The sequence below is a fragment of the Lagenorhynchus albirostris genome, chromosome 11, assembly GCF_949774975.1.
Source record: "Lagenorhynchus albirostris chromosome 11, mLagAlb1.1, whole genome shotgun sequence".
Taxonomy (NCBI): Eukaryota; Metazoa; Chordata; class Mammalia; order Artiodactyla; family Delphinidae; genus Lagenorhynchus; species Lagenorhynchus albirostris.
In genome coordinates, this window is record NC_083105.1 from 157,884 (window position 1) to 302,062 (window position 144,179).

Genomic DNA, 144,179 nt, shown 5'->3' on the forward strand with positions numbered 1-144,179 from the left:
CCGTCCCCGTCCCCTAAACCTAGCCCGAAACCTAACCCTAACCCTTCCCCGAAGCCTGACCCTCACCCGTCCCCTAATCCTAACCCATACGCTAACACTAACCTGCGCCCTCACACGCACGCTCCCCCTAAAGCGTTGTCGGACCCTCACCTGGACCCTAAACCGTCCCCGTCCCCTAACCCTAACCCTAGCCCGAACCCTAACCCTAACCCTTCCCCGAAGCCTGACCCTCACCCGTCCCCTAAACCTAACCCGTACGCTCACACTAACCCGCGCCCTCACACGCACGCTCCCCCTAAAGCGTTGTCGGACCCTCACCTGGACCCTAAACCGTCCCCGTCCCCGTCCCCTACCCCTAGCCCGAACCCTAAGGCTAACACTTCCCCGAAGCCTGACCCTCACCCGTCCCGTAATCCTAACCCGTACGCTAACATCAACCCGCTCCCTCACACGCACGCTCCCCCTAAAGCGTTGTCGGACCCTCACCTGGACCCTAAACAGTCCCCGTCCCCTAACACTAACCCTAGCCCGAACCCTAACCCTAACCCTTCCCCGAAGCCTGACCCTCACCCGTCCCCTAATCCTAACCCGTACGCTCACACTAACCCGCGCCCTCACACGCACGCTCCCCATAAAGCGTTGTCGGACCCTCACCTGGACCCTAAACCGTCCCCGTCCCCTAACCCTAACCCTAACCCTAACCCTAGCTCGAACCCTAACCCTAACCCTTCCCCGAAGCCTGACCCTCACCCGTCCCCTAATCCTAACCCGTACGCTCACACTAACCCGCGCCCTCACACGCACGCTCCCCCTAAAGCGTTGTCGGACCCTCACCTGGACCCTAAACCTTCCCCGTCCCCTAACCCTAACCCTAGCCCGAACCCTAACCCTAACCCTTCCCCGAAGCCTGAGCCTCACCCGTCCCCTAATCCTAACCCATACGCTAACACTAACCCGCGCCCTCACACGCACGCTCCCCCTAAAGCGTTGTCGGACCCTCACCTGGACCCTAAACCGTCCCCGTCCCCTAACCCTAACCCTAGCCCGAACCCTAACCCTAACCCTTCCCCGAAGCCTGACCCTCACCCGTCCCCTAATCCTAACCCGTACGCTAACACTAACCCGCGCCCTCACACGCATGCACCCCCTAAAGCGTTGTCGGACCCTCACCTGGACCCTAAACCGTCCACGTCCCCTAACCCTAACCCTAGCCCTAACCCTAACCCTAACCCTTCCCCGAAGCCTGACCCTCACCCGTCCCCTAATCCTAACCCGTACGCTAACACTAACCCGCGCCCTCACACGCACGCTCTTCCTAAAGCGTTCTCGGACCTTCACCTGTACCCTGAACCGTCCCCATCCCCTAACCCTAACCCTAGCCCGAACCCTAATCCTAACCCTTCCCCTAAGCCTGACCCTCACCCGTCCCCTAATCCTAACCCGTACGCTAACACTAACGCGCGCCCTCACACGCACGCTCCCCCTAAAGCGTTGTCGGACCCTCACCTGGACCCTAAACCGTCCCCGTCCCCTAACCCTAACCCTACCCCGAACCCTAACCCTAACCCTTCCCAGAAGCCTGACCCTCACCCGTCCCCTAATCCTAACCCGTACGCTAACACGAACCCGCGCCCTCACACGCACGCTCCCCCTAAAGCGTTGTCGGACCCTCACCTGGACCCTAAACCGTCCCCGTCCCCTAACCCTAACCCTAGCCCTAACCCTAACCCTAACCCTTCCCCGAAGCCTGACCCTCACCCGTCCCCTAATCCTAACCCGTACGCTAACACTAACCCGCGCCCTCACATGCACGCTCTCCCTAAAGCGTTCTCGGACCTTCACCGGGACCCTAAACCGTCCCCGTCCCCTAACCCTAACCCTAGCCCGAACCCTAACCCTAACACTTTCCCTAAGCCTGACCCTCACCCGTCCCCTAATCCTAAGACGTACGCTCACACTAACATGCACCCTCACACGCACGCTCCCCCTAAAGCGTTCTCGGACCCTCACCTGGACCCTTAACCGTCCCCGTCCCCTAACCCTAACCCTAGCCCAAAACCTAACCCTAACCCTTCCCCGAAGCCTGACCCTCACCCGTCCCCTAATCCTAACCGGTACGCTAACACTAACCTGCGCCCTCACACTCACGCTCCCCCTAAAGCGTTGTCGGACCATCACCTGGACCCACCCGTCCCCGTCCCCGTCCCCTAAACCTAGCCAGAACCCTAACCCTAACCCTTCCCCGAAGCCTGACCCTCACCCGTCCCCTAATCGTAACCCGTATGCTCACACTAACCTGCACCCTCACACGCACGCTCCCCCTAAAGCGTTGTCGGACCCTCTCCTGGACCCTAAACCGTCCCCGTCCCCTAACCCTAGCCCGAACCCTAAACCTAACCCTTCCCCGAAGCCTGACCCTCACCAGTCCCCTAATCCTAACCCGTACGCTAACACTAACCCGCGCCCTCACACGCACGCTCCCCCTAAAGCGTTGTCGGACCCTCACCTGGACCCTAAACCGTCCCCGTCCCCTAACCCTAACCCTAGCCCGAACCCTAACCCTAATCCTTCCCCGAAGCCTGACCCTCACCCGTCCCCTAATCCTAACCCGTACGCTAACACTAACCTGCCCCCTCACACGCACGCTCCCCCTAAAGCGTTGTCGGACCCTCACCTGGACCCAAACCCGTCCCCGTCCCCGTCCCCTTAACCTAGCCAGAACCCTAACCCTAACCCTTCCCCGAAGCCTGACCCTCACCCGTCCCCTAATCCTAACCCGTACGCTCACACTAACCTGCACCCTCACACGCACGCTCCCCCTAAAGCGTTGTCGGACCCTCTCCTGGACCCTAAACCGTCCCCGTCCCCTAACCCTAGCCCGAACCCTAAACCTAAAACTTCCCCGAAGCCTGACACTCACCCGTCCCCTAATCCTAACCCGTACGCTAACACTAACCCGCGCCCTCACACGCACGCTCCCCCTAAAGCGTTGTCGGACCCTCACCTGGACCCTAAACCGTCCCCGTCCCCTAACCCTAACCCTAGCCCGAACCCTAACACTAAACCTTCCCCGAAGCCTGACCCTCACCCATCCCCTAATCCTAACCCGTAGGCTCACACTAACCCGCGCCCTCACACGCACGCTCCCCCTAAAGCGTTGTCAGACCCTCACCTGGACCCTAAACCGTCCCCGTCCCCTAACCCTAACCCTAGCCCGAACCCTAACTCTAACACTTCCCCGAAGCCTGATCCTCACCCGTCCCCTAATCCTAACCCGTACGCTAACACTAACCCGCGCCCTCACACGTACGCTCCCCCTAAAGCGTTGTCGTACCCTCACCTGGACCCTAAACCGTCCCCGTCCCCAAACCCTAACCCTAGCCCAAACCCTAACCCTAACGCTTCCCCGAAGCCTGACCCTCAACCGTCCGCTATTCCTAACCCGTACGCTAACACTAACCCGCGCCCTCTCACGTACGCTCCCCCTAAAGCGTTTTCCTACCCTCACCCGGACCCTAAACCGTCCCCGTCCCCTAATCCTAAGCCGAGCCCGAACCCTAACCCTAACCCTTCCCCGAAGCCTGACCCTCACCCGTCCCCTAATCCTAACACGTACGCCAACACTAACCCGCGCCCTCACACGTACGCTCCCCCTAAAGCGTTGTCGTACCCTCACCTGGACCCTAAACCGTCCCCGTCCCCTAACCCTAACCCTAGCCCGAACCCTAACCCTAAACCTTCCCCGAAGCCTGACCCTCACCCGTCCCCTAATCCTAACCCGTAGGCTCACACTAACCCGCGCCCTCACACGCACGCTCCCCCTAAAGCGTTCTCGGACCCTCACCTAGACCCTAAACCGTCCCCGATCCCTAACCTTAACCCTAGCCCGAACCCTAACCCTAACACTTCCCCGAAGCCTGACACTCACCCGTCCCCTAATCCTAACCCGTATGCTAACACTAACCCGCGCCCTCACACGCACGCTCCCACTAAAGCGTTGTCGGACCCTCACCTGGACCCTAAACCGTCCCCGTCCCCTAACCCTAGCCCGAACCCTAACCATAACCCTAACCCTTCCCCGAAGCCTGACCCTCACCCGTCCACTAATCCTAACCCGTACGCTAACACTAACCTGCGCCCTCACACGCACGCTCCCCCAAAGCGTTGTCAGACCCTCAACTGGACCCTAAACCGTCCCCGTCCCCTAACCCTAACCCTAGCCCGAACCCTAACCCTAACCCTTCCCCGAAGCCTGATCCTCACCCGTCCCCTAATCCTAACCCGTACGCTAACACTAACCCGCGCCCTCACACGCACGCTCCCCCTAAAGCGTTGTCGGACCCTCACCTGGACCCTAAACCGTTCCCGTCCCCGTCCCCTAACCCTAGCCCGAACCCTAACCCTAACACTTCCCCGAAGCCTGACCCTCACCCGTCCCCTAATCCTAACCCGTACGCTAACATCAACCCGCTCCCTCACACGCATGCTCCCCCAAAAGCGTTGTCGGACCCTCACCTGGACCCTAATCCGTCCCCGTCCCCTAACCCTAACCCTAGCCCGAACCCTAACCCTAACCCTTCCCCGAAGCCTGACCCTCACCCGTCCCCTAATCCTAACTCGTATGCTCACACTAACCCGCGCCCTCACACGCACGCTCCCCATAAAGCGTTGTCGGACCCTCACCTGGACCCTAAACCGTCCCCGTCCCCTAACCCTAACCCTAGCCCGAACCCTAACCCTAATCCATCCCCGAAGCCTGACCCTCACCCGTCCCCTAATCCTAACCCGTAGGCTCACACTAACCCGCGCCCTCACACGCACGCTCTCCCTAAAGCGTTGTCGGACCCTCACCTGGACCCTAAACCGTCCGCGTCCCCTAACCCTAACCCTAGCCCGAACCCTAACCCTAACCCTTCCCCGAAGCCTGACCCTCACCCGTCCCCTAATCCTAACCCGTAGGCTCACACTAACCCGCGCCCTCACACGCAAGCTCCCCCTAAAGCGTTGTCGGACCCTCACCTGGATCCTAAACCGTCCCCGTCCCCATACCCTAACCCTAGCCCAAACCCTAACCCTAACACTTCCCCGAAGCCTGACCCTCACCCTTCCCCTAATCCTAACCCGTAGGCTCACACTAACCCGCGCCCTCACAAGCACGCTCTCCCTAAAGCGTTGTCAGACCCTCACCTGGACACTAAACCGTCCCCGTCCCCTAACCCTAACCCTAGCCCGAACCCTAACCCTAACGCTTCCCCGAAGCCTGACCCTCACCCGTCCCCTAATCCTAACACGTACGCTAACACTAACCCGCGCCCTCACACGTACGCTCCCCCTAAAGCGTTGTCGTACCCTCACCTGGACCCTAAACCGTCACCGTCGCCTAACCCTAACCCTAGCCCGAACCCTAACCCTAACCCTTCCCCGAAGCCTGACCCTCACCTGTTCCCTAATCCTAAACCGTACGCTAAAACTAACCCGCGCCCTCACACGTACGCTCCCCCTAAAGCGTTGTCGTACCCTCACCTGGACCCTAAACCGTCCGCATCCCCTAAACCTAACACTAGCCCGAACCCTAATCCTAACCCTTCCCCGAAGCCTGACCCTCACCCGTCCCCTAATCCTAACCCGTACGCCAACACTAACCCGCGCCCTCACACGTACGCTACGCCTAAAGCGTTGTCGTACCCTCACCTGGACCCTAAACCGTCCCCGTCCCCTAACCCTAACCCTAGCCCGAACCCTAACCCTAACGCTTCCCCGAAGCCTGACCCTCAACCGTCCCCTAATCCTAACCCGTACGCTAACACTAACCCGCGCCCTCACACGTACGCTCCCCCTAAAGCGTTTTCCTACCCTCACCTGGACCCTAAACCGTCCCCATCCCCTAATCCTAAGCCGAGCCCGAACCCTAACCCTAACCCTTCCCCGAAGCCTGACCCTCAGCCGTCCCCTAATCCTAAAACGTACGCCAACACTAACCCGCGCCCTCACACGTACGCTCCCCCTAAAGCGTTGTCGTACCCTCACCTGGACCCTAAACCGTCCCAGTCCCCTAACCCTAACCCTAGCCCGAACCCTAACCCTAACACTTCCCCGAAGCCTGACCCTCACCCGTCCCCTAATCCTAACCCGTACGCTAACACTAACCCGCGCCTTCACACGCACGCTCCCACTAAAGCGTTGTCAGACACTCACTTGGACCCTAAACCGTCCCCGTCCCCTAACCCTAACCCTAGCCCGAACCCTAACCCTAACCCTTCCCCGAAGCCTGACACTCACCCGTCCCATAATACTAACCCGTACGCTCAAACTAATCTGCGCCCTCACACGCACGCTCCCCCTAAAGCGTTGTCGGACCCTCACCTGGACCCTAAACCGTCCCCGTCCCCTAACCCTAACCCTAGCCCGAACCCTAACCCTAACCCTTCCCCGAAGCCTGACACTCACCCGTCCCCTAATCCTAACCCGTAGGCTCACACTAACCCGCGCCCTCTCACGTACGCTCCCCCTAAAGCGTTTTCCTACCCTCACCCGGACCCTAAACCGTCCCCGTCCCCTAATCCTAAGCCGAGCCCGAACCCTAACCCTAACCCTTCCCCGAAGCCTGACCCTCACACGTCCCCTAATCCTAACACGTACGCTAACACTAACCCGCGCCCTCACACGCACGCTCCCCTTAAAGCGTTGTCGGACCCTCACCTGGACCCTAAACCGTCCCCGTCCCCTAACCCTAACCCTAGCCCGAACCCTAACCCTAAAACTTCCCGAAGCCTGACCCTCACCCGTCCCCTATCCTAACCCGTACGCTAACATCAACCCCCTCCCTCACACGCACGCTCCCCCTAAAGCGTTGTCGGACCCTCCCCTGGACCCTAATCCGTCCCCGTCCCCTAACACTAACCCTAGACCGAACCCTAACCCTAACACTTCCCCGAAGCCTGACCCTCACCCGTCCCCTAATCCTAACCCGTACGCTAACACTAACCCGCGCCCTCACACGCACGCTCCCCCTAAAGCGTTGTCGGACCCTCACCTGGACCCTAAACCGTCCCCGTTCCCTAACCCTAACCCTAGCCCGAACCCTAACCCTAAACCTTTCCCGAAGCCTGACCCTCACCAGTCCCCTAATCCTAAACCGTAGGCTCACACTAACCCGCGCCCTCACACGCATGCTCCCCATAAAACGTTGTCGGACCGTCACCTGGACCCTAAACCGTCCCCGTTCCCTAACCCTAACCCTAGCCCGAACCCTAACCCTAACCCATCCCCGAAGCCTGACCCTCACCCGTCCCCTAATCCTAACCCGTAGGCTCACACTAACCCGCGCCCTCACACGCACGCTCCCCCTAAAGCGTTGTCGGACCCTCATCTGGACCCTAAACCGTCCCCGTCCCCTAACCCTGACCCTAGCCCGAACCCTAACCCTAACCCTTCCCCGAAGCCTGACCCTCACCCGTCCCCTAATCCTAAACCGTACGCTCACGCTAACCCGCGCCCTCACACCACGCTCCCCCTAAAGCGTTGTCGGACCCTCACCTGGACCCTAAACCGTCCCCGTCCCCTAACCCTAACCCTAGCCCGAACCCTAACCCTAACCCTTCCCCAAATCCTGACCCTCACCCGTCCCCTAATCCTAACCTGTACGCTCACACTAACCCGCGCCCTCACACGCACGCTCCCCATAAAGCGTTGTCGGACCCTCACCTGGACCCTAAACCGTCCCCGTCCCCTAACCCTAACCCTAGCCCGAACCCTAACCCTAATCCTTCCCCAAGCCTGACCCTCACCCGTCCCCTAATCCTAACCCGTACGCTAACACTAACCCGCGCCCTCACACGCACGCTCCCCCTAAAGCGTTGTCGGACCCTCACCTGGACCCTAAACCGTCCCCGTCCCCTAACCCTAACCCTAGCCCGAACCCTAACCCTAAACCTTCCCCGAAGCCTGACCGTCACTAGTCCCCTAATCCTAAACCGTAGGCTCACACTAACCCGCGCCCTCACACACACGCTCCCCATAAAACGTTGTCGGACCGTCACCTGGACCCTAAACCGTCCCCGTCCCCTAACCCTAACCCTAGCCCGAACTCTAACCCTAACCCTTCCCCGAAGCCTGACCCTCACCCGTCCCCTAATCCTAAACCGTACGCTCACACTAACCCGCGCCCTCACACCACGCTCCCCCTAAAGCGTTGTCGGACCCTCACCTGGACCCTAAACCGTCCCCGTCCCCTAACCCTAACCCTAGCCCGAACCCTAACCCTAACACTTCCCCGAATCCTGACCCTCACCCGTCCCCTAATCCTAACCCGTACGCTCACACTAACCCGCGCCCTCACACGCACGCTCCCCACAAAGCGTTGTCGGACCCTCACCTGGACCCTAAACCGTCCCCGTCCCCTAACCCTAACCCTAGCCCGAACCCTAACCCTAATCCTTCCCCGAAGCCTGACCCTCACCCGTCCCCTAATCCTAACCCGTACGCTAACACTAACCCGCGCCCTCACACGCACGCTCCCCCTAAAGCGTTGTCGGACCCTCACCTGGACCCTAAACCGTCCCCGTCCCCTAACCCTAACCCTAGCCCGAAACCTAACCCTAACCCTTCCCCGAAGCCTGACCCTCACCCGTCCCCTAATCCTAACCCATAGGCTCACACTAACCGGCGCCCTCACACGCACGCTCGCCTTAAAGCGTTGTCGGACCCTCACCTGGACCCTAAACCGTCCCCGTCCCGTTACCCTAACCCTAGCCCGAACCCTAACCCTAACCCTTCCCCGAAGCCTGACCCTCAATTGTCCCCTAATCCTAACCCGTACGCTAACACTAACCCGTCCCCTCACACGCACGTTTCCCCTAAAGCGTTGTCGGACCCTCACCTGGACCCTAAACCATCCCCGTCCCCTAACCCTAACCCTAGCCCGAACTCTAACCCTAACCCTTCCCCGAAGCCTGACCCTCACCCATCCCCTAATCCTAACCCGTACGCTAACACTAACCCGCGCCCTCACACGCACGCTCCCCCTGAAGCGTTGTCGGACCCTCACCTGGACCCTAAACCGTCACCGTCCCCTAACCCTAACCCTAGCCCGAACCCTAACCCTAACCCTTCCCCGAAGCCTGACCCTCACCCGTCCCCTAATCCTAAACCGTACGCTCACACTAACCCGCGCCCTCACACCACGCTCCCCCTAAAGCGTTGTCGGACCGTCACCTGGACCCTAAACCGTCCCCGTCCCCTAACCCTAACCCTAGCCCGAACCCTAACCCTAACACTTCCCCGAATCCTGACCCTCACCCGTCCCCTAATCCTAACCCGTACGCTCACACTAACCCGCGCCCTCACACGCACGCTCCCCACAAAGCGTTGTCGGACCCTCACCTGGACCCTAAACCGTCCCCGTCCCCTAACCCTAACCCTAGCCCGAACCCTAACCCTAATCCTTCCCCGAAGCCTGACCCTCACCCGTCCCCTAATCCTAACCCGTACACTAACACTAACCCGCGCCCTCACATGCACGCTCCCCCTAAAGCGTTGTCGGACCCTCACCTGGACCCTAAACCGTCCCCGTCCCCTAACCCTAACCCTAGCCCGAAATCTAACCCTAACCCTTCCCCGAAGCCTGACCCTCACCCGTCCTCTAATCCTAACCCGTAGGCTCACACTAACCGGCGCCCTCACACGCACGCTTGCCTTAAAGCGTTGTCGGACCCTCACCTGGACCCTAAACCGTCCCCGTCCCGTTACCCTAACCCTAGCCCGAACCCTAACCCTAACCCTTCCCCGAAGCCTGACCCTCAATTGTCCCCTAATCCTAACCCGTACGCTAACACTAACCCGTGCCCTCACACGCACGTTTCCCCTAAAGCGTTGTCGGACCCTCACCTGGACCCTAAACCATCCCCGTCCCCTAACCCTAACCCTAGCCCGAACTCTAACCCTAACCCTTCCCCGAAGCCTGACCCTCACCCGTCCCCTAATCCTAACCCGTACGCTAACACTAACCCGCGCCCTCACACGCACGCTCCCCCTGAAGCGTTGTCGGACCCTCACCTGGACCCTAAACCGTCCCCGTCCCCTAACCCTAACCCTAGCCCGAACCCTAACCCTAACCCTTCCCCGAAGCCTGACCCTCAGCCATCCCTTAATCCTAAACCGTACGCTAACACTAACCCGCGCCCTCACACGTACGCTCCCCCTAAAGCGTTGTCGGACACTCATCTGGACCCTAAACCGTCCCGGTCGCCTAACACTAACCCTAGCCCGAAACCTAACCCTAACCCTTCCTCGAACCCTCACCCTCACCCGTCCCCTAATCCTAACCCGTACGCTAACACTACCCAGCGCCCTCACACGTTCGTTCCCCCAAAGCGTTGTCGGACCCTCACCTGGACCCAAAACCGTCCCCGTCCCCGTCCCCTAACCCTAGCCCAAACCCTAACCCTAACCCTTCCCCGAAGCCTGACCCTCAACCGTCCCCGAATCCTAACCCGTACGCTAACACTAACCTGCGCCCTCACACGCACTCTCCCCCTAAAGCGTTGTCGGACCCTCACCTGGACCCTAAACCGTCCCCGTCCCCTAACCCTAACCCTAGCCCGAACCCTAACCCTAATCCTTCCCCGAAGCCTGACCCTCACCCGTCCCCTAATCCTAACCCGTACGCTAACACTAACCCGTGCCCTCACACGCACGCCCCCCTAAAGCGTTGTCGGACCCTCACCTGACCCTAAACCGTCCCCGTCCCCTAACCCTAACCCTAGCCCGAAACCCAACCCTAACCCTTCCCCGAAGCCTGACCCTCACCCGTCCCCTAATCCTAACCCGTACGCTAACACTAACCCGTGCCCTCACACGCACGCTCCCCCTAAAGCGCTGTCGGACCCTCACCTGACCCTAAACCGTCCCCGTCCCCTAACCCTAACCCTAGCCCGAAACCTAACCCTAACCCTTCCCCGAAGCCTGACCCTCACCCGTCCCCTAATCCTAACCCGTAGGCTCACACTAACCGGCGCCCTCACACGCACGCTCCCCTTAAAGCGTTGTCGGACCCTCACCTGGACCCTAAACCGTCCCCGTCCCGTTACCCTAACCCTAGCCCGAACCCTAAACCTAACACTTCCCCGAAGCCTGACCCTCAATTGTCCCCTAATCCTAACCCGTACGCTAACAATAACCCGCGCCCTCACACGCACGTTCCCCCTAAAGCGTTGTCGGACCCTCACCTGGACCCTAAACCGTCCCCGTCCCCTAACCCTAACCCTAGCCCGAACCCTAACCCTAACCCGTCCCCGAAGCCTGACCCTCACCCGTCCCCTAATCCTAACCCGTACACTAACACTAACCCGCGCCCTCACACGCACGCTCCCCCTAATGCGTTGTCGGACGCTCACCTGGACCCTAAACCGTCCCCGTCCCCTAACCCTAACCCTAGCCCGAACCCTAACCCTAACACTTCCCGAAGCCTGACCCTCACCCGTCCCCTAATCCTAACCCGTACGCTAACATCAACCCGCTCCCTCACACGCACGCTCCCCCTAAACCGTTGTCGGACCCTCACCTGGACCCTAATCCGTCCCCGTCCCCTAACACTAACCCTAGCCCGAACCCAAACCCTAACACTTCCCCGAAGCCTGACCCTCACCCGTCACCTAATCCTAACCCGTACGCTAACACTAGCCCGCGCCCTCACATGCACGCTCCCCCTAAAGCGTTGTCGGACCCTCACCTGGACCCTAAACCGTCCCCGTCCCCTAACCCTAACCCTAGCCCGAAACCTAACCCTAACACTTCCCCGAAGCCTGACCCTCACCCGTCCCCTAATCCTAACCCGTAGGCTCACACTAACCCGCGCCCTCACACGCACGCTCCCCTTAAAACGTTGTCGGACCCTCACCTGGACCCTAAACCGTCCCCGTCCCGTTACCCTAACCCTAGCCCGAACCCTAACCCTAACCCTTCCCCGAAGCCTGACCCTCAATTGTCCCCTAATCCTAACCCGTACGCTAACACTAACCCGCGCCCTCACACGCACGTTCCCCCTAAAGCGTTGTCGGACCCTCACCTGGACCCTAAACCGTCCCCGTCCCCTAACCCTAACCCTAGCCCGAACCCTAACCCTAATACTTCCCCGAAGCCTGACCCTCACCCGTCCCCTAATCCTAATCCGTACGCTAACACTAACCCGCGCCCTCACACGTACGCTCCCCCTAAAGTGTGTCGTACCCTCACCTGTACCCTAAACTGTCCCCGTCCCCTAACCCAAACCCTAGCCCGAACCCTAACCCTAACCCTTCCCCGAAGCCTGACCCTAACCCGTCCCCTAATCCTAATCCGTACACCAACACTAACCCGCTCCCTCACACGTACGCTCCCCATAAAGCCTTGTCGTAACCTCACCTGGACCGTAAACCGTCCCCGTCCCCTAACCCTAGCCCGAACCCTAACCCTAACCCTTCCCCGAAGCCTGACCCTCACCCGTCCCCTAATCCTAACCCGTACGCTAACACTAACCCGCGCCCTCACACGTATGGTCCCCCTAAAGCGTTGTCGTACCCTCACCTGGACCCTAAACCGTCCCCGTCCCCTAACCCTAACCCTAGCCCGAACCCTAACCCTAACTCTTCCCCGAAGCCTGACCCTCACACCTCCCCTACACCTAGCACGTACGCTAATTCTAACATGCGCCCTCACACGTACGATCCCCGGAAAGCGTTGTCGTACCCTCACCTAACTCTAAACCGTCCCCATCCCCTAACCCTAACCCTAGCCCGAACCCTAACCGTAACCCTTCCCCGAAGCCTGACCCTCACCCGTCCCCTAGTCCTAACCCGTACGCTAACACTAACCCGCGCCCTCTTACCTACGCTCCCCCTGAAGCGTTGTCATACCCTCACCTGGACCCTAAACCGTCCCTGTCCCCTAACCCAAACCCTAGTCCGATCCCTAACCCTAACCCTTCCCCGAAGCGTGACCTTAAGTCGTCCCCTAATCCTAGCCCGTACGCTAACACTAACCCGCACCCTCACACGTACGCTCCCTCTAAAGCGTTGTGGTACCCTCACCTGGACCGTAAACCGTCCCCGTCCCCTAACCCTAACCCTAGCCCGAACCCTAACCCTAACCCTTCCCCGAATCCTGACCCTCACCCGTCCCCTAATCCTAACCCGTACGCTCACACTAACCCGCGCCCTCACACGCACGCTCCCCCTAAAGCGTTGTCGGACCCTCACCTGGACCCTAAACCGTCCCCGTCCGCTAATCCTAACCCTAGACCGAACCCTAACGCTAGCACTTCCCCGAAGCCTGACTCTCACCCGTCCCCTAATCCTAACACGTACGCTCACACTAACCCGCGCCCTCACACGCACGCTCCCCCTAAAGCGTTGTCGGACCCTCAGCTGGACCCTAAACCGTCCCCGTCCCCTAACCCTAACCCTAGCCCGAACCCTAACCCTAACACTTCCCGAAGCCTGACCCTCACCCGTCCCCTAATCCTAAACCGTACACTAACATCAACCCGCTCCCTCACACGCACGCTCCCCCTAAAGCGTTGTCGGACCCTCACCTGGACCCTAATCCGACCCCGTCCCCTAACACTAACCCTAGCCCGAACCCTAACCCTAACACTTCCCCGAAGCCTGACCCTCACCCGTCCCCTAATCCTAACCCGTACGCAAACACTAACACGCGCCCTCACACGCACGCTCCCCCTAAAGCGTTGTCGGACCCTCACCTGGACCCTAAACCGTGCCCGTCCCCTAACCCTAACCCTAGCCCGAACCCTAACCCTAACCCTTCCCCGAAGCCTGACCCTCACCCGTCCCCTAATCCTAACCCGTACGCTAACACTAACCCGTGCCCTCACACGCACGCTCCCCCTAAAGCGTTGTCGGACCCTCACCTGGACCCTAAACCGTCCCCGTCCCCTAACCCTAACCCTACCCCGAAACCTAACCCTAACACTTCCCCGAAGCCTGACCCTCACCCGTCCCCTAATCCTAACCCGTAGGCTCACACTAACCGGCGCCCTCACACGCACGCTCCCCTTAAAGCGTTGTCGGACCCTCACCTGGACCCTAAACCGTCCCCGTCCCGTTACCCTAACCCTAGCCCGAACCCTAACCCTAACCCTTCCCCGAAGCCTGACCCTCAATTGTCCCCTAATCCTAACCCGTACGCTAACACTAACCCGCGCCCTCACACGCACGTTCCCCCTAAAGTGTTGTCGGACCCTCACCTGGACCCTAAACCGTCCCCGTTCCCTAACCCTAACCCTAGCCCGAACCTTAACCCTAACCCTTCCCCGAAGCCTGACCCTCACCAGTCCCCTAATCCTAACCCATACGCTAACACTAACCCGCGCCCTCACACGCACGCTCTCCCTAATGCGTTGTCGGACCCTCACCTGGACCCTAAACCGTCCCCGTCCCCTAACCCTAACCCTAGCCCGAACCCTAACCCTAACACTTCCCCGAAGCCTGACCCTCACCCGTCCCCTAATCCTAACCCGTACACTAACACTAACCCGCGCCCTCACACGCACGCTCCCCCTAATGCGTTGTCGGACCCTCACCTGGACCCTAAACCGTCCCCGTCCCCTAACCCTAACCCTAGCCCGAACCCTAACCCTAACCCTTCCCCGAAGCCTGACCCTCAATTGTCCCCTAATCCTAAACCGTAGGCTCACACTAACCCGCGCCCTCACAGGCACGTTCCCCCTAAAGCGTTGTCGGACCCTCACCTGGACCCTAAACCGTCCCCGTCCCCTAACCCTAACCCTAGCCCGAACCCTAACCCTAACCCTTCCCCGAAGCCTGACCCTCACCCTTCCCCTAATCCTAACCCGTACGCTAACACTAAACCGCGCCCTCACACGCACGCTCTCCCTAAAGCGTTCTCGGACCCTCACCTGGACCCTAAACCGTCCCCGTCCCCTAACCCTAACCCTAGCCCGAACCCTAACCCTAACCCTTCCCCGAAGCCTGACCCTCACCCGTCCCCTAATCCTAACCCGTACGCTAACACTAACCCGCGCCCTCACACGCACGCTCCCCCTAAAGCGTTGTCGGACCCTCACCTGGACCCTAAACCGTCCCCGTCCCCTAACCCTAACCCTAGCCCGAACCCTAACCCTAACACTTCCCCGAAGCCTGACCCTCACCCGTCCCCTAATCCTAACCCGTACACTAACACTAACCCGCGCCCTCACACGCACGCTCCCCCTAATGCGTTGTCGGACCCTCACCTGGACCCTAAACCGTCCCCGTCCCCGTCCCCTAACCCTAGCCCGAACCCTAACCCTAACCCTTCCCCGAAGCCTGACCCTCACCCGTCCCCTAATCCTAACCCGTACGCTCACACTAATCTGCGCCCTCACACGCACGCTCTCCCTAAAGCGTTGTCGGACCCTCACCTGGACCCTAAACCGTCCCCGTCCCCTAATCCTAACCCTAGCCCGAACCCTAACCCTAACCCTTCCCCGAAGCCTGACACTCACCCGTCCCCTAATCCTAACCCGTAGGCTCACACTAACCCTTGCCCTCACACGCACGCTCCCCCTAAAGCGTTGTCGGACCCTCTCCTGGACCCTAAACCGTCCCCGTCCCCTAACCCTAGCCCGAACCCTAACCCTAACCCTTCCCCGAAGCCTGACCCTCACCCGTCCCCCAATCCTAACCCGTACGCTAACACTAACCTGCGCCCTCACACGCACGCTCCCCCTAAAGCGTTGTAGGACCCTCACCTGGACCCTAAACCGTCCCAGTCCCCTAACCCTAACCCTAGCCCGAACCCTAACCCTAACCCTTCCCCGAAGCCTGATCCTCACCCTTCCCCTAATCCTAACCCATACGCTAACACTAACCCGCGCCCTCACACGCACGCTCCCCTTAAAGCGTTGTCGGACCCTCACCTGGACCCTAAACCGTCCCCGTCGCCTAACCCTAACCCTAGCCCGAACCCTAACCCTAACACTTCCCGAAGCCTGACCCTCACCCGTCCCCTAATCCTAACCCGTACGCTAACATCAACCCGCTCCCTCACACGCACGCTCCCCCTAAAGCGTTGTCGGACCCTCACCTGGACCCTAATCCGTCCCCGTACCCTAACACTAACCCTAGCCCGAACCATAACCCTAACACTTCCCCGAAGCCTGACCCTCACCCGTCCCCTAATCCTAACCCGTACGCTAACACTAACCCGCGCCCTCACACGCACGCTCCCCCTAAAGCGTTGTCGGACCCTCACCTGGTCCCTAAACCGTCCCCGTCCCCTAACCCTAACCCTAGCCCGAACCCTAAACCTAACCCTTCCCCGAAGCCTGACCCTCACCAGTCCCCTAATCCTAAACCGTAGGCTCACACTAACCCGCGCCCTCACACGCACGCTCCCCATAAAACGTTATCGGACCGTCACCTCAACCCTAAACCGTCCCCATCCCCTAACCGTAACACTAGCCCGAACCCTAACCCTAACCCTTCCCCGAAGCCTGACCCTCACCCGTCCCCTAATCCTAACCCGTAGGCTCACACTAACCCGCGCCCTCAGACGCACGCTCCCCCTAAAGCGTTGTCGGACCCTCACCTGGACCCTAAACCGTCCCCGTCCCCTAACCCTAACCCTAGCCCGAACCCTAACCCTAACCCTTCCCCGAAGCCTGACCCTCACCCGTCCCCTAATCCTAAACCGTACGCTCACACTAACCCGCGCCCTCACACCACGCTCCCCCTAAAGCGTTGTCGGACCCTCACCTGGACCCTAAACCGTCCCCGTCCCCTAACCCTAACCCTAGCCCGAACCCTAACCCTAACCCTTCCCCGATCCTGACCCTCACCCGTCCCCTAATCCTAACCCGTACGCTCACACTAACCCGCGCCCTCACACACACGCTCCCCATAAAGCGTTGTCGGACCCTCACCTGGACCCTAAACCGTCCCCGTCCCCTAACCCTAACCCTAGCCCGAACCCTAACCCTAACCCTTCCCCGAAGCCTGACCCTCAATTGTCCCCTAATCGTAACCCGTACGCTAACACTAACCCGTGCCCTCACACGCACGTTCCCCCTAAAGCGTTGTCAGATCCTCACCTGGACCCTAAACCATCCCCGTCCCCTAACCCTAACCCTAGCCCGAACTCTAACCCTAACCCTTCCCCGAAGCCTGACCCTCACCCATCCCCTAATCCTAACCCGTACGCTAACACTAACCCGCGCCCTCACACGCACGCTCCCCCTGAAGCGTTGTCGGACCCTCACCTGGACCCTAAACCGTCCCCGTCCCCTAACCCTAACCCTAACCCGAACCCTAACCCTAACACTTCCCCGAAGCCTGACCCTCACCCATCCCTTAATCCTAAACCGTACGCTAACACTAACCCGCGCCCTCACACGTACGCTCCCCCTAAAGCGTTGTCGGACACTCACCTGGACCCTAAACCGTCCCCGTCGCCTAACCCTAACCCTAGCCCGAAACATAACCCTAACCCTTCCTCGAAGCCTGACCCTCACCCGTCCCCTAATCCTAACCCGTACGCTAACACTAACCCGCGCCCTCACACGCACGCTCCCCCTAAAGCGTTGTCGGACCCTCACCCGGACCCTAAACCGTCCCCATCCCCTAACCCTAACCCTAGCCCGAACCCTAACCCTAACCCTTCCCCGAAGCCTGACCCTCACCCGTCCCCTAATCCTAACCCGTACGCTAACACTAACCCGCGCCCTCACACGCACGCTCCCCCTAATGCGTTGTCGGACCCTCACCTGGACCCTAAACCGTCCCCGTCCCCTAACCCTAACCTTAGCCCGAACCGTAACGCTAACACTTCCCGAAGCCTGACCCTCACCCGTCCCCTAATCCTAACCCGTACGCTAACATCAACCCGCTCCCTCACACGCACGCTCCCCCTAAAGCGTTGTCGGACCCTCACCTGGACCCTAATCCGTCCCCGTCCCCTAACACTAACCCTAGCTCGAACCCTAACCCTAACCCTTCCCCGAAGCCTGACCCTCACCCGTCCCCTAATCCTAACCCGTACGCTAACACTAACCCGCGCCCTCACACGCACGCTCCCCCTAAAGCGTTGTCGGACCCTCACCTGGACCCTAAACCGTCCCCATCCCCTAACCCTAACCCTAGCCCGAACCCTAACACTAACCCTTCCCCGAAGCCTGACGCTCACCGGTCCCCTAATCCTAACCCGTACGCTAACACTAACCCGCCCCCTCACACGCACGCTCCCCCTAAAGCGTTCTCGGACCCTCACCTGGACCCTAAACCGTCCCCGTCCCCTAACCCTAACCCTAGCCCGAACCCTAACCCTAACCCTTCCCCGAAGCCTGACCCTCACCCGTCCCCTAATCCTAACCCGTAGGCTCACACTAACCCGCGCCCTCACACGCACGCTCCCCCTAAAGCGTTGTCGGACCCTCACCTGGACCCTAAACCGTCCCCGTCCCCTAACCCTAACCCTAGCCCGAACCCTAACCCTAACCCTTCCCCGAAGCCTGATCCTCACCCGTCCCCTAATCCTAAACCGTACGCTCACACTAACCCGCGCCCTCACACCACGCTCCCCCTAAAGCATTGTCGGACCCTCACCTGGACCCTAAACCGTCCCCGTCCCCTAACCCTAACCCTAGCCCGAACCCTAACCCTAATCCTTCCCCGAAGCCTGACCCTCACCCGTCCCCTAATCCTAACCTGTACGCTAACACTAACCCGTGCCCTCACACACACGCTCCCCCTAAAGCGTTGTCGGACCCTCACCTGGACCCTAAACCGTCCCCGTCCCCTAACCCTTACCCTAGCCCGAAACTTAACCCTAACCCTTCCCCGAAGCCTGACCCTCACCCGTCCCCTAATCCTAACCCGTAGGCTCACACTAACCGGCGCCCTCACACGCACGCTCCCCTTAAACCGTTGTCGGACCCTCACCTGGACCCTAAACCGTCCCCGTCCCTTTACCCTAACCCTAGCCCGTACCCTAAACCTAACCCTTCCCCGAAGCCTGACCCTCAATTGTCCCCTAATCCTAACCCGTACGCTAACAATAACCCGCGCCCTCACACGCACGTTCCCCCTAAAGCGTTGTCGGACCCTCACCTGGACCCTAAACCGTCCCCGTCCCCTAACCCTAACCCTAGCCCGAACCCTAACCCTAACCCTTCCCCGAAGCCTGGCCCTCACCAGTCCCCTAATCCTAACCCGTACGCTAACACTAACCCGCGCCCTCACACGCACGCTCCCCCTAATGCGTTGTCGGACCCTCACCTGGACCCTAAACCGTCCCCGTCCCCTAACCCTAACCCTAGCCCGAACTCTAACCCTAACCCTTCCCCGAAGCCTGACCCTCACCCGTCCCCTAATCCTAACCCGTACGCTAACATCAAACCGCTCCCTCACACGCACGCTCCCCCTAAAGCGTTGTCGGACCCTCACCTGGACCCTAATCCGTCCCCGTCCCCTAACACTAACCCTAGCCCGAACCCTAACCCTAACACTTCCCCGAAGCCTGACCCTCACCCGTCCCCTAATCCTAACCCGTACGCTAACAGTAACCCGCGCCCTCACACGCACGCTCCCCCTAAAGCGTTGTCGGACCCTCACCTGGACCCTAAACCGTCCCCGTCCCCTAACCCTAACCCTAGCCCGAACCCTAACACTAACCCTTCCCCGAAGCCTGACGCTCACCCGTCCCCTAATCCTAACCCGTACGCTAACACTAACCCGCCCCCTCACACGCACGCTCCCCCTAAAGCGTTGTCGGACCCTCACCTGGACCCTAAACCGTCCCCGTCCCCTAACCCTAACCCTAGCCCGAACCCTAACCCTAACCCTTCCCCGAAGCCTGACCCTCACCCGTCCCGTAATCCTAACCCGTAGGCTCACACTAACCCGCGCCCTCACACGCACGCTCCCCCTAAAGCGTTGTCGGACCCTCACCTGGACCCTAAACCGTCCCCGTCCCCTAACCCTAACCCTAGCCCGAACCCTAACCCTAACCCTTCCCCGAAGCCTGACCCTCACCCGTCCCCTAATCCTAAACCGTACGCTCACACTAACCCGCGCCCTCACACCACGCTCCCCCTAAAGCATTGTCGGACCCTCACCTGGACCCTAAACCGTCCCCGTCCCCTAACCCTAACCCTAGCCCGAACCCTAACCCTAATCCTTCCCCGAAGCCTGACCCTCACCCGTCCCCTAATCCTAACCCGTACGCTAACACTAACCCGTGCCCTCACACGCACGCTCCCCCTAAAGCGTTGTCGGACCCTCACCTGACCCTAAACCGTCCCCGTCCCCTAACCCTAACCCTAGCCCGAAACCTAACCCTAACCCTTCCCCGAAGCCTGACCCTCACCCGTCCCCTAATCCTAACACGTAGGCTCACACTAACCGGCGCCCTCACACGCACGCTCCCCTTAAAGCTTTGTCGGACCCTCACCTGGACCCTAAACCGTCCCCGTCCCGTTACCCTAACCCTAGCCCGAACCCTAAACCTAACACTTCCCCGAAGCCTGACCCTTAATTGTCCCCTAATCCTAACCCGTACGCTAACAATAACCCGCGCCCTCACACGCACGTTCCCCCTAAAGCGTTGTCGGACCCTCACCTGGACCCTAAACCGTCCCCGTCCCCTAACCCTAACCCTAGCCCGAACCCTAACCCTAACCCTTCCCCGAAGCCTGACCCTCACCAGTCCCCTAATCCTAACCCGTACGCTAACACTAACCCGCGCCCTCACACGCACGCTCCCCCTAATGCGTTGTCGGACCCTCACCTGGACCCTACACCGTCCCCGTCCCCTAACCCTAACCCTAGCCCGAACCCTAACCCTAACCCGTCCCCGAAGCCTGACCCTCACCCGTCCCCTAATCCTGACCCGTACACTAACACTAACCCGCGCCCTCACACGCACGCTCCCCCTAATGCGTTGTCGGACCCTCACCTGGACCCTAAACCGTCCCCGTCCCCTAACCCTAACCCTAGCCCGAACCCTAACCCTAATACTTCCCCGAAGCCTGACCCTCACCCGTCCCCTAATCCTAATCCGTACGCTAACACTAACCCGCGCCCTCACACGTACGCTCCCCCTAAAGTGTGTCGTACCCTCACCTGTACCCTAAACTGTCCCCGTCCCCTAACCCAAACCCTAGCCCGAACCCTAACCCTAACCCTTCCCCGAAGCCTGACCCTCACCCGTCCCCTAATCCTAACCCGTACGCCAACACTAACCCGCTCCCTCACACGTACGCTCCCCATAAAGCCTTGTCGTAACCTCACCTGGACCGTAAACCGTCCCCGTCCCCTAACCCTAGCCCGAACCCTAACCCTAACCCTTCCCTGAAGCCTGACCCTCACCCGTCCCCTAATCCTAACCCGTACGCTAACACTAACCCGCGCCCTCACACGTATGGTCCCCCTAAAGCGTTGTCGTACCCTCACCTGGACCCTAAACCGTCCCCGTCCCCTAACCCTAACCCTAGCCCGAACCCTAACCCTAACCCTTCTCGGAAGCCTGACACTCACCTGTCCCCTAATCGTAACCCGTACGCCAACACTAACCCGCTCCCTCACACGTACGCTCCCCATAAAGCCTTGTCGTAACCTCACCTGGACCCTAAACCGTCCCCGTCCCCTAACCCTAGCCCGAACCCTAACCCTAACCCTTCCCCGAAGCCTGACCCTCACCCGTCCCCTAATCCTAACCCGTACGCTAACACTAACCCGCGCCCTCAACCGCACGCTCCCCCTAAAGCGTTGCCGGACCCTCACCTGAACCCTAAACCGTCCCCGTCCCCTAACCCTAACCCTAGCCCGAACCCTAACCCTAACCCTTCCCCGAAGCCTGACCCTCACCCGTCCCTTAATCCTAAACCGTACGCTAACACTAACCCGCGCCCTCACACGTACGCTCCCCCTAAAGCGTTGTCGGACACTCACCTGGACCCTAAACCGTCCCCGTCGCCTAACCCTAACCCTAGCCCGAAACCTAACCCTAACCCTTCCTCGAACCCTCACCCTCACCCGTCCCGTAATCCTAACCCGTACGCTAACACTAACCAGCGCCCTCACACGTTCGCTCCCCCTAAAGCGTTGTCGGACCCTCAGCTGGACCCTAAACCGTCCCCATCCCCTAACCTTAAACCTAGACTGAACCCTAACCCTAACCCTTCCACGTAGCCTGACCCTCACCCGTCGCCTAATCCTAACACGTACGCTAACACTAACCCGCGCCCTCAAACGTACGCTCCCCCTAAAGCGTTGTCGGACCCTCACCTGGACCCTAAACCGTCCCCGTCCCCTAACCCTAACCCTAGCCCGAACCCTAAACCTAAACCTTCCCCGAAGCCGGACCCTCACCCGTCCCCTAATCCTAAACCGTACACTAACACAAACCCGCGCCCTCACACGTACCCTCCCCCTAAAGCGATGTCGTACGCTCACGTGGACCCTAAACCGTCCTCGTCCCCTAACCCTAACCCTAGCCCGAAACCTAACCCTAACCCTTCCTCGAAGCCTGACCCTCACCCGTCCCCTAATCCTAACCCGTACGCTAACACTAACCCGCGCCCTCACACGTACGCTCCGCCTAAAGCGTTGTCGTACCCTCACCTGGACCCTAAACCGTCCCCGTCCCCTAACCCTAACCCTAGCCAGAACCCTAACCCTAACCCTTCCCCGAAGCCTGACCCTCACCCGTCCCCTAATCCTAACCCGTACGCTAACAATAACCCGCGCCCTCACACGTGTGCTCCCCCTAAAGCGTTGTCGTACCCTCACCTGGACCCTAAACCGTCCACGTCCCCTAACCCTATCCCTAGCCAGAACCCTAACCCTAACCCTTCCCCGAAGCCTGGCCCTAACCCGTCCCCTAATCCTAAACCTTACGTTAATACTAACCCGTGCCCTCACACGTACGCTCCCCCAAAGCGTTGTCGTACCCTCACCTGGACGCAAAACCGTCCCCGTCCGCTAACCCTAACCCTAGACCGAACCCTAACCCTAACACTTCCCTGAAGCCTAACCCTCACCCGTCCCGTAATCCTAACCCGTACGCTAACACTAACCCACGCCCTCACACGTACGCTCCCCCTAAAGCGTTGTCGTACGCTCACCTGGACACTAAACCGTCCCCGTCCCCTAACCCTAACCTTAGACCGAACCCTAACCCTAACACTTCCCAGAACCCTGACCCTCACCCGTCCCCTAATCCTAACCCGTACGCTCACACTAACCCTCGCCCTCACACGTACGCTCCCCCTAAAGCTTTGTCGTACCCTCACCTGGACCCTAAACCATCCCCGTCCCTAACACTAAGCCTAGCCCGAACCCTAACCCTAAACCTTCCCCGAAGCGTGACACTCACCCGTCCCCTAATCCTAACACGTACGCCAACACTAACCTGCGCCATCACATGTACGCTCCCCCTAAAGCGTTGTCGTACCCTCAACTGGACCCTAAACCGTCCCCGTCCCCTAACCATAACCCTAGCCCGAATCCTAACCCTACCATTTCCCCGAAGCCTGACACTCACCCGTCCCCTAATCCTAACCCGTACGCCAACACTAACGCGCGCCCACACATGTACGCTCCCCCTAAAGCGTTGTCGGACCCTCACCTGGACCCTAAACCGTCCCCGTCCCCTAACCCTAGCCCGAACCCTAACCCTAACCCTTCCCCGAAGCCTGACCCTCACCCGTCCCCTAATCCTAACCCGTACGCCAACACTAACCCGCGCCCTCACACGTACGCTACGCCTAAAGCGTTGTCGTACCCTCACCTGGACCCTAAACCGTCCCCGTCCCCTAACCCTAACCCTAGCCCGAACCCTAACCCTAACCCTCTCCAGAACCCTAACACTCACCCGTCCCCTAATCCTAACCCGTACGCTAACACTAACCCACGCCCTCACACGTATACTCCCCCTAAAGCGTTGTCGTACCCTCACCTGGACCCTAAACCGTCCCCGTCCCCTAACCCTAACCCTAGACCGAACCCTAACCCTAACGCTTCCCCGAACCCTGAACCTCACCCGACCCCTAATCCTAACCCGTACGCTGACACTAACCCGCGCCCTCTCACGTACGCTCCCCCTAAAGCGTTGTCGTACCCTCACATGGACCCTAAACCATCCCCATCCCCTAACCCTACCCCTAGCCCGAACCCTAACCCTAACACTTCCCCGAAGCCTGACCCTCACCCGTCCCCTAATCCTAACCCATACGCTAATACTAACCCACGCCCTCACACGTACGCTCCCCCTAAAGTGTTGTCGTACCCTCACCTGGGCCCTAAACCGTACCCGTCCCCTAACCCTAACCCTAGCCCGAACCCTAACCCTAATCCTTCCCCGAAGCCTGACCCTCACCCGTCCCCTAATCCTAACCCGTACGCTAACACCAACCCGCGCCCTCACACGTACGCTCCCCCTAAAGCGTTGTCGTAGACTCACCTGGACCCTAAACCGTCCCCGTCCCCTAACCCTAGCCCGAACCCTAACCCTAACTCTTCCCCGAAGCCGGACACTCACCCGTCCCCTAATCCTAAACCGTACGCTAACACTAACCCGCGCCCGCACACGTACGCTCCCCCAAAAGCGTTGTCGGACCCTCACCTGGACCCTAAACCGTCCCCGTACCCTAAAACTAACCCTAGCCCGAACCCTAACCCTAACACTTCCCCGAAGCCTGACCCTCACCCGTCCCCTAATCCTAACCCGTACGCTAACACTAACCCGCGCCCTCACACGTACGCTCCCCCTAAAGCGTTGTCAGACACTCACCTGGATCCTAAACCGTCTCCGTCGCCTAACCCTAACCCTAGCCCGAAACCTAACCCTAACTCTTCCCCGAAGCCGGACACTCACCCGTCCCCTAATCCTAAACCGTACGCTAACACTAAACCGCGCCCGCACACGTACGCTCCCCCAAAAGCGTTGTCGGACCCTCACCTGGACCCTAAACCGTCCCCGTACCCTAAAACTAACCCTAGCCCGAACCCTAACCCTAACACTTCCCCGAAGCCTGACCCTCACACCTCCCCTATACCTAGCACGTACGCTAACACTAACTCGCGCCCTCACACGTACACTCCCCTTAAAGCGTTGTCGTAAACTCACCTGGACCCTAAACCGTCCCTGTCCCCTAACCCTAACCCTAAACCGAACCCTAACCCAAACCCTTCCCCGAAGCCTGACCCTCACCCGTCCCCTAATCCTAAACCGTACGCTAACACTAACCCGCGCCCTCACACGTACGCTCCCCCTAAAGCGTTGTCGTAGCCTCAACTGGACCCTAAACCGTCCCCGTCCCCTATCCCTAGCCCGAACCCTAACCCTAACTCTTCCCCGAAGCCTGACCCTCAACCGTCCCCTAATCCTAACCCGTATGCTAACACTAACCCGCGCACTAACACGTAATCTCCCCCTAAAGCGTTGTCAGACCCTCACCTGGACCCTAAACCGTCCCCGTCCCCTAACCCTAACTCTAGCCCGAACCCTAACCCTAAACCTTCCCCGAAGCCTGACCTTCAGTCGCCCCCTAATCCTAGCCCGTACGCTAACACTAACCCGCACCCTCACACGTACGCTCCCTCTAAAGCGTTGTCGTACCCTCACCTGGACCCTAAACCGTCCCCGTCTCCTAACCGTAACCCTAGCCCGAAACCTAACCCTAACCCTTCCCCGAAGCCTGACCCTCACACGTCCCCTAATCCTAAAACTTACGCTAACCCTAACCCGCGCCCTCACACGTACGCACCCCCTAAAGCGTTGTCGTACCCTCACCTGGACCCTAAACCGTCCCCGTACCCTAAAACTAACCCTAGCCCGAACCCTAACCCTAACACTTCCCCGAAGCCTGACCCTCACACCTCCAATATACCTAGCACGTACGCTAAATCTAACACGCGCCCTCACACGTACACTCCCTGTAAAGCATTGTCGTAACCTCACCTGGACCCTAAACCGTCCCTGTCCCCTAACCCTAACCCTAAACCGAACCCTAACCCTAACCCTTACCCGAAGCCTGACCCTCACCCGTCCCCTAATCCTAACCCGTACGCTAACACTAACCCGCGCCCTCACACGTACGCTCCCCCAAAAGCGTTGTTGGACCCTCACCTGGATCCTAATCCGTCCCCGTCCCCTAACCCTAAGCCTAGACCGAACCCTAAACCTAAACCTTCCCCGAAGCCTGACCCTCAACCGTCCCCTAATCCTAACTCGTACGCTAACACTAACCTTCGCCCTCACACGTGCGCTCCGCCTAATGCGTTGTCGGATCCTCACCTGACCCTAAACCGTCCCCGTCCCCTAACCCTAACCCTAGCCCGAAACCTAACCCTAACCCTTCCCCGAAGCCTGACCCTCACCCGTCCCCTAATCCTAACACGTAGGCTCACACTAACCGGCGCCCTCACACGCACGCTCCCCTTAAAGCGTTGTCGGACCCTCACCTGGACCCTAAACCGTCCCCGTCCCGTTACCCTAACCCTAGCCCGAACCCTAAACCTAACACTTCCCCGAAGCCTGACCCTCAATTGTCCCCTAATCCTAACCCGTACGCTAACAATAACCCGCGCCCTCACACGCACGTTCCCCCTAAAGCGTTGTCGGACCCTCACCTGGACCCTAAACCGTCCCCGTCCCCTAACCCTAACCCTAGCCCGAACCCTAACCCTAACCCTTCCCCGAAGCCTGACCCTCACCAGTCCCCTAATCCTAACCCGTACGCTAACACTAACCCGCGCCCTCACACGCACGCTCCCCCTAATGCGTTGTCGGACCCTCACCTGGACCCTACACCGTCCCCGTCCCCTAACCCTAACCCTAGCCCGAACCCTAACCCTAACCCGTCCCCGAAGCCTGACCCTCACCCGTCCCCTAATCCTAACCCGTACACTAACACTAACCCGCGCCCTCACACGCACGCTCCCCCTAATGCGTTGTCGGACCCTCACCTGGACCCTAAACCGTCCCCGTCCCCTAACCCTAACCCTAGCCCGAACCCTAACCCTAATACTTCCCCGAAGCCTGACCCTCACCCGTCCCCTAATCCTAATCCGTACGCTAACACTAACCCGCGCCCTCACACGTACGCTCCCCCTAAAGTGTGTCGTACCCTCACCTGTACCCTAAACTGTCCCCGTCCCCTAACCCAAACCCTAGCCCGAACCCTAACCCTAACCCTTCCCCGAAGCCTGACCCTCACCCGTCCCCTAATCCTAACCCGTACGCCAACACTAACCCGCTCCCTCACACGTACGCTCCCCATAAAGCCTTGTCGTAACCTCACCTGGACCGTAAACCGTCCCCGTCCCCTAACCCTAGCCCGAACCCTAACCCTAACCCTTCCCTGAAGCCTGACCCTCACCCGTCCCCTAATCCTAACCCGTACGCTAACACTAACCCGCGCCCTCACACGTATGGTCCCCCTAAAGCGTTGTCGTACCCTCACCTGGACCCTAAACCGTCCCCGTCCCCTAACCCTAACCCTAGCCCGAACCCTAACCCTAACCCTTCTCGGAAGCCTGACACTCACCTGTCCCCTAATCGTAACCCGTACGCCAACACTAACCCGCTCCCTCACACGTACGCTCCCCATAAAGCCTTGTCGTAACCTCACCTGGACCCTAAACCGTCCCCGTCCCCTAACCCTAGCCCGAACCCTAACCCTAACCCTTCCCCGAAGCCTGACCCTCACCCGTCCCCTAATCCTAACCCGTACGCTAACACTAACCCGCGCCCTCACACGTACGCTCCCCCTGAAGCGTTGTCGTACACTCATCTGGACACTAAACCGTCCCCGTCCACTAACCCTAACCCTAGCCCGAACCCTAACCCTAACCCTTCCCCGAAGCCTGACCTTCAGTCGTCCCATAATCCTAGCCCGTACGCTAACACTAACCCGCACCCTCACACGTACGCTCCCTCTATAGCGTTGTCGTACCCTCACCTGGACCCTAAACCGTCCCCGTCCCCTAACCCTAACCCTAGCCCGAACCCTAACCCTAACTCTTCCCCGAAGCCTGACCCTCACACCTCCCCTACACCTAGCACGTACGCTAATTCTAACATGCGCCCTCACACGTACGATCCCCGGAAAGCGTTGTCGTACCCTCACCTAACTCTAAACCGTCCCCATCCCCTAACCCTAACCCTAGCCCGAACCCTAACCGTAACCCTTCCCCGAAGCCTGACCCTCACCCGTCCCCTAGTCCTAACCCGTACGCTAACACTAACCCGCGCCCACTTACCTACGCTCCCCCTGAAGCGTTGTCATACCCTCACCTGGACCCTAAACCGTCCCTGTCCCCTAACCCAAACCCTAGCCCGATCCCTAACCCTAACCCTTCCCCGAAGCGTGACCTTCAGTCGTCCCCTAATCCTAGCCCGTACGCTAACAGTAACCCGTACCCTCACACGTACGCTCCCTCTAAAGCGTTGTGGTACCCTCACCTGGACCCTAAACCGTCCCCGTCCCCTAACCCTAACCCTAGCCCGAACCCTAACCCTAACCCTTCCCCGAATCCTGACCCTCACCCGTCCCCTAATCCTAACCCGTACGCTCACACTAACCCGCGCCCTCACACGCACGCTCCCGCTAAAGCGTTGTCGGACCCTCACCTGGACCCTAAACCGTCCCCGTCCGCTAATCCTAACCCTAGACCGAACCCTAACGCTAGCACTTCCCCGAAGCCTGACTCTCACCCGTCCCCTAATCCTAACACGTACGCTCACACTAACCCGCGCCCTCACACGCACGCTCCCCCTAAAGCGTTGTCGGACCCTCACCTGGACCCTAAACCGTCCCCGTCCCCTAACCCTAACCCTAGCCCGAACCCTAACCCTAACACTTCCCCGAAGCCTGACCCTCACCCGTCCCCTAATCCTAACCCGTACGCTAACACTAAACCGCGCCCTAACACGCACGCTCCCCCTATAGCGTTGTCGGACCCTCACCTGGACCCTAAACCGTCCCCGTCCCCTAACCCTAACCCTAGCCCGAACCCTAACCCTAACCCTTCCCCGAAGCCTGACCCTCACCCGTCCCCTAATCCTAACCCGTACGCTAACACTAACCGGCGCCCTCACACGCACGCTCCCCCTAAAGCGTTGTCAGATCCTCACCTGGACCCTAAACCGTCCCCGTCCCCTAACCCTAACCCTAGCCCGAACCCTAACCCTAACCCTTCCCCGAAGCCTGACCCTCACCCGTCCCCTAATCCTAACCCGTACGCTAACACTAACCCGCGCCCTCAACCGCACGCTCCCCCTAAAGCGTTGCCGGACCCTCACCTGAACCCTAAACCGTCCCCGTCCCCTAACCCTAACCCTAGCCCGAACCCTAACCCTAACCCTTCCCCGAAGCCTGACCCTCACCCGTCCCTTAATCCTAAACCGTACGCTAACACTAACCCGCGCCCTCACACGTACGCTCCCCCTAAAGCGTTGTCGGACACTCACCTGGACCCTAAACCGTCCCCGTCGCCTAACCCTAACCCTAGCCCGAAACCTAACCCTAACCCTTCCTCGAACCCTCACCCTCACCCGTCCCGTAATCCTAACCCGTACGCTAACACTAACCAGCGCCCTCACACGTTCGCTCCCCCTAAAGCGTTGTCGGACCCTCACCTGGACCCTAAACCGTCCCCATCCCCTAACCTTAAACCTAGACTGAACCCTAACCCTAACCCTTCCACGTAGCCTGACCCTCACCCGTCGCCTAATCCTAACACGTACGCTAACACTAACCCGCGCCCTCAAACGTACGCTCCCCCTAAAGCGTTGTCGGACCCTCACCTGGACCCTAAACCGTCCCCGTCCCCTAACCCTAACCCTAGCCCGAACCCTAAACCTAAACCTTCCCCGAAGCCGGACCCTCACCCGTCCCCTAATCCTAAACCGTACACTAACACAAACCCGCGCCCTCACACGTACCCTCCCCCTAAAGCGATGTCGTACGCTCACGTGGACCCTAAACCGTCCTCGTCCCCTAACCCTAACCCTAGCCCGAAACCTAACCCTAACCCTTCCTCGAAGCCTGACCCTCACCCGTCCCCTAATCCTAACCCGTACGCTAACACTAACCCGCGCCCTCACACGTACGCTCCGCCTAAAGCGTTGTCGTACCCTCACCTGGACCCTAAACCGTCCCCGTCCCCTAACCCTAACCCTAGCCAGAACCCTAACCCTAACCCTTCCCCGAAGCCTGACCCTCACCCGTCCCCTAATCCTAACCCGTACGCTAACAATAACCCGCGCCCTCACACGTGTGCTCCCCCTAAAGCGTTGTCGTACCCTCACCTGGACCCTAAACCGTCCACGTCCCCTAACCCTATCCCTAGCCAGAACCCTAACCCTAACCCTTCCCCGAAGCCTGGCCCTAACCCGTCCCCTAATCCTAAACCTTACGTTAATACTAACCCGTGCCCTCACACGTACGCTCCCCCAAAGCGTTGTCGTACCCTCACCTGGACGCAAAACCGTCCCCGTCCGCTAACCCTAACCCTAGACCGAACCCTAACCCTAACACTTCCCTGAAGCCTAACCCTCACCCGTCCCGTAATCCTAACCCGTACGCTAACACTAACCCACGCCCTCACACGTACGCTCCCCCTAAAGCGTTGTCGTACGCTCACCTGGACACTAAACCGTCCCCGTCCCCTAACCCTAACCTTAGACCGAACCCTAACCCTAACACTTCCCAGAACCCTGACCCTCACCCGTCCCCTAATCCTAACCCGTACGCTCACACTAACCCTCGCCCTCACACGTACGCTCCCCCTAAAGCTTTGTCGTACCCTCACCTGGACCCTAAACCATCCCCGTCCCTAACACTAAGCCTAGCCCGAACCCTAACCCTAAACCTTCCCCGAAGCGTGACCCTCACCCGTCCCCTAATCCTAACACGTACGCCAACACTAACCTGCGCCATCACATGTACGCTCCCCCTAAAGCGTTGTCGGACCCTCACCTGGACCCTAAACCGTCCCCGTCCCCTAACCCTAGCCCGAACCCTAACCCTAACCCTTCCCCGAAGCCTGACCCTCACCCGTCCCCTAATCCTAACCCGTACGCCAACACTAACCCGCGCCCTCACACGTACGCTACGCCTAAAGCGTTGTCGTACCCTCACCTGGACCCTAAACCGTCCCCGTCCCCTAACCCTAACCCTAGCCCGAACCCTAACCCTAACCCTCTCCAGAACCCTAACACTCACCCGTCCCCTAATCCTAACCCGTACGCTAACACTAACCCACGCCCTCACACGTATACTCCCCCTAAAGCGTTGTCGTACCCTCACCTGGACCCTAAACCGTCCCCGTCCCCTAACCCTAACCCTAGACCGAACCCTAACCCTAACGCTTCCCCGAACCCTGAACCTCACCCGACCCCTAATCCTAACCCGTACGATGACACTAACCCGCGCCCTCTCACGTACGCTCCCCCTAAAGCGTTGTCGTACCCTCACATGGACCCTAAACCATCCCCATCCCCTAACCCTACCCCTAGCCCGAACCCTAACCCTAACACTTCCCCGAAGCCTGACCCTCACCCGTCCCCTAATCCTAACCCATACGCTAATACTAACCCACGCCCTCACACGTACGCTCCCCCTAAAGTGTTGTCGTACCCTCACCTGGGCCCTAAACCGTACCCGTCCCCTAACCCTAACCCTAGCCCGAACCCTAACCCTAACCCTTCCCCGAAGCCTGACCCTCACCCGTCCCCTAATCCTAACCCGTACGCTAACACCAACCCGCGCCCTCACACGTACGCTCCCCCTAAAGCGTTGTCGTAGACTCACCTGGACCCTAAACCGTCCCCGTCCCCTAACCCTAGCCCGAACCCTAACCCTAACTCTTCCCCGAAGCCGGACACTCACCCGTCCCCTAATCCTAAACCGTACGCTAACACTAACCCGCGCCCGCACACGTACGCTCCCCCAAAAGCGTTGTCGGACCCTCACCTGGACCCTAAACCGTCCCCGTACCCTAAAACTAACCCTAGCCCGAACCCTAACCCTAACACTTCCCCGAAGCCTGACCCTCACCCGTCCCCTAATCCTAACCCGTACGCTAACACTAACCCGCGCCCTCACACGTACGCTCCCCCTAAAGCGTTGTCAGACACTCACCTGGATCCTAAACCGTCTCCGTCGCCTAACCCTAACCCTAGCCCGAAACCTAACCCTAACTCTTCCCCGAAGCCGGACACTCACCCGTCCCCTAATCCTAAACCGTACGCTAACACTAAACCGCGCCCGCACACATACGCTCCCCCAAAAGCGTTGTCGGACCCTCACCTGGACACTAAACCGTCCCCGTACCCTAAAACTAACCCTAGCCCGAACCCTAACCCTAACACTTCCCCGAAGCCTGACCCTCACACCTCCCCTATACCTAGCACGTACGCTAACACTAACTCGCGCCCTCACACGTACACTCCCCTTAAAGCATTGTCGTAAACTCACCTGGACCCTAAACCGTCCCTGTCCCCTAACCCTAACCCTAAACCGAACCCTAACCCAAACCCTTCCCCGAAGCCTGACCCTCACCCGTCCCCTAATCCTAAACCGTACGCTAACACTAACCCGCGCCCTCACACGTACGCTCCCCCTAAAGCGTTGTCGTAGCCTCAACTGGACCCTAAACCGTCCCCGTCCCCTATCCCTAGCCCGAACCCTAACCCTAACTCTTCCCCGAAGCCTGACCCTCAACCGTCCCCTAATCCTAACCCGTATGCTAACACTAAACCGCGCACTAACACGTAATCTCCCCCTAAAGCGTTGTCAGACCCTCACCTGGACCCTAAACCGTCCCCGTCCCCTAACCCTAACTCTAGCCCGAACCCTAACCCTAAACCTTCCCCGAAGCCTGACCTTCAGTCGCCCCCTAATCCTAGCCCGTACGCTAACACTAACCCGCACCCTCACACGTACGCTCCCTCTAAAGCGTTGTCGTACCCTCACCTGGACCCTAAACCGTCCCCGTCTCCTAACCGTAACCCTAGCCCGAAACCTAACCCTAACCCTTCCCCGAAGCCTGACCCTCACACGTCCCCTAATCCTAAAACTTACGCTAACCCTAACCCGCGCCCTCACACGTACGCACCCCCTAAAGCGTTGTCGTACCCTCACCTGGACCCTAAACCGTCCCCGTACCCTAAAACTAACCCTAGCCCGAACCCTAACCCTAACACTTCCCCGAAGCCTGACCCTCACACCTCCAATATACCTAGCACGTACGCTAAATCTAACACGCGCCCTCACACGTACACTCCCTGTAAAGCATTGTCGTAACCTCACCTGGACCCTAAACCGTCCCTGTCCCCTAACCCTAACCCTAAACCGAACCCTAACCCTAACCCTTACCCGAAGCCTGACCCTCACCCGTCCCCTAATCCTAACCCGTACGCTAACACTAACCCGCGCCCTCACACGTACGCTCCCCCAAAAGCGTTGTTGGACCCTCACCTGGATCCTAATCCGTCCCCGTCCCCTAACCCTAAGCCTAGACCGAACCCTAAACCTAAACCTTCCCCGAAGCCTGACCCTCAACCGTCCCCTAATCCTAACTCGTACGCTAACACTAACCTTCGCCCTCACACGTGCGCTCCGCCTAATGCGTTGTCGTACCCTCACCTGGACCCTAAACCGTCCCCGTCCCCTAACCCTAACCCTAGCCCGAACCCTAACCCTAACCCTTCCCCAAATCCTAACCCTCACCCGTCCCCTAATCCTAACCTGTACGCCAACACTAACCCGCGCAGTCACACGTATGCTCCCCCTAAAGCGTTGTCCTACCCTCACCTGGACCCTGAACCGTCCCCGTCCCCTAACCCTAACCCTAGCCCGAATCCTAACCCCAAAACTTCCCCGAAGCCTGACCCTCACACGTCCCCTAATCCTAAAACTTACGCTAACCCTAACCCGCGCCCTCACACGTACGCACCCCGTAAAGCGTTGTCGTACCCTCACCTGGACCCTAAACCGTGCCCGTACCATAAAACTAACCCTAGCCCGAACCCTAACCCTAACACTTCCCCGAAGCCTGACCCTCACACGTCCCCTAATCCTAATCCGTACGCTAACACTAACCTGCACCCTCACACGTACGCTCCGCCTAAAGCGTTGTCGTACCCTCACCTGGACCCTAAACCGTCCCCGTCCCCGAACCCTAACCCTAGCCCAAACCCTAACCCTAACCCTTCCCCGAAGCCTGACCCTCACCCGTCCCCTAATCCTAACGCGTACGCCAACACTAACACGCGCCCTCACACGTATGCTCCCCCTAAAGCGTTGTCGTACCCTCACCTGGACCCTAAACCGTCCCCGTCCCCTAACCCTAAGCCTAGCCCGAACCCTAACCCTAACCCTTCCCCGAAGCCTGACCCTCACCCGTTCCCTGATCCTAACCATTACACCAAAACTAACCCGCGCCCTCACACGTACGCTCCCCCTAAAGCGTTGTCGTACCCTCACCTGGACCCTAAACCGTCCCCGTCCCCTAAACCTAACACTAGTCCAAACACTAACCGTAACCCTTCCCCGAAGCCTGACACTCACCCGTCCCCTAATCCTAACCAGTACGCTAACATTAATCCATGCCCTCACACGTATGGTCCCCCTAAAGCGTTGTCGTACCCTCACCTGGACCCTAAACCGTCCTTGTCCCCTAACCCTAACAATAGCCCGAACCCTAACCCTAACCCTTCCCCGCAGCCTGACACTCACCCGTCCCCTAATCCTAACCCGTACGCCAACACTAACCCGCACCCTCACACGTACGCTCCCCATAAAGCCTTGTCGTAACCTCACCTGGACCCTAAACCGTCCCCGTCCCCTAACCCTATGCCGAACCCTAACCCTAACCCTTCCCCGAAGCCTGACCCTCACACCTCCCCTATCCCTAGCACGTACGCTAATTCTAACATGCGCCCTCACACGTACGGTCTCCGGAAAGCGTTGTCGTACCCTCACCTCGACTCTAAACCGTCCCCGTCCCCTAACCATAACCCTAGCCCGAACCCTAACCCTAACCCTTCCCCGAAGCCTGACCCTCACCCGTCCCCTAATCCTAACCCGTACGCTAACACTAACCCGCGCCCTCACACGTACGCTCCCCCTGAAGCGTTGTCGTACCCTCACCTGGACACTAAACCGTCCCCGTCCCCTAAACATAACCCTAGCCCGAACCCTAACCCTAACCCTTCCCCGAAGCCTGACCTTCAGTCGTCCCATAATCCTAGCCCGTACGCTAACACTAACCCGCACCCTCACACGTACGCTCCCTCTATAGCGTTGTCGTACCCTCACCTGGACCCTAAACCGTCCCTGTCCCCTAACCCTAACCCTACCCCGAACCCTAACCCTAACACTTCCCCGAAGCCTGACCCTCACCCGTCCCCTAATCCTAACCCATACGCTAATACTAACCCACGCCCTCACACGTACGCTCCCCCTAAAGTGTTGTCGTACCCTCACCTGGGCCCTAAACCGTACCCGTCCCCTAACCCTAACCCTAGCCCGAACCCTAACCCTAACCCTTCCCCGAAGCCTGACCCTCACCCGTCCCCTAATCCTAACCCGTACGCTAACACCAACCCGCGCCCTCACACGTACGCTCCCCCTAAAGCGTTGTCGTAGACTCACCTGGACCCTAAACCGTCCCCGTCCCCTAACCCTAGCCCGAACCCTAACCCTAACTCTTCCCCGAAGCCGGACACTCACCCGTCCCCTAATCCTAAACCGTACGCTAACACTAACCCGCGCCCGCACACGTACGCTCCCCCAAAAGCGTTGTCGGACCCTCACCTGGACCCTAAACCGTCCCCGTACCCTAAAACTAACCCTAGCCCGAACCCTAACCCTAACACTTCCCCGAAGCCTGACCCTCACCCGTCCCCTAATCCTAACCCGTACGCTAACACTAACCCGCGCCCTCACACGTACGCTCCCCCTAAAGCGTTGTCAGACACTCACCTGGATCCTAAACCGTCTCCGTCGCCTAACCCTAACCCTAGCCCGAAACCTAACCCTAACTCTTCCCCGAAGCCGGACACTCACCCGTCCCCTAATCCTAAACCGTACGCTAACACTAAACCGCGCCCGCACACGTACGCTCCCCCAAAAGCGTTGTCGGACCCTCACCTGGACCCTAAACCGTCCCCGTACCCTAAAACTAACCCTAGCCCGAACCCTAACCCTAACACTTCCCCGAAGCCTGACCCTCACACCTCCCCTATACCTAGCACGTACGCTAACACTAACTCGCGCCCTCACACGTACACTCCCCTTAAAGCGTTGTCGTAAACTCACCTGGACCCTAAACCGTCCCTGTCCCCTAACCCTAACCCTAAACCGAACCCTAACCCAAACCCTTCCCCGAAGCCTGACCCTCACCCGTCCCCTAATCCTAAACCGTACGCTAACACTAACCCGCGCCCTCACACGTACGCTCCCCCTAAAGCGTTGTCGTAGCCTCAACTGGACCCTAAACCGTCCCCGTCCCCTATCCCTAGCCCGAACCCTAACCCTAACTCTTCCCCGAAGCCTGACCCTCAACCGTCCCCTAATCCTAACCCGTATGCTAACACTAACCCGCGCACTAACACGTAATCTCCCCCTAAAGCGTTGTCAGACCCTCACCTGGACCCTAAACCGTCCCCGTCCCCTAACCCTAACTCTAGCCCGAACCCTAACCCTAAACCTTCCCCGAAGCCTGACCTTCAGTCGCCCCCTAATCCTAGCCCGTACGCTAACACTAACCCGCACCCTCACACGTACGCTCCCTCTAAAGCGTTGTCGTACCCTCACCTGGACCCTAAACCGTCCCCGTCTCCTAACCGTAACCCTAGCCCGAAACCTAACCCTAACCCTTCCCCGAAGCCTGACCCTCACACGTCCCCTAATCCTAAAACTTACGCTAACCCTAACCCGCGCCCTCACACGTACGCACCCCCTAAAGCGTTGTCGTACCCTCACCTGGACCCTAAACCGTCCCCGTACCCTAAAACTAACCCTAGCCCGAACCCTAACCCTAACACTTCCCCGAAGCCTGACCCTCACACCTCCAATATACCTAGCACGTACGCTAAATCTAACACGCGCCCTCACACGTACACTCCCTGTAAAGCATTGTCGTAACCTCACCTGGACCCTAAACCGTCCCTGTCCCCTAACCCTAACCCTAAACCGAACCCTAACCCTAACCCTTACCCGAAGCCTGACCCTCACCCGTCCCCTAATCCTAACCCGTACGCTAACACTAACCCGCGCCCTCACACGTACGCTCCCCCAAAAGCGTTGTTGGACCCTCACCTGGATCCTAATCCGTCCCCGTCCCCTAACCCTAAGCCTAGACCGAACCCTAAACCTAAACCTTCCCCGAAGCCTGACCCTCAACCGTCCCCTAATCCTAACTCGTACGCTAACACTAACCTTCGCCCTCACACGTGCGCTCCGCCTAATGCGTTGTCGTACCCTCACCTGGACCCTAAACCGTCCCCGTCCCCTAACCCTAACCCTAGCCCGAACCCTAACCCTAACCCTTCCCCAAATCCTAACCCTCACCCGTCCCCTAATCCTAACCTGTACGCCAACACTAACCCGCGCAGTCACACGTATGCTCCCCCTAAAGCGTTGTCCTACCCTCACCTGGACCCTGAACCGTCCCCGTCCCCTAACCCTAACCCTAGCCCGAATCCTAACCCCAAAACTTCCCCGAAGCCTGACCCTCACACGTCCCCTAATCCTAAAACTTACGCTAACCCTAACCCGCGCCCTCACACGTACGCACCCCGTAAAGCGTTGTCGTACCCTCACCTGGACCCTAAACCGTGCCCGTACCATAAAACTAACCCTAGCCCGAACCCTAACCCTAACACTTCCCCGAAGCCTGACCCTCACACGTCCCCTAATCCTAATCCGTACGCTAACACTAACCTGCACCCTCACACGTACGCTCCGCCTAAAGCGTTGTCGTACCCTCACCTGGACCCTAAACCGTCCCCGTCCCCGAACCCTAACCCTAGCCCAAACCCTAACCCTAACCCTTCCCCGAAGCCTGACCCTCACCCGTCCCCTAATCCTAACGCGTACGCCAACACTAACACGCGCCCTCACACGTATGCTCCCCCTAAAGCGTTGTCGTACCCTCACCTGGACCCTAAACCGTCCCCGTCCCCTAACCCTAAGCCTAGCCCGAACCCTAACCCTAACCCTTCCCCGAAGCCTGACCCTCACCCGTTCCCTGATCCTAACCATTACACCAAAACTAACCCGCGCCCTCACACGTACGCTCCCCCTAAAGCGTTGTCGTACCCTCACCTGGACCCTAAACCGTCCCCGTCCCCTAAACCTAACACTAGTCCAAACACTAACCGTAACCCTTCCCCGAAGCCTGACACTCACCCGTCCCCTAATCCTAACCAGTACGCTAACATTAATCCATGCCCTCACACGTATGGTCCCCCTAAAGCGTTGTCGTACCCTCACCTGGACCCTAAACCGTCCTTGTCCCCTAACCCTAACAATAGCCCGAACCCTAACCCTAACCCTTCCCCGCAGCCTGACACTCACCCGTCCCCTAATCCTAACCCGTACGCCAACACTAACCCGCACCCTCACACGTACGCTCCCCATAAAGCCTTGTCGTAACCTCACCTGGACCCTAAACCGTCCCCGTCCCCTAACCCTATGCCGAACCCTAACCCTAACCCTTCCCCGAAGCCTGACCCTCACACCTCCCCTATCCCTAGCACGTACGCTAATTCTAACATGCGCCCTCACACGTACGGTCTCCGGAAAGCGTTGTCGTACCCTCACCTCGACTCTAAACCGTCCCCGTCCCCTAACCATAACCCTAGCCCGAACCCTAACCCTAACCCTTCCCCGAAGCCTGACCCTCACCCGTCCCCTAATCCTAACCCGTACGCTAACACTAACCCGCGCCCTCACACGTACGCTCCCCCTGAAGCGTTGTCGTACCCTCACCTGGACACTAAACCGTCCCCGTCCCCTAAACATAACCCTAGCCCGAACCCTAACCCTAACCCTTCCCCGAAGCCTGACCTTCAGTCGTCCCATAATCCTAGCCCGTACGCTAACACTAACCCGCACCCTCACACGTACGCTCCCTCTATAGCGTTGTCGTACCCTCACCTGGACCCTAAACCGTCCCTGTCCCCTAACCCTAACCCTACCCCGAACCCTAACCCTAACACTTCCCCGAAGCCTGACCCTCACACCTCCCCTATACCTAGCACGTACGCTAATTCTAACATGCGCCCTCACACGTACGCTCCCCGGAAAGCGTTGTCGTACCCTCATCTAGACTCTAAACCGTCCCTGTCCTCTAAACCGAACCCTAGCCCGAACCCTAACCCTAACCCTTCCCCGAAGCCTGACCCTCACCCGTCCCCTGATCCTAACCCGTACGCTAACACTAACACGCGCCCTCTCACGTACGCTCCGCCTGAAGCGTTGTCGTACCCTCACCTGGACCCTAAACCGTCCGCGTCCCCTAACCCTAACCCTAGGCCGATCCCTTACCCTAACCCTTCCCCGAAGCCTGACCTTCAGTCGTCCCCTAATCCTAGCCCGTACGCTAACACTAACCCACACCCTCACACGTACGCTCCCTCTAAAGCGTTGTCGTACCCTCACCTGGACCCTAAACCGTCCCCGTCTCCTAACCGTAAACTTAGCCCGAACCCTAAACCTAAAACTTCCCCGTAGCCTGAACCTCACACGTCCCCTAATCCTAACACGTACGCCATCACTAACCCGCGCGCTCACACGTACGCTCCTCGTAAAGGGTTGTCGTACCCTCACCTGGACCCTAAACCGTCCCCGTCCCCTAACCCTAACTCTAGCCCGAACCCTAACCCTAAACCCTCCCCGAAGCCTGACCCTCACCCGTCCCCTAATCCTAAACCGTACGCTAACACTAATCCGCGCCCTCACACGTTCGCTCGCCCTAAAGCGTTTTCGTAACCTCACCTGGACCCTAAACCGTCCCCGTCCCCTAACCCTAGCCCGAACCCTAAACCTAACCCTAACCCTAACCCTAACCCTAACCCTAACCCTAGCCCGAACCCTAACCCTAACACTTCCCCGAAGCCTGACCCTCACCCGTCCCCTAATCCTAACCCGTACGCTAACACTAACCCGCGCCCTCACACGCACGTTCCCCCTAAAGCGTTGTCGGACACTCACCTGGACCTTAAACCGTCCCCGTCCCCTAACCCTAACCCTAGCCCGAACCCTAACCCTAACCCTTCCCCGAAGCCTGACCCTCACCCGTCCCCTAATCCTAACCCGTACGCTAACACTAACCGGCGCCCTCACACGCACACTCCCCCTAAAGCGTTGTCAGATCCTCACCTGGACCCTAAACCGTCCCCGTCCCCTAACCCTAACCCTAGCCCGAACCCTAACCCTAACACTTCCCAGAAGCCTGACCCTCACCCGTCCCCTAATCCTAACCCGTACGCTAACACTAACCCGCGCCCTCACACGCACGCTCCCCCTAAAGCGTTGCCGGACCCTCACCTGGACCCTAAACCGTCCCCGTCACCTAACCCTAACCCTAGCCCGAACCCTAACCCTAACCCTTCCCCGAAGCCTGACCCTCACCCGTCCCTTAATCCTAAACCGTACGCTAACACTAACCCGCGCCCTCACACGTACGCTCCCCCTAAAGGATTGTCGGACACTCACCTGGACCCTAAACCGTCCCCGTCGCCTAACCCTAACCCTAGCCCGAAACCTAAACCTAACCCTTCCTCGAAACCTCACCCTCACCCGTCCCGTAATCCTAACCCGTACACTAACACTAACCAGCGCCCTCACACGTTCGCTCCCCCTAAAGCGTTGCCGGACCCTCACCTAGACCCTAAACCGTCCCCGTCCCCTAAACCTAACACTCGTCCGAACACTAACCGTAACCCTTCCCCGAAGCCTGACACTCACCCGTCCCCTAATCCTAACCAGTACGCTAACATTAATCCGTGCCCTCACACGTATGGTCCCCCTAAAGCGTTGTCGTACCCTCACCTGGACCCTAAACCGTCCCCATCCCCTAACCCTAACAATAGCCCGAACCCTAACCCTAACCCTTCCCCACAGCCTGACACTCACCCGTCCCCTAATCCTAACCCGTACGCCAACACTAACCCGCACCCTCACACGTATGCTCCCCATAAAGCCTTGTCGTAACCTCACCTGGACCCTAATCCGTCCCCGTCCCCTAACCCTAGCCCGAACCCTAACCCTAACTCTTCCCCGAAGCCTGACCCTCACCCGTCCCCTAATCCTAACCCGTACGCTAACTCTAACCCGCGCCCTCACACGTGCGCTCCCCCTGAAGCGTTGTCGTACCCTCACCTGGCCACTAAACCGTCCCCGTCCCCTAACCCTAACCCTAGCCCGAACCCTAACCCTAACACTTCCCAGAAGCCTGACCCTCACCCGTCCCCTAATCCTAACCCGTACGCTAACACTAACCCGCGCCCTCACACGCACGCTCCCCCTAAAGCGTTGCCGGACCCTCACCTGGACCCTAAACCGTCCCCGTCACCTAACCCTAACCCTAGCCCGAACCCTAACCCTAACCCTTCCCCGAAGCCTGACCCTCACCCGTCCCTTAATCCTAAACCGTACGCTAACACTAACCCGCGCCCTCACACGTACGCTCCCCCTAAAGGATTGTCGGACACTCACCTGGACCCTAAACCGTCCCCGTCGCCTAACCCTAACCCTAGCCCGAAACCTAAACCTAACCCTTCCTCGAAACCTCACCCTCACCCGTCCCGTAATCCTAACCCGTACACTAACACTAACCAGCGCCCTCACACGTTCGCTCCCCCTAAAGCGTTGCCGGACCCTCACCTAGACCCTAAACCGTCCCCGTCCCCTAAACCTAACACTCGTCCGAACACTAACCGTAACCCTTCCCCGAAGCCTGACACTCACCCGTCCCCTAATCCTAACCAGTACGCTAACATTAATTCGTGCCCTCACACGTATGGTCCCCCTAAAGCGTTGTCGTACCCTCACCTGGACCCTAAACCGTCCCCATCCCCTAACCCTAACAATAGCCCGAACCCTAACCCTAACCCTTCCCCACAGCCTGACACTCACCCGTCCCCTAATCCTAACCCGTACGCCAACACTAACCCGCACCCTCACACGTATGCTCCCCATAAAGCCTTGTCGTAACCTCACCTGGACCCTAATCCGTCCCCGTCCCCTAACCCTAGCCCGAACCCTAACCCTAACTCTTCCCCGAAGCCTGACCCTCACCCGTCCCCTAATCCTAACCCGTACGCTAACACTAACCCGCGCCCTCACACGTGCGCTCCCCCTGAAGCGTTGTCGTACCCTCACCTGGCCACTAAACCGTCCCCGTCCCCTAACCCTAACCCTAGCCCGAACCCTAACCCTAACCCTTCCCCGAAGCCTGACCTTCAGTCGTCCCCTAATCCTAGCCCGTACGCTAACACTAACCCGCACTCTCACACGTACGCTCCCTCTATAGCGTTGTCGTACCCTCACCTGGACCCTAAACCGTCCCCGTCCCCTAACCCTAACCCTAGCCCGAACCCTAACCCTAACACTTCCCTGAAGCCTGACCCTCACACCTCCTCTATCCCTAGGACGTACGCTAATTCTAACATGCGCCCTCACACGTACGGTCTCCGGAAAGCGTTGTCGTACTCTCACCTCGACTCTAAACCGTCCCCATCCCCTAACCATAACCCTAGCCCGAACCCTAACCCTAACCCTTCCCCGAAGCCTGACCCTCACCCGTCCCCTGATCCTAACCCGTACGCTAACACTAACCCGCGCCCTCTCACGTACGCTCCCCCTGAAGCGTTGTCGTACCCTCACCTGGACCCTAAACCGTCCGCGTCCCCTAACCCTAACCCTAGGCCGATCCCTTACCCTAACCCTTCCCCGAAGCCTGACCTTCAGTCGTCCCCTAATCCTAGCCCGTACGCTAACACTAACCCACACCCTCACACGTACGCTCCCTCTAAAGCGTTGTCGTACCCTCACCTGGACCCTAAACCGTCCCCGTCTCCTAACCGTAAACTTAGCCCGAACCCTAAACCTAAAACTTCCCCGAAGCCTGAACCTCACACGTCCCCTAATCCTAAACCGTACGCCATCACTAACCCGCGCGCTCACACGTACGCTCCTCCTAAAGGGTTGTCGTAACCTCACCTGGACCCTAAACCGTCCCCGTCCCCTAACCCTAACTCTAGCCCGAACCCTAACCCTAAACCCTCCCCGAAGCCTGACCCTCACCCGTCCCCTAATCCTAAACCGTACGCTAACACTAATCCGCGCCCTCACACGTTCGCTCCCCCTAAAGCGTTTTCGTAACCTCACCTGGACCCTAAACCGTCCCCGTCCCCTAACCCTAGCCCGAAACCTAACCCTAACCCTAACCCTAACCCTAACCCTAACCCTAACCCTAGCCCGAACCCTAACCCTAACACTTCCCCGAAGCCTGACCCTCACCCGTCCCCTAATCCTAACCCGTACGCTAACACTAACCGGCGCCCTCACACGCACGCTCCCCCTAAAGCGTTGTCAGATCCTCACCTGGACCCTAAACCGTCCCCGTCCCCTAACCCTAACCCTAGCCCGAACCCTAACCCTAACCCTTCCCCGAAGCCTGACCCTCACCCGTCCCCTAATCCTAACCCGTACGCAAACACTAACCCGCGCCCTCACACGCACGCTCCCCCTAAAGCGTTGCCGGACCCTCACCTGGACCCTAAACCGTCCCCGTCCTCTAACCCTAACCCTAGCCCTAACCCTAACCCTAGCCCTTCCCCGAAGCCTGACCCTCACCCGTCCCTTAATCCTAAACCGTACGCTAACACTAACCCGCGCCCTCACACGTACGCTCCCCCTAAAGCATTGTCGGACACTCACCTGGACCCTAAACCGTCCCCGTCGCCTAACCCTAACCCTAGCCCGAAACCTAACCCTAACCCTTCCTCGAACCCTCACCCTCACCCGTCCCGTAATCCTAACCCGTACGCTAACACTAACCAGCGCCCTCACACGTTCGCTCCCCCTAAAGCGTTGTCGGACCCTCACCTGGACCCTAAACCGTCCCCGTCCCCTAACCTTAAACCTAGACTGAACCCTAACCCTAACCCTTCCCCGAAGCCTGACCCTCACCCGTCCCCTAATCCTAACACGTACGCTAACACTAACCCGCGCCCTCACACGTACGCTCCCCCTAAAGCGTTGTCGGACCCTCACCTGGACCCTAAACCGTCCCCGTCCCCTAACCCTAACCCTAGCCCGAACCCTAACCCTAACCCTTCCCCGAAGCCTGACCCTCACCCGTCACCTAATCCTAAACCGTACGCTAACACTAACCCGCGCCCTCACACGTACGCTCCCCCAAAAGCGTTGTTGGACCCTCACCTGGATCCTAATCCGTCCCCGTCCCCTAACCCTAAGCCTAGACCGAACCCTAAACCTAAACCTTCCCCGAAGCCTGACCCTCAACCGTCCCCTAATCCTAACTCGTACGCTAACACTAACCTTCGCCCTCACACGTACGCTCCGCCTAATGCGTTGTCGTACCCTCACCTGGACCCTAAACCGTCCCCGTCCCCTAACCCTAACCCTAGCCCGAACCCTAACCCTAACCCTTCCCCAAATCCTAACCCTCACCCGTCCCCTAATCCTAACCTGTACGCCAACACTAACCCGCGCAGTCACACGTATGCTCCCCCTAAAGCGTTGTCCTACCCTCACCTGGACCCTGAACCGTCCCCGTCCCCTAACCCTAACCCTAGCCCGAATCCTAACCCCAAAACTTCCCCGAAGCCTGACCCTCACACGTCCCCTAATCCTAAAACTTACGCTAACCCTAACCCGCGCCCTCACACGTACGCACCCCGTAAAGCGTTGTCGTACCCTCACCTGGACCCTAAACCGTGCCCGTACCATAAAACTAACCCTAGCCCGAACCCTAACCCTAACACTTCCCCGAAGCCTGACCCTCACACGTCCCCTAATCCTAATCCGTACGCTAACACTAACCTGCACCCTCACACGTACGCTCCGCCTAAAGCGTTGTCGTACCCTCACCTGGACCCTAAACCGTCCCCGTCCCCGAACCCTAACCCTAGCCCAAACCCTAACCCTAACCCTTCCCCGAAGCCTGAACCTCACACGTCCCCTAATCCTAACACGTACGCCATCACTAACCCGCGCGCTCACACGTACGCTCCTCGTAAAGGGTTGTCGTACCCTCACCTGGACCCTAAACCGTCCCGGTCCCCTAACCCTAACTCTAGCCCGAACCCTAACCCTAAACCCTCCCCGAAGCCTGACCCTCACCCGTCCCCTAATCCTAAACCGTACGCTAACACTAATCCGCGCCCTCACACGTTCGCTCGCCCTAAAGCGTTTTCGTAACCTCACCTGGACCCTAAACCGTCCCCGTCCCCTAACCCTAGCCCGAACCCTAAACCTAACCCTAACCCTAACCCTAACCCTAACCCTAACCCTAGCCCGAACCCTAACCCTAACACTTCCCCGAAGCCTGACCCTCACCCGTCCCCTAATCCTAACCCGTACGCTAACACTAACCCGCGCCCTCACACGCACGTTCCCCCTAAAGCGTTGTCGGACACTCACCTGGACCTTAAACCGTCCCCGTCCCCTAACCCTAACCCTAGCCCGAACCCTAACCCTAACCCTTCCCCGAAGCCTGACCCTCACCCGTCCCCTAATCCTAACCCGTACGCTAACACTAACCGGCGCCCTCACACGCACACTCCCCCTAAAGCGTTGTCAGATCCTCACCTGGACCCTAAACCGTCCCCGTCCCCTAACCCTAACCCTAGCCCGAACCCTAACCCTAACACTTCCCAGAAGCCTGACCCTCACCCGTCCCCTAATCCTAACCCGTACGCTAACACTAACCCGCGCCCTCACACGCACGCTCCCCCTAAAGCGTTGCCGGACCCTCACCTGGACCCTAAACCGTCCCCGTCACCTAACCCTAACCCTAGCCCGAACCCTAACCCTAACCCTTCCCCGAAGCCTGACCCTCACCCGTCCCTTAATCCTAAACCGTACGCTAACACTAACCCGCGCCCTCACACGTACGCTCCCCCTAAAGGATTGTCGGACACTCACCTGGACCCTAAACCGTCCCCGTCGCCTAACCCTAACCCTAGCCCGAAACCTAAACCTAACCCTTCCTCGAAACCTCACCCTCACCCGTCCCGTAATCCTAACCCGTACACTAACACTAACCAGCGCCCTCACACGTTCGCTCCCCCTAAAGCGTTGCCGGACCCTCACCTAGACCCTAAACCGTCCCCGTCCCCTAAACCTAACACTCGTCCGAACACTAACCGTAACCCTTCCCCGAAGCCTGACACTCACCCGTCCCCTAATCCTAACCAGTACGCTAACATTAATCCGTGCCCTCACACGTATGGTCCCCCTAAAGCGTTGTCGTACCCTCACCTGGACCCTAAACCGTCCCCATCCCCTAACCCTAACAATAGCCCGAACCCTAACCCGAACCCTTCCCCGCAGCCTGACACTCACCCGTCCCCTAATCCTAACCCGTACGCCAACACTAACCCGCACCCTCACACGTATGCTCCCCATAAAGCCTTGTCGTAACCTCACCTGGACCCTAATCCGTCCCCGTCCCCTAACCCTAGCCCGAACCCTAACCCTAACCCTTCCCCGAAGCCTGACCCTCACCCGTCCCCTAATCCTAACCCGTACGCTAACACTAACCCGCGCCCTCACACGTGCGCTCCCCCTGAAGCGTTGTCGTACCCTCACCTGGCCACTAAACCGTCCCCGTCCCCTAACCCTAACCCTAGCCCGAACCCTAACCCTAACCCTTCCCCGAAGCCTGACCTTCAGTCGTCCCCTAATCCTAGCCCGTACGCTAACACTAACCCGCACTCTCACACGTACGCTCCCTCTATAGCGTTGTCGTACCCTCACCTGGACCCTAAACCGTCCCCGTCCCCTAACCCTAACCCTAGCCCGAACCCTAACCCTAACACTTCCCTGAAGCCTGACCCTCACACCTCCTCTATCCCTAGGACGTACGCTAATTCTAACATGCGCCCTCACACGTACGGTCTCCGGAAAGCGTTGTCGTACCCTCACCTCGACTCTAAACCGTCCCCATCCCCTAACCATAACCCTAGCCCGAACCCTAACCCTAACCCTTCCCCGAAGCCTGACCCTCACCCGTCCCCTGATCCTAACCCGTACGCTAACACTAACCCGCGCCCTCTCACGTACGCTCCCCCTGAAGCGTTGTCGTACCCTCACCTGGACCCTAAACCGTCCGCGTCCCCTAACCCTAACCCTAGGCCGATCCCTTACCCTAACCCTTCCCCGAAGCCTGACCTTCAGTCGTCCCCTAATCCTAGCCCGTACGCTAACACTAACCCACACCCTCACACGTACGCTCCCTCTAAAGCGTTGTCGTACCCTCACCTGGACCCTAAACCGTCCCCGTCTCCTAACCGTAAACTTAGCCCGAACCCTAAACCTAAAACTTCCCCGAAGCCTGAACCTCACACGTCCCCTAATCCTAAACCGTACGCCATCACTAACCCGCGCGCTCACACGTACGCTCCTCCTAAAGGGTTGTCGTAACCTCACCTGGACCCTAAACCGTCCCCGTCCCCTAACCCTAACTCTAGCCCGAACCCTAACCCTAAACCCTCCCCGAAGCCTGACCCTCACCCGTCCCCTAATCCTAAACCGTACGCTAACACTAATCCGCGCCCTCACACGTTCGCTCCCCCTAAAGCGTTTTCGTAACCTCACCTGGACCCTAAACCGTCCCCGTCCCCTAACCCTAGCCCGAAACCTAACCCTAACCCTAACCCTAACCCTAACCCTAACCCTAACCCTAGCCCGAACCCTAACCCTAACACTTCCCCGAAGCCTGACCCTCACCCGTCCCCTAATCCTAACCCGTACGCTAACACTAACCGGCGCCCTCACACGCACGCTCCCCCTAAAGCGTTGTCAGATCCTCACCTGGACCCTAAACCGTCCCCGTCCCCTAACCCTAACCCTAGCCCGAACCCTAACCCTAACCCTTCCCCGAAGCCTGACCCTCACCCGTCCCCTAATCCTAACCCGTACGCAAACACTAACCCGCGCCCTCACACGCACGCTCCCCCTAAAGCGTTGCCGGACCCTCACCTGGACCCTAAACCGTCCCCGTCCTCTAACCCTAACCCTAGCCCTAACCCTAACCCTAGCCCTTCCCCGAAGCCTGACCCTCACCCGTCCCTTAATCCTAAACCGTACGCTAACACTAACCCGCGCCCTCACACGTACGCTCCCCCTAAAGCATTGTCGGACACTCACCTGGACCCTAAACCGTCCCCGTCGCCTAACCCTAACCCTAGCCCGAAACCTAACCCTAACCCTTCCTCGAACCCTCACCCTCACCCGTCCCGTAATCCTAACCCGTACGCTAACACTAACCAGCGCCCTCACACGTTCGCTCCCCCTAAAGCGTTGTCGGACCCTCACCTGGACCCTAAACCGTCCCCGTCCCCTAACCTTAAACCTAGACTGAACCCTAACCCTAACCCTTCCCCGAAGCCTGACCCTCACCCGTCCCCTAATCCTAACACGTACGCTAACACTAACCCGCGCCCTCACACGTACGCTCCCCCTAAAGCGTTGTCGGACCCTCACCTGGACCCTAAACCGTCCCCGTCCCCTAACCCTAACCCTAGCCCTAACCCTAACCCTAACCCTTCCCCGAAGCCTGACCCTCACCCGTCACCTAATCCTAAACCGTACGCTAACACTAACCCGCGCCCTCACACGTACGCTCCCCCTAAAGCGATGTCGTACGCTCACCTGGACCCTAAACCGTCCCCGTCCCCTAACCCTAACCCTAGCCCGAACCCTAACCCTAACCCTTCCCCGAAGCCTGACCCTCACCCGTCCCCTAATCCTAACCCGTACGCTAACACTAACCCGCGCCCTCACACGTACGCTCCGCCTAAAGCATTGTCGTACCCTCACCTGGACCCTAAACCGTCCCCGTCCCCTAACCCTAACCCTAGCCAGAACCCTAACCCTAACCCTTCCCCGAAGCCTGACCCTCACCCGTCCCCTAATCCTAACCCGTACGCTAACAATAACCCGCGCCCTCACACGTGCGCTCCCCCTAAAGCGTTGTCGTACCCTCACCTGGACCCTAAACCGTCCCCGTCCCCTAACCCTAACCCTAGCCCGAACCCTAACCCTAACCCTTCCCCGAAGCCTGGCCATAACCCGTCCCCTAATCCTAAACCTTACGTTAATACTAACCCGTGCCCTCACACGTACGCTCCCCCTAAAGCGTTGTCGTACACTCACCTGGACGCTAAACCGTCCCCATCCCCTAACCCTAACCCTAGCCCGAACCCTAACCGTAACCCTTCCCCGAAGCCTGACTCTCACCCGTCCCCTAATCCTAACACGTACGCTCACACTAACCCGAGCCCTCACACGCACGCTCCCCCTAAAGCGTTGTCGTACCCTCACCTGGACCCTAAACCGTCCCCGTCCCCTAACCCTAACCCTAGCCCGAACCCTAACCCTAACACTTCCCCGAAGCCTGACCCTCACCCGTCCCCTAATCTTAACCCGTACGCTAACACTAAACCGCGCCCTCACACGCACGCTCCCCCTAAAGCGTTGTCGGACCCTCACCTGGACCCTAAACCGTCCCCGTTCCCTAACCCTAATCCTAGCCCGAACCCTAACTCTAACCCTTCCCCGAAGCCTGACCCTCACCCGTCCCCTAATCCTAACCCGTACGCTAACACTAACCGGCGCCCTCACACGCACCTTCCCCCTAAAGCGTTGTCAGATCCTCACCTGGACCCTAAACCGTCCCCGTCCCCTAACCCTAACCCTAGCCCGAACCCTAACTAACCCTTCCCCGAAGCCTGACCCTCACCCGTCCCCTAATTGTAACCCGTACGCTAACACTAACCGGCGCCCTCAAACGCACGCTCCCCCTAAAGCGTTGCCGGACCCTCACCTGGACCCTAAACCGTCCCCGTCCCCTAACCCTAACCCTAGCCCGAACCCTAACCCTAACCCTTCCCCGAAGCCTGACCCTCACCCGTCCCTTAATCCTAAACCGTACGCTAACACTAACCCGCGCCCTCACACGTACGCTCCCCCTAAAGCGTTGTCGGACACTCACCTGGACCCTAAACCGTCCCCGTCGCCTAACCCTAACCCTAGCCCGAAACCTAACCCTAACTCTTCCTCGAAACCTCACCGTCACCCGTCCCGTAATCCTAACCCGTACGCTAACACTAACCAGCGCCCTCACACGTTCGCTCCCCCTAAAGCGTTGTCGGACCCTCACCTGCACCCTAAACCGTCCCCGTCCCCTAACCTTAAACCTAGACTGAACCCTAACCCTAACCCTTCCCCGAAGCCTGACCCTCACCCGTCGCCTAATCCTAACACGTACGCTAACACTAACCCGCGCCCTCACACGTACGCTCCCCCTAAAGCATTGTCGGACCCTCACCTGGACCCTAAACCGTCCCCGTCCCCTAACCCTAACCCTAGCTCGAACCCTAAACCTAACCCTTCCCCGAAGCCGGACCCTCACCCGTCCCCTAATCCTAAACCGTACGCTAACACTAACCCGCGCCCTCACACGTACGCTCCCCCTAAAGCGATGTCTTACGCTCACGTGGACCCTAAACCGTCCCCGTCCCCTAACCCTAACCCTAGCCCGAACCCTAACCCTAACCCTTCCCCGAAGCCTGACCCTAACCCGTCCCCTAGTCCTAACCCATACGCTAACACTAACCCGCGCCCTCACACGTATGCTCCGCCTAAAGCGTTGTCGTACCCTCACCTGGACCCTAAACCGTCCCCGTCCCCTAACCTTAAACCTAGACTGAACCCTAACCCTAACCCTTCCCCGAAGCCTGACCCTCACCCGTCCCCTAATCCTAACACGTAAGCTAACACTAACCCGCGCCCTCACACGTACGCTCCCCCTAAAGCGTTGTCGGACCCTCACCTGGACCCTAAACCGTCCCCGTCCCCTAACCCTAACCCTAGCCCGAACCCTAACCCTAACCCTTCCCCGAAGCCTGACCCTCACCCGTCACCTAATCCTAAACCGTACGCTAACACTAACCCGCGCCCTCACACGTACGCTCCCCCTAAAGCGATGTCGTACGCTCACCTGGACCCTAAACCGTCCCCGTCCCCTAACCCTAACCCTAGCCCGAACCCTAACCCTAACCCTTCCCCGAAGCCTGACCCTCACCCGTCCCCTAATCCTAACCCGTACGCTAACACTAACCCGCGCCCTCACACGTACGCTCCGCCTAAAGCATTTTCGTACCCTCACCTGGACCCTAAACCGTCCCCGTCCCCTAACCCTAACCCTAGCCAGAACCCTAACCCTAACCCTTCCCCGAAGCCTGACCCTCACCCGTCCCCTAATCCTAACCCGTACGCTAACAATAACCCGCGCCCTCACACGTGCGCTCCCCCTAAAGCGTTGTCGTACCCTCACCTGGACCCTAAACCGTCCCCGTCCCCTAACCCTAACCCTAGCCCGAACCCTAACCCTAACCCTTCCCCGAAGCCTGGCCATAACCCGTCCCCTAATCCTAAACCTTACGTTAATACTAACCCGTGCCCTCACACGTACGCTCCCCCTAAAGCGTTGTCGTACACTCACCTGGACGCTAAACCGTCCCCATCCCCTAACCCTAACCCTAGCCCGAACCCTAACCGTAACCCTTCCCCGAAGCCTGACTCTCACCCGTCCCCTAATCCTAACACGTACGCTCACACTAACCCGAGCCCTCACACGCACGCTCCCCCTAAAGCGTTGTCGTACCCTCACCTGGACCCTAAACCGTCCCCGTCCCCTAACCCTAACCCTAGCCCGAACCCTAACCCTAACACTTCCCCGAAGCCTGACCCTCACCCGTCCCCTAATCTTAACCCGTACGCTAACACTAAACCGCGCCCTCACACGCACGCTCCCCCTAAAGCGTTGTCGGACCCTCACCTGGACCCTAAACCGTCCCCGTTCCCTAACCCTAACCCTAGCCCGAACCCTAACTCTAACCCTTCCCCGAAGCCTGACCCTCACCCGTCCCCTAATCCTAACCCGTACGCTAACACTAACTGGCGCCCTCACACGCACGCTCCCCCTAAAGCGTTGTCAGATCCTCACCTGGACCCTAAACCGTCCCCGTCCCCTAACCCTAACCCTAGCCCGAACCCTAACCCTAACCCTTCCCCGAAGCCTGACCCTCACCCGTCCCTTAATCCTAAACCGTACGCTAACACTAACCCGCGCCCTCACACGTACGCTCCCCCTAAAGCGTTGTCGGACACTCACCTGGACCCTAAACCGTCCCCGTCGCCTAACCCTAACCCTAGCCCGAAACCTAACCCTAAATCTTCCTCGAACCCTCACCGTCACCCGTCCCGTAATCCTAACCCGTACGCTAACACTAACCAGCGCCCTCACACGTTCGCTCCCCCTAAAGCGTTGTCGGACCCTCACCTGCACCCTAAACCGTCCCCGTCCCCTAACCTTAAACCTAGACTGAACCCTAACCCTAACCCTTCCCCAAAGCCTGACCCTCACCCGTCGCCTAATCCTAACACGTACGCTAACACTAACCCGCGCCCTCACACGTACGCTCCCCCTAAAGCATTGTCGGACCCTCACCTGGACCCTAAACCGTCCCCGTCCCCTAACCCTAACCCTAGCTCGAACCCTAAACCTAACCCTTCCCCGAAGCCGGACCCTCACCCGTCCCCTAATCCTAAACCGTACGCTAACACTAACCCGCGCCCTCACACGTACGCTCCCCCTAAAGCGATGTCTTACGCTCACGTGGACCCTAAACCGTCCCCGTCCCCTAACCCTAACCCTAGCCCGAACCCTAACCCTAACCCTTCCCCGAAGCCTGACCCTAACCCGTCCCCTAGTCCTAACCCGTACGCTAACACTAACCCGCGCCCTCACACGTATGCTCCGCCTAAAGCGTTGTCGTACCCTCACCTGGACCCTAAACCGTCCCCGTCCCCTAACCCTAACCCTAGCCAGAACCCTAACCCTAACCCTTCCCCGAAGCCTGACCCTCACCCGTCCCCTAATCCTAACCCGTACGCTAACAATAACCCGCGCCCTCACACGTGCGCTCCCCCTAAAGCGTTGTCGTACCCTCACCTGGACCCTAAACCGTCCACGTCCCCTAACCCTAACCCTAGCCCGAACCCTAACCCTAACCCTTCCCCGAAGCCTGGCCCTAACCCGTCCCCTAATCCTAAACCTTACGTTAATACTAACCCGTGCCCTCACACGTACGCTCCCCCTAAAGCGTTGTCGTACCCTCACCTGGACGCAAAACCGTCCCCGTCCCCTAACCCTAACCCTAGACCGAACCCTAACCCTAACACTTCCCTGAAGCCTGACCCTCACCCGTCCCGTAATCCTAACCCGTACGCTAACACTAACCCGTGCCCTCACACGTACGCTCCCCCTAAAGTGTGTCGTACACTCACCTGTACCCTAAACCGTCCCCGTCCCCTAACCCAAACCCTAGCCCGAACCCTAACCCTAACCCTTCCCCGAAGCCTGACCCTCACCCGTCCCCTAATCCTAACCCATACATTAACACTAACCCGCTCCCTCACACGTACGCTCCCCCTAAAGCGTTGTCGTACACTCACCTGGACCCTAAACCGTCCCCGTCCCATAACCCTAACCTTAGACCGAACCCTAACCCTAACACTTCCCAGAACCCTGACCCTCACCCGTCCCCTAATCCTAACCCGTACGCTCACACTAACCCGCGCCCTCACATGCACACTCCCCCTAAAGCGTTGTCGTACCCTCACCTGGATCCTAAACCGTCCCCGTCCCCTAAACCTAACCCTAGACCGAACCCTAATGCTAACCCTTCCCCGAAGCCTGACCCTCACCCGTCCCCTAATCCTAACCCGTACGCCAACACTAACCCGCGCCCTCACACGTACGCTACGTCTAAAACGTTGTCGTACCCTCACCTGGACCCTAAACCGTCCCCGTCCCCTAACCCTAACCCTAGCCCGAACCCTAACCCTTACGCTTCCCCGAAGCCTGACCCTCAACCATCCCCTCATCCTAACCCGTACGCTAACACTAACCCGCGCCCTCACACGTACGCTCCTCCTAAAGCGTTTTCCTACCCTCACCCGGACCCTAAACCGTCCCCGTCCCCTAATCCTAAACCGAGCCCGAACCCTAACCCTAACCCTTCCCCGAAGCCTGACCCTCACCCGTCCCCTAATCCTAACACGTACGCCAACACTAACCCGCGCCCTCACACGTACGCTCCCCCTAAAGCGTTGTCGTACCCTCACCTGGACCCTAAACCGTCCCCGTCCCCTAACCCTAACCCTAGCCCGAACCCTAACCCTAAACCTTCCCCGAAGCCTGACCCTCACCCGTCCCCTAATCCTAACCCGTAGGCTCACACTAACCCGCGCCCTCACACGCACGCTCCCCCTAAAGCGTTCTCGGACCCTCACCTAGACCCTAAACCGTCCCCGTCCCCTAACCCTAACCCTAGCCCGAAACCTAACCGTAACCCTTCCTCGAAGCCTGACCCTCACCCGTCCCCTAATCCTAACCCGTACGCTAACACTAACCCGCGCCCTCACACGCACGCTCCCACTAAAGCGTTGTCGGACCCTCACCTGGACCCTAAACTGTCCCCGTCCCCTAACCCTAGCCCGAACCCTAACCCTAACCCTTCCCCGAAGCCTGACCTTCAGTCGTCCCATAATCCTAGCCCGTACGCTAACACTAACCCGCACCCTCACACGTCCGCTCCCTCTATAGCGTTGTCGTACCCTCACCTGGACCCTAAACCGTCCCTGTCCCCTAACCCTAACCCTAGCCCGAACCCTAACCCTAACACTTCCCCGAAGCCTGACCCTCACACCTCCCCTATACCTAGCACGTACGCTAATTCTAACATGCGCCCTCACACGTACGCTCCCCGGAAAGCGTTGTCGTACCCTCACCTAGACTCTAAACCGTCCCCGTCCTCTAACCCTAACCCTAGCCCGAACCCTAACCCTAAACTTTCCCCGAAGCCTGACCCTCACCCGTCCCCTGATCCTAACCCGTACGCTAACACTAACCCGCGCCCTCTCACGTACGCTCCCCCTGAAGCGTTGTCGTACCCTCACCTGGACCCTAAACCGTCCGCGTCCCCTAACCCTAACCCTAGGCCGATCCCTTACCCTAACCCTTCCCCGAAGCCTGACCTTCAGTCGTCCCCTAATCCTAGCCCGTACGCTAACACTAACCCACACCCTCACACGTACGCTCCCTCTAAAGCGTTGTCGTACCCTCACCTGGACCCTAAACCGTCCCCGTCTCCTAACCGTAAACTTAGCCCGAACCCTAAACCTAAAACTTCCCCGAAGCCTGAACCTCACACGTCCCCTAATCCTAACCCGTACGCCATCACTAACCTGCGCGCTCACACGTACGCTCCTCCTAAAGGGTTGTCGTAACCTCACCTGGACCCTAAACCGTCCCCGTCCCCTAACACTAACTCTAGCCCGAACCCTAACCCTAAACCCTCCCCGAAGCCTGACCCTCACCCGTCCCCTAATCCTAAACCGTACGCTAACACTAATCCGCGCCCTCACACGTTCGCTCCCCCTAAAGAGTTTTCGTAACCTCATCTGGACCCTAAACCGTCCCCGTCCCCTAACCCTAGCCCGAAACCTACCCCTAACCCTAACCCTAACCCTAACCCTAACCCTAACCCTAACCCTAGCCCGAACCCTAACCCTAACACTTCCCCGAAGCCTGACCCTCACCCGTCCCCTAATCCTAACCCGTACGCTAACACTAACCGGCGCCCTCACACGCACGCTCCCCCTAAAGCGTTGTCAGATCCTCACCTGGACCCTAAACCGTCCCCGTCCCCTAACCCTAACCCTAGCCCGAACCCTAACCCTAGCCCTTCCCCGAAGCCTGAACCTCACCCGTCCCTTAATCCTAAACCGTACGCTAACACTAACCCGCGCCCTCACACGTACGCTCCCCCTAAAGCATTGTCGGACACTCACCTGGACCCTAAACCGTCCCCGTCGCCTAACCCTAACCCTAGCCCGAAACCTAACCCTAACCCTTCCTCGAACCCTCACCCTCACCCGTCCCGTAATCCTAACCCGTACGCTAACACTAACCAGCGCCCTCACACGTTCGCTCCCCCTAAAGCGTTGTCGGACACTCACCTGGATCCTAAACCGTCCCCGTCCCCTAACCCTAACCCTAGCCCGAACCCTAACCCTAACCCTTCCCCGAAGCCTGACCCTCACCCGTCCCCTAATCCTAACACGTACGCTAACACTAACCCGCGCCCTCACACGTACGCTCCGCCTAAAGCATTGTCGTACCCTCACCTGGACCCTAAACCGTCCCCGTCCCCTAACCCTAACCCTAGCCAGGACCCTAACCCTAACCCTTCCCCGAAGCCTGACCCTCACCCGTCCCCTACTCCTAACCCGTACGCTAACAATAACCCGCGCCCTCACACGTGCGCTCCCCCTAAAGCGTTGTCGTACCCTCACCTGGACCCTAAACCGTCCCCGTCCCCTAACCCTAACCCTAGCCCGAACCCTAACCCTAACCCTTCCCCGAAGCCTGGCCATAACCCGTCCCCTAATCCTAAACCTTACGTTAATACTAACCCGTGCCCTCACACGTACGCTCCCCCTAAAGCGTTGTCGTACACTCACCTGGACGCTAAACCGTCCCCATCCCCTAACCCTAACCTTAGACCGAACCCTAACCCTAACACTTCCCAGAACCCTGACACTCACCCGTCCCCTAATCCTAACCCGTACGCTCACACTAACCCGCGCCCTCACACGCACACTCCCCCTAAAGCGTTGTCGTACCCTCACCTGGATCCTAAACCGTCCCCGTCCCCTAAACCTAACCCTAGACCGAACCCTAATGCTAACCCTTCCCCGAAGCCTGACCCTCACCCGTCCCCTAATCCTAACCCGTACGCCAACACTAACCCGCGCCCTCACACGTACGCTACGCCTAAAGCGTTGTCGTACCCTCACCTGGACCCTAAACCGTCCCCGTCCCCTAACCCTAACCCTAGCCCGAACCCTAACCCTTACGCTTCCCCGAAGCCTGACCCTCAACCATCCCCTCATCCTAACCCGTACGCTAACACTAACCCGCGCCCTCACACGTACGCTCCTCCTAAAGCGTTTTCCTACCCTCACCCGGACCCTAAACCGTCCCCGTCCCCTAATCCTAAACCGAGCCCGAACCCTAACCCTAACCCTTCCCCGAAGCCTGACCCTCACCCGTCCCCTAATCCTAACACGTACGCCAACACTAACCCGCGCCCTCACACGTACGCTCCCCCTAAAGCGTTGTCGTACCCTCACCTGGACCCTAAACCGTCCCCGTCCCCTAACCCTAACCCTAGCCCGAACCCTAACCCTAAACCTTCCCCGAAGCCTGACCCTCACCCGTCCCCTAATCCTAACCCGTAGGCTCACACTAACCCGCGCCCTCACACGCACGCTCCCCCTAAAGCGTTCTCGGACCCTCACCTAGACCCTAAACCGTCCCCGTCCCCTAACCCTAACCCTAGCCCGAACCCTAACCGTAACCCTTCCTCGAAGCCTGACCCTCACCCGTCCCCTAATCCTAACCCGTACGCTAACACTAACCCGCGCCCTCACACGCACGCTCCCACTAAAGCGTTGTCGGACCCTGACCTGGACCCTAAACCGTCCCCGTCCCCTAACCCTAGCCCGAACCCTAACCCTAACCCTTCCCCGAAGCCTGACCCTCACCCGTCCCCTAATCCTAACCCGTACGCTAACACTAACCTGCGCCCTCACACGCACGCTCCCCCTAAAGCGTTGTCGGACCCTCACCTGGACCCTAAACCGTCCCCGTCCCCTAACCCTAACCCTAGCCCGAACCCTAACCCTAACCCTTCCCCGAAGCCTGACCCTCACCCGTCCCCTAATCCTAACCCGTACGCTCACACTAACCCGCGCCCTCACACGCACGCTCCCCCTAAAGCGTTGTCGGACCCTCACCTGGACCCTAAACCGTCCCCGTCCCCGTCCCCTACCCCTAGCCCGAACCCTAACGCTAACACTTCCCCGAAGCCTGACCCTCACCCGTCCCGTAATCCTAACCCGTACGCTAACATCAACCTGCTCCCTCACACGCACGCTCCCCCTAAAGCGTTCTCGGACCTTCACCTGTACCCTGAACCGTCCCCATCCCCTAACCCTAACCCTAGCCCGAACCCTAATCCTAACCCTTCCCCTAAGCCTGACGCTCACCCGTCCCCTAATCCTAACCCGTACGCTAACACTAACGCGCGCCCTCACACGCACGCTCCCCCTAAAGCGTTGTCGGACCCTCACCTGGACCCTAAACCGTCCCCGTCCCCTAACCCTAACCCTAGCCCGAACCCTAACCCTAACCCTTCCCAGAAGCCTGACCCTCACCCGTCCCCTAATCCTAACCCGTACGCTAACACGAACCCGCGCCCTCACACGCACGCTCCCCCTAAAGCGTTGTCGGACCCTCACCTGGACCCTAAACCGTCCCCGTCCCCTAACCCTAACCCTAGCCCTAACCCTAACCCTAACCCTTCCCCGAAGCCTGACCCTCACCCGTCCCCTAATCCTAACCCGTACGCTAACACTAACCCGCGCCCTCACACGCACGCTCTCCCTAAAGCGTTCTCGGACCTTCACCGGGACCCTAAACCGTCCCCGTCCCCTAACCCTAACCCTAGCCCAAACCCTAACCCTAACACTTTCCCTAAGCCTGACCCTCACCCGTCCCCTAATCCTAAGACGTACGCTCACACTAACACGCACCCTCACACGCACGCTCCCCCTAAAGCGTTCTCGGACCCTCACCTGGACCCTAAACCGTCCCCGTCCCCTAACCCTAACCCTAGCCCAAAACCTAACCCTAACCCTTCCCCGAAGCCTGACACTCACCCGTCCCCTAATCCTAACCGGTACGCTAACACTAACCTGCGCCCTCACACTCACGCTCCCCCTAAAGCGTTGTCGGACCATCACCTGGACCCACCCGTCCCCGTCCCCGTCACCTAAACCTAGCCAGAACCCTAACCCTAACCCTTCCCCGAAGCCTGACCCTCACCCGTCCCCTAATCCTAACCCGTATGCTCACACTAACCTTCACCCTCACACGCACGCTCCCCCTAAAGCGTTGTCGGACCCTCTCCTGGACCCTAAACCGTCCCCGTCCCCTAACCCTAGCCCGAACCCTAAACCTAACCCTTCCCCGAAGCCTGACCCTCACCAGTCCCCTAATCCTAACCCGTACGCTAACACTAACCCGCGCCCTCACACGCACGCTCCCCCTAAAGCGTTGTCGGACCCTCACCTGGACCCTAAACCGTCCCCGTCCCCTAACCCTAACCCTAGCCCGAAACCTAACCCTAATCCTTCCCCGAAGCCTGACCCTCACCCGTCCCCTAATCCTAACCCGTACGCTAACACTAACCTGCGCCCTCACACACACGCTCCCCCTAAAGCGTTGTCGGACCCTCACCTGGACCCAAACCCGTCCCCGTCCCCGTCCCCTTAACCTAGCCAGAACCCTAACCCTAACCCTTCCCCGAAGCCTGACCCTCACCCGTCCCCTAATCCTAACCCGTACGCTCACACTAACCTGCACCCTCACACGCACGCTCCCCCTAAAGTGTTGTCGGACCCTCTCCTGGACCCTAAACCGTCCCCGTCCCCTAACCCTAGCCCGAACCCTAAACCTAAACCTTCCCCGAAGCCTGACCCTCACCCGTCCCCTAATCCTAAACCGTACGCTAACACTAACCGGCGCCCTCACACGCACGCTCCCCCTAAAGCGTTGTCAGATCCTCACCTGGACCCTAAACCGTCCCCGTCCCCTAACCCTAACCCTAGCCCGAACCCTAACCCTAACCCTTCCCCGAAGCCTGACCCTCACCCGTCCCCTAATCCTAACCCGTACGCTAACACTAACCCGCGCCCTCAAACGCACGCTCCCCCTAAAGCGTTGCCGGACCCTCACCTGGACCCTAAACCGTCCCCGTCCCCTAACCCTAACCCTAGCCCGAACCCTAACCCTAACCCTTCCCCGAAGCCTGACCCTCACCCGTCCCTTAATCCTAAACCGTACGCTAACACTAACCCGCGCCCTCACACGTACGCTCCCCCTAAAGCGTTGTCGGACACTCACCTGGACCCTAAACCGTCCCCGTCGCCTAACCCTAACCCTAGCCCGAACCCTAACCCTAACCCTTCCTCGAACCCTCACCGTCACCCGTCCCGTAATCCTAACCCGTACGCTAACACTAACCAGCGCCCTCACACGTTCGACCCCCTAAAGCGTTGTCGGACCCTCACCTGCACCCTAAACCGTCCCCGTCCCCTAACCTTAAACCTAGACTGAACCCTAACCCTAACCCTTCCCCGAAGCCTGACCCTCACCCGTCGCCTAATCCTAACACGTACGCTAACACTAACCCGCGCCCTCACACGTACGCTCCCCCTAAAGCATTGTCGGACCCTCACCTGGACCCTAAACCGTCCCCGTCCCCTAACCCTAACCCTAGCTCTAACCATAAACCTTACCCTTCCCCGAAGCCGGACCCTCACCCGTCCCCTAATCCTAAACCGTACGCTAACACTAACCCACGCCCTCACACGTACGCTCCGCCTAAAGCGTTGTCGTACCCTCACCTGGACCCTAAACCGTCCCCGTCCCCTAACCCTAACCTTAGCCAGAACCCTAACCCTAACCCTTCCCCGAAGCCTGACCCTCACCCGTCCCCTAATCCTAACCCGTACGCTAACAATAACCCGCGCCCTCACACGTGCGCTCCCCCTAAAGCGTTGTCGTACCCTCACCTGGACCCTAAACCGTCCACGTCCCCTAACCCTAACCCTAGCCCGAACCCTAACCCTAACCCTTCCCCGAAGCCTGGCCCTAAGCCGTCCCCTAATCCTAAACCTTACGTTAATACTAACCCGTGCCCTCACACGTACGCTCCCCCTAAAGCGTTGTCGTACCCTCACCTGGACGCAAAACCGTCCCCGTCCCCTAACCCTAACCCTAGACCGAACCCTAACCCTAACACTTCCCTGAAGCCTGACCCTCACCCGTCCCGTAATCCTAACCCGTACGCTAACACTAACCCGTGCCCTCACACGTACGCTCCCCCTAAAGTGTGTCGTACACTCACCTGTACCCTAAACCGTCCCCGTCCCCTAACCCAAACCCTAGCCCGAACCCTAACCCTAACCCTTCCCCGAAGCCTGACCCTCACCCGTCCCCTAATCCTAACCCATACATTAACACTAACCCGCTCCCTCACACGTACGCTCCCCCTAAAGCGTTGTCGTACGCTCACCTGGACCCTAAACCGTCCCCGTCCCATAACCCTAACCTTAGACCGAACCCTAACCCTAACACTTCCCAGAACCCTGACCCTCACCCGTCCCCTAATCCTAACCCGTACGCTCACACTAACCCGCGCCCTCACATGCACACTCCCCCTAAAGCGTTGTCGTACCCTCACCTGGATCCTAAACCGTCCCCGTCCCCTAAACCTAACCCTAGACCGAACCCTAATGCTAACCCTTCCCCGAAGCCTGACCCTCACCCGTCCCCTAATCCTAACCCGTACGCCAACACTAACCCGCGCCCTCACACGTACGCTACGCCTAAAGCGTTGTCGTACCCTCACCTGGACCCTAAACCGTCCCCGTCCCCTAACCCTAACCCTAGCCCGAACCCTAACCCTTACGCTTCCCCGAAGCCTGACCCTCAACCATCCCCTCATCCTAACCCGTACGCTAACACTAACCCGCGCCCTCACACGTACGCTCCTCCTAAAGCGTTTTCCTACCCTCACCCGGACCCTAAACCGTCCCCGTCCCCTAATCCTAAACCGAGCCCGAACCCTAACCCTAACCCTTCCCCGAAGCCTGACCCTCACCCGTCCCCTAATCCTAACACGTACGCCAACACTAACCCGCGCCCTCACACGTACGCTCCCCCTAAAGCGTTGTCGTACCCTCACCTGGACCCTAAACCGTCCCCGTCCCCTAACCCTAACCCTAGACCGAACCCTAACCCTAAACCTTCCCCGAAGCCTGACCCTCACCCGTCCCCTAATCCTAACCCGTAGGCTCACACTAACCCGCGCCCTCACACGCACGCTCCCCCTAAAGCGTTCTCGGACCCTCACCTAGACCCTAAACCGTCCCCGTCCCCTAACCCTAACCCTAGCCCGAAACCTAACCGTAACCCTTCCTCGAAGCCTGACCCTCACCCGTCCCCTAATCCTAACCCGTACGCTAACACTAACCCGCGCCCTCACACGCACGCTCCCACTAAAGCGTTGTCGGACCCTCACCTGGACCCTAAACTGTCCCCGTCCCCTAACCCTAGCCCGAACCCTAACCCTAACCCTTCCCCGAAGCCTGACCTTCAGTCGTCCCATAATCCTAGCCCGTACGCTAACACTAACCCGCACCCTCACACGTCCGCTCCCTCTATAGCGTTGTCGTACCCTCACCTGGACCCTAAACCGTCCCTGTCCCCTAACCCTAACCCTAGCCCGAACCCTAACCCTAACACTTCCCCGAAGCCTGACCCTCACACCTCCCCTATACCTAGCACGTACGCTAATTCTAACATGCGCCCTCACACGTACGCTCCCCGGAAAGCGTTGTCGTACCCTCACCTAGACTCTAAACCGTCCCCGTCCTCTAACCCTAACCCTAGCCCGAACCCTAACCCTAAACTTTCCCCGAAGCCTGACCCTCACCCGTCCCCTGATCCTAACCCGTACGCTAACACTAACCCGCGCCCTCTCACGTACGCTCCCCCTGAAGCGTTGTCGTACCCTCACCTGGACCCTAAACCGTCCGCGTCCCCTAACCCTAACCCTAGGCCGATCCCTTACCCTAACCCTTCCCCGAAGCCTGACCTTCAGTCGTCCCCTAATCCTAGCCCGTACGCTAACACTAACCCACACCCTCACACGTACGCTCCCTCTAAAGCGTTGTCGTACCCTCACCTGGACCCTAAACCGTCCCCGTCTCCTAACTGTAAACTTAGCCCGAACCCTAAACCTAAAACTTCCCCGAAGCCTGAACCTCACACGTCCCCTAATCCTAACCCGTACGCCATCACTAACCCGCGCGCTCACACGTACGCTCCTCCTAAAGGGTTGTCGTAACCTCACCTGGACCCTAAACCGTCCCCGTCCCCTAACCCTAACTCTAGCCCGAACCCTAACCCTAAACCCTCCCCGAAGCCTGACCCTCACCCGTCCCCTAATCCTAAACCGTACGCTAACACTAATCCGCGCCCTCACACGTTCGCTCCCCCTAAAGCGTTTTCGTAACCTCACCTGGACCCTAAACCGTCCCCGTCCCCTAAACCTAGACCGAGACCTAACCCTAACCCTAACCCTAACCCTAACCCTAACCCTAACCCTAGCCCGAACCCTAACCCTAACACTTCCCCGAAGCCTGACCCTCACCCGTCCCCTAATCCTAACCCGTACGCTAACACTAACCGGAGCCCTCACACGCACGCTCCCCCTAAAGCGTTGTCAGATCCTCACCTGGACCCTAAACCGTCCCCGTCCCCTAACCCTAACCCTAGCCCGAACCCTAACCCTAACCCTTCCCCGAAGCCTGACCCTCACCCGTCCCCTAATCCTAACCCGTACGCTAACACTAACCCGCGCCCTCACACGCACGCTCCCCCTAAAGCGTTGCCGGACCCTCACCTGGACCCTAAACCGTCCCCGTCCCCTAACCCTAACCCTAGCCCGAACCCTAACCCTAGCCCTTCCCCGAAGCCTGACCCTCACCCGTCCCTTAATCCTAAACCGTACGCTAACACTAACCCGCGCCCTCACACGTACGCTCCCCCTAAAGCGATGTCGTACGCTCACCTGGACCCTAAACCGTCCCCGTCCCCTAACCCTAACCCTAGCCCGAACCCTAACCCTAACCCTTCCCCGAAGCCTGACCCTCACCCGTCCCCTAATCCTAACCCGTACGCTAACACTAACCCGCGCCCTCACACGTACGCTCCGCCTAAAGCATTGTCGTACCCTCACCTGGACCCTAAACCGTCCCCGTCCCCTAACCCTAACCCTAGCCAGAACCCTAACCCTAACCCTTCCCCGAAGCCTGACCCTCACCCGTCCCCTAATCCTAACCCGTACGCTAACAATAACCCGCGCCCTCACACGTGCGCTCCCCCTAAAGCGTTGTCGTACCCTCACCTGGACCCTAAACCGTCCACGTCCCCTAACCCTAACCCTAGCCCGAACCCTAACCCTAACCCTTCCCCGAAGCCTGGCCATAACCCGTCCCCTAATCCTAAACCTTACGTTAATACTAACCCGTGCCCTCACACATACGCTCCCCCTAAAGCGTTGTCGTACACTCACCTGGACGCTAAACCGTCCCCATCCCCTAACCCTAACCCTAGCCCGAACCCTAACCCTAACCCTTCCCCGAAGCCTGACTCTCACCCGTCCCCTAATCCTAACACGTACGCTCACACTAACCCGCGCCCTCACACGCACGCTCCCCCTAAAGCGTTGTCGGACCCTCACCTGGACCCTAAACCGTCCCCGTCCCCTAACCCTAACCCTAGCCCGAACCCTAACCCTAACACTTCCCCGAAGCCTGACCCTCACCCATCCCCTAATCTTAACCCGTACGCTAACACTAAACCGCGCCCTCACACGCACGCTCCCCCTAAAGCGTTGTCGGACCCTCACCTGGACCCTAAACCGTCCCCGTTCCCTAACCCTAACCCTAGCCCGAACCCTAACCCTAACCCTTCCCCGAAGCCTGACCCTCACCCGTCCCCTAATCCTAACCCGTACGCTAACACTAACCGGCGCCCTCACACGCACGCTCCCCCTAAAGCGTTGTCAGATCCTCACCTGGACCCTAAACCGTCCCCGTCCCCTAACCCTAACCCTAGCCCGAACCCTAACCCTAACCCTTCCCCGAAGCCTGACCCTCACCCGTCCCCTAATCGTAACCCGTACGCTAACACTAACCCGCGCCCTCAAACGCACGCTCCCCCTAAAGCGTTGCCGGACCCTCATCTGGACCCTAAACCGTCCCCGTCCCCTAACCCTAACCCTAGCCCGAACCCTAACCCTAACCCTTCCCCGAAGCCTGACCCTCACCCGTCCCTTAATCCTAAACCGTACGCTAACACTAACCCGCGCCCTCACACGTACGCTCCCCCTAAAGCGTTGTCAGACACTCACCTGGACCCTAAACCGTCCCCGTCGCCTAACCCTAACCCTAGCCCGAAACCTAACCCTAACCCTTCCTCGAACCCTCACCGTCACCCGTCCCGTAATCCTAACCCGTACGCTAACACTAACCAGCGCCCTCACACGTTCGCTCCCCCTAAAGCGTTGTCGGACCCTCACATGCACCCTAAACCGTCCCCGTCCCCTAACCTTAAACCTAGACTGAACCCTAACCCTAACCCTTCCCCGAAGCCTGACCCTCACCCGTCGCCTAATCCTAACACGTACGCTAACACTAACCCGCGCCCTCACACGTACGCTCCCCCTAAAGCATTGTCGGACCCTCACCTGGACCCTAAACCGTCCCCGTCCCCTAACCCTAACCCTAGCTCGAACCCTAAACCTAACCCTTCCCCGAAGCCGGACACTCACCCGTCCCCTAATCCTAAACCGTACGCTAACACTAACCCGCGCCCTCACACGTACGCTACCCCTAAAGCGATGTCTTACGCTCACGTGGACCCTAAACCGTCCCCGTCCCCTAACCCTAACCCTAGCCCGAACCCTAACCCTAACCCTTCCCCGAAGCCTGACCCTAACCCGTCCCCTAATCCTAACCCGTACGCTAACACTAACCCGCGCCCTCACACGTACGCTCCGCCTAAAGCGTTGTCGTACCCTCACCTGGACCCTAAACCGTCCCCGTCCCCTAACCCTAACCCTAGCCCGAACCCTAACCCTAACCCTTCCCCGAAGCCTGACCCTCACCCGTCCCCTAATCCTAACCCGTACGCTAACACTAACCAGCGCCCTCACACGTTCGCTCCCCCTAAAGCGTTGTCGTACCCTCACCTGGACCCTAAACCGTCCACGTCCCCTAACCCTAACCCTAGCCCGAACCCTAACCCTAACCCTTCCCCGAAGCCTGGCCCTAACCCGTCCCCTAATCCTAAACCTTACGTTAATACTAACCCGTGCCCTCACACGTACGCTCCCCCTAAAGCGTTGTCGTACCCTCACCTGGACGCAAAACCGTCCCCGTCCCCTAACCCTAACCCTAGACCGAACCCTATCCCTAACACTTCCCTGAAGCCTGACCCTCACCCGTCCCGTAATCCTAACCCGTACGCTAACACTAACCCGCGCCCTCACACGTACGCTCCCCCTAAAGTGTGTCGTACACTCACGTGTACCCTAAACCGTCCCCGTCCCCTAACCCAAACCCTAGCCCGAACCCTAACCCTAACCCTTCCCCGAAGCCTGACCCTCACCCGTCCCCTAAATCTAACCCATACGTTAACACTAACCCGCTCCCTCACACGTACGCTCCCCCTAAAGCGTTGTCGTACGCTCACCTGGACCCTAAACCGTCCCCGTCCCCTAACCCTAACCTTAGACCGAACCCTAACCCTAACACTTCCCAGAAACCTGACCCTCACCCGTCCCCTAATCCTAACCCGTACGCTCACACTAACCCGCGCCCTCACACGCACACTCCCCCTAAAGCGTTGTCGTACCCTCACCTGGATCCTAAACCGTCCCCGTCCCCTAAACCTAACCCTAGACCGAACCCTAATGCTAACCCTTCCCCGAAGCCTGACCCTCACCCGTCCCCTAATCCTAACCCGTACGCCAACACTAACCCGCGCCCTCACACGTACGCTACGCCTAAAGCGTTGTCGTACCCTCACCTGGACCCTAAACCGTCCCCGTCCCCTAACCCTAACCCTAGCCCGAACCCTAACCCTTACGCTTCCCCGAAGCCTGACCCTCAACCATCCCCTCATCCTAACCCGTACGCTAACACTAACCCGCGCCCTCACACGTACGCTCCTCCTAAAGCGTTTTCCTACCCTCACCCGGACCCTAAACCGTCCCCGTCCCCTAATCCTAAACCGAGCCCGAACCCTAACCCTAACCCTTCCCCGAAGCCTGACCCTCACCCGTCCCCTAATCCTAACACGTACGCCAACACTAACCCGCGCCCTCACACGTACGCTCCCCCTAAAGCGTTGTCGTACCCTCACCTGGACCCTAAACCGTCCCCGTCCCCTAACCCTAACCCTAGCCCGAACCCTAACCCTAAACCTTCCCCGAAGACTGACCCTCACCCGTCCCCTAATCCTAACCCGTAGGCTCACACTAACCCGCGCCCTCACACGCACGCTCCCCCTAAAGCGTTCTCGGACCCTCACCTAGACCCTAAACCGTCCCCGTCCCCTAACCCTAACCCTAGCCCGAACCCTAACCGTAACCCTTCCTCGAAGCCTGACCCTCACCCGTCCCCTAATCCTAACCCGTATGCTAACACTAACCCGCGCCCTCACACGCACGCTCCCACTAAAGCGTTGTCGGACCCTGACCTGGACCCTAAACCGTCCCCGTCCCCTAACCCTAGCCCGAACCCTAACCCTAACCCTTCCCCGAAGCCTGACCCTCACCCGTCCCCTAATCCTAACCCGTACGCTAACACTAACCTGCGCCCTCACACGCACGCTCCCCCTAAAGCGTTGTCGGACCCTCACCTGGACCCTAAACCGTCCCCGTCCCCTAACCCTAACCCTAGCCCGAACCCTAACCCTAACCCTTCCCCGAAGCCTGACCCTCACCCGTCCCCTAAACCTAACCCGTACGCTCACACTAACCCGCGCCCTCACACGCACGCTCCCCCTAAAGCGTTGTCGGACCCTCACTTGGACCCTAAACCGTCCCCGTCCCCGTCCCCTACCCCTAGCCCGAACCCTAACGCTAACACTTCCCCGAAGCCTGACCCTCACCCGTCCCGTAATCCTAACCCGTACGCTAACATCAACCCGCTCCCTCACACGCACGCTCCCCCTAAAGCGTTGTCAGACCCTCACCTGGACCCTAAACAGTCCCCGTCCCCTAACACTAACCCTAGCCCGAACCCTAACCCTAACCCTTCCCCGAAGCCTGACCCTCACCCGTCCCCTAATCCTAACCCGTACGCTCACACTAACCCGCGCCCTCACACGCACGCTCCCCATAAAGCATTGTCGGACCCTCACCTGGACCCTAAACCGTCCCCGTCCCCTAACCCTAACCCTAACCCTAACCCTAGCTCGAACCCTAACCCTAAACCTTCCCCGAAGCCTGACCCTCACCCGTCCCCTAATCCTAACCCGTACGCTCACACTAACCCGCGCCCTCACACGCACGCTCCCCCTAAAGCGTTGTCTGACCCTCACCTGGACCCTAAACCTTCCCCGTCCCCTAACCCTAACCCTAGCCCGAACCCTAACCCTAACCCTTCCCCGAAGCCTGAGCCTCACCCGTCCCTTAATCCTAACCCATACGCTAACACTAACCCGCGCCCTCACACGCACGCTCCCCCTAAAGCGTTGTCGGACCCTCACCTGGACCCTATACCGTCCCCGTCCCCTAACCCTAACCCTAGCCCGAACCCTAACCCTAACCCTTCCCCGAAGCCTGACCCTCACCCGTCCCCTAATCCTAACCCGTACGCTAACACTAACCCGCGCCCTCACACGCATGCACCCCCTAAAGCGTTGTCGGACCCTCACCTGGACCCTAAACCGTCCACGTCCCCTAACCCTAACCCTAGCCCTAACCCTAACCCTAACCCTTCCCCGAAGCCTGACCCTCACCCGTCCCCTAATCCTAACCCGTACGCTAACACTAACCCGCGCCCTCACACGCACGCTCTTCCTAAAGCGTTCTCGGACCTTCACCTGTACCCTGAACCGTCCCCATCCCCTAACCCTAACCCTAGCCCGAACCCTAATCCTAACCCTTCCCCTAAGCCTGACCCTCACCCGTCCCCTAATCCTAACCCGTACGCTAACACTAACGCGCGCCCTCACACGCACGCTCCCCCTAAAGCGTTGTCGGACCCTCACCTGGACCCTAAACCGTCCCCGTCCCCTAACCCTAACCCTAGCCCGAACCCTAACCCTAACCCTTCCCAGAAGCCTGACCCTCACCCGTCCCCTAATCCTAACCCGTACGCTAACACGAACCCGCGCCCTCACACGCACGCTCCCCCTAAAGCGTTGTCGGACCCTCACCTGGACCCTAAACCGTCCCCGTCCCCTAACCCTAACCCTAGCCCTAACCCTAACCCTAACCCTTCCCCGAAGCCTGACCCTCACCCGTCCCCTAATCCTAACCCGTACGCTAACACTAACCCGCGCCCTCACACGCACGCTCTCCCTAAAGCGTTCTCGGACCTTCACCGGGACCCTAAACCGTCCCCGTCCCCTAACCCTAACCCTAGCCCGAACCCTAACCCTAACACTTTCCCTAAGCCTGACCCTCACCCGTCCCCTAATCCTAAGACGTACGCTCACACTAACACGCACCCTCACACGCACGCTCCCCCTAAAGCGTTCTCGGACCCTCACCTGGACCCTTAACCGTCCCCGTCCCCTAACCCTAACCCTAGCCCAAAACCTAACCCTAACCCTTCCCCGAAGCCTGACCCTCACCCGTCCCCTAATCCTAACCCGTACGCTAACACTAACCTGCGCCCTCACACTCACGCTCCCCCTAAAGCGTTGTCGGACCATCACCTGGACCCACCCGTCCCCGTCCCCGTCCCCTAAACCTAGCCAGAACCCTAACCCTAACCCTTCCCCGAAGCCTGACCCTCACCCGTCCCCTAATCCTATCCCGTATGCTCACACTAACCTGCACCCTCACACGCACGCTCCCCCTAAAGCGTTGTCGGACCCTCTCCTGGACCCTAAACCGTCCCCGTCCCCTAACCCTAGCCCGAACCCTAAACCTAACCCTTCCCCGAAGCCTGACCCTCACCAGTCCCCTAATCCTAACCCGTACGCTAACACTAACCCGCGCCCTCACACGCACGCTCCCCCTAAAGCGTTGTCGGACCCTCACCTGGACCCTAAACCGTCCCCGTCCCCTAACCCTAACCCTAGCCCGAACCCTAACCCTAATCCTTCCCCGAAGCCTGACCCTCACCCGTCCCCTAATCCTAACCCGTACGCTAACACTAACCTGCCCCCTCACACGCACGCTCCCCCTAAAGCGTTGTCGGACCCTCACCTGGACCCAAACCCGTCCCCGTCCCCGTCCCCTTAACCTAGCCAGAACCCTAACCCTAACCCTTCCCCGAAGCCTGACCCTCACCCGTCCCCTAATCCTAACCCGTACGCTCACACTAACCTGCACCCTCACACGCACGCTCCCCCTAAAGCGTTGTCGGACCCTCTCCTGGACCCTAAACCGTCCCCGTCCCCTAACCCTAGCCCGAACCCTAAACCTAAAACTTCCCCGAAGCCTGACCCTCACCCGTCCCCTAATCCTAACCCGTACGCTAACACTAACCCGCGCCCTCACACGCACGCTCCCCCTAAAGCGTTGTCGGACCCTCACCTGGACCCTAAACCGTCCCCGTCCCCTAACCCTAACCCTAGCCCGAACCCTAACACTAAACCTTCCCCGAAGCCTGACCCTCACCCATCCCCTAATCCTAACCCGTAGGCTCACACTAACCCGCGCCCTCACACGCACGCTCCCCCTAAAGCGTTGTCGGACCCTCACCTGGACCCTAAACCGTCCCCGTCCCCTAACCCTAACCCTAGCCCGAACCCTAACTCTAACACTTCCCCGAAGCCTGATCCTCACCCGTCCCCTAATCCTAACCCGTACGCTAACACTAACCCGCGCCCTCTCACGTACGCTCCCCCTAAAGCGTTTTCCTACCCTCACCCGGACCCTAAACCGTCCCCGTCCCCTAATCCTAAGCCGAGCCCGAACCCTAACCCTAACCCTTCCCCGAAGCCTGACCCTCACCCGTCCCCTAATCCTAACACGTACGCCAACACTAACCCGCGCCCTCACACGTACGCTCCCCCTAAAGCGTTGTCGTACCCTCACCTGGACCCTAAACCGTCCCCGTCCGCTAACCCTAACCCTAGCCCGAACCCTAACCCTAAACCTTCCCCGAAGCCTGACCCTCACCCGTCCCCTAATCCTAACCCGTAGGCTCACACTAACCCGCGCCCTCACACGCACGCTCCCCCTAAAGCGTTCTCGGACCCTCACCTAGACCCTAAACCGTCCCCGATCCCTAACCTTAACCCTAGCCCGAACCCTAACCCTAACACTTCCCCGAAGCCTGACACTCACCCGTCCACTAATCCTAACCCGTACGCTAACACTAACCTGCGCCCTCAAACGCACGCTCCCCCAAAGCGTTGTCAGACCCTCAACTGGACCCTAAACCGTCCCCGTCCCCTAACCCTAGCCCGAACCCTAACCATAACCCTAACCCTTCCTCGAAGCCTGACCCTCACCCGTCCCCTAATCCTAACCCGTATGCTAACACTAACCCGCGCCCTCACACGCACGCTCCCACTAAAGCGTTGTCGGACCCTGACCTGGACCCTAAACCGTCCCCGTCCCCTAAACCTAGCCCGAAACCTAACCCTAACCCTTCCCCGAAGCCTGACCCTCACCCGTCCCCTAATCCTAACCCATACGCTAACACTAACCTGCGCCCTCACACGCACGCTCCCCCTAAAGCGTTGTCGGACCCTCACCTGGACCCTAAACCGTCCCCGTCCCCTAACCCTAACCCTAGCCCGAACCCTAACCCTAACCCTTCCCCGAAGCCTGACCCTCACCCGTCCCCTAAACCTAACCCGTACGCTCACACTAACCCGCGCCCTCACACGCACGCTCCCCCTAAAGCGTTGTCGGACCCTCACCTGGACCCTAAACCGTCCCCGTCCCCGTCCCCTACCCCTAGCCCGAACCCTAAGGCTAACACTTCCCCGAAGCCTGACCCTCACCCGTCCCGTAATCCTAACCCGTACGCTAACATCAACCCGCTCCCTCACACGCACGCTCCCCCTAAAGCGTTGTCGGACCCTCACCTGGACCCTAAACAGTCCCCGTCCCCTAACACTAACCCTAGCCCGAACCCTAACCCTAACCCTTCCCCGAAGCCTGACCCTCACCCGTCCCCTAATCCTAACCCGTACGCTCACACTAACCCGCGCCCTCACACGCACGCTCCCCATAAAGCGTTGTCGGACCCTCACCTGGACCCTAAACCGTCCCCGTCCCCTAACCCTAACCCTAACCCTAACCCTAGCTCGAACCCTAACCCTAACCCTTCCCCGAAGCCTGACCCTCACCCGTCCCCTAATCCTAACCCGTACGCTCACACTAACCCGCGCCCTCACACGCACGCTCCCCCTAAAGCGTTGTCGGACCCTCACCTGGACCCTAAACCTTCCCCGTCCCCTAACCCTAACCCTAGCCCGAACCCTAACCCTAACCCTTCCCCGAAGCCTGAGCCTCACCCGTCCCCTAATCCTAACCCATACGCTAACACTAACCCGCGCCCTCACACGCACGCTCCCCCTAAAGCGTTGTCGGACCCTCACCTGGACCCTAAACCGTCCCCGTCCCCTAACCCTAACCCTAGCCCGAACCCTAACCCTAACCCTTCCCCGAAGCCTGACCCTCACCCGTCCCCTAATCCTAACCCGTACGCTAACACTAACCCGCGCCCTCACACGCATGCACCCCCTAAAGCGTTGTCGGACCCTCACCTGGACCCTAAACCGTCCACGTCCCCTAACCCTAACCCTAGCCCTAACCCTAACCCTAACCCTTCCCCGAAGCCTGACCCTCACCCGTCCCCTAATCCTAACCCGTACGCTAACACTAACCCGCGCCCTCACACGCACGCTCTTCCTAAAGCGTTCTCGGACCTTCACCTGTACCCTGAACCGTCCCCATCCCCTAACCCTAACCCTAGCCCGAACCCTAATCCTAACCCTTCCCCTAAGCCTGACCCTCACCCGTCCCCTAATCCTAACCCGTACGCTAACACTAACGCGCGCCCTCACACGCACGCTCCCCCTAAAGCGTTGTCGGACCCTCACCTGGACCCTAAACCGTCCCCGTCCCCTAACCCTAACCCTACCCCGAACCCTAACCCTAACCCTTCCCAGAAGCCTGACCCTCACCCGTCCCCTAATCCTAACCCGTACGCTAACACGAACCCGCGCCCTCACACGCACGCTCCCCCTAAAGCGTTGTCGGACCCTCACCTGGACCCTAAACCGTCCCCGTCCCCTAACCCTAACCCTAGCCCTAACCCTAACCCTAACCCTTCCCCGAAGCCTGACCCTCACCCGTCCCCTAATCCTAACCCGTACGCTAACACTAACCCGCGCCCTCACATGCACGCTCTCCCTAAAGCGTTCTCGGACCTTCACCGGGACCCTAAACCGTCCCCGTCCCCTAACCCTAACCCTAGCCCGAACCCTAACCCTAACACTTTCCCTAAGCCTGACCCTCACCCGTCCCCTAATCCTAAGACGTACGCTCACACTAACATGCACCCTCACACGCACGCTCCCCCTAAAGCGTTCTCGGACCCTCACCTGGACCCTTAACCGTCCCCGTCCCCTAACCCTAACCCTAGCCCAAAACCTAACCCTAACCCTTCCCCGAAGCCTGACCCTCACCCGTCCCCTAATCCTAACCGGTACGCTAACACTAACCTGCGCCCTCACACTCACGCTCCCCCTAAAGCGTTGTCGGACCATCACCTGGACCCACCCGTCCCCGTCCCCGTCCCCTAAACCTAGCCAGAACCCTAACCCTAACCCTTCCCCGAAGCCTGACCCTCACCCGTCCCCTAATCGTAACCCGTATGCTCACACTAACCTGCACCCTCACACGCACGCTCCCCCTAAAGCGTTGTCGGACCCTCTCCTGGACCCTAAACCGTCCCCGTCCCCTAACCCTAGCCCGAACCCTAAACCTAACCCTTCCCCGAAGCCTGACCCTCACCAGTCCCCTAATCCTAACCCGTACGCTAACACTAACCCGCGCCCTCACACGCACGCTCCCCCTAAAGCGTTGTCGGACCCTCACCTGGACCCTAAACCGTCCCCGTCCCCTAACCCTAACCCTAGCCCGAACCCTAACCCTAATCCTTCCCCGAAGCCTGACCCTCACCCGTCCCCTAATCCTAACCCGTACGCTAACACTAACCTGCCCCCTCACACGCACGCTCCCCCTAAAGCGTTGTCGGACCCTCACCTGGACCCAAACCCGTCCCCGTCCCCGTCCCCTTAACCTAGCCAGAACCCTAACCCTAACCCTTCCCCGAAGCCTGACCCTCACCCGTCCCCTAATCCTAACCCGTACGCTCACACTAACCTGCACCCTCACACGCACGCTCCCCCTAAAGCGTTGTCGGACCCTCTCCTGGACCCTAAACCGTCCCCGTCCCCTAACCCTAGCCCGAACCCTAAACCTAAAACTTCCCCGAAGCCTGACACTCACCCGTCCCCTAATCCTAACCCGTACGCTAACACTAACCCGCGCCCTCACACGCACGCTCCCCCTAAAGCGTTGTCGGACCCTCACCTGGACCCTAAACCGTCCCCGTCCCCTAACCCTAACCCTAGCCCGAACCCTAACACTAAACCTTCCCCGAAGCCTGACCCTCACCCATCCCCTAATCCTAACCCGTAGGCTCACACTAACCCGCGCCCTCACACGCACGCTCCCCCTAAAGCGTTGTCAGACCCTCACCTGGACCCTAAACCGTCCCCGTCCCCTAACCCTAACCCTAGCCCGAACCCTAACTCTAACACTTCCCCGAAGCCTGATCCTCACCCGTCCCCTAATCCTAACCCGTACGCTAACACTAACCCGCGCCCTCACACGTACGCTCCCCCTAAAGCGTTGTCGTACCCTCACCTGGACCCTAAACCGTCCCCGTCCCCAAACCCTAACCCTAGCCCAAACCCTAACCCTAACGCTTCCCCGAAGCCTGACCCTCAACCGTCCGCTATTCCTAACCCGTACGCTAACACTAACCCGCGCCCTCTCACGTACGCTCCCCCTAAAGCGTTTTCCTACCCTCACCCGGACCCTAAACCGTCCCCGTCCCCTAATCCTAAGCCGAGCCCGAACCCTAACCCTAACCCTTCCCCGAAGCCTGACCCTCACCCGTCCCCTAATCCTAACCCGTAGGCTCACACTAACCCGCGCCCTCACACGCACGCTCCCCCTAAAGCGTTCTCGGACCCTCACCTAGACCCTAAACCGTCCCCGATCCCTAACCTTAACCCTAGCCCGAACCCTAACCCTAACACTTCCCCGAAGCCTGACACTCACCCGTCCCCTAATCCTAACCCGTATGCTAACACTAACCCGCGCCCTCACACGCACGCTCCCACTAAAGCGTTGTCGGACCCTCACCTGGACCCTAAACCGTCCCCGTCCCCTAACCCTAGCCCGAACCCTAACCATAACCCTAACCCTTCCCCGAAGCCTGACCCTCACCCGTCCACTAATCCTAACCCGTACGCTAACACTAACCTGCGCCCTCACACGCACGCTCCCCCAAAGCGTTGTCAGACCCTCAACTGGACCCTAAACCGTCCCCGTCCCCTAACCCTAACCCTAGCCCGAACCCTAACCCTAACCCTTCCCCGAAGCCTGATCCTCACCCGTCCCCTAATCCTAACCCGTACGCTAACACTAACCCGCGCCCTCACACGCACGCTCCCCCTAAAGCGTTGTCGGACCCTCACCTGGACCCTAAACCGTTCCCGTCCCCGTCCCCTAACCCTAGCCCGAACCCTAACCCTAACACTTCCCCGAAGCCTGACCCTCACCCGTCCCCTAATCCTAACCCGTACGCTAACATCAACCCGCTCCCTCACACGCATGCTCCCCCAAAAGCGTTGTCGGACCCTCACCTGGACCCTAATCCGTCCCCGTCCCCTAACCCTAACCCTAGCCCGAACCCTAACCCTAACCCTTCCCCGAAGCCTGACCCTCACCCGTCCCCTAATCCTAACTCGTATGCTCACACTAACCCGCGCCCTCACACGCACGCTCCCCATAAAGCGTTGTCGGACCCTCACCTGGACCCTAAACCGTCCCCGTCCCCTAACCCTAACCCTAGCCCGAACCCTAACCCTAATCCATCCCCGAAGCCTGACCCTCACCCGTCCCCTAATCCTAACCCGTAGGCTCACACTAACCCGCGCCCTCACACGCACGCTCTCCCTAAAGCGTTGTCGGACCCTCACCTGGACCCTAAACCGTCCGCGTCCCCTAACCCTAACCCTAGCCCGAACCCTAACCCTAACCCTTCCCCGAAGCCTGACCCTCACCCGTCCCCTAATCCTAACCCGTAGGCTCACACTAACCCGCGCCCTCACACGCAAGCTCCCCCTAAAGCGTTGTCGGACCCTCACCTGGATCCTAAACCGTCCCCGTCCCCAAACCCTAACCCTAGCCCAAACCCTAACCCTAACACTTCCCCGAAGCCTGACCCTCACCCTTCCCCTAATCCTAACCCGTAGGCTCACACTAACCCGCGCCCTCACAAGCACGCTCTCCCTAAAGCGTTGTCAGACCCTCACCTGGACACTAAACCGTCCCCGTCCCCTAACCCTAACCCTAGCCCGAACCCTAACCCTAACCCTTCCCCGAAGCCTGACCCTCAACCGTCCCCTAATCCTAACCCGTAAGCTAACACTAACCCGCGCCCTCACACGCACGTTCCCCCTAAAGCGTTGTCGGACCCTCAACTGGACCCTAAACCGTCCCCTAACCCTAACCCTAACCCTAACCCTAACCCTAAACCGTCCCAGTCCCCTAACCCTAACCCTAGCCCAAACCCTAACCCTAACCCTTCCCCGAAGCCTGACCCTCACCCGTCCCTTAATCCTAAACCGTACGCTAACACTAGCCCGCGCCCTCACACTTTCACTCCCCCTAAAGCGTTGTCGGACCCTCACCTGGACCCTAAACCGTCCCCGTCGCCTAAACCTAACACTAGACCGAACCCTAATCCTAACCCTTCCCCGAAGCCTGACCCTCACCCGTCCCCTAATCCTAACACGTACGCTAACACTAACCCGCGCCCTCACACGTACGCTCCCCCTAAAGCGTTGTTGGACCCTCACCTGGACCCTAAACCGTCCCCGTCCCCTAACCCTAACCCTAGCCCGAACCCTAAACCTAACCCTTCCCCGAAGCCGGACCGTCACCCGTCCCCTAATCCTAAACCGTACGCTAACACTAACCCGGGCCCTCACACGTACGCTCCCCCTAAAGCGTTGTCGTACCCTCACCTGGACCCTAAACCGTCCCCGTCCCCTAACCCTAACCCTAGCCCGAACCCTAACCCTAACCCTTCCCCGAAGCCTGACCCTCACCCGTCCCCTAATCCTAACCCGTAAGCTAACACTAACCCGCGCCCTAACACGTACGCTCCGCCTAAAGCGTTGTCGTACCCTCACCTGGACCCTAAACCGTCCCCGTCCCCTAATCCTAACCCTAGCCCGAACCCTAACCCTAACCCTTCCCCGAAGCCTGACCCTCACCCGTCCCCTAATGCTAAACCGTACGCTCACACTAACCCGCGCCCTCACACGCACGCCTCCCCTAAAGCGTTGTCGGACCCTCACCTGGACCCTAAACCGTCCCCGTCCCCGTCCCCTAACCCTAGCCCGAACCCTAACCCTAACCCTTCCCCGAAGCCTGACCCTCACCCGTCCCCGAATCCTAACCCGTACGCTAACACTAACAGGCGCCCACACACGCACGCTCCCCCTAAAGCGTTGTCAGATCCACACCTGGACCCTAAACCGTCCGCGTCCCCTAACCCTAACCCGAGCCCGAACCCTAACCCTAACCCTTCCCCGAAGCCTGACCCTCACCCGTCCCCTAATCCTAACCCGTAGGCTCACACTAACCCGCGCCCTCACACGCACGCTCCCCCTAAAGCGTTGTCGGACCCTCACCTGGACCCTAAACCGTCCCCGTCCCCTAACCCTAACCCTACCCCGAACCCTAACCCTAACCCTTCCCCGAAGCCTGACCCTCACCCGTCCCTTAATCCTAAACCGTACGCTAACACTAACCCGCGCCCTCAAACGTACGCTCCCCCTAAAGCGTTGTCGGACCCTCACCTGGACCCTAAACCGTCCCCATCCCCTAAACCTAACACTAGCCCGAACCCTAATCCTAACCCTTCCCCGAAGCCTGACCCTCACCCGTCCCCTAATCCTAACCCGTACGCCAACACTAAACCGCGCCCTCACAGGTACGCTACGCCTAAAGCGTTTTCGTATCCTCACCTGGACCCTAAACCGTCCCCGTCCCCTAACCCTAACCCTAGCCCGAACCCTAACCCTAACGCTTCCCCGAAGCCTGACCCTCACCCGTCCCCTAATCCTAACACGTACGCTAACACTAACCCGCGCCCTCACACGCACGCTCCCCTTAAAGCGTTGTCGGACCCTCACCTGGACCCTAAACCGTCCCCGTCCCCTAACCCTAACCCTAGCCCGAACCCTAACCCTAACACTTCCCGAAGCCTGACCCTCACCCGTCCCCTAATCTTAACCCGTACGCTAACATCAACCCCCTCCCTAACACGCACGCTCCCCCTAAAGCGTTGTCGGACCCTCCCCTGGACCCTAATCCGTCCCCGTCCCCTAACACTAACCCTAGCCCGAACCCTAACCCTAACACTTCCCCGAAGCCTGACCCTCACCCGTCCCCTAATCCTAACCCGTTCGCTAACACTAACCCGCGCCCTGACACGCACGCTCCCCCTAAAGCGTTGTCGGACCCTCACCTGGACCCTGAACCGTCCCCGTCCCCTAACCCTAACCCTAGCCCGAACCCTAACCCTAAACCTTCCCCGAAGCCTGACCCTCACCAGTCCCCTAATCCTAAACCGTAGGCTCACACTAACCCGCGCCCTCACACGCACGCTCCCCATAAAACGTTGTCGGACCGTCAACTGGACCCTAAACCGTCCCCGTCCCCTAACCCTAACCCTAGACCGAACCCTAACCCTAACCCTTCCCCGAAGCCTGACCCTCACCCGTCCCCTAATCCTAACCCGTAGTCTCACACTAACCCGCGCCCTCACAGGCACGCTCCCCCTAAAGCGTTGTCGGACCCTTATCTGGACCCTAAACCGTCCCCGTCCCCTAACCCTAACCCTAGCCCGAACCCTAACCCTAACCCTTCCCCAAAGCCTGACCCTCACCCGTCCCCTAATCCTAAACCGTACGCTCACACTAACCCGCGCCCTCACACGCACGCTCCCCATAAAGCGTTGTCGGACCCTCACCTGTACCCTAAACCGTCCCCGTCCCCTAACCCTAACCCTAGCCCGAACCCTAACCCTAATCCTTCCCCGAAGCCTGACCCTCACCCGTCCCCTAATCCTTACCCGTACGCTAACACTAACCCGCGCCCTCACACGCACGCTCCCCCTAAAGCGTTGTCGGACCCTCACCTGGACCCTAAACCGTCCCCGTCCCCTAACCCTAACCCTAGCCCGAACCCTAACCCTAACCCTTCCCCGAAGCCTGGCCCTAACCCGTCCCCTAATACTAAACCTTACGTTAATACTAAATCGTGCCCTCACACGTACGCTCCCCCTAAAGTGTTGTCGTACCCTCACCTGGACGCTAAACCGTCCCCGTCCCCTAACTCTAACCCTAGACCGAACCCTAACCCAAACCCTTCCCTGAAGCCTGACCCTCACCCGTCCCCTAATCCTAACCCGTACGCTAACACTAACCCGCGCCCTCACACGTACGCTCCCCCTAAAGTGTGGCGTACCCTCACCTGTACCCTAAACCGTCCCCGTCACCTAACCCAAACCCTAGCCCGAACCCTAACCCTAACCCTTCCCCGAAGCCGGACCCTCACCCGTCCCCTAATCATAACCCGTACGTTAACACTAACCCGCTCCCTAACAAGTACGCTCCCCCTAAAGCGTTGTCGTACGCTCACCTGGACCCTAAACCGTCCCCGTCCCCTAACCCTAACCCTAGACCGAACCCTAACCCTAACCCTTCCCAGAACCCTGACCCTCACCCGTCCCCTAATCCTAACCCGTACGCTCACACTAACCTGCGCCCTCACACGCACGCACCCCCTAAAGCGTTGTCGTACCCTCACCTGGACCCTAAACCGTCCCCGTCCCCTAAACCTAACCCTAGACCGAACCCTAACCCTAACGCTTCCCTGAACACTGAACCTCACCCGTCCCCTAATCCTAACCCATACCCTAACACTGATCCGCGCCCTCACACGTACGCTCCCCCTAAAGCGTTGTCGTACACTCACCTGGACCCTAAACCGTCCCTGTCCACTAACACTAACCCTAGCCCGAACCCTAAACCTAAACCACCCCCGAAGCCTGACCCTCACCCGTCCCCTAATCCTAACCCGTACGCTAACACTAACCCGTGCCCTCACACGTACGCTCCCCCTAAAGCGTTGTCGTACCCTCACCTGGACCCTAAACCGTCCCCGTCACCTAACCCTAACCCTAGCCCGAACCCTAACTCTAACACTTCCCCAAAGCCTGACCCTCACCCGTCCCCTAATCCTAACCGTACGCTAACACTAACCCGCGCCCTCACACGTACGCTCCCCCTAAAGCGTTGTTGTACCCTCACCTGGACCCTAAACCGTCACCGTCGCCTAACCCTAACCCTAGCCCGAACCCTAACCGTAACCCTTCCCCGAAGCCTGACCCTCACCTGTTCCCTAATCCTAAACCGAACGCTAAAACTAACCCGCGCCCTCACACGTACGCTCCCCGTAAAGCGTTGTCGTACCCTCACCTGGACCCTAAACCGTCCGCATCCCCTAAACCTAACACTAGCCCGAACCCTAATCCTAACCCTTCCCCGAAGCCTGACCCTCACCCGTCCCGTAATCCTAACCCGTACGCCAACACTAACCCGCGCCCTCACACGTACGCTACGCCTAAAGCGTTGTCGTACCCTCACCTGGACCCTAAACCGTCCCCGTCCCCTAACCCTAACCCTAGCCCGAACCCTAACCCTAACGCTTCCCCGAAGCCTGACCCTCAACCGTCCCCTAATCCTAACCCGTACGCTAACACTAACCCGCGCCCTCACACGTACGCTCCCCCTAAAGCGTTTTCCTACCCTCACCTGGACCCTAAATCGTCCCCATCCCCTAATCCTAAGCCGAGCCCGAACCCTAACCCTAACCCTTCCCCGAAGCCTGACCCTCAGCCGTCCCCTAATCCTAACACGTACGCCAACACTAACCCGCGCCCTCACACGTACGCTCCCCCTAAAGCGTTGTCGTACCCTCACCTGGACCCTAAACCGTCCCCGTCCCCTAACCCTAACCCTAGCCCGAAACCTAACCCTAACACTTCCCCGAAGCCTGACCCTCACCCGTCCCCTAATCCTAACCCGTACGCTAACACTAACCCACGCCCTCACACGCACGCTCCCACTAAAGCGTTGTCAGACACTCACTTGGACCCTAAACCGTCCCCGTCCCCTAACCCTAACCCTAGCCCGAACCCTAACCCTAACCCTTCCCCGAAGCCTGACACTCACCCATCCCATAATCCTAACCCGTACGCTCAAACTAATCTGCGCCCTCACACGCACGTCCCCCCTAAAGCGTTGTCGGACCCTCACCTGGACCCTAAACCGTCCCCGTCCCCTAACCCTAACCCTACCCCGAACCCTAACCCTAACCCTTCCCCGAAGCCTGACCCTCACCCGTCCCCTAATCCTAAACCGTACGCTAACACTAACCCGCGCCCTCAAACGTACGCTCCCCCTAAAGCGTTGTCGGACCCTCACCTGGACCCTAAACCGTCCCCATCCCCTAAACCTAACACTAGCCCGAACCCTAATCCTAACCCTTCCCCGAAGCCTGACCCTCACCCGTCCCCTAATCCTAACCCGTAGGCTCACACTAACCCGCGCCCTCACACGCACGCTCCCCCTAAAGCGTTGTCGGACCCTCATCTGGACCCTAAACCGTCCCCGTCCCCTAACCCTAACCCTAGCCCGAACCCTAACCCTAACCCTTCCCCGAAGCCTGACCCTCACCCGTCCCCTAATCCTAAACCGTACGCTCACACTAACCCGCGCCCTCACACCACGCTCCCCCTAAAGCGTTGTCGGACCCTCACCTGGACCCTAAACCGTCCCCGTCCCCTAACCCTAACCCTAGCCTGAACCCTAACCCTAAACCTTCCCCGAAGCCTGACCCTCACCAGTCCTCTAATCCTAAACCGTAGGCTCACACTAACCCGCGCCCTCACACGCACGCTCCCCATAAAACGTTGTCGGACCGTCACCTGGACCCTAAACCGTCCCCGTCCCCTAACCCTAACCCTAGCCCGAACCCTAACCCTAACCCTTCCCCGAAGCCTGACCCTCACCCGTCCCCTAATCCTAACCCGTAGGCTCACACTAACCTGCGCCCTCACACGCACGCTCCCCCTAAAGCGTTGTCGGACCCTCATCTGGACCCTAAACCGTCCCCGTCCCCTAACCCTAACCCTAGCCCGAACCCTAACCCTAACCCTTCCCCGAAGCCTGACCCTCACCCGTCCCCTAATCCTAAACCGTATGCTCAGACTAACCCGCGCCCTCACACCACGCTCCCCCTAAAGCGTTGTCGGACCCTCACCTGGACCCTAAACCGTCCCCGTCCCCTAACCCTAACCCTAGCCCGAACCCTAACCCTAACACTTCCCCAAATCCTGACCCTCACCCGTCCCCTAATCCTAACCCGTACGCTCACACTAACCCGCGCCCTCACACGCACGCTCCCCATAAAGCGTTGTCGGACCCTCACCTGGACCCTAAACCGTCCCCGTCCCCTAACCCTAACCCTAGCCCGAACCCTAACCCTAATCCTTCCCCAAGCCTGACCCTCACCCGTCCCCTAATCCTAACCCGTACGCTAACACTAACCCGCGCCCTCACACGCACGCTCCCCCTAAAGCGTCGTCGGACCCTCACCTGGACCCTAAACCGTCCCCGTCCCCTAACCCTAACCCTAGCCCGAACCCTAACCCTAAACCTTCCCCGAAGCCTAACCCTCACCAGTCCCCTAATCCTAAACCGTAGGCTCACACTAACCCGCGCCCTCACACACACGCTCCCCATAAAACGTTGTCGGACCGTCACCTGGACCCTAAACAGTCCCCGTCCCCTAACCCTAACCCTAGCCCGAACCCTAACCCTAACCCTTCCCCGAAGCCTGACCCTCACCCGTCCCCTAATCCTAACCCGTAGGCTCACACTAACCCGCGCCCTCACACGCACGCTCCCCCTAAAGCGTTGTCGGACCCTCATCTGGACCCTAAACCGTCCCCGTCCCCTAAACCTAACCCTAGCCCGAACCCTAACCCTAACCCTTCCCCGAAGCCTGACCCTCACCCGTCCCCTAATCCTAAACCGTACGCTCACACTAACCCGCGCCCTCACACCACGCTCCCCCTAAAGCGTTGTAGGACCCTCACCTGGACCCTAAACCGTCCCCGTCCCCTAACCCTAACCCTAGCCCGAACCCTAACCCTAACACTTCCCCGAATCCTGAACCTCACCCGTCCCCTAATCCTAACCCGTAGGCTCACACTAACCGGCGCCCTCACATGCACGCTCCCCTTAAAGCGTTGTCGGACCCTCACCTGGACCCTAAACCGTCCCCGTCCCGTTACCCTAACCCTAGCCCGAACCCTAACCCTAACCCTTCCCCGAAGCCTGACCCTCAATTGTCCCCTAATCCTAACCCGTACACTAACACTAACCCGCGCCCTCACACGCACGTTCCGCCTAAAGCGTTGTCGGACCCTCACCTGGACCCTAAACCATCCCCGTCCCCTAACCCTAACCCTAGCCCGAACTCTAACCCTAACCCTTCCCCGAAGCCTGACCCTCACCCATCCCCTAATCCTAACCCGTACGCTAACACTAACCCGCGCCCTCACACGCACGCTCCCCCTGAAGCGTTGTCGGACCCTCACCTGGACCCTAAACCGTCCCCGTCCCCTAACCCTAACCCTAGCCCGAACCCTAACCCTAACCCTTCCCCGAAGCCTGACCCTCAGCCATCCCTTAATCCTAAACCGTACGCTAACACTAACCCGCGCCCTCACACGTACGCTCCCCCTAAAGCGTTGTCGGACACTCACCTGCACCCTAAACCGTCCCGGTCGCCTAACCCTAACCCTAGCCCGAAACCTAACCCTAACCCTTCCTCGAACCCTCACCCTCACCCGTCCCCTAATCCTAACCCGTACGCTAACACTAACCAGCGCCCTCACACGTTCGTTCCCCCAAAGCGTTGTCGGACCCTCACCTGGACCCTAAACCGTCCCCGTCCCCTAACCCTAACCCTAGCCCGAACCCTAAACTTAACATTTCCCCGAAGCCTGACCGTCACACCTCCCCTATACCTAGCACGTAAGCTAACTCTAACACGCGCCCTCACACGTACGCTCCCCGTAAAGCGTTGTCGTACCCTCACCTGGACCCTAAACCGTCCCCGTCCCCTAACCCTAACCCTAGCCCGAACCCTAACCCTAACCCTTCCCCGAAGCCGGACCCTCACCCGTCCCCTAATCATAACCCGTACGTTAACACTAACCCGCTCCCTAACAAGTACGCTCCCCCTAAAGCGTTGTCGTACGCTCACCTGGACCCTAAACCGTCCCCGTCCCCTAACCCTAACCCTAGACCGAACCCTAACCCTAACCCTTCCCAGAACCCTGACCCTCACCCGTCCCCTAATCCTAACCCGTACGCTCACACTAACCTGCGCCCTCACACGCACGCTGCCCCTAAAGCGTTGTCGTACCCTCACCTGGACCCTAAACCGTCCCCGTCCCCTAAACCTAACCCTAGACCGAACCCTAACCCTAACGCTTCCCTGAACACTGAACCTCACCCGTCCCCTAATCCTAACCCATACCCTAACACTGATCCGCGCCCTCACACGTACGCTCCCCCTAAAGCGTTGTTGTACACTCACCTGGACCCTAAACCGTCCCTGTCCACTAACACTAACCCTAGCCCGAACCCTAAACCTAAACCACCCCCGAAGCCTGACCCTCACCCGTCCCCTATTCCTAACCCGTACGCCAACACTAAACCGCGCCCTCACAGGTACGCTACGCCTAAAGCGTTTTCGTACCCTCACCTGGACCCTAAACCGTCCCCGTCCCCTAACCCTAACCCTAGCCCGAACCCTAACCCTAACGCTTCCCAGAAGCCTGACCCTCACCCGTCCCCTAATCCTAACACGTACGCTAACACTAACCCGCGCCCTCACACGTACGCTCCCCCTAAAGCGTTGTCGTACCCTCACCTGGACCCTAAACCGTCACCGTCGCCTAACCCTAACCCTAGCCCGAACCCTAACCCTAACCCTTCCCCGAAGCCTGACCCTCACCTGTTCCCTAATCCTAAACCGTACGCTAAAACTAACCCGCGCCCTCACACGTACGCTCCCCCTAAAGCGTTGTCGTACCCTCACCTGGACCCTAAACCGTCCGCATCCCCTAAACCTAACACTAGCCCGAACCCTAATCCTAACCCTTCCCCGAAGCCTGACCCTCACCCGTCCCCTAATCCTAACCCGTACGCCAACACTAACCCGCGCCCTCACACGTACGCTACGCCTAAAGCGTTGTCGTACCCTCACCTGGACCCTAAACCGTCCCCGTCCCCTAACCCTAACCCTAGCCCGAACCCTAACCCTAACGCTTCCCCGAAGCCTGACCCTCAACCGTCCCCTAATCCTAACCCGTACGCTAACACTAACCCGCGCCCTCACACGTACGCTCCCCCTAAAGCGTTTTCCTACCCTCACCTGGACCCTAAACCGTCCCCATCCCCTAATCCTAAGCCGAGCCCGAACCCTAACCCTAACCCTTCCCCGAAGCCTGACCCTCAGCCGTCCCCTAATCCTAAAACGTACGCCAACACTAACCCGCGCCCTCACACGTACGCTCCCCCTAAAGCGTTGTCGTACCCTCACCTGGACCCTAAACCGTCCCAGTCCCCTAACCCTAACCCTAGCCCGAACCCTAACCCTAACACTTCCCCGAAGCCTGACCCTCACCCGTCCCCTAATCCTAACCCGTACGCTAACACTAACCCGCGCCTTCACACGCACGCTCCCACTAAAGCGTTGTCAGACACTCACTTGGACCCTAAACCGTCCCCGTCCCCTAACCCTAACCCTAGCCCGAACCCTAACCCTAACCCTTCCCCGAAGCCTGACACTCACCCGTCCCATTATCCTAACCCGTACGCTCAAACTAATCTGCGCCCTCACACGCACGCTCCCCCAAAGCATTGTCGGACCCTCACCTGGACCCTAAACCGTCCCCGTCCCCTAACCCTAACCCTAGCCCGAACCCTAACCCTAACCCTTCCCCGAAGCCTGACACTCACCCGTCCCCTAATCCTAACCCGTAGGCTCACACTAACCCGCGCCCTCTCACGTACGCTCCCCCTAAAGCGTTTTCCTACACTCACCCGGACCCTAAACCGTCCCCGTCCCCTAATCCTAAGCCGAGCCCGAACCCTAACCCTAACCCTTCCCCGAAGCCTGACCCTCACACGTCCCCTAATCCTAACACGTACGCTAACACTAACCGGCGCCCTCACACGCACGCTCCCCTTAAAGCGTTGTCGGACCCTCACCTGGACCCTAAACCGTCCCCGTCCCCTAACCCTAACCCTAGCCCGAACCCTAACCCTAAAACTTCCCGAAGCCTGACCCTCACCCGTCCCCTAATCCTAACCCGTACGCTAACATCAACCCCCTCCCTCACACGCACGCTCCCCCTAAAGCGTTGTCGGACCCTCCCCTGGACCCTAATCCGTCCCCGTCCCCTAACACTAACCCTAGACCGAACCCTAACCCTAACACTTCCCCGAAGCCTGACCCTCACCCGTCCCCTAATCCTAACCCGTACGCTAACACTAACCCGCGCCCTCACACGCACGCTCCCCCTAAAGCGTTGTCGGACCCTCACCTGGACCCTAAACCGTCCCCGTCCCCTAACCCTAACCCTAGCCCGAACCCTAACCCTAAACCTTTCCCGAAGCCTGACCCTCACCAGTCCCCTAATCCTAAACCGTAGGCTCACACTAACCCGCGCCCTCACACGCATGCTCCCCATAAAACGTTGTCGGACCGTCACCTGGACCCTAAACCGTCCCCGTCCCCTAACCCTAACCCTAGCCCGAACCCTAACCCTAACCCATCCCCGAAGCCTGACACTCACCCGTCCCCTAATCCTAACCCGTAGGCTCACACTAACCCGCGCCCTCACACGCACGCTCCCCCTAAAGCGTTGTCGGACCCTCATCTGGACCCTAAACCGTCCCCGTCCCCTAACCCTAACCCTAGCCCGAACCCTAACCCTAACCCTTCCCCGAAGCCTGACCCTCACCCGTCCCCTAATCCTAAACCGTACGCTCACACTAACCCGCGCCCTCACACCACGCTCCCCCTAAAGCGTTGTCGGACCCTCACCTGGACCCTAAACCGTCCCCGTCCCCTAACCCTAACCCTAGCCCGAACCCTAACCCTAACCCTTCCCCAAATCCTGACCCTCACCCGTCCCCTAATCCTAACCCGTACGCTCACACTAACCCGCGCCCTCACACGCACGCTCCCCATAAAGCGTTGTCGGACCCTCACCTGGACCCTAAACGGTCCCCGTCCCCTAACCCTAACCCTAGCCCGAACCCTAACCCTAATCCTTCCCCAAGCCTGACCCTCACCCGTCCCCTAATCCTAACCCGTACGCTAACACTAACCCGCGCCCTCACACGCACGCTCCCCCTAAAGCGTTGTCGGACCCTCACCTGGACCCTAAACCGTCCCCGTCCCCTAACCCTAACCCTAGCCCGAACCCTAACCCTAAACCTTCCCCGAAGCCTGACCGTCACCAGTCCCCTAATCCTAAACCGTAGGCTCACACTAACCCGCGCCCTCACACACACGCTCCCCATAAAACGTTGTCGGACCGTCACCTGGACCCTAAACCGTCCCCGTCCCCTAACCCTAACCCTAGCCCGAACCCTAACCCTAACCCTTCCCCGAAGCCTGACCCTCACCCGTCCCCTAATCCTAACCCGTAGACTCACACTAACCCGCGCCCTCACTCGCACGCTCCCCCTAAAGCGTTGTCGGACCCTCATCTGGACCCTAAACCGTCCCCGTCCCCTAACCCTAACCCTAGCCCGAACCCTAACCCTAACCCTTCCCCGAAGCCTGACCCTCACCCGTCCCCTAATCCTAAACCGTACGCTCACACTAACCCGCGCCCTCACACCACGCTCCCCCTAAAGCGTTGTCGGACCCTCACCTGGACCCTAAACCGTCCCCGTCCCCTAACCCTAACCCTAGCCCGAACCCTAACCCTAACACTTCCCCGAATCCTGACCCTCACCCGTCCCCTAATCCTAACCCGTACGCTCACACTAACCCGCGCCCTCACACGCACGCTCCCCACAAAGCGTTGTCGGACCCTCACCTGGACCCTAAACCATCCCCGTCCCCTAACCCTAACCCTAGCCCGAACCCTAACCCTAATCCTTCCCCGAAGCCTGACCCTCACCCGTCCCCTAATCCTAACCCGTACGCTAACACTAACCCGCGCCCTCACACGCACGCTCCCCCTAAAGCGTTGTCGGACCCTCACCTGGACCCTAAACCGTCCCCGTCCCCTAACCCTAACCCTAGCCCGAAACCTAACCCTAACCCTTCCCCGAAGCCTGACCCTCACCCGTCCCCTAATCCTAACCCGTAGGCTCACACTAACCGGCGCCCTCACACGCACGCTCGCCTTAAAGCGTTGTCGGACCCTCACCTGGACCCTAAACCGTCCCCGTCCCGTTACCCTAACCCTAGCCCGAACCCTAACCCTAACCCTTCCCCGAAGCCTGACCCTCAATTGTCCCCTAATCCTAACCCATACGCTAACACTAACCCGTCCCCTCACACGCACGTTTCCCCTAAAGCGTTGTCGGACCCTCACCTGGACCCTAAACCATCCCCGTCCCCTAACCCTAACCCTAGCCCGAACTCTAACCCTAACCCTTCCCCGAAGCCTGACCGTCACCCATCCCCTAATCCTAACCCGTACGCTAACACTAACCCGCGCCCTCACACGCACGCTCCCCCTGAAGCGTTGTCGGACCCTCACCTGGACCCTAAACCGTCACCGTCCCCTAACCCTAACCCTAGCCCGAACCCTAACCCTAACCCTTCCCCGAAGCCTGACCCTCAGCCATCCCTTAATCCTAAACCGTACGCTAACACTAACCCGCGCCCTCACACGTACGCTCCCCCTAAAGCGTTGTCGGACACTCATCTGGAACCTAAACCGTCCCGGTCGCCTAACACTAACCCTAGCCCGAAACCTAACCCTAACCCTTCCTCGAACCCTCACCCTCACCCGTCCCCTAATCCTAACCCGTACGCTAACACTACCCAGCGCCCTCACACGTTCGTTCCCCCAAAGCGTTGTCGGACCCTCACCTGGACCCTAAACCGTCCCCGTCCCCGTCCCCTAACCCTAGCCTGAACCCTAACCCTAAACCTTCCCCAAAGCCTGACCCTCAACCGTCCCCTAATCCTAACCCGTACGCTAACACTAACCTGCCCCCTCACACGCACGCTCCCCCTAAAGCGTTGTCGGACCCTCACCTGGACCCTAAACCGTCCCCGTCCCCTAACCCTAACCCTAGCCCGAACCCTAACCCTAACACTTCCCCGAAGCCTGACCCTCACCCGTCCCCTAATCCTAACCCGTACGCTAACACTAACCTGCGCCCTCACACGCACGCTCCCCCTAAAGCGTTGTCGGACCCTCACCTGGACCCTAAACCGTACCCATCCCCGTCCCCTAACCCTAGCCCGAACCCTAACCCTAACACTTCCCCGAAGCCTGACCCTCACCCGTCCCTTAATCCTAACCCGTACGCTAAAATCAACCCGCTCCCTCACACGCACGCTCCCCCTAAAGCGTTGTCGGACCCTCACCTGGACCCTAATCCGTCCCCGTCCCCTAACACTAACCCTAGCCCGAACCCTAACCCTAACACTTCCCCGAAGCCTGACCCTCACCCGTCCCCTAATCCTAACCCGTAGGCTCACACTAACCCGTGCGCTCACACGAACGCTCCCCCTAAAGCGTTGTCGGACCCTCACCTGGACCCTAAACCGTCCCCGTCCCCTAACCCTAACCCTAGCCCGAACCCTAACCCTAACCCTTCCCCGAAGCCTGACCCTCACCCGTCCCCTAATCCTAAACCGTATGCTCACACTAACCTGCGCCCTCACACGCACGCTCCCCCTAAAGCGTTGTCGGACCGTCACCTGGACCCTAAACCGTCCCCGTCCCCTAACCCTAACCCTAGCCCGAACCCTAACCCTAACCCTTCCCCGAAGCCTGACCCTCACCCGTCCCCTAATCCTAAACCGTACGCTCACACTAACCCGCGCCCTCACACGTACGCTCCCCCTAAAGCGTTGTCGTACGCTCACCTGGACCCTAAACCGTCCCCGTCCCCTAACCCTAACCCTAGCCCGAACCCTAACCCTAACGCTTCCCCGAAGCCTGACCCTCAACCGTCCCCTAATCCTAACCCGTACGCTAACACTAACCCGCGCCCTCACACGTACGCTCCCCCTAAAGCGTTTTCCTACCCTCACCTGGACCCTAAACCGTCCCCATCCCCTAATCCTAAGCCGAGCCCGAACCCTAACCCTAACCCTTCCCCGAAGCCTGACCCTCAGCCGTCCCCTAATCCTAACACGTACGCCAACACTAACCCGCGCCCTCACACGTACGCTCCCCCTAAAGCGTTGTCGTACCCTCACCTGGACCCTAAACCGTCCCCGTCCCCTAACCCTAACCTTAGCCCGAACCCTAACCCTAACACTTCCCCGAAGCCTGACCCTCACCCGTCTCCTAATCCTAACCCGTACGCTAACACTAACCCGCTCCTTCACACGCACGCTCCCACTAAAGCGTTGTCAGACACTCACTTGGACCCTAAACCGTCCCCGTCCCCTAACCCTAACCCTAGCCCGAACCCTAACCCTAACCCTTCCCCGAAGCCTGACACTCACCCGTCCCATAATCCTAACCCGTACGCTCAAACTAATCTGCGCCCTCACACGCACGCTCCCCCTAAAGCGTTGTCGGACCCTCACCTGGACCCTAAACCGTCCCCGTCCCCTAAACCTAACCCTAGCCCGAACCCTAACCCTAAGCCTTCCCCGAAGCCTGACACTCACCCGTCCCCTAATCCTAACACGTAGGCTCACACTAACCCGCGCCCTCTCACGTACGCTCCCCCTAAAGCGTTTTCCTACCCTCACCCGGACCCTAAACCGTCCCCGTCCCCTAATCCTAAGCCGAGCCCGAACCCTAACCCTAACCCTTCCCCGAAGCCTGACCCTCACACGTCACCTAATCCTAACACGTACGCTAACACTAACCCGCGCCCTCACACGCACGCTCCCCTTAAAGCGTTGTCGGACCCTCACCTGGACCCTAAACCGTCCCCGTCCCCTAACCCTAACCCTAGCCCGAACCCTAACCCTAAAACTTCCCGAAGCCTGACCCTCACCCGTCCCCTAATCCTAACCCGTACGCTAACATCAACCCCCTCCCTCACACGCACGCTCCCGCTAAAGCGTTGTCGGACCCTCCCCTGGACCCTAATCCGTCCCCGTCCCCTAACACTAACCCTAGACCGAACCCTAACCCTAACACTTCCCCGAAGCCTGACCCTCACCCTTCCCCTAATCCTAACCCGTACGCTAACACTAACCCGCGCCCTCACACGCACGCTCCCCCTAAAGCGTTGTCGGACCGGCACCTGGACCCTAAACCGTCCCCGTCCCCTAACCCTAACCCTAGCCCGAACCCTAACCCTAAACCTTTCCCGAAGCCTGACCCTCACCAGTCCCCTAATCCTAAACCGTAGGCTCACACTAACCCGCGCCCTCACACGCATGCTCCCCATAAAACGTTGTCGGACCGTCACCTGGACCCTAAACCGTCCCCGTCCCCTAACCCTAACCCTAGCCCGAACCCTAACCCTAACCCATCCCCGAAGCCTGACACTCACCCGTCCCCTAATCCTAACCCGTAGGCTCACACTAACCCGCGCCCTCACACGCACGCTCCCCCTAAAGCGTTGTCGGACCCTCATCTGGACCCTAAACCGTCCCCGTCCCCTAACCCTAACCCTAGCCCGAACCCTAATCCTAACCCTTCCCCGAAGCCTGACCCTCACCCGTCCCCTAATCCTAAACCGTACGCTCACACTAACCCGCGCCCTCACACCACGCTCCCCCTAAAGCGTTGTCGGACCCTCACCTGGACCCTAAACCGTCCCCGTCCCCTAACACTAACCCTAGCCCGAACCCTAACCCTAACACTTCCCCAAATCCTGACCCTCACCCGTCCCCTGATCCTAACCCGTACGCTCACACTAACCCGCGCCCTCACACGCACGCTCCCCATAAAGCGTTGTCGGACCCTCACCTGGACCCTAAACCGTCCCCGTCCCCTAACCCTAACCCTAGCCCGAACCCTAACCCTAATCCTTCCCCAAGCCTGACCCTCACCCGTCCCCTAATCCTAACCCGTACGCTAACACTAACCCGCGCCCTCACACGCACGCTCCCCCTAAAGCGTTGTCGGACCCTCACCTGGACCCTAAACCGTCCCCGTCCCCTAACCCTAACCCTAGCCCGAACCCTAACCCTAAACCTTCCCCGAAGCCTGACCGTCACCAGTCCCCTAATCCTAAACCGTAGGCTCACACTAACCCGCGCCCTCACACACACGCTCCCCATAAAACGTTGTCGGACCGTCACCTGGACCCTAAACCGTCCCCGTCCCCTAACCCTAACCCTAGCCCGAACCCTAACCCTAACCCTTCCCCGAAGCCTGACCCTCACCCGTCCCCTAATCCTAACCCGTAGACTCACACTAACCCGCGCCCTCACTCGCACGCTCCCCCTAAAGCGTTGTCGGACCCTCATCTGGACCCTAAACCGTCCCCGTCCCCTAACCCTAACCCTAGCCCGAACCCTAACCCTAACCCTTCCCCGAAGCCTGACCCTCACCCGTCCCCTAATCCTAAACCGTACGCTCACACTAACCCGCGCCCTCACACCACGCTCCCTCTAAAGCGTTGTCGGACCCTCACCTGGACCCTAAACCGTCCCCGTCCCCTAACCCTAACCCTAGCCCGAACCCTAACCCTAACACTTCCCCGAATCCTGACCCTCACCCGTCCCCTAATCCTAACCCGTACGCTCACACTAACCCGCGCCCTCACACGCACGCTCCCCACAAAGCGTTGTCGGACCCTCACCTGGACCCTAAACCGTCCCCGTCCCCTAACCCTAACCCTAGCCCGAACCCTAACCCTAATCCTTCCCCGAAGCCTGACCCTCACCCGTCCCCTAATCCTAACTCGTACGCTAACACTAACCCGCGCCCTCACATGCACGCTCCCCCTAAAGCGTTGTCGGACCCTCACCTGGACCCTAAACCGTCCCCGTCCCCTAACCCTAACCCTAGCCCGAAACCTAACCCTAACCCTTCCCCGAAGCCTGACCCTCACCCGTCCTCTAATCCTAACCCGTAGGCTCACACTAACCGGCGCCCTCACACGCACGCTCGCCTTAAAGCGTTGTCGGACCCTCACCTGGACCCTAAACCGTCCCCGTCCCGTTACCCTAACCCTAGGCCGAACACTAACCCTAACCCTTCCCCGAAGCCTGACCCTCAATTGTCCCCTAATCCTAACCCGTACGCTAACACTAACCCGTGCCCTCACACGCACGTTTCCCCTAAAGCGTTGTCGGACCCTCACCTGGACCCTAAACCATCCCCGTCCCCTAACCCTAACCCTAGCCCGAACTCTAACCCTAACCCTTCCCCGAAGCCTGACCCTCACCCATCCCCTAATCCTAACCCGTACCCTAACACTAACCCGCGCCCTCACACGCACGCTCCCCCTGAAGCGTTGTCGGACCCTCACCTGGACCCTAAACCGTCACCGTCCCCTAACCCTAACCCTAGCCCGAACCCTAACCCTAACCCTTCCCCGAAGCCTGACGCTCAGCCATCCCTTAATCCTAAACCGTACGCTAACACTAACCCGCGCCCTCACACGTACGCTCCCCCTAAAGCGTTGTCGGACACTCATCTGGACCCTAAACCGACCCGGTCGCCTAACACTAACCCTAGCCCGAAACCTAACCCTAACCCTTCCTCGAACCCTCACCCTCACCCGTCCCCTAATCCTAACCCGTACGCTAACACTAACCAGCGCCCTCACACGTTCGTTCCCCCAAAGCGTTGTCGGACCCTCACCTGGACCCTAAACCGTCCCCGTCCCCGTCCCCTAACCCTAGCCCGAACCCTAACCCTAACCCTTCCCCGAAGCCTGACCCTCAACCGTCCCCGAATCCTAACCCGTACACTAACACTAACCTGCGCCCTCACACGCACGCTCCCCCTAAAGCGTTGTCGGACCCTCACCTGGACCCTAAACCGTCCCCGTCCCCTAACCCTAACCCTAGCCCGAACCCTAACCCTAACACTTCCCCGAAGCCTGACCCTCACCCGTCCCCTAATCCTAACCCGTACGCTAACACTAACCCGCGCCCTCACACGCACGCTCCCCCTAAAGCGTTGTCGGACCCTCACCTGGACCCTAATCCGTCCCCGTCCCCGTCCCCTAACCCTAGCCCGAACCCTAACCCTAACACTTCCCCGAAGCCTGACCCTCACCCGTCCCCTAATCCTAAGCCGTACGCTAACACTAACCCGCGCCCTCACACGCACGCTCCCCCTAAAGCGTTGTCGGACCCTCACCTGGACCCTAATCGGTCCCCGTCCCCTAACACTAACCCTAGCCCGAACCCTAACCCTAAAACTTCCCCGAAGCCTGACCCTCACCCGTCCCCTAATCCTAACCCGTAGGCTCACACTAACCCGCGCGCTCACACGCACGCTCCCCCTAAAGCGTTGTCGGACCCTCACCTGTACCCTAAACCGTCCCCGTCCCCTAACCCAAACCCTAGCCCGAACCCTAACACTAACACTTCCCCGAAGCCTGACCCTCACCCGTCCCCTAATCCTAACCCGTACGTTAACACTAACCCCCTCTCTCACTCGTACGCTCCCCCTAAAGCGTTGTCGTACCCTCACCTGGACCCTAAACCGTCCCCGTCCCCTAAACCTAACCCTAGACCGAACCCTAACCCTAACGCTTCCCCGAACACTGAACCTCACCCGTCCCCTAATCCTGACCCATACCCTAACACTAATCCGCGCCCTCACACGTACGCTCCCCCTAAAGCGTTGTCGTACACTCACCTGGACCCTACACAGTCCCTGTCCACTAAAACTAACCCTAGCCCGAACCCTAACCCTAAACCATCCCCGAAGCCTGGCCCTCACCCGTCCCCTAATCCTAAACCGTACGCTAACACTAACCCGTGCCCCCACACGTACGCTCCCCCTAAAGCGTTGTCGTACCCTCACCTGGACCCTAAACCGTCCCCGTCCCCCAACCCTAACTCTAGACCGAACCCTAACTCTAAAACTTCCCCGAAGCCTGACCCTCACCCGTCCCCTAATCCTAACCCGTACGCTAACACTAACCCGCGCCCTCACACGTAGGCTCCCCCTAAAGCGTTGTCGTACCCTCACCAGGACCCTAAACCGTAACCGTCGCCTAACCCTAACCCTAGCCCGAACCCTAACCCTAACCCTAACACTTCCCCGAAGCCTGACCCTCACCCGTCCCCTAATCCTAAACCGTACGCTCACACTAACCCGCGCCCTCACACCACGCTCCCCCTAAAGCGTTGTCGGACCCTCACCTGGACCCTAAACCGTCCCCGTCCCCTAACCCTAACCCTAGCCCGAACCCTAACCCTAACACTTCCCCGAATCCTGACCCTCACCCGTCCCCTAATCCTAACCCGTACGCTCACACTAACCCGCGCCCTCACACGCACGCTCCCCCTAAAGCGTTGTCAGACCCTCACCTGGACACTAAACCGTCCCCGTCCCCTAACCTTAACCCTAACCCTAACCCAACCCTAACCCTAACCCTAACCTTAACCCTAAACCTAACCCTTCCCCGAAACCTGACCTTCAGTCGTCCCCTAATCCTAGCCCGTACGCTAACACTAACCCGCACCCTCACACGTACGCTCCCTCTAAAGCGTTGTCGTACCCTCACCTGAACCCTAAACCGTCCCCGTCCGCTAATCCTAACCCTAGACCGAACCCTAACGCTAGCACTTCCCCGAAGCCTGACTCTCACCCGTCCCCTAATCTTAACACGTACGCTCACTCTAACCCGCGCCCTCACACGCACGCTCCCCCTAAAGCGTTGTCGGACCCTCACCTGGACCCTAAACCGTCCCCGTCCCCTAACCCTAACCCTAGCCCGAACCCTAACCCTAACACTTCCCCGAAGCCTGACCCTCACCCGTCCCCTAATCCTAACCCGTACGCTAACACTAAACCGCGCCCTCACACGCACGCTCCCCCTATAGCGTTGTCGGACCCTCACCTGGACCCTAAACCGTCCCCGTACCCTAACCCTAACCCTAGCCCGAACCCTAACCCTAACCCTTCCCCGAAGCCTGACCCTCACCCGTCCCCTAATCCTAACCCGTACGCTAACACTAACCGGCGCCCTCACACGCACGCTCCCCCTAAAGCGTTGTCAGATCCTCACCTGGACCCTGAACCGTCCCCGTCCCCTAACCCTAACCCTAGCCCGAACCCTAACCCTAACCCTTCCCCGAAGCCTGACCCTCAGCCGTCCCCTAATCCTAACCCGTACGCTAACACTAACCCGCGCCCTCAACCGCACGCTCCCCCTAAAGCGTTGCCGGACCCTCACCTGGACCCTAAACCGTCCCCGTTCCCTAACCCTAACCCTAGCCCGAACCCTAACCCTAACCCTTCCCCGAAGCCTGACCCTCACCCGTCCCTTAATCCTAAACCGTACGCTAACTCTAACCCGCGCCCTCACACGTACGCTCCCCCTAAAGCGTTGTCGGACACTCACCTGGACCCTAAACCTTCCCCGTCGCCTAACCCTAACCCTAGCCCGAAACCTAACCCTAACCCTTCCTCGAACCCTCACCCTCACCCGTCCCGTAATCCTAACCCGTACGCTAACACTAACCAGCGCCCTCACACGTTCGCTCCCCCTAAAGCGTTGTCGGACCCTCACCTGGACCCTAAACCGTCCCCATCCCCTAACCTTAAACCTAGACTGAACCCTAACCCTAACCCTTCCCCGAAGCCTGACCCTCACCCGTCGCCTAATCCTAACACGTACGCTAACACTAACCCGCGCCCTCAAACGTACGCTCCCCCTAAAGCGTTGTCGGACCCTCAACTGGACCCTAAACCGTCCCCGTCCCCTAACCCTAACCCTAGCCCGAACCCTAAACCTAAACCTTCCCCGAAGCCGGACCCTCACCGGTCCCCTAATCCTAAACCGTACACTAACACAAACCCGCGCCCTCACACGTACCCTCCCCCTAAAGCGATGTCGTACGCTCACGTGGACCCTTAACCGTCCCCGTCCCCTAACCCTAACCCTAGCCCGAACCCTAACCCTAACCCTTCCCCGAAGCCTGACCCTCACCCGTCCCCTAATCCTAACCCGTACGCTAACACTAACCCGCGCCCTCACATGTACGCTCCGCCTAAAGCGTTGTCGTACCCTCACCTGGACCCTAAACCGTCCCCGTCCCCTAACCCTAACCCTAGCCAGAACCCTAACCCTAACCCTTCCCCGAAGCCTGACCCTCACCCGTCCCCTAATCCTAACCCGTACGCTAACACTAACACGCGCCCTCACACGTGCGCTCCCCCTAAAGCGTTGTCGTACCCTCACCTGGACCCTAAACCGTCCCCGTCCCCTAACCCTATCCCTAGCCAGAACCCTAACCCTAACCCTTCCCCGAAGCCTGGCCCTAACCCGTCCCCTAATCCTAACCCTTACGTTAATACTAACCCGTGCCCTCACACGTACGCTCCCCCAAAGCGTTGTCGTACCCTCACCTGGACGCAAAACCGTCCCCGTCCCCTAACCCTAACCCTACACCGAACCCTAACCCTAACACTTCCCTGAAGCCTGACCCTCACCCGTCCCGTAATCCTAACCCGTACGCTAACATCAACCCGCTCCCTCACACGCACGCTCCCCCTAAAGCGTTTTCCTACCCTCACACGGACCCTAAACCGTCCCCGTCCCCTCATCCTAAACCGAGCCCGAACCCTAACCCTAACCCTTCCCCGAAGCCTGACCCTCACCCGTCCCCTAATCCTAACACGTACGCCAACACTAACCCGCGCCCTCACACGTACGCTCCCCCTAAAGCTTTGTCGTACCCTCACCTGGACCCTAAACCATCCCCGTCCCTAACACTAAGCCTAGCCCGAACCCTAACCCTAAACCTTCCCCGAAGCGTGACCCTCACCCGTCCCCTAATCCTAACACGTACGCCAACACTAACCTGCGCCATCACATGTACGCTCCCCCTAAAGCGTTGTCGTACCCTCAACTGGACCCTAAACCGTCCCCGTCCCCTAACCATAACCCTAGCCCGAATCCTAACCCTACCATTTCCCCGAAGCCTGACACTCACCCGTCCCCTAATCCTAACCCGTACTCCAACACTAACGCGCGCCCTCACACGTACGCTCCCCCTAAAGCGTTTTCGGACCCTCACCTGGACCCTAAACCGTCCCTGTCCCCTAACCCTAGCCCGAACCCTAACCCTAACCCTTCCCCGAAGCCTGACACTCACCCGTCCCCTAATCCTAACCCGTACGCTAACACTAACCCGCACCCTCACACGTACGCTCCCCCTAAAGCGTGTCGTACCCTCACCTGTACCCTAAACCGTCCCCATCCCCTAATCCAAACCCTAGCCCGAACCCTAACCCTAACACTTCCCCGAAGCCTGACCCTCACCCGTCCCCTAATCCTAACCCGTACGCCAACACTAACCCGCGCCCTCACACGCACGCTACGCCTAAAGCGTTGTCGTACCCTGACCTGGACCCTAAACCGTCCCCGTCCCCTAACCCTAACCCTAGCCCTAACCCTAACCCTAACGCTTCCCCGAAGCCTGACCCTCAACCGTCCCCTAATTCTAACCCGTACGCTAACACTAACCCGCGCCCTCACACGCACGCTCTCCTTAAAGCGTTGTCGGACCCTCACCTGGACCCTAAACCGTCCCCGTCCCCTAACCCTAACCCTACCCGAACCCTAACCCTAACACTTCCCGAAACCTGACCCTCACCCGTCCCCTAATCCTAACCCGTACGCTAACATCAACCCGCTCCCTCACACGCACACTCCCCCTAAAGCGTTGTCGGACCCTCACCTGGACCCTAAACCGTCCCCGTCCCCTAACCCTAACCCTAGCCCGAAACCTAACCCTAACCCTTCCCCGAAGCCTGACCCTCACCAGTCCCCTAATCCTAAACCGTAGGCTCACACTAACCCGCGCCCTCACACGCACGCTCCCCATAAAACGTTGTCGGACCGTCACCTCAACCCTAAACCTTCCCCGTCCCCTAACCCTAACCCTAGCCCGAACCCTAACCCTAACCCTTCCCCGAAGCCTGACCCTCACCCGTCCCCTAATCCTAACCCGTAGGCTCACACTAACCCGCGCCCTCACACGCACGCTCCCCCTAAAGCGTTGTCGGACCCTCACCTGGACCCTAAATCGTGCCCGTCCCCTAACCCTAACCCTAGCCCGAACCCTAACCCTAACCCTTCCCCGAAGCCTGACCCTCACCCGTCCCCTAATCCTAAACCGTACGCTCACACTAACCCGCACCCTCACACCACGCTCCCCCTAAAGCGTTGTCGGACCCTCACCTGGACCCTAAACCGTCCCCGTCCCCTAACCCTAACCCTAGCCCGAACCCTAACCCTAACCCTTCCCCGAATCCTGACCCTCACCAGTCCCCTAATCCTAACCCGTACGCTCACACTAACCCGTGCCCTCACACGCACGCTCCCCATAAAGCGTTGTCGGACCCTCACCTGGACCCTAAACCGTCCCCGTCCCCTAACCCTAACCCTAGCCTGAACCCTAACCCTAACCCTTCCCCGAAGCCTGACCCTCACCCGTCCCCTAATCCTAAACCGTACGCTAACACTAACCCGCGCCCTCACACGTATGGTCCCCCTAAAGCGTTGTCGTACCCTCACCTGGACCCTAAACCGTCCCCGTCCCCTAACCCTAACCGTAGCCCGAACCCTAACCCTAACCCTTCCCGGAAGCCTGACACTCACCTGTCCCCTAATCGTAACCCGTACGCCAACACTAACCCGCTCCCTCACACGTACGCTCCCCATAAAGCCTTGTCGTAACCTCAACTGGACCCTAAACCGTCCCCGTCCCCTAACCCTAGCCCGAACCCTAACCCTAACCCTTCCCCGAAGCCTGACCCTCACCCGTCCCCTAATCCTAACCCGTACGCTAACACTAACCCGCGCCCTCACACGTACGCTCCCCCTGAAGCGTTGCCGTACACTCATCTGGACACTAAACCGTCCCCTTCCACTAACCCTAACCCTAGCCCAAACCCTAACCCTAACCCTTCCCCGAAGCCTGACCTTCAGTCGTCCCATAATCCTAGCCCGTACGCTAACACTAACCCTCACCCTCACACGTACGCTCCCTCTATAGCGTTGTCGTACCCTCACCTGGACCCTAAACCGTCCCCGTCCCCTATCCCTAACCCTAGCCCGAACCCTAACCCTAACTCTTCCCCGAAGCCTGACCCTCACACCTCCCCTACACCTAGCACGTACGCTAATTCTAACATGCGCCCTCACACGTACGATCCCCGGAAAGCGTTGTCGTACCCTCACCTAGACTCTAAACCGTCCCCATCCCCTAACCCTAACCCTAGCCCGAACCCTAACCGTAACCCTTCCCCGAAGCCTGACCCTCACCCGTCCCCTAATCCTAACCCGTACGCTAACACTAACCCGCGCCCTCTTACCTACGCTCCCCCTGAAGCATTGTCGTACCCTCACCTGGCCCCTAAACCGTCCCTGTCCCCTAACCCAAACCCTAGCCCGATCCCTAACCCTAACCCTTCCCCGAAGCCTGACCTTCAGTCGTCCCCTAATCCTAGCCCGTACGCTAACACTAACCCGCACCCTCACACGTACGCTCCCTCTAAAGCGTTGTCGTACCCTCACCTGGACCCTAAACCGTCCCCGTCTCCTAACCGTAACCCTAGCCCGAACCCTAACCCTAGCACTTCCCCGAAGCCTGACCCTCACACGTCCCCTAATCCTAACCCGTACGCCAACACTAACCCGCGCCCTCACACGTACGCTCCTCCTAAAGCGTTGTCGTACCCTCAACTGGACCCTACACCGTCCCCGTCCCCTAACCCTAACCCTAGCCCGAACCCTAACCCTAGCCCGAACCCTAACCATAACCCTTCCCCGATGCCTGACACTCACCCGTCCCCTAATCCTAACCCGTACGCTAACACTAACCCGCGCCCTCACACGTATGCTCCCCCTAAAGCGTTGTCGTACCCTCACCTGGACCCTAAACCGTTCCCGTCCCCTAACCCTAACACTAGGCCGAACCCTAAACCTAATCCTTCCCCGAAGCCAGACCCTCACCCGTCCCCTAATCCTAACCCGTATGCCAACACTAACCCGCGCCCTCACACATACGCTCCCCATAAAGCGTTATCGTAACCTCACCTGGACCCTAAACCGTCCCCGTCCCCTAACCCTAGCCCGAACCCTAACCCTAACCCTTCCCCGAAGCCTGACCCTCACCCGTCCCCTAATCCTAACCCGTACGCTCACACTAACCCGCGCCCTCACACGTACGCTCCCCCTGAAGCGTTGTCGTACCCTCACCTGGACACTAAACCGTCCCCGTCCCCTAACCTTAACCCTAACCCTAACCCTAACCCTAACCCTAACCCTAACCTTAACCCTAACCCTAACCCTTCCCCGAAACCTGACCTTCAGTCGTCCCCTAATCCTAGCCCGTACGCTAACACTAACCCGCGCCCTCACACGTACGCTCCCCCTAAAGCGTTGTCGGACCCTCACCTGGACCCTAAACCGTCCCCGTCCCCTAACCCTAGCCCGAAACCTAACCCTAACCCTTCCCCGAAGCCTGACACTCACCCGTCCCCTAATCCTAACCCGTACGCTAACACTAACCCGCGCCCTCACACGTACGCTCCCCCTAAAGCGTGTCGTACCCTCACCTGTACCCTAAACCGTCCCCATCCCCTAATCCAAACCCTAGCCCGAACCCTAACCCTAACACTTCCCCGAAGCCTGACCCTCACCCGTCCCCTAATCCTAACCCGTACGCCAACACTAACCCGCGCCCTCACAAGAACGCTACGCCTAAAGCGTTGTCGTACCCTCACCTGGACCCTAAACCGTCCCCGTCCCCTAACCCTAACCCTAGCCCTAACCCTAACCCTAACGCTTCCCCGAAGCCTGACCCTCAACCGTCCCCTAATCCTAACCCGTACGCTAACACTAACCCGCGCCCTCACACGCACGCTCCCCTTAAAGCGTTGTCGGACCCTCACCTGGACCCTAAACCGTCCCCGTCCCCTAACCCTAACCCTACCCGAACCCTAACCCTAACACTTCCCGAAACCTGACCCTCACCCGTCCCCTAATCCTAACCCGTACGCTAACATCAACCCGCTCCCTCACACGCACACTCCCCCTAAAGCGTTGTCGGACCCTCACCTGGACCCTAATCCGTCCCCGTCCCCTAACACTAACCCTAGCCTGAACCCTAACCCTAACACTTCCCCGAAGCCTGACCCTCACCCGTCCCCTAATCCTAACCCGTAGGCTCACACTAACCGGCGCCTTCACACGCACGCTCCCCTTAAAGCGTTGTCGGACCCTCACCTGGACCCTAAACCGTCCCCGTCCCCTAACCCTAACCCTAACCCGAAACCTAACCCTAACCCTTCCCCGAAGCCTGACCCTCACCCGTCCCCTAATCCTAACCCGTAGGCTCACACTAACCGGCGCCCTCACACGCACGCTCCCCTTAAAGCGTTGTCGGACCCTCACCTGGACCCTAAACCGTCCCCGTCCCGTTACCCTAACCCTAGCCAGAACCCTAACCCTAACCCTTCCCCGAAGCCTGACCCTCAATTGTCCCCTAATCCTAACCCGTACGCTAACACTAGCCCGCGCCCTCACACGCACGCTCCCTCTAAAGCGTTGTCGGACCCTCACCTGGACCCTAAACAGTCCCCGTCCCCTAACCCTAACCCTAGCCCGAAACCTAACCCTAACCCTTCCCCGAAGCCTGACCCTCACCCGTCCCCTAATCCTAACCCGTAGGCTCACACTAACCGGCGCCCTCACACGCACGCTCCCCTTAAAGCGTTGTCGGACCCTCACCTGGACCCTAAACCGTCCCCGTCCCGTTACCCTAACCCTAGCCAGAACCCTAACCCTAACCCTTCCCCGAAGCCTGACCCTCAATTGTCCCCTAATCCTAACCCATACGCTAACACTAACCCGCGCCCTCACACGCACGTTCCCCCTAAAGCGTTGTCGGACCCTCACCTGGACCCTAAACCGTCCCCGTCCCCTAACCCTAACCCTAGCCCGAACCCTAACCCTAATACTTCCCCGAAGCCTGACCCTCACCCGTCCCCTAATCCTAACCCGTACGCTAACACTAACCCGCGCCCTCACACGTACGCTCCCCCTAAAGTGTGTCGTACCCTCACCTGTACCCTAAACCGTCCCTGTCCCCTAACCCAAACCCTAGCCCGAACCCTAATCCTAACCCTTCCCCGAAGCCTGACCCTCACCCGTCCCCTAATCATAACCCGTACGCCAACACTAACCCACTCCCTCACACGTACGCTCCCCATAAAGCCTTGTCGTAACCTCACCTGGACCGTAAACCGTCCCCGTCCCCTAACCCTAGCCCGAACCCTAACCCTAACTCTTCCCCGAAGCCTGACCCTCACCCGTCACCTAATCCTAACCCGTAGGCTCACACTAACCGGCGCCCTCACACGCACTCCCCTTAAAGCGTTGTCGGACCGTCACCTGGACCCTAAACCGTCCCCGTCCCGTTACCCTAACCCTAGCCCGAACCCTAACCCTAACCCTTCCCCGAAGCCTGACCCTCAATTGTCCCCTAATCCTAACCCGTACGCTAACACTAACCCGCGCCCTCACATGCACGTTCCCCCTAAAGCGTTGTCGGACACTCACCTGTACCCTAAACCGTCCCCGTCCCCTAACCCTAACCCTAGCCCGAACCCTAACCCTAACCCTTCCCCGAAGCCTGACCCTCACCAGTCCCCTAATCCTAACCCGTACGCTAACACTAAACCGCGCCCTCACACGCACGCTCTCCCTAAAGCGTTCTCGGACCCTCACCTGGACCCTAAACCGTCCCCGTCCCCTAACCCTAACCCTAGCCCGAACCCTATCCCTAACCCTTCCCCGAAGCCTGACCCTCACCCGTCCCCTAATCCTAACCCGTAGGCTCACACTAACCCGCGCCCTCACACGCACGCTCCCCCTAAAGCGTTGTCGGACCCTCACCTGGACCCTAAACCGTGCCCGTCCCCTAACCCTAACCCTAGCCCGAACCCTAACCCTAACCCTTCCCCGAAGCCTGACCCTCACCCGTCCCCTAATCCTAAACCGTACGCTCACACTAACCCGCACCCTCACACCACGCTCCCCCTAAAGCGTTGTCGGACCCTCACCTGGACCCTAAACCGTCCCCGTCCCCTAACCCTAACCCTAGCCCGAACCCTAACCCTAACCCTTCCCGGAAGCCTGACCCTCAATTGTCCCCTAATCCTAAACCTTAGGCTCACACTAACCCGCGCCCTCACACGCACGTTCCCCCTAAAGCGTTGTCGGACCCTCACCTGGACCCTAAACCGTCCCCGTCCCCGTCCCCTAACCCTAGCCCGAACCTTAACCCTAACCCTTCCCCGAAGCCTGACCCTCACCCGTCCCCTAATCCTAACCCGTACGCTAACACTAACCTGCGCCCTCACACGCACGCTCCCCCTAAAGCGTTGTAGGACCCTCACCTGGACCCTAAACCGTCCCAGTCCCCTAACCCGAACCCTAGCCCGAACCCTAACCCTAACCCTTCCCCGAAGCCTGACCCTCACCCGTCCCCTAATCCTAACCCGTACGCTAACACTAACCCGCGCCCTCACACGCACGATCCCCTTAAAGCGTTGTCGGACCCTCACCTGGACCCTAAACCGTCCCCGTCCCCTAACCCTAACCCTAGCCCGAACCCTAACCCTAACACTTCCCGAAGCCTGACCCTCACCCGTCCCCTAATCCTAACCCGTACGCTAACATCAACCCGCTCCCTCACACGCACGCTCCCCCTAAAGCGTTGTCGGACCCTCACCTGGACCCTAATCCGTCCCCGTCCCCTAACACTAACCCTAGCCCGAACCCTAACCCTAACCCTTCCCCGAAGCCTGACCCTCACCCGTCCCCTAATCCTAACCCGTACGCTAACACTAACCCGTGCCCTCACACACACGCTCCCCCTAAAGCGTTGTCGGACCCTCACCTGGACCCTAAACCGTCCCCGTCCCCTAACCCTAACCCTAGCCCGAAACCTAACCCTAACCCTTCCCCGAAGCCTGACCCTCACCCGTCCCCTAATCCTAACCCGTAGGCTCACACTAACCGGCGCCCTCACACGCACGCTCCCCTTAAAGCGTTGTCGGACCCTCACCTGGACCCTAAACCGTCCCCGTCCTGTTACCCTAACCCTAGCCCGAACCCTAAACCTAACCCTTCCCCGAAGCCTGACCCTCAATTGTCCCCTAATCCTAACCGGTACGCTAACAATAACCCGCGCCCTCACACGCACTTTCCCCCTAAAGCGTTGTCGGACCCTCACCTGGACCCTAAACCGTCCCCGTCCCCTAAACCTAACCCTAGCCCGAACCCTAACCCTAACCCTTCCCCGAAGCCTGACCCTCACCAGTCCCCTAATCCTAACCCGTACGCTAACACTAACCCGCGCCCTCACACGCACGCTCCCCCTAATGCGTTGTCGGACCCTCACCTGGACCCTAAACCGTCCCCGTCCCCTAACCCTAATCCTAGCCCGAACCCTAACCCTAACCCGTCCCCGAAGCCTGACCCTCACCCGTCCCCTAATCCTAACCCGTACACTAACACTAACCCGCGCCCTCACACGCACGCTCCCCCTAATGCGTGGTCGGACCCTCACCTGGACCCTAAACCGTCCCCGTCCCCTAACCCTAACCCTAGCCCGAACCCTAACCCTAACACTTCCCGAAGCCTGACCCTCACCCGTCCCCTAATCCTAACCCGTACGCTAACACTAGCCCGCGCCCTCACACGCACGCTCCCCCTGAAGCGTTGTCGGACCCTCACCTGGACCCTAAACCGTCCCCGTCCCCTAACCCTAACCCTAGCCCGAAACCTAACCCTAACCCTTCCCCGAAGCCTGACTCTCACCCGTCCCCTAATCCTAACCCGTAGGCTCACACTAACCGGCGCCCTCACACGCACGCTCCCCTTAAAGCGTTGTCGGACCCTCACCTGGACCCTAAACCGTCCCCGTCCCGTTACCCTAACCCTAGCCCGAACCCTAACCCTAACCCTTCCCCGAAGCCTGACCCTCAATTGTCCCCTAATCCTAACCCATACGCTAACACTAACCCGCGCCCTCACACGCACGTTCCCCCTAAAGAGTTGTCGGACCCTCACCTGGACCCTAAACCGTCCCCGTCCCCTAACCCTAACCCTAGCCCGAAACCTAACCCTAACCCTTCCCCGAAGCCTGACCCTCACCCGTCCCCTAATCCTAACCCGTACGCCAACACTAACCCGCTCCCTCACACGTACGCTCCCCATAAAGCCTTGTCGTAACCTCACCTGGACCGTAAACCATTCCCGTCCCCTAACCCTAGCCCGAACCCTAACCCTAACCCTTCCCCGAATCCTGACCCTCACCCGTCCCCTAATCCTAACCCGTACGCTCACACTAACCCGCGCCCTCACACGCACGCTCCCCATAAAGCGTTGTCGGACCCTCACCTGGACCCTAAACCGTCCCCGTCCCCTAACCCTAACCCTAGCCCGAACCCTAACCCTAACCCTTCCCCGAAGCCTGACCCTCACCCGTCCCCTAATCCTAACCCGTACGCTAACACTAACCCGTGCCCTCACACGCACGCTCCCCCTAAAGCGTTGTCGGACCCTCACCTGGACCCTAAACCGTCCCCGTCCCCTAACCCTAACCCTACCCCGAAACCTAACCCTAACCCTTCCCCGAAGCCTGACCCTCACACGTCCCCTAATTCTAACCCGTAGGCTCACACTAACCGGCGACCTCACACGCACGCTCCCCCTAAAGCGTTGTCGGACCCTCACCTGGACCCTAAACCGTCCCCGTCCCGTTACCCTAACCCTAGCCCGAACCCTAACCCTAACCCTTCCCCGAAGCCTGACCCTCAATTGTCCCCTAATCCTAACCCGTACGCTAACACTAACCCGCGCCCTCACACGCACGTTCCCCCTAAAGCGTTGTCGGACCCTCACCTGGACCCTAAACCGTCCCCGTCCCCTAACCCTAACCCTAGCCCGAACCCTAACCCTAACCCTTCCCCGAAGCCTGACCCTCACCAGTCCCCTAATCCTAACCCGTACGCTAACACTAACCCGCGCCCTCACACTCACGCTCCCCCTAATGCGTTGTCGGACCCTCACCTGGACCCTAAACCGTCCCCGTCCCCTAACCCTAACCCTAGCCCGAACCCTAACCCTAACCCTTCCCCGAAGCCTGACCCTCACCCGTCCCCTAATCCTAACCCGTACACTAACACTAACCCGCGCCCTCACACGCACGCTCCCCCTAATGCGTTGTCGAACCCTCACCTGGACCCTAAACCGTCCCCGTCCAATAACCCTAACCCTAGCCCGAACCCTAACCCTAACCCTTCCCCGAAGCCTGACCCTCAATTGTCCCCTAATCCTAAACCTTAGGCTCACACTAACCCGCGCCCTCACACGCACGTTCCCCCTAAAGCGTTGTCGGACCCTCACCTGGACCCTAAACCGTCCCCGTCCCCGTCCCCTAACCCTAGCCCGAACCTTAACCCTAACCCTTCCCCGAAGCCTGACCCTCACCCGTCCCCTAATCCTAACCCGTACGCTAACACTAACCTGCGCCCTCACACGCACGCTCCCCCTAAAGCGTTGTAGGACCCTCACCTGGACCCTAAACCGTCCCAGTCCCCTAACCCGAACCCTAGCCCGAACCCTAACCCTAACACTTCCCGAAGCCTGACCCTCACCCGTCCCCTAATCCTAACCCGTACGCTAACATCAACCCGCTCCCTCACACGCACGCTCCCCCTAAAGCGTTGTCGGACCCTCACCTGGACCCTAATCCGTCCCCGTCCCCTAACACTAACCCTAGCCCGAACCCTAACCCTAACCCTTCCCCGAAGCCTGACCCTCACCCGTCCCCTAATCCTAACCCGTACGCTAACACTAACCCGTGCCCTCACACACACGCTCCCCCTAAAGCGTTGTCGGACCCTCACCTGGACCCTAAACCGTCCCCGTCCCCTAACCCTAACCCTAGCCCGAAACCTAACCCTAACCCTTCCCCGAAGCCTGACCCTCACCCGTCCCCTAATCCTAACCCGTAGGCTCACACTAACCGGCGCCCTCACATGCACGCTCCCCTTAAAGCGTTGTCGGACCCTCACCTGGACCCTAAACCGTCCCCGTCCTGTTACCCTAACCCTAGCCCGAACCCTAAACCTAACCCTTCCCCGAAGCCTGACCCTCAATTGTCCCCTAATCCTAACCGGTACGCTAACAATAACCCGCGCCCTCACACGCACTTTCCCCCTAAAGCGTTGTCGGACCCTCACCTGGACCCTAAACCGTCCCCGTCCCCTAACCCTAACCCTAGCCCGAACCCTAACCCTAACCCTTCCCCGAAGCCTGACCCTCACCAGTCCCCTAATCCTAACCCGTACGCTAACACTAACCCGCGCCCTCACACGCACGCTCCCCCTAATGCGTTGTCGGACCCTCACCTGGACCCTAAACCGTCCCCGTCCCCTAACCCTAATCCTAGCCCGAACCCTAACCCTAACCCGTCCCCGAAGCCTGACACTCACCCGTCCCCTAATCCTAACCCGTACACTAACACTAACCCGCGCCCTCACACGCACGCTCCCCCTAATGCGTGGTCGGACCCTCACCTGGACCCTAAACCGTCCCCGTCCCCTAACCCTAACCCTAACCCGAACCCTAACCCTAACACTTCCCGAAGCCTGCCCTCACCCGTCCCCTAATCCTAACCCGTACGCTAACATCAACCCGCTCCCTCACACGCACGCTCCCCCTAAAGCGTTGTCGGACCCTCACCTGGACCCTAATCCGTCCCCGTCCCCTAACACTAACCCTAGCCCGAACCCAAACCCTAACACTTCCCCGAAGCCTGACCCTCACCCGTCCCCTAATCCTAACCCGTACGCTAACACTAGCCCGCGCCCTCACACGCACGCTCCCCCTGAAGCGTTGTCGGACCCTCACTTGGACCCTAAACCGTCCCCGTCCCCTAACCCTAACCCTAGCCCGAAACCTAACCCTAACCCTTCCCCGAAGCCTGACTCTCACCCGTCCCCTAATCCTAACCCGTAGGCTCACACTAACCGGCGCCCTCACACGCACGCTCCCCTTAAAGCGTTGTCGGACCCTCACCTGGACCCTAAACCGTCCCCGTCCCGTTACCCTAACCCTAGCCCGAACCCTAACCCTAACCCTTCCCCGAAGCCTGACCCTCAATTGTCCCCTAATCCTAACCCGTACGCTAACACTAACCCGCGCCCTCACACGCACGTTCCCCCTAAAGAGTTGTCGGACCCTCACCTGGACCCTAAACCGTCCCCGTCCCCTAACCCTAACCCTAGCCCGAACCCTAACCCTAATACTTCCCGGAAGCCTGACCCTCACCCGTCCCCTAATCCTAACCCGTACGCTAACACTAACCCGCGCCCTCACACGTACGCTCCCCCTAAAGTGTGTCGTACCCTCACCTGTACCCTAAACTGTCCCCGTCCCCTAACCCAAACCCTAGCCCGAACCCTAACCCTAACCCTTCCCCGAAGCCTGACCCTCACCCGTCCCCTAATCCTAACCCGTACGCCAACACTAACCCGCTCCCTCACACGTACGCTCCCCATAAAGCCTTGTCGTAACCTCACCTGGACCGTAAACCGTCCCCGTCCCCTAACCCTAGCCCGAACCCTAACCCTAAACCTTCCCCGAAGCCTGACCCTCACCCGTCCCCTAATCCTAACCCGTACGCTAACACTAACCCGCGCCCTCACACGTATGGTCCCCCTAAAGCGTTGTCGTACCCTCACCTGGACCCTAAACCGTCCCCGTCCCCTAACCCTAACCCTACCCCGAACCCTAACCCTAACCCTTCCCGGAAGCCTGACACTCACCTGTCCCCTAATCGTAACCCGTACGCCAACACTAACCCGCTCCCTCACACGTACGCTCCCCATAAAGCCTTGTCGTAACCTCACCTGGACCCTAAACCGTCCCCGTCCCCTAACCCTAGCCCGAACCCTAACCCTAACCCTTCCCCGAAGCCTGACCCTCACCCGTCCCCTAATCCTAACCCGTACGCTAACACTAACCCGCGCCCTCACACGTACGCTCCCCCTGAAGCGTTGTCGTACACTCATCTGGACACTAAACCGTCCCCGTCCACTAACCCTAACCCTAGCCCGAACCCTAACCCTAACCCTTCCCCGAAGCCTGACCTTCAGTCGTCCCATAATCCTAGCCCGTACGCTAACACTAACCCGCACCCTCACACGTACGCTCCCTCTATAGCGTTGTCGTACCCTCACCTGGACCCTAAACCGTCCCCGTCCCCTAACCCTAACCCTAGCCCGAACCCTAACCGTAACCCTTCCCCGAAGCCTGACCCTCACCCGTCCCCTAATCCTAACCCGTACGCTAACACTAACCCGCGCCCTCTTACCTACGCTCCCCCTGAAGCATTGTCGTACCCTCACCTGGACCCTAAACCGTCCCTGTCCCCTAACCCATACCCTAGCCCGATCCCTAACCCTAACCCTTCCCCGAAGCCTGACCTTCAGTCGTCCCCTAATCCTAGCCCGTACGCTAACACTAACCCGCACCCTCACACGTACGCTCCCTCTAAAGCGTTGTCGTACCCTCACCTGGACCCTAAACCGTCCCCGTCTCCTAACCGTAACCCTAGCCCGAACCCTAACCCTAGAACTTCCCCGAAGCCTGACCCTCACACGTCCCCTAATCCTAACCCGTACGCCAACACTAACCCGCGCCCTCACACGTACGCTCCTCCTAAAGCGTTGTCGTACCCTCAACTGGACCCTACACCGTCCCCGTCCCCTAACCCTAACCCTAGCCCGAACCCTAACCATAACCCTTCCCCGATGCCTGACACTCACCCGTCCCCTAATCCTAACCCGTACGCTAACACTAACCCGCGCCCTCACACGTATGCTCCCCCTAAAGCGTTGCCGTACCCTCACCTGGACCCTAAACCGTCCCCGTCCCCTAACCCTAACCCTAGCCCGAACCCTAAACCTAATACTTCCCCGAAGCCAGACCCTCACCCGTCCCCTAATTCTAACCCGTATGCCAACACTAACCCGCGCCCTCACACATACGCTCCCCATAAAGCGTTATCGTAACCTCACCTGGACCCTAAACCGTCCCCGTCCCCTAACCCTAGCCCGAACCCTAACCCTAACCCTTCCCCGAAGCCTGACCCTCACCCGTCCCCTAATCCTTACCCGTACGCTCACACTAACCCGCGCCCTCACACGTACACTCCCCCTGAAGCGTTGTCGTACCCTCACCTGGAGACTAAACCGTCCCCGTCCCCTAACCTTAACCCTAACCCTAACCCTAACCCTAACCCTAACCCTAACCTTAACCCTAACCCTAACCCTTCCCCGAAACCTGAACTTCAGTCGTCCCCTAATCCTAGCCCGTACGCTATCACTAACCCGCACCCTCACACGTACGCTCCCTCTAAAGCGTTGTCGTACCCTCACCTGAACCCTAAACCGTCCCCGTCCGCTAATCCTAACCCTAGACCGAACCCTAACGCTAGCACTTCCCCGAAGCCTGACTCTCAACCGTCCCCTAATCCTAACACGTACGCTCACTCTAACCCGCGCCCTCAGACGCACGCTCCCCCTAAAGCGTTGTCGGACCCTCACCTGGACCCTAAACCGTCCCCGTCCCCTAACCCTAACCCTAGCCCGAACCCTAACCGTAACACTTCCCCGAAGCCTGACCCTCACCCGTCCCCTAATCCTAACCCGTACGCTAACACTAAACCGCGCCCTCACACGCACGCTCCCCCTATAGCGTTGTCGGACCCTCACCTGGACCCTAAACCGTCCCCGTCCCCTAACCCTAACCCTAGCCCGAACCCTAACCCTAACCCTTCCCCGAAGCCTGACCCTCACCCGTCCCCTAATCCTAACCCGTACGCTAACACTAACCCGCGCCCTCACTCGCACGCTCCCCCTAAAGCGTTGTCAGATCCTCACCTGGACCCTGAACCGTCCCCGTCCCCTAACCCTAACCCTAGCCCAAACCCTAACCCTAACCCTTCCCCGAAGCCTGACCCTCAGCCGTCCCCTAATCCTAACCCGTACGCTAACACTAACTCACGCCCTCAACCGCACGCTCCCCCTAAAGCGTTGCCGGACCCTCACCTGGACCCTAAACCGTCCCCGTCCCCTAACCCTAACCCTAGCCCGAACCCTAACCCTAACCCTTCCCCGAAGCCTGACCCTCACCCGTCCCTTAATCCTAAACCGTACGCTAACACTAACCCGCGCCCTCACACGTACGCTCCCCCTAAAGCGTTGTCGGACACTCACCTGGACCCTAAACCGTCCCCGTCGCCTAACCCTAACCCTAGCCCGAAACCTAACCCTAACCCTTCCTCGAACCCTCACCCTCACCCGTCCCGTAATCCTAACCCGTACGCTAACACTAACCAGCGCCCTCACACGTTCGCTCCCCCTAAAGCGTTGTCGGACCCTCACCTGGACCCTAAACCGTCCCCATCCCCTAACCTTAAACCTAGACTGAACCCTAACCCTAACACTTCCCCGAAGCCTGACCCTCACCCGTCGCCTAATCCTAACACGTACGCTAACACTAACCCGCGCCCTCAAACGTACGCTCCCCCTAAAGCGTTGTCGGACCCTCACCTGAACCCTAAACCGTCCCCGTCCCCTAACCCTAACCCTAGCCCGAACCCTAAACCTAAACCTTCCCCGAAGCCGGACCCTCACCCGTCCCCTAATCCTAAACCGTACACTAACACAAACCCGCGCCCTCACACGTACCCTCCCCCTAAAGCGATGTCGTACGCTCACGTGGACCCTTAACCGTCCCCGTCCCCTAACCCTAACCCTAGCCCGAACCCTAACCCTAACCCTTCCCCGAAGCCTGACCCTCACCCGTCCCCTAATCCTAACCCGTACGCTAACACTAACCCGCGCCCTCACATGTACGCTCCGCCTAAAGCGTTGTCGTACCCTCACCTGGACCCTAAACCGTCCCCGTCCCCTAACCCTAACCCTAGCCAGAACCCTAACCCTAACCCTTCCCCGAAGCCTGACCCTCACCCGTCCCCTAATCCTAACCCGTACGCTAACAATAACCCGCGCCCTCACACGTGCGCTCCCCCTAAAGCGTTGTCGTACCCTCACCTGGACCCTAAACCGTCCACGTCCCCTAACCCTATCCCTAGCCAGAACCCTAACCCTAAACCTTCCCCGAAGCCTGGCCCTAACCCGTCCCCTAATCCTAAACCTTACGTTAATACTAACCCGTGCCCTCACACGTACGCTCCCCCAAAGCGTTGTCGTACCCTCACCTGGACGCAAAACAGTCCCCGTCCCCTAACCCTAACCCTACACCGAACCCTAACCCTAACACTTCCCTGAAGCCTGACCCTCACCCGTCCCGTAATCCTAACCTGTACGCTAACACTAACCCGCGCCCTCACACGTACGCTCCCCCTAAAGCGTTGTCGTACGCTCACCTGGACACTAAACCGTCCCCGTCCCCTAACCCTAACCTTAGACCGAACCCTAACCCTAACACTTCCCAGAACCCTGACCCTCACCCGTCCCCTAATCCTAACCCGTACGCTCACACTAACCCGCGCCCTCACACGCACACTCCCCCTAAAGCGTTGTCGTACCCTCACCTGGACCCTAAACCGTCCCCGTCCCCTAAACCTAACCCTAGACCGAACCCTAACCCTAACGCTTCCCCGAACACTGAACCTCACCCGTCACCTAATCCTAACCCATACCCTAACACTAACCCACGCCCTCACACGTACGCTCCCCCTAAAGCGTTGTCGTACCCTCACCTGGACCCTAAACCGTCACCGTCGCCTAACCCTAACCCTAGCCCGAACCCTAACCCTAACCCTTCCCCGAAGCCTGACCCTCACCCGTCCCCTAATCCTAAACCGTACGCTAACACTAACCCGCGCCCTCACACGTACGGTACGCCTAAAGCGTTGTCGTACCCTCACCTGGACCCTAAACCGTCCCCGTCCCCTAACCCTAACCCTAGCCCGAACCCTAACCCTTACGCTTCCCCGAAGCCTGACCCTCAACCATCCCCTCATCCTAACCCGTACACTAACACTAACCCACGCCCTCACACGTACGCTCCCCCTAAAGCGTTTTCCTACCCTCACTCGGACCCTAAACCGTCCCCGTCCCCTAATCCTAAACCGAGCCCGAACCCTAACCCTAACCCTTCCCTGAAGCCTGACCCTCACCCGTCCCCTAATCCTAACACGTACGCCAACACTAACCCGCGCCCTCACACGTACGCTCCCCCTAAAGCTTTGTCGTACCCTCACCTGGACCCTAAACCATCCCCGTCCCTAACACTAAGCCTAGCCCGAACCCTAACCCTAAACCTTCCCCGAAGCGTGACCCTCACCCGTCCCCTAATCCTAACACGTACGCCAACACTAACCTGCGCCATCACATGTACGCTCCCCCTAAAGCGTTGTCGTACCCTCAACTGGACCCTAAACCGTCCCCGTCCCCTAACCATAACCCTAGCCCGAATCCTAACCCTACCATTTCCCCGAAGCCTGACACTCACCCGTCCCCTAATCCTAACCCGTACTCCAACACTAACGCGCGCCCTCACACGTAAGCTCCCCCTAAAGCGTTGTCGGACCCTCACCTGGACCCTAAACCGTCCCTGTCCCCTAACCCTAGCCCGAACCCTAACCCTAACCCTTCCCCGAAGCCTGACACTCACCCGTCCCCTAATCCTAACCCGTACGCTAACACTAACCCGCGCCCTCACACGTACGCTCCCCCTAAAGCGTGTCGTACCCTCACCTGTAACCTAAACCGTCCCCATCCCCTAATCCAAACCCTAGCCCGAACCCTAACCCTAACACTTCCCCGAAGCCTGACCCTCACCCGTCCCCTAATCGTAACCCGTACGCCAACACTAACCCGCGCCCTCACACGAACGCTACGCCTAAAGCGTTGTCGTACCCTGACCTGGACCCTAAACCGTCCCCGTCCCCTAACCCTAACCCTAGCCCTAACCCTAACCCTAACGCTTCCCCGAAGCCTGACCCTCAACCGTCCCCTAATCCTAACCCGTACGCTAACACTAACCCGCGCCCTCACACGCACGCTCCCCTTAAAGCGTTGTCGGACCCTCACCTGGACCCTAAACCGTCCCCGTCCCCTAACCCTAACCCTACCCGAACCCTAACCCTAACACTTCCCGAAACCTGACCCTCACCCGTCCCCTAATCCTAACCCGTACGCTAACATCAACCCGCTCCCTCACACGCACACTCCCCCTAAAGCGTTGTCGGACCCTCACCTGGACCCTAATCCGTCCCCGTCCCCTAACACTAACCCTAGCCTGAACCCTAACCCTAACACTTCCCCGAAGCCTGACCCTCACCCGTCCCCTAATCCTAACCCGTACGCTAACACTAACCCGCGCACTCACACACACGCTCCCCCTAAAGCGTTGTCGGACCCTCACCTGGACCCTAAACCGTCCCCGTCCCCTAACCCTAACCCTAGCCCGAACCCTAACCCTAAACCTTCCCGGAAGCCTGACCCTCACCAGTCCCCTAATCCTAAACCGTAGGCTCACACTAACCCGCGCCCTCACACGCACGCTCCCCATAAAGCATTGTCGGACCCTCACCTGGACCCTAAACAGTCCCCGTCCCCTAACTCTAACCCTAGCCCGAACCCTAACCCTAATCCTTCCCCGAAGCCTGACCCTCACCCGTCCCCTAATCCTAACCCGTACGCTAACACTAGCCCGCGCCCTCACACGCACGCTCCCCCTAAAGCGTTGTCGGACCCTCACCTGGACCCTAAACAGTCCCCGTCCCCTAACCGTAACCCTAGCCCGAAACCTAACCCTAACCCTTCCCCGAAGCCTGACCCTCACCCGTCCCCTAATCCTAACCCGTAGGCTCACACTAACCGGCGCCCTCACACGCACGCTCCCCTTAAAGTGTTGTCGGACCCTCACCTGGACCCTAAACCGTCCCCGTCCCGTTACCCTAACCCTAGCCAGAAGCCTAACCCTAACCCTTCCCCGAAGCCTGACCCTCAATTGTCCCCTAATCCTAACCCGTACGCTAACACTAACCGGCGCCCTCACACGCACGTTCCCCCTAAAGCGTTGTCGGACCCTCACCTGGACCCTAAACCGTCCCCGTCCCCTAACCCTAACCGTAGCCCGAACCCTAACCCTAATACTTCCCCGAAGCCTGACCCTCACCCGTCCCTTAATCCTAACCCGTACGCTAACACTAACCCGCGCCCTCACACGTACGCTCCCCCTAAAGTGTGTCGTACCCTCACCTGTACCCTAAACCGTCCCCGTCCCCTAACCCAAACCCTAGCCCGAACACTAATCCTAACCCTTCCCCGAAGCCTGACCCTCACCCGTCCCCTAATCATAACCCGTACGCCAACACTAACCCGCTCCCTCACACGTACGCTCCCAATAAAGCCTTGTCGTAACCTCACCTGGACCGTAAACCGTCCCCGTCCCCTAACCCTAGCCCGAACCCTAACCCTAACTCTTCCCCGAAGCCTGACCCTCACCCGTCCCCTAATCCTAACCCGTAGGCTCACACTAACCGGCGCCCTCACACGCACGCTCCCCTTAAAGCGTTGTCGGACCCTCACCTGGACCCTAAACCGTCCCCGTCCCGTTACCCTAACCCTAGCCCGAACCCTAACCCTAACCCTTCCCCGAAGCCTGACCCTCAATTGTCCCCTAATCCTAACCCGTACGCTAACACTAACCCGCGCCCTCACATACACGTTCCCCCTAAAGCGTTGTCAGACACTCACCTGGACCCTAAACCGTCCCCGTCCCCTAACCCTAACCCTAGCCCGAACCCTAACCCTAACACTTCCCCGAATCCTGACCTTCACCCGTCCCCTAATCCTAACCCGTACACTAACACTAACCCGCGCCCTCACACGCACGCTCCCCCTAATGCGTTGTCGGACCCTCACCTGGACCCTAAACCGTCCCCGTCCCCGTCCCCTAACCCTAGCCCGAACCCTAACCCTAACCCTTCCCCGAAGCCTGACACTCACCCGTCCCCTAATCCTAACCCGTAGCCTCACACTAACCCTTGCCCTCACACGCACGCTCCCCCTAAAGCGTTGTCGGACCCTCTCCTGGACCCTAAACCGTCCCCGTCCCCTAACCCTAGCCCGAACCCTAACCCTAACCCTTCCCCGAAATCTGACCCTCACCCGTCCCCTAATCCTAACCCGTACGCTAACACTAACCTGCACCCTCACACGCACGCTCCCCCTAAAGCGTTGTAGGACCCTCACCTGGACCCTAAACAGTCCCAGTCCCCTAACCCTAACCCTAGCCCGAACCCTAACCCTAACCCTTCCCCGAAGCCTGACCCTCACCCGTCCCCTAATCCTAACCCGTACGCTAACACTAACCCGCGCCCTCACACGCACGCTCCCCTAAAAGCGTTGTCGGACCCTCACCTGGACCCTAAACCGTCCCCGTCCCCTAACCCTAATCCTAGCCCGAACCCTAACCCTAACACTTCCCGAAGCCTGACCCTCACCCGTCCCCTAATCCTAACCCGTACGCTAACATCAACCCGCTCCCTCACACGCACGCTCCCCCTAAAGCGTTGTCGGACCCTCACCTGGACCCTAATCCGACCCCGTCCCCTAACCCTAACCCTAGCCCGAACCCTAACCCTAACCCTTCCACGAAACCTGACCCTCACCAGTCCCCTAATCCTAAACTGTAGGCTCACACTAACCCGCGCCCTCACACGCACGCTCTCCAAAAACGTTGTCGGACCGTCACCTCAACCCTAAACCGTCCCCGTCCCCTAACCCTAACCCTAGCCCGAACCCTAACCCTAACCCTTCCCCGAAGCCTGACCCTCACCCGTCCCCTAATCCTAACCCGTACACTAACACTAACCCGCGCCCTCACACGCACGCTCCCCCTAATGCGTTGTCGGACCCTCACCTGGACCCTAAACCGTCCCCATCCCCTAACCCTAACCCTAGCCCGAACCCTAACCCTAAACCTTCCCCGAAGCCTGACCCTCAATTGTCCCCTAATCCTAAACCGTAGGCTCACACTAACCCGCGCCCTCACACGCACGTTCCCCCTAAAGCGTTGTCGGACCCTCACCTGGACCCTAAACCGTCCCAGTCCCGTAACCCTAACCCTAGCCCGAACCCTAACCCTAACCCTTCCCCGAAGCCTGACCCTCACCAGTCCCCTAATCCTAACCCGTACGCTAACACTAACCCGCGCGATCACACGCACGCTCCCCCTAAAGCGTTGTCGGACCCTCACCTGGACCCTAAACCGTCCCCGTCCCCGTCCCCTAACCCTAGCCCCAACCCTAACCCTAACCCTTCCCCGAAGCCTGACCCTCACCCGTCCCCCAATCCTAACACGTACGCTAACACTAACCTGCGCCCTCACACGCACGCTCCCCCTAAAGCGTTGTAGGACCCTCACCTGGACCCTAAACCGTCCCAGTCCCCTAACCCTAACCCTAGCCCGAACCCTAACCCTAACCCTTCCCCGAAGCCTGACCCACACCCGTCCCCTAATCCTAACCCATACGCTAACACTAACCCGCGCCCTCACACGCACGCTCCCCTTAAAGCGTTGTCGGACCCTCACCTGGACCCTAAACCGTCCCCGTCCCCTAACCCTAACCCTAGCCCGAACCCTAACCCTAACACTTCCCGAAGCCTGACCCTCAACCGTCCCCTAATCCTAACCCGTACGCTAACATCAACCCGCTCCCTCACACACACGCTCCCCCTAAAGCGTTGTCGGACCCTCACCTGGACCCTAATCCGTCCCCGTCCCCTAACACTAACCCTAGCCCGAACCATAACACTAACACTTCCCCGAAGCCTGACCCTCACCCGTCCCCTAATCCTAACCCGTACGCTAACACTAACCCGCGCCCTCACACGCACGCTCCCCCTAAAGCGTTGTCGGACCCTCACCTGGTCCCTAAACCGTCCCCGTCCCCTAACCCTAACCCTAGCCCGAACCCTAACCCTAACCATTCCCCGAAGCCTGACCCTCACCCGTCCCCTAATCCTAACCCGTACGCTAACACTAACCCGCGCCCTCACACGCACGCTCCCCCTAATGCGTTGTCGGACCCTCACCTGGACCCTAAACCGTCCCCGTCCCCTAACCCTAACCTTAGCCCGAACCGTAACGCTAACACTTCCCGAAGCCTGACCCTCACCCGTCCCCTAATCCTAACCCGTACGCTAACATCAACCCGCTCCCTCACACGCACGCTCCCCCTAAAGCGTTGTCGGACCCTCACCTGGACCCTAAACCGTCCCCGTCCCCTAACCCTAACCCTAGCCCGAACCCTAACACTAACCCTTCCCCGAAGCCTGACGCTCACCCGTCCCCTAATCCTAACCCGTACGCTAACACTAACCCGCCCCCTCACACGCACGCTCCCCCTAAAGCGTTGTCGGACCCTCACCTGGACCCTAAACCGTCCCCGTCCCCTAACCCTAACCCTAGCCCGAACCCTAACCCTAACCCTTCCCCGAAGCCTGACCCTCACCCGTCCCCTAATCCTAACCCGTACGCTCACACTAACCCGTGCCCTCACACGCACGCTCCCCCTAAAGCGTTGTCGGACCCTCACCTGGACCCTAAACCGTCCCCGTCCCCTAACCCTAACCTTAGCCCGAACCGTAACGCTAACACTTCCCGAAGCCTGACCCTCACCCGTCCCCTAATCCTAACCCGTACGCTAACATCAACCCGCTCCCTCACACGCACGCTCCCCCTAAAGCGTTGTCGGACCCTCACCTGGACCCTAATCCGTCCCCATCCCCTAACACTAACCCTAGCCCGAACCCTAACCCTAACACTTCCCCGAAGCCTGACCCTCACCCGTCCCCTAATCCTAACCCGTACGCTAACACTAACCCGCGCCCTCACACGCACGCTCCCCCTAAAGCGTTGTCGGACCCTCACCTGGACCCTAAACCGTCCCCGTCCCCTAACCCTAACCCTAGTCCGAACCCTAACCCTAACCCTTCCCCGAAGCCTGACCCTCACCCGTCCCCTAATCCTAACACGTAGGCTCACACTAACCCGCGCCCTCACACGCACGCTCCCCCTAAAGCGTTGTCGGACCCTCACCTGGACCCTAAACCGTCCCCATCCCCCAACCCTAACCCTAGCCCGAACCCTAACCCTAACCCTTCCCCGAAGCCTGACCCTCACCCGTCCCCTAATCCTAACCCGTACGCTCACACTAACCCGTGCCCTCACACGCACGCTCCCCCTAAAGCGTTGTCGGATCCTCACCTGGACCCTAAACCGTCCCCGTCCCCTAACCCTAACCCTAGCCCGAAACCTAACCCTAACCCTTCCCCGAAGCCTGACCCTCACCCGTCCCCTAATCCTAACCCGTAGGCTCACACTAACCGGCGCCCTCACACGCACGCTCCCCTTAAAGCGTTGTCGGACCCTCACCTGGACCCTAAACCGTCCCCTTCCCCTAACCCTAACCCTAACCCGAACTCTAACCCTAACCCTTCCCCGAAGCCTGACCCTCACCCATCCCTTAATCCTAAACCGTACGCTAACACTAACCCGCGCCCTCACACGTATGCTCCCCCTAAAGCGTTGTCGGACACTCACCTGCACCCTAAACCGTCCCCGTCGCCTAACCCTAACCCTAGCCCGAAACCTAACCCTAACCCTTCCTCGAAGCCTGATCCTCACCCGTCCCCTTATCCTAACCCGTACGCTAACACTAACCCGCGCCCTCACACGCACGCTCCCCCTGAAGCGTTGTCGGACCCTCACCTGGACCCTACACCGTCCCCATCCCCTAACCCTAACCCTAGCCCGAACCCTAACCCTAACCCTTCCCCGAAGCCTGACCCTCACCCGTCCCCTAATCCTAACCCGTACGCTAACACTAACCTGCGCCCTCACACGCACGCTCCCCATAAAGCGTTGTCGGACCCTCACCTGGACCCTAAACCGTCCCCGTCCCCTAACCCTAACCCTAGCCCGAACCCTAACACTAACCCTTCCCCGAAGCCTGACGCTCACCCGTCCCCTAATCCTAACCCGTACGCTAACACTAACCCGCCCCCTCACACGCACGCTCCCCCTAAAGCTTTGTCGGACCCTCACCTGGACCCTAAACCGTCCCCGTCCCCTAACCCTAACCCTAGTCCGAACCCTAACCCTAACCCTTCCCCGAAGCCTGACCCTCACCCGTCCCCTAATCCTAACCCGTAGGCTCACACTAACCCGCGCCCTCACACGCACGCTCCCCCTAAAGCGTTGTCGGACCCCCACCTGGACCCTAAACCGTCCCCGTCCCCTAACCCTAACCCTAGCCCGAACCCTAACCCTAACCCTTCCCCGAAGCCTGACCCTCACCCGTCCCCTAATCCTAAACCGTACGCTCACACTAACCCGCGCCCTCACACCACGCTCCCCCTAAAGCATTCTCGGACCCTCACCTGAACCCTAATCCGTCCCCGTCCCCTAACCCTAACCCTAGCCCGAACCCTAACCCTAACCCTTCCCCGAAGCCTGACCCTCACCCGTCCCCTAATCCTAACCCGTAGGCTCACACTAACCGGCGCCCTCACACGCATGCTCCCCTTAAAGCGTTGTCGGACCCTCACCTGGACCCTAAACCGTCCCCGTCCCGTTACCCTAACCCTAGCCCGAACCCTAAACCTAACCCTTCCCCGAAGCCTGACCCTCAATTGTCCCCTAATCCTAACCCGTACGCTAACAATAACCCGCGCCCTCACACGCACGTTCCCCCTAAAGCGTTGTCGGACCCTCACCTGGACCCTAAACCGTCCCCGTCCCCTAACCCTAACCCTAGCCCGAACCCTAACCCTAACCCTTCCCCGAAGCCTGACCCTCACCAGTCCCCTAATCCTAACCCGTACGCTAACACTAACCCGCGCCCTCACACGCATGCTCCCCCTAATGCGTTGTCGGACCCTCCCCTGGACCCTAAACCGTCCCCGTCCCCTAACCCTAACCCTAGCCCGAACTCTAACCCTAACCCTTCCCCGAAGCCTGACCCTCACCCGTCCCCTAATCCTAACCCGTACGCTAACACTAGCCCGCGCCCTCACACGCACGCTCCCCCTAATGCGTTGTCGGACCCTCACCTGGACCCTAAACCGTCCCCGTCCCCTAAACCTAACCTTAGCCCGAACCGTAACGCTAACACTTCCCGAAGCCTGACCCTCACCCGTCCCCTAATCCTAACCCGTACGCTAACATCAACCCGCTCCCTCACACGCACGCTCCCCCTAAAGCGTTGTCGGACCCTCACCTGGACCCTAATCCGTCCCCGTCCCCTAACACTAACCCTAGCCCGAACCCTAACCCTAACACTTCCCCGAAGCCTGACCCTCACCCGTACCCTAATCCTAACCCGTACGCTAACACTAACCCGCGCCCTCACACGCACGCTCCCCCTAAAGCGTTGTCGGACCCTCACCCGGACCCTAAACCGTCCCCTAACCCTAACCCTAACCCTAGCCCGAACCCTAACACTAACCCTTCCCCGAAGCCTGACGCTCACCCGTCCCCTAATCCTAACCCGTACGCTAACACTAACCCGCCCCCTCACACGCACGCTCCACCTAAAGCGTTGTCGGACCCTCACCTGGACCCTAAACCGTCCCCGTCCCCTAACCCTAACCCTAGCCCGAACCCTAACCCTAACCCTTCCCCGAAGCCTGACCCTCAATTGTCCCCTAATCCTAACCCGTACGCTAACACTAACCCGCGCCCTCACACGCACGTTCCCCCTAAAGTGTTGTCGGACCCTCACCTGGACCCTAAACCGTCCCCGTCCCCTAACCCTAACCCTAGCCCGAACCCTAACCCTAATACTTCCCCGAAGCCTGACCCTCACCCGTCCCCTAATCCTAACCCGTACGCTAACACTAACCCGCGCCCTCACACGTACGCTCCCCCTAAAGTGTGTCGTACCCTCACCTGTACCCTAAACTGTCCCCGTCCCCTAACCCAAACCCTAGCCCGAACCCTAACCCTAACCCTTCCCCGAAGCCTGACCCTCACCCGTCCCCTAATCCTAACCCGTACGCCAACACTAACCCGCTCCCTACACGTACGCTCCCCATAAAGCCTTGTCGTAACCTCACCTGGACCGTAAACCGTCCCCGTCCCCTAACCCTAGCCCGAAGCCTAACCCTAACCCTTCCCCGAAGCCTGACCCTCACCCGTCCCCTAATCCTAACCCGTACGCTAACACTAACCCGCGCCCTCACACGTATGGTCCCCCTAAAGCGTTGTCGTACCCTCACCTGGACCCTAAACCCTCCCCGTCCCCTAACCCTAACCCTAGCCCGAACCCTAACCCTAACCCTTCCCGGAAGCCTGACACTCACCTGTCCCCTAATCGTAACCCGTACGCCAACACTAACCCGCTCCCTCACACGTACGCTCCCCATAAAGCCTTGTCGTAACCTCACCTGGACCCTAAACCGTCCCCGTCCCCTAACCCTAGCCCGAACCCTAACCCTAACCCTTCCCCGAAGCCTGACCCTCACCCGTCCCCTAATCCTAACCCGTACGCTAACACTAACCCGCGCCCTCACACGTACGCTCCCCCTGACGCGTTGTCGTACACTCATCTGGACACTAAACCGTCCCCGTCCACTAACCCTAACCCTAGCCCGAACCCTAACCCTAACCCTTCCCCGAAGCCTGACCTTCAGTCGTCCCATAATCCTAGCCCGTATGCTAACACTAACCCGCACCCTCACACGTACGCTCCCTCTATAGCGTTGTCGTACCCTCACCTGGACCCTGAACCGTCCCCGTCCCCTAACCCTAACCCTAGCCCGAACCCTAACCCTAACTCTTCCCCGAAGCCTGACCCTCACACCTCCCCTACACCTAGCACGTACGCTAATTCTAACATGCGCCCTCACACTTACGATCCCCGGAAAGCGTTGTCGTACCCTCACCTAGACTCTAAACCGTCCCCATCCCCTAACCCTAACCCTAGCCCGAACCCTAACCGTAACCCTTCCCCGAAGCCTGACCCTCACCCGTCCCCTAATCCTAACCCGTACGCTAACACTAACCCGCGCCCTCTTACCTACGCTCCCCCTGAAGCGTTGTCGTACCCTCACCTGGACCCTAAACCGTCCCTGTCCCCTAACCCAAACCCTAGCCCGATCCCTAACCCTAACCCTTCCCCGAAGCCTGACCTTCAGTCGTCCCCTAATCCTAGCCCGTACGCTAACACTAACCCGCACCCTCACACGTACGCTCCCTCTAAAGCGTTGTCGAAACCTCACCTGGACCCTAAACTGTCCCCGTCTCCTAACCGTAACCCTAGCCTGAACCCTAACCCTAGCACTTCCCCGAAGCCTGACCCTCACACGTCCCATAATCCTAACCCGTACGCCAACACTAACCCGCGCCCTCACACGTACGCTCCTCCTAAACCGTTGTCGTACCCTCAACTGGACCCTACACCGTCCCCGTCCCCTAACCCTAACCCTAGCCCGAACCCTAACCATAACCCTTCCCCGATGCCTGACACTCACCCGTCCCCTAATACTAACCCGTACGCTAACACTAACCCGCGCCCTCACACGTATGCTCCCCCTAAAGCGTTGTCGTACCCTCACCTGGACCCTAAACAGTCCCCGTCCCCTAACCCTAACCCTAGCCCGAACCCTAAACCTAATCCTTCCCCGAAGCCAGACCCTCACCCGTCCCCTAATCCTAACCCGTACGCCAACACTAACCCGCGCCCTCACACATACGCTCCCCATAAACCGTTATCGTAACCTCACCTGGACCCTAAACCGTCCCCGTCCCCTAACCCTAGCCCGAACCCTAACCCTAACCCTTCCACGAAGCCTGACCCTCACCCGTCCCCTAATCCTAACCCGTACGCTCACACTAACCCGTGCCCTCACACGTACGCTCCCCCTGAAGCGTTGTCGTACCCTCACCTGGACACTAAACCGTCCCCGTCCCCTAACCTTAACCCTAACCCTAACCCTAACCCTAACCCTAACCCTAACCTTAACCCTAACCCTAACCCTTCCACGAAACCTGACCTTCAGTCGTCCCCTAATCCTAGCCCGTACGCTAACGCTAACCCGCACCCTCACACGTACGCTCCCTCTAAAGCGTTGTCGTACCCTCACCTGGACCCTAAACCGTCCCCGTCCGCTAATCCTAACCCTAGACCGAACCCTAACGCTAGCACTTCCCCGAAGCCTGACTCTCACCCGTCCCCTAATCCTAACACGTACGCTCACACTAACCCGCGCCCTCACACGCATGCTCCCCCTAAAGCGTTGTCGGACCCTCACCTGGACCCTAAACCGTCCCCGTCCCCTAACCCTAACCCTAGCCCGAACCCTAACCCTAACACTTCCCCGAAGCCTGACCCTCACCCGTCCCCTAATCCTAACCCGTACGCTAACACTAAACCGCGTCCTCACACGCACGCTCCCCCTATAGCGTTGTCGGACCCTCACCTGGACCCTAAACCGTCCCCGTCCCCTAACCCTAACCCTAGCCCGAACCCTAACCCTAACCCTTCCCCGATGCCTGACCCTCACCCGTCCCCTAATCCTAACCCGTACGCTAACACTAACCGGCGCCCTCACACGCACGCTCCCCCTAAAGCGTTGTCAGATCCTCACCTGGACCCTAAACCGTCCCCGTCCCCTAACCCTAACCCTAGCCCGAACCCTAACCCTAACCCTTCCCCGAAGCCTGACCCTCAGCCATCCCCTAATCCTAATCCGTACGCTAACACTAACCCGCGCCCTCAACCGCACGCTCCCCCTAAAGCGTTGCCGGACCCTCACCTGGACCCTAAACCGTCCCCGTCCCCTAACCCTAACCCTAGCCCGAACCCTAACCCTAACCCTTCCCCGAAGCCTGACCCTCACCCGTCCCTTAATCCTAAACCGTACGCTAACACTAACCCGCGCCCTCACACGTACGCTCCCCCTAAAGCGTTGTCGGACACTCACCTGGACCCTAAACCGTCCCCGTCGCCTAACCCTAACCCTAGCCCGAAACCTAACCCTAACCCTTCCTCGAACCCTCACCCTCACCCGTCCCGTAATCCTAACCCGTACGCTAACACTAACCAGCGCCCTCACACGTTCGCTCCCCCTAAAGCGTTGTCGGACCCTCACCTGGACCCTAAACCGTCCCCATCCCCTAACCTTAAACCTAGACTGAACCCTAACCCTAACCCTTCCCCGAAGCCTGACCCTCACCCTTCGCCTAATCCTAACACGTACGCTAACACTAACCCGCGCCCTCAAACGTACGCTCCCCCTAAAGCGTTGTCGGACCCTCACCTGGACCCTAAACCGTCCCCGTCCCCTAACCCTAACCCTAGCCCGAACCCTAAACCTAAACCTTCCCCGAAGCCGGACCCTCACCCGTCCCCTAATCCTAAACCGTACACTAACACAAACCCGCGCCCTCACACGTACCCTCCCCCTAAAGCGATGTCGTACGCTCACGTGGACCCTAAACCGTCCTCGTCCCCTAACCCTAACCCTAGCCCGAACCCTAACCCTAACCCTTCCCCGAAGCCTGACCCTCACCCGTCCCCTAATCCTAACCCGTACGCTAACACTAACCCGCGCCCTCACACGTACGCTCCGCCTAAAGCGTTGTCGTACCCTCACCTGGACCCTAAACCGTCCCCGTCCCCGTCCCCTAACCCTAACCCTAGCCAGAACCCTAACCCTAACCCTTTCCCGAAGCCTGACCCTCACCCGTCCCCTAATCCTAACCCGTACGCTAACAATAACCCGCGCCCTCACACGTGCGCTCCCCCTAAAGCGTTGTCGTACCCTCACCTGGACCCTAAACCGTCCATGTCCCCTAACCCTATCCCTAGCCAGAACCCTAACCCTAACCCTTCCCCGAAGCCTGGCCCTAACCCGTCCCCTAATCCTAAACCTTACGTTAATACTAACCCGTGCCCTCACACGTACGCTCCCCCAAAGCGTTGTCGTACCCTCACCTGGACGCAAAACCGTCCCCGTCCGCTAACCCTAACCCTAGACCGAACCCTAACCCTAACACTTCCCTGAAGCCTGACCCTCACCCGTCCCGTAATCCTAACCCGTACGCTAACACTAACCCGCGCCCTCACACGTACGCTCCCCCTAAAGCGTTGTCGTACGCTCACCTGGACACTAAACCGTCCCCGTCCCCTAACCCTAACCTTAGACCGAACCCTAACCCTAACACTTCCCAGAACCCTGACCCTCACCCGTCCCCTAATCCTAACCCGTACGCTCACACTAACCCGCGCCCTCACACGCACACTCCCCCTAAAGCGTTGTCGTACCCTCACCTGGACCCTAAACCGTCCCCGTCCCCTAAACCTAACCCTAGCCCGAACCCTAACCCTAACGCTTCCCCGAACACTGAACCTCACCCGTCCCCTAATCCTAACCCATACCCTAACACTAACCCGCGCCCTCACACGTACGCTTCCCCTAAAGCGTTGTCGTACCCTCACCTGGACCCTAAACCGTCACCGTCGCCTAACCCTAACCCTAGCCCGAACCCTAACCCTAACCCTTCCCCGAAGCCTGACCCTCACCCGTCCCCTAATCCTAAACCGTACGCTAACACTAACCCGCGCCCTCACACGTACGCTACGCCTAAAGCGTTGTCGTACCCTCACCTTGACCCTAAACCGTCCCCGTCCCCTAAACCTAACACTAGCCCGAACCCTAATCCTAACCCTTCCCCGAAGCCTGACCCTCACCCGTCCCCTAATCCTAACCCGTACGCCAACACTAACCCGCGCCCTCACACGTACGCTACGCCTAAAGCGTTGTCGTACCCTCACCTGGACCCTAAACCGTCCCCGTCCCCTAACCCTAACCCTAGCCCGAACCCTAACCCTTACGCTTCCCCGAAGCCTGACCCTCAACCATCCCCTCATCCTAAACCGTACGCTAACACTAACCCACGCCCTCAAACGTACGCTCCCCCTAAAGCGTTTTCCTACCCTCACCCGGACCCTAAACCGTCCCCGTCCCCTAATCCTAAACAGAGCCCGAACCCTAACCCTAACCCTTCCCTGAAGCCTGACCCTCACCCGTCCCCTAATCCTAACACGTACGCCAACACTAACCCGCGCCCTCACACGTACGCTCCCCCTAAAGCGTTGTCGTACCCTCACCTGGACCCTAAACCGTCCCCGTCCCCTAACCCTAACCCTAGCCCGAACCCTAACCCTAATACTTCCCCGAAGCCTGACCCTCACCCGTCCCCTAATCCTAACCCGTACGCTAACACTAACCCTCGCCCTCACACGTACGCTCCCCCTAAAGCTTTGTCGTACCCTCACCTGGACCCTAAACTATCCCCGTCCCTAACACTAAGCCTAGCCCGAACCCTAACCCTAAACCTTCCCCGAAGCGTGACCCTCACCCGTCCCCTAATCCTAACACGTACGCCAACACTAACCTGCGCCATCACATGTACGCTCCCCCTAAAGCGTTGTCGGAAACTCACCTGGACCCTAAACCGTCCCCGTACCCTAACCCTAACCCTAGCCCGAACCCTAACTCTAACACTTCCCCGAAGCCTGACCCTCACCCGTCCCCTAATCCTAACCCGTAGGCTCACACTAACCCGCGCCCTCACACGCACGCTCCCCCTAAAGCGTTGTCGGACCCTCACCTGGACCCTAAACCGTCCCCGTCCCCTAACCCTAACCCTAGCCCGAACCCTAACCCTAACCCTTCCCCGAATCCTGACCCTCACCCGTCCCCTAATCCTAACCCGTACGCTAACACTAATCCGCGCCCTCACACGCACGCTCCCCATAAAGCGTTGTCGGACCCTCACCTGGACCCTAAACCGTCCCCGTCCCATAACCCTAACCCTAGCCCGAACCCTAAACCTAATCCTTCCCCGAAGCCTGACCCTCACCCGTCCCCTAATCCTAACCCGTACGCTAACACTAACCCGTGCCCTCACACGCACGCTCACCCTAAAGCGTTGTCGGACCCTCACCTGGACCCTAAACCGTCCCCGTCCCCTAACACTAACCCTAGCCCGAAACCTAACCCTAACCCTTCCCCGAAGCCTGACCCTCAATTGTCCCCTAATCGTAACCCGTACGCTAACACTAACCCGTGCCCTCACACGAACGTTCCCCCTAAAGCGTTGTCAGATCCTCACCTGGACCCTAAACCATCCCCGTACCCTAACCCTAACCCTAGCCCGAACTCTAACCCTAACCCTTCCCCGAAGCCTGACCCTCACCCATCCCCTAATCCTAACCCGTACGCTAACACTAACCCGCGCCCTCACACGCACGCTCCCCCTGAAGCGTTGTCGGACCCTCACCTGGACCCTAAACCGTCCCCGTCCCCTAACCCTAACCCTAACCCGAACCCTAACCCTAACCCTTCCCCGAAGCCTGACCCTCACCCATCCCTTAATCCTAAACCGTACGCTAACACTAACCCGCGCCCTCACACGTACGCTCCCCCTAAAGCGTTGTCGGACACTCACCTGGACCCTAAACCGTCCCCGTCGCCTAACCCTAACCCTAGCCCGAAACCTAACCCTAACCCTTCCTCGAAGCCTGACCCTCACCCGTCCCCTAATCCTAACCCGTACGCTAAAACTAACCCGCGCCCTCACACGCACGCTCCCCCTAAAGCGTTGTCGGACCCTCACCTGGACCCTAAACCGTCCCCATCCCCTAACCCTAACCCTAGCCCGAACCCTAACCCTAACCCTTCCCCGAAGCCTGACCCTCACCCGTCCCCTAATCCTAACCCGTACGCTAACACTAACCCGCGCCCTCACACGCACGCTCCCCCTAATGCGTTGTCGGACCCTCACCTGGACCCTAAACCGTCCCCGTCCCCTAACCCTAACCTTAGCCCGAACCGTAACGCTAACACTTCCCGAAGCCTGACCCTCACCCGTCCCCTAATCCTAACCCGTACGCTAACATCAACCCGCTCCCTCACACGCACGCTCCCCCTAAAGCGTTGTCGGACCCTCACCTGGACCCTAATCCGTCCCCGTCCCCTAACACTAACCCTAGCCCGAACCCTAACCCTAACACTTCCCCGAAGCCTGACCCTCACCCGTCCCCTAATGCTAACCCGTACGCTAACACTAACCCGCGCCCTCACACGCACGCTCCCCCTAAATCGTTGTCGGACCCTCACCTGGACCCTAAACCGTCCCCGTACCCTAACCCTAACCCTAGCCCGAACCCTAACCCTAAACCTTCCCCGAAGCCTGACCCTCACCAGTCCCCTAATCCTAAACCGTAGGCTCACACTAACCCGCGCCCTCACACGCACGCTCCCCATAAAACGTTGTCGGACCGTCACCTGGACCCTAAACCGTCCCCGTCCCCTAACCCTAACCCTAGCCCGAACCCTAACCCTAACCCTTCCCCGAAGCCTGACCCTCACCCGTCCCCTAATCCTAAACCGTAGGCTCACACTAACCCGCGCCCTCACACGCACGCTCCCCCTAAAGCGTTGTTGGACCCTCATCTGGACCCTAAACCGTCCCCGTCCCCTAACCCTAACCCTAGCCCGAACCCTAACCCTAAACCTTCCCCGAAGCCTGACCCTCACCCGTCCCCTAATCCTAAACCGTACGCTCACACTAACCCGCGCCCTCACACCACGCTCCCCCTAAAGCGTTGTCGGACCCTCACCTGGACCCTAAACCGTCCCCGTCCCCTAACCCTAACCCTAGCCCGAACCCTAACACTAACACTTCCCCAAATCCTGACCCTCACCCGTCCCCTAATCCTAACCCGTACGCTCACACTAACCCGCGCCTTCACACGCACGCTCCCCATAAAGCGTTGTCGGACCCTCACCTGGACCCTAAACCGTCCCCGTCCCCTAACCCTAACCCTAGCCCGAACCATAACCCTAACCCTTCCCCGAAGCCTGACCCTCACCCGTCCCCTAATCCTAACCCGTACGCTAACACTAACCCGCGCCCTCACACACACGCTCCCCCTAAAGCGTTGTCGGACCCTCACCTGGACCCTAAACCGTCCCCGTCCCCTAACCCTAACCCTAGCCCGAACCCTAACCCTAATCCTTCCCCGAAGCCTGACCCTCACCCGTCCCCTAATCCTAAACCGTAGGCTCACACTAACCCGCGCCCTCACACACACGCTCCCCATAAAACGTTGTCGGACCGTCACCTGGACCCTAAACCGTCCCCGTCCCCTAACCCTAACCCTAGCCCGAACCCTAACCCTAACCCTTCCCCGAAGCCTGACCCTCACCCGTCCCCTAATCCTAACCCGTAGGCTCACACTAACCCGTGCTCTCACACGCACGCTCCCCCTAAAGCGTTGTCGGACCCTCATCTGGACCCTAAACCGTCCCTGTCCCCTAACCCTAACCCTAGCCCGAACCCTAACCCTAACCCTTCCCCGAAGCCTGACCCTCACCCGTCCCCTAATCGTAAACCGTACGCTCACACTAACCCGCGCCCTCAAACCACGCTCCCCCTAAAGCGTTGTCGGACCCTCACCTGGACCCTAAACCGTCCCCGTCCCCTAACCCTAACCCTAGCCCGAACCCTAACCCTAACACTTCCCCGAATCCTGACCCTCACCCGTCCCCTAATCCTAACCCGTACGCTCACACTAACCCGCGCCCTCACACGCACGCTCTCCACAAAGCGTTGTCGGACCCTCACCTGGACCCTAAACCGTCCCCGTCACCTAACCCTTATCCTAGCCCGAACCCTAACCCTAATCCTTCCCCGAAGCCTGACCCTCACCCGTCCCCTAATCCTAACCCGTACGCTAACACTAACCCGCGCCCTCACACGCACGCTCCCCCTAAAGCGTTGTCGGACCCTCACCTGGACCCTAAACCGTCCCCGTCCCCTAACCCTAACCCTAGCCCGAAACCTAACCCTAACCCTTCCCCGAAGCCTGACCCTCACCCGTCCCCTAATCCTAACCCGTAGGCTCACACTAACCGGCGCCCTCACACGCACGCTCCCCTTAAAGCGTTGTCGGACCCTCACCTGGACCCTAAACCGTCCCCGTCCCGTTACCCTAACCCTAGCCCGAACCCTAACCCTAACCCTACCCCGAAGCCTGACCCTCAATTGTCCCCTAATCCTAACCCGTACGCTAACACTAACCCGCGCCCTCACACGCACGTTCCCCCTAAAGCGTTGTCGGACCCTCACCTGGACCCTAAACCATCCCCGTCCCCTAACCCTAACCCTAGCCCGAACTCTAACCCTAACCATTCCCCGAAGCCTGACCCTCACCCATCCCCTAATCCTAACCCGTACGCTAACACTAACCCGCGCCCTCACACGCACGCTCCCCCTGAAGCGTTGTCGGACCCTCACCTGGACCCTAAACCGTCCCCGTCCCCTAACCCTAACCCTAGCCCGAACCCTAACCCTAACCCTTCCCCGAAGCCTGACCCTCAGCCATCCCTTAATCCTAAACCGTACGCTAACACTAACCCGCGCCCTCACACGTACGCTCCCCCTAAAGCGTTGTCGGACTCTCACCTGGACCCTAAACCATCCCGGTCGCCTAACCCTAACCCTAGCCCGAAACCTAACCCTAACCCTTCCTCGAACCCTCACCCTCACCCGTCCCCTAATCCTAACCCGTACGCTAACACTAACCAGCGCCCTCACACGTTCGTTCCCCCAAAGCGTTGTCGGACCCTCACCTGGACCCTAAACCGTCCCCGTCCCCTAACCCTAACCCTAGCCCGAACCCTAACCCTAACCCTTCCCCGAAGCCGGACCCTCACCCGTCCCCTAATCATAACCCGTACGTTAACACTAACCCGCTCCCTAACAAGTACGCTCCCCCTAAAGCGTTGTCGTACGCTCACCTGGACCCTAAACCGTCCCCGTCCCCTAACCCTAACCCTAGACCGAACCCTAACCCTAACCCTTCCCAGAAACCTGACCCTCACCCGTCCCCTAATCCTAACCCGTACGCTCACACTAACCTGCGCCCTCACACGCACGCTCCCCCTAAAGCGTTGTCGTACACTCACCTGGACCCTAAACCGTCCCTGTCCACTAACACTAACCCTAGCCCGAACCCTAAACCTAAACCACCCCCGAAGCCTGACCCTCACCCGTCCCCTAATCCTAACCCGTACGCTAACACTAACCCGTGCCCTCACACGTACGCTCCCCCTAAAGCGTTGTCGTACCCTCACCTGGACCCTAAACCGTCCCCGTCCCCTAACCCTAACCCTAGCCCGAACCCTAACTCTAACACTTCCCCGAAGCCTGACCCTCACCCGTCCCCTAATCCTAACCGTACGCTAACACTAACCCGCGCCCTCACACGTACGCTCCCCCTAAAGCGTTGTCGTACCCTCACCTGGACCCTAAACCGTCACCGTCGCCTAACCCTAACCCTAGCCCGAACCCTAACCCTAACCCTTCCCCGAAGCCTGACCCTCACCTGTTCCCTAATCCTAAACCGTACGCTAAAACTAACCCGCGCCCTCACACGTACGCTCCCCCTAAAGCGTTGTCGTACCCTCACCTGGACCCTAAACCGTCCGCATCCCCTAAACCTAACACTAGCCCGAACCCTAATCCTAACCCTTCCCCGAAGCCTGACCCTCACCCGTCCCCTAATCCTAACCCGTACGCCAACACTAACCCGCGCCCTCACACGTACGCTACGCCTAAAGCGTTGTCGTACCCTCACCTGGACCCTAAACCGTCCCCGTCCCCTAACCCTAACCCTAGCCCGAACCCTAACCCTAACGCTTCCCCGAAGCCTGACCCTCAACCGTCCCCTAATCCTAACCCGTACGCTAACACTAACCCGCGCCCTCACACGTACGCTCCCCCTAAAGCGTTGTCGTACCCTCACCTGGACCCTAAACCGTCCCCATCCCCTAATCCTAAGCCGAGCCCGAACCCTAACCCTAACCCTTCCCCGAAGCCTGACCCTCAGCCGTCCCCTAATCCTAACACGTACGCCAACACTAACCCGCGCCCTCACACGTACGCTCCCCCTAAAGCGTTGTCGTACCCTCACCTGGACCCTAAACCGTCCCCGTCCCCTAACCCTAACCCTAGCCCGAACCCTAACCCTAACCCTTCCCCGAAGCCTGACACTCACCCGTTCCATAATCCTAACCCGTACGCTCAAACTAATCTGTGCCCTCACACGCACGCTCCCCCTAAAGCGTTGTCGGACCCTCACCTGGACCCTAAACCGTCCCCGTCCCCTAAACCTAACCCTAGCCCGAAACCTAACCCTAACCCTTCCCCGAAGCCTGACACTCACCCGTCCCCTAATCCTAACCCGTAGGCTCACACTAACCCTTACCCTCACACGCACGCTCCCCCTAAAGCGTTGTCGGACCCTCTCCTGGACCCTAAACCGTCCCCGTCCCCTAACCCTAGCCCGAACCCTAACCCTAACCCTTCCCCGAAGCCTGACCCTCACCCGTCCCCTAATCCTAACACGTACGCTAACACTAACCCGCGCCCTCACACGCACGCTCCCCTTAAAGCGTTGTCGGACCCTCACCTGGACCCTAAACCGTCCCCGTCCCCTAACCCTAACCCTAGCCCGAACCCTAACCCTAAAACTTCCCGAAGCCTGACCCTCACCCGTCCCCTAATCCTAACCCGTACGCTAACATCAACCCCCTCCCTCACACGCACGCTCCCCCTAAAGCGTTGTCGGACCCTCCCCTGGACCCTAATCCGTCCCCGTCCCCTAACACTAACCCTAGACCGAACCCTAACCCTAACACTTCCCCGAAGCCTGACCCTCACCCGTCCCCTAATCCTAACCCGTACGCTAACACTAACCCGCGCCCTCACACGCACGCTCCCCCTAAAGCGTTGTCGGACCCTCACCTGGACCCTAAACCGTCCCCGTCGCCTAACCCTAACCCTAGCCCGAACCCTAACCCTAATCCTTCCCCGAAGCCTGACCGTCACCAGTCCCCTAATCCTAAACCGTAGGCTAACACTAACCCGCGCCCTCACACGCACGCTCCCCATAAAACGTTGTCGGACCGTCACCTGGACCCTAAACCGTCCCCGTCCCCTAACCCTAACCCTAGCCCGAACCCTAACCCTAACCCTTCCCCGAAGCCTGACCCTCACCCGTCCCCTAATCCTAACCCGTCGGCTCACACTAACCCGCGCCCTCACACGCACGCTCCCCCTAAAGCGTTGTCGGACCCTCATCTGGACCCTAAACCGTCCCCGTCCCCTAACCCTAACCCTAGCCCGAACCCTAACCCTAACCCTTCCCCGAAGCCTGACCCTCACCCGTCCCCTAGTCCTAAACCGTACGCTCACACTAACCCGCGCCCTCACACCACGCTCCCCCTAAAGCGTTGTCGGACCCTCACCTGGACCCTAAACCGTCCCCGTCCCCTAACCCTAACCCTAGCCCGAACCCTAACCCTAACACTTCCCCAAATCCTGACCCTCACCCGTCCCCTAATCCTAACCCGTACGCTCACACTAACCCGCGCCCTCACACGCACGCTCCCCAAAAAGCGTTGTCGGACCCTCACCGGACCCTAAACCGTCCCCGTCACCTAACCCTAACCCTAGCCCGAACCCTAACCCTAATCCTTCCCCAAGCCTGACCCTCACCCGTCCCCTAATCCTAACCCGTACGCTAACACTAACCCGCGCCCTCACACGCACGCTCCCCCTAAAGCGTTGTCGGACCCTCACCTGGACCCTAAACCGTCCCCGTCCCCTAACCCTAACTCTAGCCCGAACCCTAACCCTAAACCTTCCCCGAAGCCTGACCCTCACCAGTCCCCTAATCCTAAACCGTAGGCTCACACTAACCTGCGCCCTCACACACACGCTCCCCATAAAACGTTGTCGGACCGTCACCTGGACCCTAAACCGTCCCCGTCCCCTAACCCTAACCCTAGCCCGAACCCTAACCCTAACTCTTCCCCGAAGCCTGACCCTCACCCGTCCCCTAATCCTAACCCGTAGGCTCACACTAACCCGCGCCCTCACACGCACGCTCCCCCTAAAGCGTTGTCGGACCCTCATCTGGACCCTAAAGCGTCCCCGTCCCCTAACCCTAACCCTAGCCCGAACCCTAACCCTAACACTTCCCCGAAGCCTGACCCTCACCTGTCCCCTAATCCTAAACCGTACGCTCACACTAACCCACGCCCTCACACCACGCTCCCCCTAAAGCGTTGTCGGACCCTCACCTGGACCCTAAACCGTCCCCGTCCCCTAACCCTAACCCTAGCCCGAACCCTAACCCTAACACTTCCCCGAATCCTGACCCTCACCCGTCCCCTAATCCTAACCCGTACGCTCACACTAACCCGCGCCCTCACACGCAAGCTCCCCACAAAGCGTTGTCGGACCCTCACCTGAACCCTAAACCGTCCCCGTCCCCTAACCCTAACCCTAGCCCGAACCCTAACCCTAATCCTTCCCCGAAGCCTGACCCTCACCCGTCCCCTAATCCTAACCCGTACGCTAACACTAACCCGCGCCCTCACACGCACGCTCCCCCTAAAGCGTTGTCGGACCCTCACCTGGACACTAAACCGTCCCCGTCCCCTAACCCTAACCTTAGACCGAACCCTAACCCTAACACTTCCCAGAACCCTGACCCTCACCCGTCCCCTAATCCTAACCCGTACGCTCACACTAACCCGCGCCCTCACACGCACACTCCCCCTAAAGCGTTGTAGGACCCTCACCTGGACCCTAAACCGTCCCCGTCCCCTAAACCTAACCCTAGACCGAACCCTAACCCTAACGCTTCCCCGAACACTGAACCTCACCCGTCCCCTAATCCTAACCCATACCCTAACAGTAACCCGCGCCCTCACACGTACGCTCCCCCTAAAGCGTTGTCGTACCCTCACCTGGACCCTAAACCGTCACCGTCGCCTAACCCTAACCCTAGCCCGAACCCTAACCCTAACCCTTCCCCGAAGCCTGACCCTCACCCGTCCCCTAATCCTAAACCGTACGCTAACACTAACCCGCGCCCTCACACGTACGCTACGCCTAAAGCGTTGTCGTACCCTCACCTGGACCCTAAACCGTCCCCGTCCCCTAAACCTAACACTAGCCCGAACCCTAATCCTAACCCTTCCCCGAAGCCTGACCCTCACCCGTCCCCTAATCCTAACCCGTACGCCAACACTAACCCGCGCCCTCACACATACGCTACGCCTAAAGCGTTGTCGTACCCTCACCTGGACCCTAAACCGTCCCCGTCCCCTAACCCTAACCCTAGCCCGAACCCTAACCCTTACGCTTCCCCGAAGCCTGACCCTCAACCATCCACTCATCCTAACCCGTACGCTAACACTAACCCACGCCCTCACACGTACGCTCCCCCTAAAGCGTTTTCCTACCCTCACCCGGACCCTAAACCGTCCCCGTCCCCTAATCCTAAACCGAGCCCGAACCCTAACCCTAACCCTTCCCTGAAGCCTGACCCTCACCCGTCCCCTAATCCTAACACGTACGCCAACACTAACCCGCGCCCTCACACGTACGCTCCCCCTAAAGCGTTGTCGTACCCTCACCTGGACCCTAAACCGTCCCCGTCCCCTAACCCTAACCCTAGCCCGAACCTTAACCCTAAACCTTCCCCGAAGCCTGACCCTCACCCGTCCCCTAATCCTAACCCGTACGCCAACACTAACGCGCGCCCTCACACGTACGCTCCCCCTAAAGCGTTGTCGGACCCTCACCTGGACCCTAAACCGTCCCCGTCCCCTAACCCTAGCCCGAACCCTAACCCTAAACCTTCCCCGAAGCCTGACACTCACCCGTCCCCTTATCCTAACCCGTACGCTAACACTAACCAGCGCCCTCACACGTACGCTCCCCCTAAAGCGTGTCGTACCCTCACCTGTACCCTAAACCGTCCCCATCCCCTAATCCAAATCCTAGCCTGAACCCTAACCCTAACACTTCCCCGAAGCCTGACCCTCACCCGTCCCCTAATCCTAACCCGTACGCCAACACTAACCCGCGCCCTCACACGAACGCTACGCCTAAAGCGTTGTCGTACCCTCACCTGGACCCTAAACCGTCCCCGTCCCCTAACACTAACCCTAGCCCTAACCCTAACCCTAACGCTTCCCCGAAGCCTGACCCTCAACCGTCCCCTAATCCTAACCCGTACGCTAACACTAACCCGCTCCCTCACACGCACGCTCCCCTTAAAGCGTTGTCGGACCCTCACCTGGACCCTAAACCGTCCCCGTCCCCTAACCCTAACCCTACCCGAACCCTAACCCTAACACTTCCCGAAACCTGACCCTCACCCGTCCCCTAATCCTAACCCGTACGCTAACATCAACCCGCTCCCTCACACGCACACTCCCCCTAAAGCGTTGTCGGACCCTCACCTGGACCCTAATCCGTCCCCGTCCCCTAACACTAACCCTAGCCTGAACCCTAACCCTAACACTTCCCCGAAGCCTGACCCTCACCCGTCCCCTAATCCTAACCCGTACGCTAACACTAACCCGCGCACTCACACACACGCTCCCCCTAAAGCGTTGTCGGACCCTCACCTGGACCCTAAACCGTCCCCGTCCCCTAACCCTAACCCTAGCCCGAACCCTAACCCTAAACCTTCCCGGAAGCCTGACCCTCACCAGTCCCCTAATCCTAAACCGTAGGCTCACACTAACCCGCGCCCTCACACGCACGCTCCCCATAAAGCGTTGCCGGACCCTCACCTGGACCCTAAACCTTCCCCGTCCCCTAACCCTAACCCTAGCCCGAACCCTAACCCTAATCCTTCCCCGAAGCCTGACCCTCACCCGTCCCCTAATCCTAACCCGTACGCTAACACTAGCCCGCGCCCTCACACGCACGCTCCCCCTAAAGCGTTGTCGGACCCTCACCTGGACCCTAAACAGTCCCCGTCCCCTAACCCTAACCCTAGCCCGAAACCTAACCCTAACACTTCCCCGAAGCCTGACCCTCACCCGTCCCCTAATCCTAACCCGTAGGCTCACACTAAACGGCGCCCTCACACGCACGCTCCCCTTAAAGCGTTGTCGGACCCTCACCTGGACCCTAAACCGTCCCCGTCCCGTTACCCTAACCCTAGCCAGAACCCTAACCCTAACCCTTCCCCGAAGCCTGACCCTCAATTGTCCCCTAATCCTAACCCGTACGCTAACACTAACCCGCGCCCTCACACGCACGTTCCCCCTAAAGCGTTGTCGGACCCTCACCTGGACCCTAAACCGTCCCCGTCCCCTAACCCTAACCCTAGCCCGAACCCTAACCCTAATACTTCCCCGAAGCCTGACCCTCACCCGTCCACTAATCCTAACCCGTACGCTAACACTAACCCGCGCCCTCACACGTACACTCCCCCTAAAGTGTGTCGTACCCTCACCTGTACCCTAAACCGTCCCCGTCCCCTAACCCAAACCCTAGCCCGAACCCTAATCCTAACCCTTCCCCGAAGCCTGACCCTCACCCGTCCCCTAATCATAACCCGTACGCCAACACTAACCCGCTCCCTCACACGTACGCTCCCCATAAAGCCTTGTAGTAACCTCACCTGGACCGTAAACTGTCCCCGTCCCCTAACCCTAGCCCGAACCCTAACCCTAACTCTTCCCCGAAGCCTGACCCTCACCCGTCCCCTAATCCTAACCCGTAGGCTCACACTAACCGGCGCCCTCACACGCACGCTCCCCTTAAAGCGTTGTCGGACCCTCACCTGGACCCTAAACCGTCCCCGTCCCGTTACCCTAACCCTAGCCCGAACCCTAACCCTAACCCTTCCCCGAAGCCTGACCCTCAATTGTCCCCTAATCCTAACCCGTACGCTAACACTAACCCGCGCCCTCACATGCACGTTCCCCCTAAAGCGTTGTCGGACACTCACCTGGACCCTAAACCGTCCCCGTCCCCTAACCCTAACCCTAGACCGAACCCTAACCCTAACCCTTCCCTGAAGCCTGACTCTCACCAGTCCCCTAATCCTAACCCGTACGCTAACACTAAACCGCGCCCTCACACGCACGCTCTCCCTAAAGCGTTGTCGTACCCTCACCTGGACCCTAAACCGTCCCCTTCCCCTAACCCTAACCCTAACCCTAACCCTAGACCGAACCCTAACCCTAACCCTTCCCCGAAGCCTGACACTCACCCGTCCCCTAATCCTAACCCGTAGGCTCACACTAACCCTTGCCCTCACACGCACGCTCCCCCTAAAGCGTTGTCGGACCCTCTCCTGGACCCTAAACCGTCCTCGTCCCCTAACCCTAGCCCGAACCCTAACCCTAACCCTTCCCCGAAATCTGACCCTCACCCGTCCCCTAATCCTAACCCGTACGCTAACACTAACCTGCACCCTCACACGCACGCTCCCCCTAAAGCGTTGTAGGACCCTCACCTGGACCCTAAACCGTCCCAGTCCCCTAACCCTAACCCTAGCCCGAACCCTAACCCTAACCCTTCCCAGAACCCTGACCCTCACCCGTCCCCTAATCCTAACCCGTACGCTAACACTAACCCGCGCCCTCACACGCACGCTCCCCTAAAAGCGTTGTCGGACCCTCACCTGGACCCTAAACCGTCCCCGTCCCCTAACCCTAACCCTACCGCGAAACCTAACCCTAACCCTTCCCCGAAGCCTGACCCTCACCCGTCCCCTAATCCTAACCCGTAGGCTCACACTAACCGGCGCCCTCACACGCACGCTCCCCTTAAAGCGTTGTCGGACCCTCACCTGGACCCTAAACCGTCCCCGTCCCCTAACCCTAACCCTAGCCCGAACCCTAACCCTAACCCTTCCCCGAAGCCTGACCCTCAATTGTCCCCTAATCCTAAACCGTAGGCTCACACTAACCCGCGCCCTCACACGCACGTTCCCCCTAAAGCGTTGTCGGACCCTCACCTGGACCCTAAACCGTCCCCGTCCCCTAACCCTAACCCTAGCCCGAACCTTAACCCTAACCCTTCCCCGAAGCCTGACCCTCACCCGTCCCCTAATCCTAAACCGTACGCTCACACTAACCCGCGCCCTCACACCACGCTCCCCCTAAAGCATTGTCGGACCCTCACCTGGACCCTAAACCGTCCCCGTCCCCTAACCCTAACCCTAGCCCGAACCCTAACCCTAATCCTTCCCCGAAGCCTGACCCTCACCCGTCCCCTAATCCTAACCCGTACGCTAACACTAACCCGTGCCCTCACACACACGCTCCCCCTAAAGCGTTGTCGGACCCTCACCTGGACCCTAAACCGTCCCCGTCCCCTAACCCTAACCCTAGCCCGAACCCTAACCCTAACCCTTCCCCGAAGCCTGACCCTCACCCGTCCCCTAATCCTAACCCGTACGCTAACACTAAACCGCGCCCTCACACGCACGCTCTCCCTAAAGCGTTCTCGGACCCTCACCTGGACCCTAAACCGTCCCCATCCCCTAACCCTAACCCTAGCCCGAACCCTAACCCTAACCCTTCCCCGAAGCCTGACCCTCACCCGTCCCCTAATCCTAACCCGTACGCTAACACTAACCCGCGCCCTCACACGCACGCTCCCCCTAAAGCGTTGTCGGACCCTCACCTGGACCCTAAACCGTCCCCGTCCCCTAACCCTAACCCTAGCCCGAACCCTAACCCTAACACTTCCCCGAAGCCTGACCCTCACCCGTCCCCTAATCCTAACCCGTACACTAACACTAACCCGCGCCCTCACACGCACGCTCCCCCTAATGCGTTGTCGGACCCTCACCTGGACCCTAAACCGTCCCCGTCCCCGTCCCCTAACCCTAGCCCGAACCCTAACCCTAACCCTTCCCCGAAGCCTGACCCTCACCCGTCCCCTAATCCTAACCCGTACGCTAACACTAACCTGCGCCCTCACACGCACGCTCCCCTTAAAGCGTTGTCGGACCCTCACCTGGACCCTAAACCGTCCCCGTCCCCTAACCCTAACCCTAGCCCGAACCCTAACCCTAACACTTCCCGAAGCCTGACCCTCACCCGTCCCCTAATCCTAACCCGTACGCTAACATCAACCCGCTCCCTCACACGCACGCTCCCCCTAAAGCGTTGTCGGACCCTCACCTGGACCCTAATCCGTCCCCGTCCCCTAACACTAACCCTAGCCCGAACCCTAACCCTAACCCTTCCCCGAAGCCTGACCCTCACCCGTCCCCTAATCCTAACCCATACGCTAACACTAACCCGCGCCCTCACACGCACGCTCCCCCTAAAGCGTTGTCGGACCCTCACCTGGACCCTAAACCGTCCCCGTCCCCTAACCCTAACCCTAGCCCGAACCCTAACCCTAACCCTTCCCCGAAGCCGGACCCTCACCAGTCCCCTAATCCTAAACCGTAGGCTCACACTAACCCGCGCCCTCACACGCACGCTCCCCATAAAACGTTGTCGGACCGTCACCTGGACCCTAAACCGTCCCCGTCCCCTAACCCTAACCCTAGCCCGAACCCTAACCCTAACCCTTCCCCGAAGCCTGACCCTCACCCGTCCCCCAATCCTAACCCGTACGCTAACACTAACCTGCGCCCTCACACGCACGCTCCCCCTAAAGCGTTGTAGGACCCTCACCTGGACCCTAAACCGTCCCAGTCCCCTAACCCTAACCCTAGCCGGAACCCTAACCCTAACCCTTCCCCGAAGCCTGACCCTCACCCGTCCCCTAATCCTACCCGTACGCTAACACTAACCCGCGCCCTCACACGCACGCTCCCCTTAAAGCGTTGTCGGACCCTCACCTGGACCCTAAACCGTCCCCGTCCCCTAACCCTAACCCTAGCCCGAACCCTAACCCTAACACTTCCCGAAGCCTGACCCTCACCCGTCCCCTAATCCTAACCCGTACGCTAACATCAACCCGCTCCCTCACACGCACGCTCCCCCTAAAGCGTTGTCGGACCCTCACCTGGACCCTAATCCGTCCCCGTACCCTAACACTAACCCTAGCCCGAACCATAACCCTAACACTTCCCCGAAGCCTGACCCTCACCCGTCCCCTAATCCTAACCCGTACGCTAAC